The following is a 140,254-nucleotide window of genomic DNA, read 5'->3' on the forward strand; positions in this document are numbered from 1 at the left end:
TGCAATGAGAGCGGCCACGTGAGTACCAACTGTCCGCGGAGGGTTTTTGTGTTAAAAATTTCTCTCGAACAGCGTCGCAAGTTAACGGTCGCTGACCTCGTTGCGGTGGTTCTGCTCTTGGTGTCGAACAGTCCAGTGGTAGTAGCGCCCCGCCGCAGGTTTTGCACGCCCCTGACACAGAATTTGCTCCTTTGCGTGCCAATTCTGATGTTGTTCCGTCTGTTCCTCAGGTGGGTGTGCCGCTTTTGAATAATAAACGGCGTCGCGCACAAGATGGAAATAGTACGGATGAGGATCTCCCCAAGATGCCCCAATCCGAGAGACCGACATCCTCCGAGCCACAGAGTAGTGTAGATGCTCCCTGTTCCCCTGAAGTAGCTGTTCCGGTAGCGGCTGCTGACACCCCTCCGGCTTCCGACGCGGCTTCTCTCGAGTCGGCTCGTTGGTCGGGCCTGTTGGCGCCGCCTTCCGAACCGACTTCGTTGTCACAACAAGTTGAGTCGCAACAACTTCCTGCTTCGCTGCCCCACAACTCTGCCAGCGGAGCTGCTCCGCTTCCATCCAACTTTGCAGCTTCAGACCTTCCTGCTTACGTTTCGCCTCCGTGTAGTCCATGTTTGCCGGAAGCTAGTATTGGTGTAGACAAGGCCGTTTCGTCGGATGTTTCCCCCGCGACCCGGGACCCTGACTGTGGACCGGCGCGGGTGGTGTCGGATACAGAACTTGACCCTCCTACGTCACCGGCGGCTGCCGCTTCCTTGCCCGTCAGCCGACGCAAGTTGCGCGTTCAGCCGAACGTCAATGCTGTTCGTAAAAAACCGAAACGTAAGGGATCCGCGGAAGGGGGTAGCAGTCCTCTTCCCTCGGATGCCTCCGTCTCCCCTGCTATGGACTGTGATGTTGATGCGTCGGTGTAGGTGATTTCTTCTCTCGCTTTTCTCTCCATGGTTCAAGCATACACCTTTCTTACCTTAAATATTGACCGTATTGAGTCCTACGTTTGCATTGCCTCTTTGCGGCAGTTTCTCTACGACTCCTGTGCGGACGTAGTATTTTTGCAGGAAGTATTGTTTTCTGATCTCTCTCTCCCTGGATTTCAAACTGTTTTTAATGTCGCACCGGAAAATTCGACAGGAACTGCTCTTTTCTTTCGAGAAGGTATTCCTGTTACTGACATTGAATTCCTTGACTCTGGCCGTGGGATTGGTTGTCGTCTTTTTGATCTCTGCCTAGTTGTTTTGTATGCCCCCTCTGGTTCGGGTCGCACTGTGGCTCGATCGCGCTTTTATAGGGAAGAGCTTATTTATCTTTTGCGCAGGAGCCCTCGGAGTCTCCTGCTCGGAGGCGATTTTAATTGTGTTTTACGCCCCGAAGACCAATCCCCCAATTTTAATTATTGCCGAGATTTACATGACTTGGTTCGTACGATGCACCTGCGTGATGTTTGGGAACACAAATATCCCACCCTGGTGAAATTTACGTTTTTTACCGCATCCTCATGCAGTAGACTCGACAGATTCTACTTCTCTGATTTTTTATGTGATAACATTCCTTCAGTCGATGTTATTCCTACTAGTTTTTCTGACCATTGTGCTTTTACTGCAACTGTAAATCTTAGTCACAAACCTGCAAAACTTTATCGTTCCCAGTGGATGTTAAATGTTTCCCACCTTGCCGACAGTGCCATTGATGAAGTTGTAAGTGCCGTGTGGGAGCGATGTCTTCGCTCTATCCCGCGTTACCCCTCCTTGCTCGTTTGGTGGACTGCGTTTGCCAAGCCCAAGATTCGTCAGACTTAGATTTTTTACTGTGCCGCAAGGGCGCGTGATTTTAAGAAGACGTATGAATTTTACTACTCTGTCCTGCGTGAACTGTATGACGCGGCGGGTCCTTCTCCTCTGCGGATCCATGATGTTCGTCGTATTAAAGCAAAGCTCTTGACCCTCAAACGACGACAGTTGGATGGTCTGCGAGTAAAGTCGAAACCTCACTCTCTTGTTGAAGGTGAACTGACTTCTTTGTACCACCTGCTGCGGCATCAGACTCGACGTCGTCGCACCTTCATCTCTTCTCTTATGGTGGATGATGGACGACAGCTTATTGCACAGGAGGATATGACTCGTGCTCTTCATCAGTATTACGCTAGTCTCTATTCTGCCGATGATTCTGGTGCGTCACTTTCTGATGATGTCCTTGAGGATCTTCCTGCGACGATCACGCCTGACGCGAACGGCGACTTTCTCCGGGAGTTCCAGGTAGATGATGTTTTCGGTTTTATTGCTCGCTCTCCGTCCGGTAAATCGCCGGGTCCAGACGGCCTGCCTAAAGAATTTTATCTCCGTTTTTGGCCTCTTTTGGGTGGTACTTTTACGCAGATTTGAAATGAGATTGTCAGGGGGATGGATGTGCCAGCCGATTTTAAAGTAGGGAAAATTGTTTTAATAACGAAGTCCACTGGTCGTTTATCTGCTGCCAATCTTCGTCCGCTCACATTGCTGAACTTTGATTACAAGACAGCTGCTAGAGCGTTCAATAGTCGATTGTCTTCTCTGCTTCGGTCTGTGATTGGGGCACATCAATGTTGTTTTCCTGGTAGATCTATTCTGACACCTGTAGCCGAATATCAGGATGTTGTCTCGGTTGCGGCGGTTACAAACGTTCATTGTGCCTTTGCTTTCCTCGATTTTTACAAGGCTTTTGATCACGTCAGTCATGTGTTTTTAAATCGTGTTTTAGATACAATAGGTTTTAACGCTTCATCACGTGGTGTTCTTGGTAATTTGTATAGGGGAATAACTGCTCGGGTGTCAGTCAATGGGCAGCTGACGCCGCCCATTGCTATCCGCCGAGGGGTACCTCAGGGTAGTCCGCTCTCTATGTCTCTATTCATATTGTCCCTGGAACCGCTGCTTCGGACTCTTGCTTTCAAGCTTCAGGGTATGACCCTCTCTGGTGGGAAGCTCACGGTTAAGGCGTACGCGGACGATGTCGTTGTTCTCCTCCGTCAACGTGATGATATCACATTGTTGAAAGGGGCAGTTGATGCATACTGTTGTGTCTCTGGAGCGCGTCTCAATCAGGGTAAATGTATGTTCCTTGATATTCGAGGTTTAGCGATGCTGGTGTCCCTTGGGCCACTTTTGTCGATCGCCATACGTCATTGGGGATTAGCATTGTTCGGTGTCCTATAAAAATGGCGGCTCTTAATTGGAAATATGTCACCGAGAAGATACAGGGGGCTCTGATGGTCCATGAGCAGCGCTCTGCTACCATTTAGCAAAAAGTCAGAATTTTACACACGTACGTGTTATGTAAAGCCTATTATGTAGGTCAGCTGTTCCCACTTCCCATTATGGTGGCGAAAAGGTTGCGCCAATTTTGTAGCAGGTTTATATGGAAGGGTCATCTATTCAAGTTGCGTTACGAGATTATGACGAAACCGCGTATCTCCGGAGGCTTGGGCCTCACTGACATTACTCGCAAGGCATCTGCCTTGTACGTCCGCCGTACGAGTCTCATTGTTACGCAAGAAGTGACTTCAATTACATCCAGACTTTTTACTGTTCTGCGTCCGAAGAGCCTTGCTCCACCTGTCGACGTTGGTCGCCTCAATTTTAAGTTGAAACACGTCCGGGAATTTTATATTGCGGTTTGTTACCTCGGTGACGTCTTCTTGTGACGACCGGTGCCAACGACCAAGAGCTTGATTGCCCGTTGTGAGGGGCTGGCTGGTCCCAATCCAGTCGAACTGGCGTCTCCATCAGTGTCCTAGAGGAACGTCTGGAAGAATGTTAGTCTGCCGATCCACTCAATGGCTGTGGCGTCCACATGGTGTAGGGTAGTTAATGGTTTGGTCCCCACCAACGTACGACTGCACCGTATTGGTCTTTCTGACACGGACAACTGCACTCGGTGTGGTCTCCTGGACACACTTGAGCATCGATTCACCTGCAGTGAGCACCTTGCTAATTGGCTTTGGCTCAGGAAACAACTGGCTTTTGTCACTAGGACTGCCGAAACCGCTTATAACATTGAAATCATCGTACGGACCGATTCTTCCTTTTATCCGTGAACGAAGCTCAATACCGTTATGTGGTTGCTTGGACACTTCGTACATTTTGTCAATAGTTGTCATGAAGAGGATGAACACCTAACGTTTCGGCAGTACATCCTTACTGCTTACTGGAACCGATTGCGCTTGCCAAGAGTCCGTAAAGATTTTACAAATATGCTTAGCCTGACATTTGAAAGGGAGGGTGTTGGCTAAGGTCGCCTGTGTGAGCCGATTTCTTTTATACTGTAGCTGGTTTTGCCGCCTTTATGTAAAATTGTTCTCTACACCTGGACTGAAGTTTACGTGGACCTTTAGGGCGAACAAGAAAAACAAAAGTAAGACCAAGAACCGAGACAGTAGGGGAAAGTACGACGCCATTGTACAGGTGCCATTCGGAAACAGGACGGTGGAATCATCGTGGCCAGGCCTTGGGATTCGACCCCTGCCCGCTTTGTTTCCGCAGGCCTGAATCTGATTGCCACCACCAACTTTTAACAATGGCACACGAAAACGAAACAAAAAAAATGGTAAAAAAAGAAACAAAAGGGGCAGAGCATTTGTCTTATACACCACGGGTCTAAAAAAAATATAAAGAATAAGAAATAAATCAACAAACAAACAAAAAAGACAAGAGAAAAAAAAGGGAAAAAGAAGTGGTAGAGCACTGGTCTAATAAACCAGGGGTCGTGAGAAAAAAAAATGGATAAGGCATCGGTCTCCTAAACCGGGGATTGTGGGTTCGAGTCCCATAATAATAAAAAAAAGTGGTAGAGCACTGGTGTAGTAAACCAGGGGTCGTAAGTTCCATCCTCAGGGAAATAAGACGAATTTTGGAAATCAGTTTCGCGTCGTGGGTTCGATCCCTACGCTGGGCGGAACGGAATTTTTGTACGCTGCAGATGTAAATTACCGATTTTCTGATTAACGTGATGTAATGGAAATAGCAACTTTAAAATTTGCCTACGTCTCCATCAGTGATTTTGTAGACATGTGTGAAAGTCATGTTCTGAAGTGCAGGTGGTTTTGTTTGGAGAGAACATCGGCGACGTGTCAGATGTGTAGCCAAGCAGTAATGGGTCGCTATAGCGGCTAATATTAGTCGAAAATATTAAGTGTTGTCAGCTGAAGTCTGATGATTCAGACGACCGTACGGACGAAGTACTCAGAAGTTCCGCTACGCCGCGATTCTTTAGCTCAGTGGGCGCAGTCAGCCGGCAGCGGCCTTGGCGGGCGGACGAGGGTTGTTTTCGCTCTCGCCTGTGGCGGTCGCGTGTTGTTTGGTGAGTGTGCGCATTGCTACGTAGTTTTATTGTGGCGTGATGAATTGCATTCGACTATAATAGATCAACTTATACGGAAAGACACGTTGAAATTGAGTTTTGACCCTCATTATGCACGACCCAAATCCTTTGAGGTTGAGTTATTTATTAGAGACGTCATGAAAATAACTATTGATGATATGATTGGCATTCACCTGTCTATCGTCAGCAGTACGGTGTACCTCAAATTGTTGAATCCCGAGAAATGCGAGCAGGTCGTTCAATCTTGTAGAGGAGTGTTGAAGTTCAACCATTCTGACGGCAATGTTGGTGATGTCAGAATTTCGCTTGCTGGTCTCGGAGTGAAAACTGTTCGCATATTTGAATTACCCTTTGAAATTTCCGCTGACCAGATTAATGCCAAATTGAGGGAATATGGAACAGTCATCAGCAATACGGCAGAAAAGTGGTAGACCATGCATATTTTCCCAGTGCTAAACGGTGTCCATCAGGTGAAGATAGATATGTTAAAGCACATTCCGTCCTACATCACTGTGTGTGGCTACAGGGCCATAGTGATTTATGACGGGCAGCCTAGAACTTGTGCGGGATGTGGGTCCACAGAACTTATCCGTGCTCAGTGTGTCCAATGACGCGTGGCGCAAATACCGGCCGGTGAGCGTGAGTTGCGCGGCCCGACGTCTACGTTGCCATTATCATACGTCGCCGCCGCTCGGGCTAATGTCACCTCGGAACCTAGTTTATATGTTTCGCTAGAGGGTTTGCACGCAGTGCACGAAGGCGCTACACCAATGGAAGCGAACGATGTACCGAATGTTCCTTTTTCACACACCCAGAAGGAGGGCAATACTCACTCTGAGATGGGACACCCACCGGACACCGAAAGTATTCCGGCGGGCGTACCGGTTCGAGACGACAAGTCCGACGTGGACCGGATGGAGTCGAACGAGGTGGCTGGCCACCAGCCCCCGCGGTCTCCCAAATCTCAGAAGAAACGCCGGCTAGCTCATCAAGGGGCAGAAGCAAAGGCGCCAATATTGGGTGAAAAGGCGAACCACGCCAGACAGAAACTGACTGAAGTAACTGACCCATCGTCGTCGGCAACCAGCAAAACGGCAAAAAAATCTTGGACAGACGAATTGGACACTGATCACGGACGATCGCCCTCAGGGGACCCTGCGGTGGCCGATTCATTGGATCCGAACCCTATGCCTGAATGTTCCAAGCTCTCGGATTGCGATATGAACGCAGACAAGTTCGTGTGCGATTGGTCAGATGACGTTGAAGAGGGTGGTCGGGAAGAAGATTTAGTACGGGATCGGCGCGGTATAGAGAATCCGTCATCAGAAGCTCAAGCAGGTGTGTCCCACCAGCAACACACGGCTACCGCCGGCGTCGGTGCAGTGGCTGATGACGCGGACATCTTTTAGATGATGTTCGCCACATCAATAGTAGGCATATTGTCACCTAGACCTCTGTTCTCATGACGTCCTTGCAAGCTTACCGCATTGCGACATTGAACATCAATAAGATCAGTAGCCCACTCAACTTAAAAAACCTTCAAGATTTTCTCTATGCCGCTGATATTGATCTCATTATGCTGCAGGAAGTGACCAATATTAACCTTGACCGTATCACAGGTTACAATGCCGTCGTTAATCCTGGAAATGGTACTGAACTAGGGACCGCGATCATGGCTAAGGAAGGGATAGTGATGTCACATATCGAACGCCTGGCGAATAGCAGAGGTATAGCGACTACTATCGATACTACCAGATTTATTAATCTCTACGCCCCTACCGGTTCTGGGAGACGACGACAGAGAGCAGAGTTTTTTAAAGATGGCATTGTGCCACTTTTCACACCACCTTCAGACCAACTTATATTCGCTGGTGATTTTTATCTGTGTACTCAGTCCCAAAGACCAGACACTAAATTTCAATCCGTCCGCCGAGCTTCGCGCCATCATTGAAGAGTTAAATTTAATAGACACATGGGAGCATAGACACGGTCACAGGCCCGGATTCACATTCGTTGCTGGTCACTCAGCTAGCCGCGTCGATAGAATCTACGCATCAGCAAATATGAGTGAACATGTTTTGCAGGCAGAGCTATGGCCGACTGTCTTTACAGATCATGTGGCATATTTATGTACCGTCAATTTAGCCAAACAAGGGACGTACAGGGCAAGGGGACATGGAAACTAAATGTAGCGCGTTTAACAGAACCCGAGTGTCACACAGTCTTCCGCAACACGTGGGCAGAATGCGAACGAAAGTTTCCCGCATACGACTCTGCCATTACGTGGTGGGTAAAATGTGCAAAACCCGCCTTAACAAAAGCGATGAAGAATTATTCCAGAGATCGATGTGCCTGGCAGAAGCAAACCCTGGAATTCTACTTTCAGTGTTTAAGGGATTTATATCGAGAAGATGCAACGGTAATAGCAAATCGTATGCATATTAAACGAATACAGGCTACGATTTTAACCCTCAAACGGAAGCAATTGGAAGGCTGTAAAGTCAGGACACGTCTGCAAAACGCCGTACAGGACGAAACGACATCAATGTATCATGTTATTCGCGAACAGAAAAGGGGGCACAGAAAGATATTGACAGAACTGCACACTACAGATGGTCGACACTTACACCACCAGCGCAACATACGAGACGAGATTTATAAACATTTCACAGCACAGTTAACGGAACACCCGGTGGATATAGCGGCGCAGCAAGCCCTCATGGCACGCCGTTTTGCGACATTGAGCACGGAAGAAGCAGACGGCCTCGCTGCAGTAATAACTGACGATGAAGTAGCGGATGCCATTCGAGGGAGCCCACAGAATAAATCGCCTGGCCCTGACGGATTACCGGCCGAGTTTTATAGAACTTTTCGACACAATTTAGTTCCAAAGATGACCATGGTCTGTAATGATATCCTAAACGCTGGAGATGATATCCTAAGGGAATACTGTGAGGGCATAGTGGTATTGGTCCCCAAAACCCCAGCGGGCAAGACAGTCGACAATCTCCGACCGATTACATTACGTAATATGGATTATAAGATATTCGCGCGGGTCATGATGCAGCGATTCAGTACGGTACTCAGTACTGTCACGGGGGCCTATCAAACGAGCGTTGGGAAAACTAGAAACATCCAGCAGACGTTAAGCGAATATAGAGATATCATAGCTACAGCCGCCGCTTGTGACATCCGATGCGCTCTAGTCTCGCTAGATTTTGAAAAAGCATTCGATAAAGTCAGTCACTCATATCTTCTGTGCGTGATGGCAGCAATGAATTTTCCACGGAAAGTTATTGACACTGTTACACTCCTGCTGAGAAACGGAACATCCAAGATCTGTCTCAACGGACAACTAAGTAAACCTATTTCCATCACTAGGTCGGTCCGACAAGGTTGCCCGATGTCAATGGCTTTGTTTGCAGTTGCTCTTGAACCCTTGCTGTTCTCCCTGACGCAAGACCTTCCGAGATTACGTATACATGGCCAGAAGATTGTCTTCCAGGCATTTGCGGATGACGTCAGTTTCGTGGTGACGAAAGTTGAAGACTTAGAACGCGCGTTTCAGCTGATAAACACTTATGAAGCCGCCTCAGGAGCGAAAGTCAACTGTAAAAAGTCTGTCGTTATGGCACTTGGTAGGGGACTAGAACTTGTCAATAGCCGTTCACTAAAAAGGATGGCAACTTTTAAATGTCTCGGCATTGAATACACGCGCAGCATCCGCTGCACGGCTGCTCTTAACTATAGGAGATTGTTGGCACAAATTCGGGCCGGCATACGGCAACATCATTTGCGAAATCTCAACGCCATACAAAGAGTGCTTTTAGTCAATACTTACATCGTTTCAAAAGTCAATTATGTCGCGCAAATCCTCCCAATACCAAAGGTCATAGCACAACGCATGCTTGCGGCGCTTGGCCACTTCGTCAGTAGGGGACAAATTTTCAAAGTCGCATTTGAAACCTTGACGCTCCCCATGGGAAAGGGCGGCCTCAATCTGACTGATGTTTACCACAAAGCGAAAGCATTATATATCAGCAACGTGTATAAACAATGGCAACGAACAACACATTCCTTAACGGCCCTTCTTCTCCATGAAATCGCACCAGCCAGCATGACGCCTCCTGTCAACGTAAGTGACATCCCGACTGCATTATGCCACTTTAGTAATTTTTTCCTAGACTACAGCTATGTTCAATGCACCATACCTGAGAATGATCTTTACAGGGTCAGAGCTCTTTACAGCTGCCTGACGGACAGTAAATCGCGGAACAGAATAGAAGTAAAGTATAAAGACTGCAATTGGGCAAAGATCTGGGAAAACATTCACGACGCACACTTACCATCGCAGGTGCGGTCTACGTGGTACATGGCGGTCAATAGGATCATACCGACAAATTCAAAGCTACACATGATTCACTTGTCCGACACTCCGAATTGCGTTCACTGTACTTTACTAGATACCATTGAATATCGCTTTCTATGCGACGATGTGAAGGACATCTGGATTCTCTTTGCGCGGAAGCTCTCAAGTATGCTGCGTACTCCACCTAGGATGATTACTCCAGCTGGACTCCTCACTCCCGATGCCGTTCCATACCCCCCCCCCCCCCCCCCCTCAAAACGACGAGCAGTCAATTGGCTTCAAGGTCAGACGGTGTATTATATATTATCGGCGCCAGAAAAAAATAAAGAAGACTGTTGGTTATACCTACTAACTCAACACCAGAAACTTCAACGAATAGACAAATATAGAGAAAAGTATGCGTCTTTCCTACTCCGAACATTAACGTAGAGAGATATTCATCCAGGGCGACGTCTGCAGTACGAAACTACTGCTGGATGGCCCCTTCAGAATTATAATGGCCGCAATTAGGATCCGGATTGCGGGAATCGAACGGTCACGAATATGCGACGGACCGCCCCGACAGTGGTGACACTTTGGAGGGCGATGTCTCTCCTGTCGACAGCAATACGAGACTGCTCTACAGGAACCCCGTGGAATTTCGGAGATCTAATACTCACATTACAATTATTCTTTTCTTACTTATTTAGGAAGATTCGTTTATATGCACGGAAGACGTGATTATTTTATGTTTCAATCTCCCATAAAAGAGGAGGAGAAGATTTGTTCCTTCATGCTGCAGAAGACTCCAGCACCCTCCAGTTTATTTTCACATATGCAGTCTTCCTTGGACGTTGTGATGAGTTACTCACATTCTCGCAGAAGAGTTAATTTGTTTAATCCCCACATGCAATATAGTGTTTTAACCAACTATCCAAATGCATACAGAAGAGCATTAAACTGTCACACGAATATTATTTAATATAAACGGTGACTTTTTTATGGCGGAGAAGCCGAGCAGGCAATTTTGGCGAGCGTGAGGACGGGCTAGAAGGGGTGGATGGAGGCCCGAAAAAAAAAGAGTATGATTAATGCTTTGGGTGCAGGAGGTCCCGGGTTCAAATCCAGGACAGCCCCCACTTTTCACTAAAAAAAAAAAAGTGGTAGTGCACTGCCTAAGCAAACCAGGGGTCGTGAGTTCCATCCTCACAGGAGGAAGACGAATTTTGGAAATCAGTTGCGCGTCATGGCCGTATAGCAAACAGTATCTGTGATGACGAACAATTAGCGACAGGCGTTTTATTAAGAATTACTCTCAGATGTGATTAAGGCGTATGGCGCAGATAAAGCATTTGCCAAAGCGGTACGGCATAAGGTGGGACGAGGCAGTCAGAATTACATTTTATAGATTTTTTCTCACAAATCTCTGAGCCTCTCGCGGTCGTCCTCGTCGTCGTCGTCGTCATCGTCGTCGCGGCCGCCGCTTCTGCAGTAGTAGCAAATTGCCATCGTAGCAAATGCGGCGAGGGACACCCTGCCATCGATTCCGAATGCTCAAAGTGTGTGGTCTTGTTTTCCTGTCTATGTTTGGTCGGTCTCGTAAGAGGTTGAATGTAACGAATGGGTGGGAAAGAGTAAGGGGCAGCGGCTGTGTGGAACGAAAACACAATTCCTCAGGGGGTGTGAGCGTTTCGAGATTAGTCGTATATAAGTTACACTTTGTTGTCAGTGACAGTATGGCCTAATGGATAAGGCGTCGGACTTCGGATTCGAAGATTTCAGGTTCGAGTCCTGTCACGGTCGTGTTTTTCCAGTTCTGAAAAAGAAACATACCGTTTTAATGTAGCAATTGAACAGTACGAAACCGTCTGAATGTTGCTGTTGACCATTTTGTGCTTGGAGATGGTCTTGAGCTTGAAACACACACAACAAGACCGGTGTTAACTAGCGAAATGGTCGGCAGAGTGCCCTCACCGCGAGGATTGACTGGCACTTGCACATCTAAAACAACGTCGGAAAGTAACTCGTTCGGCTTATGAGTCACGTCAGGTATGTGTGTTAATTTTGACGAAACTAGCTCTGCAGATTGTCATGCAATTCCTTTACCTCTCAGAAATGATTATGAAATAAAAGTGAAGTACGTGACGAGTGTGAAGTTAGGAAACCATTAGGCAGCATGGCGGGATTCTGTATGGGACCAACCAACCCAAACGAGTACTGTGTGATCTGCTACCCAGCAGGTATCCAACGAGGCAACACGGCTAGCTCAGTCGGTAGAGCATGAGACTCTTAACCACAGGGTCGTGGGTTCAAGCCCTAAGCTGGGCGGAACCGAATTTTTTTCCGATGCAGATGTAAATTACCGATTTTCTGATTAACGTGATGTAATGGAAATAGCAACTTTAAAATTTGCCTACGTCTCCATCAGTAGCAAGAAAACTGTATTTGAAGGTGAAGGTGATTTTGTAGACATGTGTGAAAGTCATGTTCTGAAGTGCAGGTGGTTTTGTTTGGAGAGAACATCGGCTACGTGTCAGATGTGTAGCCAAGCAGTAATGGGTCGCCATAGCTGCAAATATTAGACAAAAATATGAAGTATTGTCAGCTGAAGTCTGATGATTCAGACGACCGTACGGACGAAGTACGCAAAAGTTCCGCTAGGCGGCGCCTGTTTAGCTCAGTGGTAGAGCATTGGTCTAGTAAACCAGGGGTCGTGAGTTCCATCCTCACAGGATGAAGGCGAATTTTGGAAATCAGTTGTGCGTCATGGACGTATAGCAAACAGTATTTGTGATGACGAACAATTAGCGACAGACGTTTTATTAAGAATTACTCTCAGATGTGATTAAGGCGAATGGCGCAGATAAAGCATTTGCCAATGCGGTACGGCATAAGGTGGGACGATGCAGTCTGAATTACTTTTTATAGATGTATTTCCCACAAATCTCAGAGGCAGTCGCAGTCGCAGTCGCAGTCGCAGTCGCAGTCGCAGTCGCAGTCGTCGTCGTCGTCCTCGTCGCCACCGCCGCTTCTGCAGAAGTAGGTAATGGCCATTGTAGCAAATGCGGCGAGGGACACCCTGCCTTCCATTCCGAATGCACAAAGTGTGTTGTCTTGTTTTCCTGTCTATATTTGGTCGGTCTCGTAAGAGGTTGAATGTAACGAATGGGTGGGAAAGAGTAAGGATGAGCGGCTGTGTGGAACGATAACACAATTCCTCAGGGGGTGTGGGCGTTTCGATATGAGTCGTGTATAAGTTATACTTGGTCGTCAGAGACCGCACACGGATAAGGCGTCAGACTTCGGATACGAAGAATGCAGGCTCGAATTCTGTCACGGTCGTGTTCTTTCCAGTTCTGAAAAAGAAACATACCGTTTTAATGTAGTAATTGAGCAGTACGATACCGTCTGTATGTTGCTGTTGACCATTTTGTGCTTAGAGATGGTTTTGATCTGGAAACAAACACAAGAAGACCGGTGTTAACTAGCGACATGGTCGGCAGAGTGCCATCGACGCGAGGTTTGACTGGCACTTGCACATCTAAAACAACGTCGGAAAGTAACTCGTTCGGCTTTTGAGTCACGTCAAGTATGAGTGTTACTTTTGACGCCGCTAGCTCTGCAGATTGTCATGCAATTCCTTTACCTCTCAGAAATGATTATGAAATAAAAGTGAAGTACGTGACGAGTGTGACGTTAGGAAAACATTAGGCAGCATGGAGAGATTCTGTATGGGACCAATCAACCCAAAGGAGTACTGTGTGATCTGCTACCCAGCAGGTACCAACGAGGCAGCAGGGCTAGTTCAGTCGGTAGAGCATGAGACTCTTAATGATTGGGTCGTAGGTTCGAGCCCTACGCTATGCGGAACAGAACTTTTTTCCGCTGCAGATGTAAATTACCGATTTTCTGGTTAACGTGATGTAATGGAAATAGCAACTTTAAAATTTGCCTACGTCTCCATCAGTCGCAAGAAAACTGTATTTGAAAGTGAAAGTGATTTTGTAGACATGTGTGAAAGTCATCTTCTGAAGTGCAGGTGGTTTTGTTTGGAGAGAACATCGGCTATGTGTCAGATGTGTAGCCAAGCAGTAATGGGTCGCCATAGCTGCAAATATTAGACGAAAATATGAAGTATTGTCAGCTGAAGTCTGATGATTCAGACGACCGTACGGACGAAGTACGCAAAAGTGCCGCTAGGCGGCGCCTGTTTAGCTCAGTGGTAGAGCATTGGTCTAGTAAACCAGGAGTCGTGAGTTCAATCCTCACTGGAGGAAGACGAATCTTGGAAATCAGTTGCGCGTGTTGGCCATATATCAAACAGTATCTGTGATGAGGAACAATTAGCGACAGGCGTTTTATTAAGAATTACTCTCAGATGTGATTAAGGCGAATGGCGCAGATAAAGAATTTGCCAAAGTGGTACGGCATAAAGTGGGACGAGTCAGTCTGAATTACATTTTCTAGATGTATTTCTCACAAATCTCAGAGCCTCTCGCGGTCGTCGTCGTCGTCAACGCCGTCGCCGCCGCTTCTGCAGAAGTAGCAAATGGCCATCGTAGCAAATGCGGCGAGGGACACCCTGCCATCGATTCCGAATGCGCAAAGTGTGTGGTCTTGTTTTCCTGTCTATGTTTGGTCGGTCTCGTAAGAGGTTGATGTAACGAATGGGTGGGAAAGAGTAAGGGGCAGCGGCTGTGTGGAACGAAAACACAATTCCTCAGGGGCGTGAGCGTTTCGAGATGAGTCGTATATAAGTTGTACTTGGTCGTCAGTGACCGTGTGGCCTAATGGATAACGCGTCGGACTTCGGATCCGAAGATTGCACGTTCGAATCCTGTCACGGTCGTGTTTTTCAGTACGGAAAAAGAAACATACCGTTTTAATGTAGCAATTGTGCAGTACGAAACCGTCTGAATGTTGCTGTTGACCATTCTGTGCTTGGAGTTTGACGTTAGGAAAACATTAGGCAGCATGGAGAGATTCTGTATGGGACCACCCAACCCAAACGAGTACAGTGTGATCTGCTACCCAGCAGGTATCCAACGAAGCAGCACGGCTAGCTCAGTCGGTAGAGCATGAGACTTTTATTCACAGCATCGTGGGTTCGAGCCCTTCGCTGGGCGGAACGGAATTTATTTCCGCTGCAGATGTAAATTACCGATTTTCTGATTAACGTGATGTAATGGAAATAGCAATTTTAAAATTTGCCTACGTCTCCATCAGTCGCAAGAAAACTGTATTTGAAGGTGAAGGTGATTTTGTAGACATGTGTGAAAGTCATGTTCTGAAGTGCAAGTGGTTTTGTTTGGAGAGGACATCGGCTATGTGTCAGAAGTGTAGCCAAGTAGTAATGGGTCGCCATAGCTGCAAATATTAGTCGAAAATATGAAGTGTTGTCAGCTGAAGTCTGATGATTCAGACGACCGTATGGACGAAGTACGCAAAAGTGCCGCTAGGCGGAGCCTGTTTAGCTCAGTGGTAGAGCATTGGTCTAGTAACCAGGGTTCGTGAGTTCCATCCTCACAGGAGGAAGACGAATCTTGGATATCAGTTGCGCATCGTGGCCGTATATCAAACAGTATCTGTGATGAGGAACAATTAGCGACAGGTGTATTATTAAGAATTACTCTCAGATGGGATTAAGGCGAATGGCACAGATAAAGCATTTGCCAAAGCAGTACGGCATAAGGTGGGATGAGGCAGTCTGAATTACTTTTGATAGATGTATTTCTCACAAATCTCAGAGCCTCTCGCGGTCGTCGTTGTCGTCGTCGTCGTCGTTCCATCCTCACAGGAGGAATACGAACTTTGGAAATCAGTTGCGCGTCATGGCCGTATAGCAAACAGTATCTATGATGACGAACAATTAGCGACAGACGTTTTATTAAGAATTACTCTCAGATGTGATTAAGGCGAATGGCGCAGATAAAGCATTTTTTTTTTTAAAAAAAAAAAAAAAAAAAAAAAAAAAAAAACTTTATTCATCATTAATAATAATAATTATACAATATTAACCCACTTCCTTAATAGCATTAGTGGGTCGTAATATTAATACATTTATTATTGTTTCATGCAGCATGCTACAAAATATGATGTGCTACAGGTTACTACAACAATGGGCATTATACTAACTATCCCTACTACTTAAGAAACTATTACTATCACTAATTGCTAATTTCTACACCTGCAGCGTCACATATGTGCCAGTAGAATATATAAACCTACTTTGCAAGCCTTGCTCTTCGGGCTAACCCCAAAGAGCTTGCCCCTGGCACTGGGCTGGCCAAGATGTTAACTCGCTGCAGTTCCATAACCTAACATAATATCCTATTCTAAGTCCTACTGAGCTAACTTATCCTAAGTCAAATCCGGTGCATCTCTAAGTCGGTGAGATTAACCCCTCCTCCCCCTAATCCTGCGCGCGGCGGATCCCAACTGTGATGTGAAGTCGGCCAGTCCGCGCGCTGGCGGTATGGGAAAAGGGATCTAGACAATATCGGTGTTCATTTTCACATTCTTAGTTAATCTCCCTCAGATATTCATTTAACACTTTCCGTGATACCTCGTTGGCCAGAGTATTAATCATCTGAAAAGTGTCTTCACGTCTGAGGAGTTGATACGTGTCATGGTTCGGTAGTCCGTCTCGAAGTGTAGTCGCTACATCATTGAAGAGAGGGCACTCGTAAATCACATGATCCGGAGTGCCTTCCGGCGCGCCACAGTCACACGCTGGCGTAGCCCTCTTCCCAAACCGACATAAGTATGTCGGGTAGGGTCCATGACCAGTGAGAAAATGGATCAGTCCCCGTGTTGGCTGAAAGTACTTCATTTCTAAGCGCTCCCTCACGTTCGGCAAGAACTGAAAGGTTCTGCGACCGGTTTCTTCTGTCTCCCAGGACCCCTGCCAAAGTTCTTCCCCCCTTCTTCTAATCCCCCTTTTGTCCTCTACCCTCACACCCATGATTTCTTCTATTTTCCCCTGGTTCCCTTTTTTTGCCCAATACCAGGCTGCTTGCTCCCTGATCTTGATGTCAAGTGGGCAGAGCCCCATTATGACTAATAGGGCCCCTCCTGGAGATGTTCTATAAGCGCCTACAGATCTTAGAACCATGCTTCTCTGAACCCTTCTCACTGCCATGGCGGGCACAACCCTCGTGAGTCTGTGCGCCCAGACCCCGGAGCCGTAACCCACTACTGAAGTTAGGATACTATTGTGATAAAGTTTAATGAGATGTGGAGGTAGGTGAAATCTTTTATGTCCTATGGAAATGAGGTTGTTTAATATTTGCAGAGCTTTTTGGGTTACAGTTTCAATGTGTTTTCCGAAGTTCCATTTCTCATCAATGATGACTCCTAGGTAACGTGTGTCTCGTCTTCGCAGTACCGGTGTGCCGTCAATTCTGACCGTAGGGTTCCTGATTAGTTGTCCTTTAAGTAGTAAGTATGTCGATTTGCTTGGTGATATGGTCATTTTCGTGGTGTGGCACCACTGTTGGAGTCTGTCTAACGCTCTCTCTATTTTAGGTTCTATGTCCTCTCGGCTACGGCCACCGACCATCAGGAGGAGGTCATCAGCGTAGGCTATCACCTCTAGCACATCCTCACTTCGTTGCAGGCTGTCTAGTAATGGCTCCATGTGGATGTCCCAAAAGAGCGGCCCTAGGACCGATCCTTGGGGACATCCTTTCGTGACAGCTTTCCCTACCCTTTCGCTAGGGGATGATAGCCAGACCTCCCGATCCTCACAGTAGCTCCTCAGGCAGCCATATAGCGGCCCTGGACACTCCTTCTCCCGCAAGCAGGAGAAGAGCGAGGGCCACCACAGGTTGTCGAAGGCGCCGCTGATGTCCACCATGATGCCCACCACGTATTTGTGCGGGGTTGAGCCACAGACCTCGGCCGCCAGGGCGATTGCATCAGATGCCGACCGCCCCGGCCTGAAACCGAATTGCCTACTGCTCATCCCGCACAATACTCTATGTGCTGCCAGTCTGTCAGCCAGCAGTTTTTCCAAGATTTTTCCAAACAAATCTAACAGGCAGATCGGCCTGTACGACTTTACTTCTGCAGGATCCTTGTCCGGTCCCTTCTTAATGATGACGACGTTCCCAGTTTTCCACCTTCTTGGGAACTGTTGTTGCCTCAGGCACTCATTATAGAGGTGGGTAAGCGGGGCAACCAGCTGGGGTGTCAGGAATTGCACCACCTCCGCCACAATGCCGTCTGGCCCAGGAGCTTTGCCTCTTTTAAGTTGCTTTATGTGGGTCGCCACCTCCTCTTCTGAGAAGGGGTAGACCGCCGTGTCGTTATTATATATTTCACGGTCTTGTTCTCGCAATTGCCGTTGTCCCTCTGTCTCCCCATCCGCATTGTCATCAGGCAGCAGGGACCGGAGGAGGACCCCAGCAGTCTCCTGCCAGGACTCCGTCATCCTGTCCCCGTGCCTGACTGTAGATAGCTCCATAGGAGAGCGGATTTTCTCCCTGACTAATTTATAGGGGAGTCCCCATGGATCCAGAGCTAGCTGGCTGAGCACATAGTGTTCCCAGCTTCGCCTTCTGACTTCACGTAGTTCACTCTGGAACCTCTGTTTTGCCTCCCTGTACTGCAATTGCCACCTTTGTCTCTCCTGCCAGACGACACAGCGCTGGTAGTGCCTCCTTAGCCTCCTGACAGATTGGCGTAGATCTTCCAGTTCAGGCGACCACGGTGACGGAGAAGCCGCCATGGCCTTCCTCCTGATCGGTACAGCAGCCCTCACCGCCCTGGTTACTGCAGTTACTAGTTCATCTGCTCTGTTGTCTACGTTTATGTCTTGTTGTATGTCATCTTCCGGTAATGGAGGAATGTCGCACTCCCTCGCCAGGCGTTCCCAGTCAGCTTTCCTGTAGTTGAATTGTATTTCCCATCCCATGGCCCAGCCGCACTCTCTCTCCCCTACTGTGAAAGTTATTAAGTTATGGTCGCTAGTGGTGGCGTTTCCTACTACTTTCCAATTTTGAATGATGTTTGTTACATTTGGTGTCACGAGAGTGACATCAATATTTGTACCCTGCCCTCCTCCTGCCGTGTAGGTAGGAGGATTACCAGGCCTGTTGGCCACCACGAGTTGCGACGCCATAATGTATTCTTCCACCTTTTCTCCATTTGCGTCTCTTGTGCCACTGAACCATAGGGGGGACTTGGCATTAATATCAGCTGTTATTACAATTTTCCTTCCCCGCAACGCCGTGGTCACCCTCATCAGGTGGTCTAGGTGTATTTCAATGTCATCTCCATACTGGAAATACATATTAATGATGGTGATGATTCCTGCTGGAGATTGGAGCTCCACAACGTTGCAATGGGGAGTTGTAAACTGAGAGAGTGTGGTTACTCTCACGAGTTTGTTTGTAATTATAATTGCTGCCCTTGGGTCTTCTCCTCTACTTATTACTTGCCATGTGGCGGCAGCAAATGCGACTTTCCCAGCTTGGGAGTACGGCTCCTGCAGACAGAGCACATCCAATCTCCTCTCCTCCACCTCCCTTCGGAGTTCCTGCATCACAAGTCGACTATTATGAGTGTTTAGTTGTCCTATGTTTATTTTGGTCATTATGGAAAGTAGGTGTGTACTCGGTCATGTGGCCAGGTCTTAGTCCAGTCGAACGCAATTCGTCCGTTCGCCAAAACTGCCTGTTCGTAGATGTCATTTAGGTCGAATTTCTCGCCCCTTCTTTCAAACACCTTTCTTAACAAGTCTCGCAGGGCTCCAAAGTCAGTGGGGAGATTCACTGATTTTAGTTGAATTCTGTCCACAGCCTCCATCACCGAGAAGGTTATCTTTCGTCCCTCTTCGTGTCCTACACGAACCACATGTCTCAGGGCAGTGGTCAGGGTAGCCGGCTGCTCAAGTCTTGCTAGTTGCATGGTGTACTCCAAGTTGGGGTACACTCTTACAGGGTCCACAGGTGGTAGTCTGACTACTGGAGTACCCTGTGTGGGAGAACTTGTACTAGAGCTACTGGTTATCAAGTTTTCCTGTATCGGTTGAATGACTTTTTTCTGCTCCTTTCTGGAAACTGCCACAGCCACAGGATGCCCTTGCCGTTTCTGGTGTTCTGTCGGCTCTGCTCCCCGGCTTTCGGAGGAGGGAGCTGCAGCTATGGGGGGATCTGTCTGTATTGCCATATTTATCATATAGATCTCAGTCTGTGTGGCTCTATTTTCAGTTTTCTTGGTGCTCGTAAGCGACCTTAAGAACAACTTAAACTTGTTAGCCCTCATAGCATCCCTCCTCCTTTTGCTCGGGGACTTATGTTTCGGCATCCTGTTCAGTATGCCGGGCTCACCCATAATCAATCCTGGAAATCAGTCTTTGTTCAAGCATCCTGTATGTTGGGCAGTTTCGACCTGTGGCTCCGCATGATTTCTTGCCTCGGTTCCTGCATGGTATGCAGATTGCTGCTGCCTTGCAGTCTTTACGGTTGTGACCGTTCTCTCCACATTTTGTGCAGGCCGACTCCCTGGTGCACAGCCTGAGAATGTGGTCCAAGTCGCCACAGTTGTGGCAACGAGGTACCACGACATAGTCCCTAGTGTTGATGGCATGGAAGCCAACATATATTTTGCCCATTGTTGTAATGCTTTTCCACATCCGTGCTGTAACTTCAGCGACGTGATGTACCACATCTCGACCCCGTGGACCTGTCTTGAATCTGAGTTTAAAACAGTCTTTGAACTCTTCTTCACTCAGATGCTCAAAGTTTTGTTTTCTGATTGTGTCGCATAACTCTTCATTGGTCATAACTGTTGGAACGTCGTACAGAATCACGAGAGGGTTCCTTTTCCTTGGAGGCTCACACTTAATTACTGAATTTAATTTGTGGTTGTTCAATATTTTTTCTTTATCCTCTTCGGATGCGACTTCCACTATTACTGAATTCTTGCTGGGTTTGATTCTTTTGATCTTTATTTTCTCTTTTACAGGGTCCACAGTAGTCGTGAATAGCTCCTGGATTCTTTTGACACTTGTGTCTTGGCCCGGCAGGGTCCTCAAGAAAACTGCCGTATCTGGCCTCTTAGTCACTTTATCTATGGTGTCTCTAGTCGTTTTGGGCTTCGTGGGAGCTTGCGCTGCCACGGCAGCCCAGGTTTTAACTGGTTGTTTCCTCAATCTATTGTTTTCCTTCTCTAATTCTTCCACCCTTCCTTCCAACTTTGCGTGGGCAATGGCCCATGCAGCCAGTTCATTTTTAATTGTTGAGAGTCCTGCTTGACTTATCTTCCCGTTTTTAATGTTTTGCTCCATGAGCAACGTGATTCGTGCTAATCTCTGCGTCACAGTTTCGTTTTCGGCCTGTCCCGACTCATCCTGAGGAGAGGGATCAGGCGGCGCAAAAGAAGCCCGTTGAGGCGCACTCGAGTCACTCGTATCGGTTGTCGCCATGATTATACGAGTGATAAAAGAAAGATGGGAGCCCGTCTCTTGCCCCGGACCGGCTCCTCTGGCATGGGGGGGGACTTCTTGCAGCTCGCCCACCGACCTCGCCCCAAGGTCAAGGGCACTCCCGAGCTGCCGGGTTCAGCGCGCCGTCGCCAGCGCACTGGTCCCCATCGATGGCTCCGTCATCGGCGATTTCACGCGACGCTCCTCGGCAACTGCACCCCGCACTCCGGAGAGGCGGATGCACCTCTCGCCCTTCGCCGCCTACTAGCCCGAGTTTCCACCTTACGGCCAAGGACCCACTCCTACTCAGGTGGCGGGCCGGTCCCCCAGACGTTCGGCGGTCTGGACCCAGTTAACCTGGCCCAGGCGATGTCACCACCTCCTGGGTTTGGCAGAACACGCCCCGGTTACCCAGGGGCGCGGCGAGGCACCCTTGCCGACTCGCGCCGCGATCCCACGCCGACAAACGAAGTCGCCGGCATGCAGAGCTCCTGTTGGTCTGGGCCCTGCGAACAGGAAGGGACAGATGTTCGTCCCTTGACACAGCTCCCCCTGTGCCACGCACCCTTCGCTTTCGCATCGGGTTGGGTCGCAGCTCTCCCTTTTGTCGCAAGGCAAAATGCCGAGCTTAACGTCTGGCACCACGGGAAGGCGGAAAGAGCCACTTGGGAAGGAGAGGTTGTAAGAGACACATCACTTCCCCTGTGAGGAGTGCCGCGGCACGCCCGTCTGGAAGCGATACGCCCCAGTGCGAGCCTCCGTGCCTTACGGCGCGCCGGCTACGGGCAGGCCCGCGCCGAACGCGCCGTCGAGCGACCGACCTCACGCCAGACAGAGCATTTGCCAAAGCAGTACGGCATAAGGTGGGACGAGGCAGTCTGAATTACATTTTATAGATGTATTTCTCACAAATCTCAGAGCCTCTCGCGGTCGTCGTCGTCTTCGTCGTCGTCGTCGTCGTCGTCGTCGTCAACGCCGCCGCCGCCGCTTCTGCAGAAGTAGCAAATGGCCATCGTAGCAAATGCGGCGAGGGACACCCTGCCATCGATTCCGAATGCGCAAAATGTGTGGTCTTGTTTTCCCGTCTATGTTTTTTCGGTCTCGTAAGAGGTTGATGTAACGAATGGGTGGGAAAGAGTAAGGGGCAGCGGCTGTATGGAACGAAAACACAATTCCTCAGGGGCGTGGGCGTTTCGAGATGAGTCGTATATAAGTTGTACTTGGTCGTCAGTGACCGTGTGGCCTAATGGATAAGGCGTCGGACTTCGGATCCGAAGTTTGCAGGTTCGAATACAGTCACGGTCGTGTTCTTCCAGTTCTGAGAAAGAAACATACCGTTTTAATGTAGCAATTGAGCAGTACGAAACCGTCTGAATGTTGCTGTTGACCATTCTGTGCTTGGAGATGGTCTTGAGCCTGAAACACACACAACAAGACCGGTGTTAACTGGCGAAATGGTCGGCAGAGTGCCCTCACCGCGAGTTTTGACTGGCACTTGCACATCTAAAACAACGTCGGAAAGTTACTCGTTCGGCTTTTGAGTCACATCAGGTATGTGTGTTAATTTTGACGCCGCTACCTCTGCATATTGTCATGCAATTCCTTTACCTCTCAGAAATGATTATGAAATAAAAGTGAAGTACGTGACGAGTGTGACGTTAGGAAAACATTAGGCAGCATGGAGAGATTCTTATGGGACCTCCCAACCCAAACGAGTACAGTGTGATCTGCTACCCAGCAGGTATCCAACGAGGCAGCACGGCTAGCTCAGTCGGTAGAGCATGAGACTCTTATTCACAGGGTCGTGGGTTCGAGACCTGCTCTGGGCGGAACGGAATTTTTTTCCGCTGCAGATGTAAATCACCGATTTTCTGATTAACGTGATGTAATGGAAATAGCAACTTTAAAAATTGCCTACGTCTCCATCAGTCGCAAGAAACTGTATTTGAAGGTGAAGGTGATTTTGTAGACATGTATGAAAGTCATGTTCTGAAGTGCAAGTGGTTTTGTTTGGAGAGAACATCGGCTACGTGTCAGATGTGTAGCCAAGCAGTAATGGGTCGCCATAGCTGCAAATATTAGTCGAAAATATGAAGTGTTGTCAGCTGAAGTCTGATGATTCAGACGACCTTACGGACGAAGTACGCAAAAGTGCCGCTAGGCGGCGCCTGTTTAGCTCAGTGGTAGAGCATTGGTCTAGTAAACCAGGGGTCGTGAGTTCCATCCTCACAGGAGGAAGACGAATCTTGGAAATCAGTTGCGAATCGTGGCCGTATGGCAAACAGTATCTCTGATGAGGAACAATTAGCGACAGGCGTATTATTAAGAATTACTCTCAGATGTGATTAAGGCAAATGGCGCAGATAAAGCATTTGCCAAAGCAGTACGGCCACCATCTTCGGCGTAACTCGAGAGGGTTGCGCCCTTCGATATTATTGTCGTTAATATCGAAGTGCTAGGAGTTTCAGTGATCGCTGCAGCTGCCGTTGTCCCAGCCGCCGCTGCCGCCGCCGCCGGTTCCCACCGCCGCCGCCGCCGGTTGCCGCCATCGTATCCGGTTCCTGCCGCTGCTGCTGTTGCCGACCGCCGCCGACGCCGCCGCCGCCGCCGGTGCCGCATCTGGTTCCTGCCGCCGCTGCCGCTGCTCGCCGCCGCCGCCGCCGCCGGTTCCCGCCGCCGCCGCCGGTTTCCACTGCCGCCGCCGCCGCCGCCGCCGCCGCCGCCGCCACCGCCGCCGGTCTCCCGCCGACGCCGCCGCAGGTTGCCGCCACCGTATCCGGTTCCTGCCGCTGCTGCTGTTGCCGACCGCCGCCGACGCCGCCGCCGCCGCCGGTGCCGCATCTGGTTCCTGCCGCCGCTGCCGCTGCTCGCCGCCGCCGCCGCCGCCGGTTCCCGCCGCCGCCGCCGGTTTCCACTGCCGCCGCCGCCGCCGCCGCCGCCGCCACCGCCGCCGGTCTCCCGCCGACGCCGCCGCAGGTTGCCGCCACCGTATCCGGTTCCTGCCGCTGCTGCTTTTGCCGACCGCCGCCGCCGCCGCCGCCGCCGCTCCCTGCCCGTCTTTCGTTCTGTCGTCTCTGCTTACGTCTTACCCTTCCTCTTCGTCAGTCTCTTGTCCTTGTCCTTTGACTGTCCCCTGTTATTTTCCCTCTTTTCCCCTCTCCCACTTATCCTCTCACCATGACAACCCCCACAACTACCGCCACTACCACTGCAATCGTATACACGTCCCCCTCACTTGCTGCCACCACCATCACGTGGTGTGCTCAATCACCGCCTCCCCCATATATTCCCCCCCTCCTCACTCTTCCCACCCCCGCTCCTTTTGTTGCTCCCTCCCCTGTTCCTACCCCCCATGCCTCACGTGACCCATTCCCTCCCCTCCCACATGTGACTCATGCCACCCCCGCCAGGGTTGTTGCCCGTCGGGCCACCACCCACGCTACAGCATCATCATCGTCATCACCATCACCATCACCATCGCCCTCGCCATCGCCAGTGCCAACCACTGCCACTGCATCTTCTGTGGCGCCAGCTCCAGCTCCAGCGCCAGCACCAGCACCACCACCAGTGCCTGCACCGCCGGTGGGACCTGCCATCTCCCGCCATCTCCCGGTCGTCCCCATCCCCCACACCTCTTCCCATCCCTCTCCCGCTGTGAAACGTCCCAGCGGCACCCCAGCCTCTTCTGCTCCCAAGAAGTCGCAGACTCTCCCCCCTCCAACCCCCCAGGATGCCATGGATACCACCCCACCTAGACTATCTACTCCCTCCTCTACCTCCCCCTCCTACAGGTACCTCCTTCCTCACCCTGATCCCTCTCTCCTGGAGGCCCGCAATCTTACCCTTCTCCTCCGCCAGCACTTCCCCGGAGCCCCGATCTCCCTTCTCACCCCCCGTCGGGACTCCGTCCTGATCACATCCCCCAGCCCCACCCTCCACTCCGACATCCTCTCCCGCATTCCCCTCACCCGGTTTGGTCCCCATGCCTCCCTTGCCCCTGCTCCCTCCCCCTCCTCATCCCGACAACCCCAGCCGCCCCGTCGCCCACCGACCCTCACTGCCGTGATCACTCGGCTTAGCCCGATGATCACGGAGGAGGAGATGTTGGCGGAGCTGAAGGCCCATCCCTATCTAGAGGTTCGAGCTGTCCGCCGGATTCACAATCCAGCCGGCCCCACCCGCCTCATGCGGGTGTTCTCCGAGCATGCTCCCTCCATAGACCTCCTCCTCAAGGAGGGTGCCCTCCTTTTCAACCGCCGTTATAAGGTCGACCCCTCCCGCTCCCTTCCACAGTCCATCCGCTGCCAGAGGTGCTTGCGCTATAATGCACATCCTACATCTGAGTGCCGCGAGGCCCCCGTCTGCCCGCACTGCAAAGAAGCACACTTCCTCCGACAGTGCCCCAAACTTCAGTCCCCCCCCTCCTGTAACACCTGTAACCTCCAACACCCAACCTACTCCCAAAAGTGCAAGGCCCGACCCCCTCCCTCCGCTCCTGAACTCACTGTCCCTGTCCGCCCCTTGGATGCCCCCAACCCTCCCGGCAATTCCCTCCGTCCCCCCCCCCCCCCCCACAGCTGAGGACATCATCCGCTTTGTAACCGTTGTCCTTCAGAACATCCACCCCTTTCAGCGCCCCCACACCCTCCAGCAGATATCCCTTGCCGCCCGTTCCGTCTTCCAGCTCAACACTTACGCCACCTACTCCCATAACCAGACCCATTTTACCTTCTCCCGTCTCGACACCCTCGTCTAAATTCCCACTATGGCGCGACAGCAACGTATCCTGTTTAACAACATCCGTTCCCTTCCTGTCAACAAGAATCTCCTTATGCATACCCTCACCACCCACCGCGTGGATGCCTTCCTCCTAAACGAAACATTTCTCCAGCCCCACCATACTGTCCATACCTCGCCCTACCTCCTTCACCGCTCTGACAACCCCCTCCCGATAGCGCGTGGCTGAGTTGCCATTGGCCACCATCGCCAGATCCCTGTTCGGCTCCAACCCCTCCTTCCCAACCCCACGGAACACCTGATCCTTAGTCTATTCTTCCCCGGCCTCACCGTTACCTGCGCCACCATCTATGTCCGCCCCTCTGCCCCTATTACTTTTGACTTCCTTTCCCACATCGACCGTACCTTCTCCTCCTACGTGATTGCCGCAGATCTCAATACCCATAGTCGCTCCGCCACCCACTTACGGCGGTGGCATCGGTTCCTCGCCACCATCCAAGGAGATGTCCTTCCTCTTCCCCAACACACCCGCCCTGAATCCAATACCACACCCGATGTCGTCCTAGCCTCCCCCAACCTCCTTGGCCGCATAGCGGTGGACGTCCTCGACCCTATTGGCAGTGACCATCTCCCTGTCCTTCTTACCATATCAGACGGTCGTCGCCCCCGTCCCGATCCTCGCCTTGACCCTCCCCCCAAGTATGTCCATGATTACTCCCGTGCCGACTGGAATGCATACCGGGATACCCTTACTACCCGAGTCGATAGCCGCCCCCTCACCTACCACCGCCCACATGACATAACCCATGCCGCATCCTTTCTCCAGCAGACCTTGTCTGAGGCCGTGGAGGCCCACATCCCTACCGTCGCCATCCACCCGCACCGTCCCACTGTACCCTCACAGGCCGTCCTCCTCCTTCGAGAATCCCGTCGTCTCTACCGTGCCTTCCTCCACACGCGTGACCGGGACACACTACAACGCCACCGGCAACTCCAGAGACACATCCGGAACTTGCTCGCGGCTAAGAAACGCCGGGACTGGCGACAGACATGCACCCGTCTTAATGCTACCCTACGTATTAACTTGTCCAAATACTGGTCAGCCTTCCGCCGCCTTACTGGATCAAACCCCCCCCCCCCTTACTATCCTCTCCTTCATAATGACAATCCCTTTCCTGACAACCTTAGTAAGGCCAACCATTTTGCCTCCTACCTCACCGATGTCTTTACCATCCCTGACGATCCCCAGTTCGATTATTCCCTCTTCCCCGATGTCCGCGATCGAACTGACACCTCTATCCCTCCACTAGCTCCTGGCTTCCAGTACTTGGACAACATTACACACACTGAACTCAATAACCCTATAACTACTCAAGACATCATCGATATACTCCGCACCAAACGCAACACTGCTCCTGGGCACGACCGTGTTACTTACCGTCACCTCCGTGAAGCTCCCGCCCCCTTCCTCTCCACCCTGGCCAGGCTGTACAATGTGGTCTTGTCCACCGGCTTCTACCCCGACCTGTGGAAAACCTCCCGGATCCTGATGTTCCTCAAACCCGATAAACCACCTTTCGCTGTCTCCTCCTACCGTCCTATAAGCCTTACCTCGGTCTTCAGCAAGGTCCTGGAATCCATTCTAACCCGCCGCATCCACCAGCATCTCCACCGGCACCGCTTCCTTCCCTCCACCCAATGTGGCTTTCGACCATCCTTCTCTGCCGATGACATTCTCCTTCACCTCACTCACCTCCTCTCCGAACAACTCAACTCCCGTCGCTCCGCCATATTCCTCTCCCTTGACCTTGAACGCGCCTATGACCGTGTGTGGCATTCTGGTCTCCTCTTCAAGCTCCAAACCTTTGCTCTTCCTATTAACTACGTCCGTCTGATCGCCTCCTTCATTTCCCACCGCCCTTCCTATGTCACTATCCACAACACTGATTCCTACACCTTCTACCCCTCTGCCGGTGTGCCCCAAGGTTCCGTCCTTTCCCCTCTTCTTTACCTTCTTTATACGGAGGACATGCCTCCGCCAGCACCCCCCCTTCACCTTCTCCAGTACGCCGATGACACCGCCTTCCTTGCCCTTGCCCCCACCCTGCAACGCTCCCAACACCTTCTCCAATCCCATCTGGACCGGTTCACCTCTTGGTGCAACCAGTAGTTGCTCAAGGTCAATCCTTCCAAGACCCAGGCAATCATCGTAGGCAAAACCACCTCTTCCTTCCGTCTCCTTGATTTCTATCTTACCATTTATGGCCGTCCTATTAACCTCACACCCACCCTCAAGTACCTTGGCGTCACCCTTGACCGTCGCCTCTCCTGGACCCCTCATCTCCGGACAATCCAAGCCAAGGCACGCTCCCGACTCCACCTCCTGAAGCTCCTTTCTGGCCGCACATGGGGTCTGGACCCCTCCACCGTCCTCCACACCTATAAATCTCTCATCCGCCCTATCCTCTGTTATGCCCATCCCGCCTGGATCTCTGCCCCGCCTACCTTTTACAAATCCCTTCAAATCCTTGAACGGCATGCACTCCGCCTCGCCTATCGCATCCGCCTCCCTTCCCCCACGCGGCTCCTCTATGACCTCACCCCTTCCCACACCTCCTCCTCTTCCTCCAACGGATACGGATCCTCTACACCTCCCGCAAGCTTGATCCTCCCCACCCGCTTGTCTCTTCCATCCTCTCCCACCCCAACCCACTGCCGCGCCTGTACTCCTGTATCCCACCTGCTCTCCATCTTCACACTCTCCACACCCTCTCCCAAGGTGGCTTCCGCCGACTCCCCCTCCGGATGATGCCCTCCTCCCCTCCATCTACCCCTCCTACCAACTTTGAGCCTTGCCTTCCCCTCTCCTCTCATTTTCCTGTGGGCACCCTCTCTCCCTTCTCTCCCTCCCTCTCTCCCTCCTTCCATCCTCACCTCCCCTCCCCCTCTCCCTCGGCTTCCACCCCCCTCTTTTCGTTTTCTCCCCTCCTCCTCCCTGGCATCCTATCTCCCCCTCCCTCCTTCCCTCCCCCTGTTTTTTCCCTTGGCAGGCCCCCAGCTTTTCGCTGTGGACAGTGCCCCTGCAGCGCCGAAGCCCATCTCCGCAGTGTCCGTGTCTTTCGTCCCGTCTGTACCTCGAGTGTTTCTTCGTTTTCTGCTCCACCGTTCACCTGTGCTAGTGTTCTCTGTTCCGTGCTGTGCTGCCCGTTTTTTTTTTTTTTTTTTTTTTTTTTTTAAACTGAAACAGTGCTGCGTCGGTGAACGACTTCAATTCTTTTTATTCTCTGTTGTCTTCTGCTTTTTGTCCTCCATGTCTGTGTTTTGAGATTATGTCTTCCTGTTTTTATCTCTTGTATGTTTCTTGTGGCCGTAGAGCGGCATATTAGGCCGCTGCCGGCCTACCTTTGTAGGTATAAAATGACAATAAAGAAAAAAAAAAAAAGAAGTACGGCATAAGGTGGGACGAGACAGTCTGAATTACATTTTATAGATGTATTTCTGACAAATCTCAGGGCCTCTCGTCGTCGTCGTCGTCGTCGTCGCCGCCGCTTCTGCAGAAGTAGCAAATGGCCATCGCAGCAAATGCGGCGAGGGAAACCCTGCCATCGATTCAGAATGCGCAAAGTGTGTGGTCTTGTTTTCCTGTCTATGTCTGGTCGGTCTCGTAAGAGGTTGAATGTAACGAATGGGTGGGAAAGAGTAAGGGGCACGGCTGTGTGGAACGAAAACACAATTCCTCAGGGGCGTGAGCGTTTCGAGATGAGTCGTATATAAGTTGTACTTGGTCGTCAATGACCGTGTGGCCTAATGGATAAGGCGTCGCACTTCCGATCCGAATCCTGTCACAGTCGTGTTTTTCCAGTTCTGAAAAAGAAACATACCGTTTTAATGTAGCAATTGAGCAGTACGAAACCGTCTGAATGTTGCTGTTGACCATTCTGTGCTTGGAGATGGTCTTGAGCCTGAAACACACACAACAAGACCGGTGTTACCTAGCGAAATGGTCGGCAGAGTGCCCTCACCGCGAGTTTTGACTGGCACTTGCACATCTAAAACAACCTCGGAAAGTAACTCGTTCGGCTTTTGAGTCACATCAAGTATGTGTGTTAATTTTGACGCCGCTAACTCTGCAGATTGTCATGCAATTCCTTTACCTCTCAGAAATGATTATGAAATAAAAATGAAGTACGTGACGAGTGTGACGTTAGGAAAACATTAGGCAGCATGGAGAGATTCTGTATGGGACCACCAAACCCAAACGAGTACAGTGTGATCTGCTACCCAGCAGGTAACCAACGAGGCAGCACGGCTAGCTCAGTCGGTAGAGCATGAGACTCTTATTCACAGGGTCGTGGGTTCGAGCCCTACGTTGGGCGGAACGGAATTTTTTTCCGCTGCAGATGTAAATTACCGATTTTCTGATTAACATGATGTAATGGAAATAGCAACTTTAAAATTTGCCTACGTCTCCATCAGTCGCAAGAAAACTGTATTTGAAGGTGAAGGTGATTTTGTAGACATGTGTGAAAGTCATGTTCTGAAGTGCAGGTGGTTTTGTTTGGAGAGAACATCGGCTACGTGTCAGATGTGTAGCCAAGCAGTAATGGGTCGCCATAGCTGCAAATATTAGTCGAAAATATGAAGTGTTGTCAGCTGAAGTCTGATGATTCAGACGACCATACGGACGAAGCACGAAACAGTGCCGCTAGGCGGCGCCTGTTTAGCTCAGTGGTAGAGCATTGGTCTAGTAAACCAGGGTTCGTGAGTTCCATCCTCACAGGAGGAAGACGAATCTTGGAATTCAGTTGGTATCGTGGCCGTATAGCAAACAGTATCTGTGATGAGGAACAATTAGCGACAGACGTACTATTAAGAATTCCTCTCAGATGTGATTAAGGCGAATGGCGCAGATAAAGCATTTGCCAAAGCAGTACGGCATAAGGTGGGACGAGGCAGTCTGAATTACATTTTATAGATGTATTTCTCACAAATCTCAGAGCCTGTCGTCGTCGTCGTCATCGTCGTCGTCGTCTTCGTCGCCGCCGCTTCTGCAGAAGTAGCAAATGGCCAACGTAGCAAATGCGGCGAGGGACACCCTGCCATCGATTCAGAATGCGCAAAGTGTGTGGTCTTGTTTTCCTGTCTATGTCTGGTCGGTCTCGTAAGAGGTTGAATGTAACGAATGGGTGGGAAAGAGTATGGGGCAGCGGCTGTGTGGAACGAAAACACAATTCCTCAGGGGCGTGAGCGTTTCGAGATGAGTTGTATATAGGTTGTACTTAGACGTCAGTGACCGTGTAGCCTAATGGATAAGGCGTCGGACTTCGGATCCGAACATTGCAGGTTCGAATCCTGTCACGATCGTGTTTTTCCAATTCTGAAAAAGAAACATACCGTTTTAATGTAGCAATTGAGCAGTACGAAACCGTCTGAATGTTGCTGTTGACCATTCTGTGCTTGGAGATGGTCTTGAGCCTGAAACACACACAACAAGACCGGTGTTAAATAGCGAAATGGTCGGCAGAGTGCCCTCACCGCGAGTTTTGACTGGACCTTGCACATCTAAAACAACCTCGGAAAGTAACTCGTTCGGCTTTTGAGTCACATCAAGTATGTGTGTTAATTTTGACGCCGCTAACTCTGCAGATTGTCATGCAATTCCTTTACCTCTCAGAAATGATTATGAAATAAAAATGAAGTACGTGACGAGTGTGACGTTAGGAAAACATTAGGCAGCATGGAGAGATTCTGTATGGGACCACCAAACCCAAACGAGTACAGTGTGATCTGCTACCCAGCAGGTAACCAACGAGGCAGCACGGCCAGCTCAGTCGGTAGAGCATGAGACTCTTATTCACAGGGTCGTGGGTTCGAGCCCTACGTTGGGCGGAACGGAATTTTTTTCCGCTGCAGATGTAAATTACCGATTTTCTGATTAACATGATGTAATGGAAATAGCAACTTTAAAATTTGCCTACGTCTCCATCAGTCGCAAGAAAACTGTATTTGAAGGTGAAGGTGATTTTGTAGACATGTGTGAAAGTCATGTTCTGAAGTGCAGGTGGTTTTGTTTGGAGAGAACATCGGCTACGTGTCAGATGTGTAGCCAAGCAGTAATGGGTCGCCATAGCTGCAAATATTAGTCGAAAATATGAAGTGTTGTCAGCTGAAGTCTGATGATTCAGACGACCATACGGACGAAGCACGAAACAGTGCCGCTAGGCGGCGCCTGTTTAGCTCAGTGGTAGAGCATTGGTCTAGTAAACCAGGGTTCGTGAGTTCCATCCTCACAGGAGGAAGACGAATCTTGGAATTCAGTTGGCATCGTGGCCGTATAGCAAACAGTATCTGTGATGAGGAACAATTAGCGACAGACGTACTATTAAGAATTCCTCTCAGATGTGATTAAGGCGAATGGCGCAGATAAAGCATTTGCCAAAGCAGTACGGCATAAGGTGGGACGAGGCAGTCTGAATTACATTTTATAGATGTATTTCTCACAAATCTCAGAGCCTGTCGTCGTCGTCGTCATCGTCGTCGTCGTCTTCGTCGCCGCCGCTTCTGCAGAAGTAGCAAATGGCCAACGTAGCAAATGCGGCGAGGGACACCCTGCCATCGATTCAGAATGCGCAAAGTGTGTGGTCTTGTTTTCCTGTCTATGTCTGGTCGGTCTCGTAAGAGGTTGAATGTAACGAATGGGTGGGAAAGAGTATGGGGCAGCGGCTGTGTGGAACGAAAACACAATTCCTCAGGGGCGTGAGCGTTTCGAGATGAGTTGTATATAAGTTGTACTTAGACGTCAGTGACCGTGTAGCCTAATGGATAAGGCGTCGGACTTCGGATCCGAACATTGCAGGTTCGAATCCTGTCACGATCGTGTTTTTCCAATTCTGAAAAAGAAACATACCGTTTTAATGTAGCAATTGAGCAGTACGAAACCGTCTGAATGTTGCTGTTGACCATTCTGTGCTTGGAGATGGTCTTGAGCCTGAAACACACACAACAAGACCGGTGTTAAATAGCGAAATGGTCGGCAGAGTGCCCTCACCGCGAGTTTTGACTGGACCTTGCACATCTAAGACAACCTCGGAAAGTAACTCGTTCGGCTTTTGAGTCACATCAAGTATGTGTGTTAAATTTGACGCCGCTAACTCTGCAGATTGTCATGCAATTCCTTTACCTCTCAGAAATGATTATGAAATAAAAGTGAAGTACGTGACGAGTGTGACGTTAGGAAAACATTAGGCAGCATGGAGATATACTGTATGGGACCACCCAACCCAAACGAGTACAGTGTGATCTGCTACCCAGCAGGTATCCAACGAGGCAGCACGGCTAGCTCAGTCGGTAGAGCATGAGACTCTTATTCACAGGGTCGTGGGTTCGAGCCCTACGCTGGGCGGAATGGAATTTGTTTCCGCTGCAGATGTAAATCACCGATTTTCTGATTAACGTGATGTAATGGAAATAGCAACTTTAAAAATTGCCTACGTCTCCATCAGTCACAAGAAAACTGTATTTGAAGGTGAAGGTGATTTTGTAGACATGTGTGAAAGTCATGTTCTGAAGTGCAGGTTGTTTTGTTTGCAGAGAACATCGGCTACGTGTCAGATGTGTAGCCAAGCAGTAATGGGTCGCCATAGCTGCAAATATTAGTCGAAAATATGAAGTGTTGTCAGCTGAAGTCTGATGATTCAGACGACCATACGGACTAAGTACGAAAAAGTGCCGCTAGGCGGCACCTGTTTAGCTCAGTGGTAGAGCATTGGTCTAGTAAACCAGGGTTCGTGAGTTCCATCCTCACAGGAGGGAGACGAATCTTGGAAATCAGTTGGCATCGTGGCCGTATAGCAAACAGTATCTGTGATGAGGAACAATTAGCGACAGACGTACTATTAAGAATTCCTCTCAGATGTGATTAAGGCGAATGGCGCAGATAAAGCATTTGCTAAAGCAGTGCGGCATAAGGTGGGACGAGGCAGTCTGAATTAAATTTTATAGATGTATTTCTCACAAATCTCAGAGCCTGTCATCGTCGTCGTCGTCTTCGTCGCCGCCGCTTCTGCAGAAGTAGCAAATGGCCAACGTAGCAAATGCGGCGAGGGACACCCTGCCATCGATTCAGAATGCGCAAAGTGTGTGGTCTTGTTTTCCTGTCTATGTCTGGTCGGTCTCGTAAGAGGTTGAATGTAACGAATGGGTGGGAAAGAGTAAGGGGCAGCGGCTGTGTGGAACGAAAACACAATTCCTCAGGTGCGTGAGCGTTTCGAGATGAGTTGTATATAAGTTGTACTTAGACGTCAGTGACCGTGTAGCCTAATGGATAAGGCGTCGGACTTCGGATCCGAAGATTGCAGGTTCGAATCCTGTCACGATCGTGTTTTTCCAATTCTGAAAAAGAAACATACCGTTTTAATGTAGCAATTGAGCAGTACGAAACCGTCTGAATGTTGCTGTTGACCATTCTGTGCTTGGAGATGGTCTTGAGCCTGAAACACACACAACAAGACCGGTGTTAAATAGCGAAATGGTCGGCAGAGTGCCCTCACCGCGAGTTTTGACTGGACCTTGCACATCTAAAACAACCTCGGAAAGTAACTCGTTCGGCTTTTGGGTCACATCAAGTATGTGTGTTAATTTTGACGCCGCTAACTCTGCAGATTGTCATGCAATTCCTTTACCTCTCAGAAATGATTATGAAATAAAAGTGAAGTACGTGACGAGTGTGACGTTAGGAAAACATTAGGCAGCATGGAGATATACTGTATGGGACCACCCAACCCAAACGAGTACAGTGTGATCTGCTACCCAGCAGGTATCCAACGAGGCAGCACGGCTAGCTCAGTCGGTAGAGCATGAGACTCTTATTCACAGGGTCGTGGGTTCGAGCCCTACGCTGGGCGGAATGGAATTTGTTTCCGCTGCAGATGTAAATCACCGATTTTCTGATTAACGTGATGTAATGAAAATAGCAACTTTAAAAATTGCCTACGTCTCCATCAGTTACAAGAAAACTGTATTTGAAGGTGAAGGTGATTTTGTAGTCATGTGTGAAAGTCATGTTCTGAAGTGCAGGTTGTTTTGTTTGCAGAGAACATCGGCTACGTGTCAGATGTGTAGCCAAGCAGTAATGGGTCGCCATAGCTGCAAATATTAGTCGAAAATATGAAGTGTTGTCAGCTGAAGTCTGATGATTCAGACGACCATACGGACGAAGTACGAAAAAGTGCCGCTAGGCGGCGCCTGTTTAGCTCAGTGGTAGAGCATTGGTCTAGTAAACCAGGGTTCGTGAGTTCCATCCTCACAGGAGGAAGACGAATCTTGGAAATCAGTTGGCATCGTGGCCGTATAGCAAACAGTATCTGTGATGAGGAACAATTAGCGACAGACGTACTATTAAGAATTCCTCTCAGATGTGATTAAGGCGAATGGCGCAGATAAAGCATTTGCCAAAGCAGTACGGCATAAGGTGGGACGAGGCAGTCTGAATTAAATTTTATAGATGTATTTCTCACAAATCTCAGAGCCTGTCGTCGTCGTCGTCGTCGTCGTCGTCGTCGTCGCCGCCGCCGCCGCTTCTGCAGAAGTAGCAAATGGCCAACGTAGCAAATGCGGCGAGGAACACCCTGCCATCGATTCCGAATGCGCAAAGTGTGTGGTCTTGTTTTCCTGTCTATGTTTGGTCGGTCTCGTAAGAGGTTGAATGTAACGAATGGGTGGGAAAGAGTAAGGGGCAGCGGCTGTGTGGAACGAAAACACAATTCCTCAGGGGCGTGAGCGTTTCGAGATGAGTTGTATATAAGTTGTACGTAGACGTCAGTGACCGTGTAGCCTAATGGATAAGGCGTCGGACTTCGGATCCGAAGATTGCAGGTTCGAATCCTGTCACGATCGTGTTTTTCCAATTCTGAAAAAGAAACATACCGTTTTAATGTAGCAATTGAGCAGTACGAAACCGTCTGAATGTTGCTGTTGACCATTCTGTGCTTGGAGATGGTCTTGAGCCTGAAACACACACAACTAGACCGGTGTTAACTAGCGAAATGGTCGGCAGAGTGCCCTCACCGCGAGTTTTGACTGGCACTTGCACATCTAAAACAACGTCGGAAAGTAACTCGTTCGGCTTTTGAGTCACATCAAGTATGTGTGTTAATTTTGACGCCGCTAACTCTGCAGATTGTCATGCAATTCCCTTACCTCTCAGAAATGATTATGAAATAAAAGTGAAGTACGTGACGAGTGTGACGTTAGGAAAACATTAGGCAGCATGGAGATATAGTGTATGGGACCACCCAACCCAAACGAGTACAGTGTGATCTGCTACCCAGCAGGTATCCAACGAGGCAGCACGGCTAGCTCAGTCGGTAGAGCATGAGACTCTTATTCACAGGGTCGTGGGTTCGAGCCCAACGCTGGGCGGAATGGAATTTGTTTCCGCTGCAGATGTAAATCACCGATTTTCTGATTAACGTGATGTAATGGAAATAGCAACTTTAAAAATTGCCTACGTCTCCATCAGTCACAAGAAAACTGTATTTGAAGGTGAAGGTGATTTTGTAGACATGTGTGAAAGTCATGTTCTGAAGTGCAGGTTGTTTTGTTTGCAGAGAACATCGGCTACGTGTCAGATGTGTAGCCAAGCAGTAATGGGTCGCCATAGCTGCAAATATTAGTCGAAAATATGAAGTGTTGTCAGCTGAAGTCTGATGATTCAGACGACCGTACATACGAAGTACGCAAAAGTGCCGCTAGGCGGCGCCTGTTTAGCTCAATGGTAGAGCATTGGTCTAGTAAACCAGGGTTCGTGAGTTCCATCCTCACAGGAGGAAGACGAATCTTGGAAATCAGTTGCGCATCGTGGACGTATAGCAAACAGTATCTGTGATGAGGAACAATTAGCGACAGGCGTATTATTAAGAATTACTCTCAGATGTGATTAAGGCGAATGGCGCAGATAAAGCATTTGCCAAAGTAGTACGGCATAAGGTGGGCCGAGCAGTCTGAATTACATTTTATACATGTATTTCTCACAAATCTCAGAGCCTGTCATCGTCCCCGCCGCCGCTTCTGAAGAAGTAGCAAATGGCCATCGTAGCAAATGCGGCGTGGGACACCCTGCCATCGATTCCGAATGCGCAAAGTGTGTCGTCTTGTTTTCCTGTCTATGTTTGGTCGGTCTCGTAAGAGGTTGAATGTAACGAATGGGTGGGAAAGAGTAAGGGGCAGCGGCTGTGTGGAACGAAAACACAATTCCTCAGGGGCGTGAGCGTTTCGAGATGAGTTGTATATAAGTTGTACTTAGACGTCAGTGACCGTGTAGCCTAATGGATAAGGCGTCGGACTTCGGATCCGAAGATTGCAGGTTCGAATCCTGTCACGATCGTATTTTTCCAATTCTGAAAAAGAAACATACCGTTTTAATGTAGCAATTGATCAGTACGAAACCGTCTGAATGTTGCTGTTGACCATTCTGTGCTTGGAGATGGTCTTGAGCCTGAAACACACACAACAAGACCGGTGTTAACTAGCGAAATGGTCGGCAGAGTGCCCTCACCGCGAGTTTTGACTGGCACTTGCACATCTAAAACAACGTCGGAAACTAACTCGTTCGGCTTTTGAGTCACATCAAGTATGTGTGTTAATTTTGACGCCGCTAACTCTGCAGATTGTCATGCAATTCCTTTACCACTCAGAAATGATTATGAAATAAAAGTGAAGTACGTGACGAGTGTGACGTTAGGAAAACATTAGGCAGCATGGAGATATACTGTATGGGACCACCCAACCCAAACGAGTACAGTGTGGTCTGCTACCCAGCAGGTATCCAACGAGGCAGCACGGCTAGCTCAGTCGGTAGAGCATGAGACTCTTATTCACAGGGTCGTGGGTTCGAGCCCTACGCTGGGCGGAATGGAATTTGTTTCCGCTGCAGATGTAAATCACCGATTTTCTGATTAACGTGATGTAATGGAAATAGCAACTTTAAAAATTGCCTACGTGTCGATCAGTCACAAGAAAACTGTATTTGAAGGTGAAGGTGATTTTGTAGACATGTGTGAAAGTCATGTTCTGAAGTGCAGGTTGTTTCGTTTGCAGAGAACATCGGCTACGTGTCAGATGTGTAGCCAAGCAGTAATGGGTCGCCATAGCTGCAAATATTAGTCGAAAATATGAAGTGTTGTCACCTGAAGTCTGATGATTCGGACGACCGTACGGACGAAGTACACAAAAGTGCCGCTAGGCGGCGCCTGTTTAGCTCAGTGGTAGAGCATTGGTCTAGTAAACCGGAGTTCGTGAGTTCCATCCTCACAGGAGGAAGACGAATCTTGGAAATCAGTTGCGCATCGTGGCCGTATAGCAAACAGTATATGTGATGAGGAACAATTAGCGACAGGCGTATTATTAAGAATTACTCTCAGATGGGATTAAGGCGAATGGCGCAGATAAAGCGTTTGCCAAAGCAGTACGGCATAAGGTGGGCCGAGGCTGTCTGAATTACATTTTATAGATGTATTTCTCACAAATCTCAGAGCTTGTCGTCGTCGTCGTCGTCGTCGTCGCCGTCGTCGCCGCTGCCGCCACTTCTGCAGAAGTAGCAAATGGCTATCGTAGCAAATGCGGCGAGGGACACCCTGCCATGGATTCTGAATGCGCAAAGTGTGTGGTCTTGTTTTCCTGACTATGTTTGGTCGGTCTCGTAAGAGGTTGAATGTAACGAATGGGTGGGAAAGAGTAAGGGGCACGGCTGTGTGGAACGAAAACACAATTCCTCAGGGGCGTGAGCATTTCGAGATGAGTCGTATTAAGTTGCAATTGGTCGTCAGTGACCGTGTGGCCTAATGGATAAGGTATCGGACTTCGGATTCGAAGATTGATGGTTCGAATCCTGTCACGAACGTGTTTTTCCAGTTCTGAAAAAGAAACATACCGTTTTAATGTAGCAATTGAGCAGTACGAAACCGTCTGAATGTTGCTGTTGACCATTCTGTGCTTGGAGATGGTCTTGAGCCTGAAACACACAACAAGGCCGGTGTTAACTAGCGAAATGGTCGGCAGAGTGCCCTGACCGCGAGTTTTGACTGGCACTAGCACATCTAAAACAACGTCGGAAAGTAACTCGTTCGGCTTTTGAGTCACATCAAGTATGTGTGTTAATTTTGACGCCGCTAACTCTGCAGATTGTCATGCAATTTATTTACCTCTCAGAAATGATTATGAAATAAAAGTGAAGTACGTGACGAGTGTGACGTTAGAAAAACATTAGGCAGCATGGAGAGATTCTGTATGGGACCACCCAACCCAAACGAGTACAGTGTGATCTGCTAGCCAGCAGGTATCCAACGAGGCAGCACGGTTAGCTCAGTCGGTAGAGCATGAGACTCTTATTCACAGGGTCGTGGGTTCGCGCCCTACGCTGGGCGGAACAGACTTTTTTTCCGCTGCAGATGTAAATTACCGATTTTCTGATTAACGTGATGTAATGGAAATAGCAACTTTAAAATTTGCCTACGTCTCCATCAGTCGCAAGAAAACTGTATTTGAAGGTGAAGGATTTGCCAAAGCAGTACGGCATAAGGTGGGCCGAGGCAGTCTAAATTACATTTTATAGATGTATTTGTCACAAATCTCAGAGCCTGTCGTCGTCGTCGTCGTCGTCGTCGCCGCCGCCGCTTCTGCAGAAGTAGCAAATGGTCATCGTAGCAAATGCGGTGAGGGACACCCTGCCATCGATTCCGAATGCGCAAAGTGTGTGGTCTTGTTTTCCTGTCTATGTTTGGTCGGTCTCGTAAGAGGTTGAATGTAACGAATGGGTTGGAAAGAGTAAGGGGCATGGGCTGTGTGGAACGAAAACACAATTCCTCAGGGGCGTGGTCGTTTCGAGATGAGTCGTATATAAGTTGTCATTGGTCGTCAGTGATCGTGTGGCCTAATGGGTAAGGCGTCGGTCATCGGATCCGAAGATTGCAGGTTCGAATCCTGTCACGATCGTGTTTTTCCAGTTCTGAAAAAGAAACATACCGTTTTAATGTAGCAATTGAGCAGTACAAAACCGTCTGAATGTTGCTGTTGACCATTTTGTGCTTGTAGATGGTCTTAAACCTGAAACACACACAACAAGACCGGTGTTAACTAGCGAAATGGTCGGCAGAGTGCCCTTACCACGAGTTTTGACTGGCACTTGCACATCTAAAACAACGTCGGAAAGTAACTCGTTCGGCTTTTGAGTCACATCAAGTATGTGTGTTAATTTTGACGCCGCTAACCTTTGCAGAATGTCATGCAATTCCTTTGCCTCTCAGAAATGATTATGAAATAATAGTGAAGTACGTGACGAGTGTGACGTTAGGAAAACATTAGGCAGCATGGAGAGATACTGTATGGGACCACCCAACTCAAACGAGTACAGTGTGATCTGCTACCCAGCAGGTACCCAACGAGGCAGCACGGCTAGCTCAGTCGGTAGAGCATGAGACTCTTATTCACAGGGTCGTGGGTTCGAGCGCTACGCTGGGCGGAACGGAATTTTTTTCCGCTGCAGATTAAAATTACCGATTTTCTGATTAACGTGATGTAATGGAAATAGCAACTTTAAAATTTGCCTACGTCTCCATCAGTCGCAAGAAAACTGTATTTGAAGGTGAAGGTGATTTTGTAGACATGTGTGAAAGTCATGTTCTGAAGTGCAGGTGGTTTTGTTTGGAGAGAACATCGGCTACGTGTCAGATGTGTAGCCAAGCAGTAATGGGTCGCCATAGCTGCAAATATTAGTCGAAAATATGAAGTGTTGTCAGCTGAAGTCTGATGATTCGGACGACCGTACGGACGAAGTACACAAAAGTGCCGCTAGGCGGCGCCTGTTTAGCTCAGTGGTAGAGCATTGGTCTAGTAAACCAGAGTTCGTGAGTTCCATCCTCACAGGAGGAAGACGAATCTTGGAAATCAGTTGCTCATCGTGGCCGTATAGCAAACAGTATCTGTGATGAGGAACAATTAGCGACAGGCGTATTATTAAGAATTACTCTCAGATGGGATTAAGGCGAATGGCGCAGATAAAGCGTTTGCCAAAGCAGTACGGCATAAGGTGGGCCGAGGCTGTCTGAATTACATTTTATAGATGTATTTCTCACAAATCTCAAAGCCTGGCGTCGTCGTCGTCGTCGCTGCTGCCGCCACTTCTGCAGAAGTAGCAAATGGCTATCGTAGCAAATGCGGCGAGGGACACCCTGCCATCGATTCCGAATGCGCAAAGTGTGTGGTCTTGTTTTCCTGTCTATGTTTGGTCGGTCTCGTAAGAGGTTGAATGTAACGAATGGGTGGGAAAGAGTAAGGGGCACGGCTGTGTGGAACGAACACACAATTCCTCAGGGGCGTGAGCATTTCGAGATGAGTCGTATAAAGTTGCACTTGGTCGTCAGTGACCGTGTGGCTTAATGGATAAGGTATCGGACTTCGGATCCGAAGATTGCAAGTTCGAATCCTGTCACGAACGTGTTTTTCCAGTTCTGAAAAAGAAACATACCGTTTTAATGTAGCAATTGAGCAGTACGAAACCGTCTGAATGTTGCTGTTGACCATTCTGTGCTTGGAGATGGTCTTGAGCCTGAAACACACACAACAAGGCCGGTGTTAACTAGCGAAATGGTCGGCCGAGTGCCCTCACCGCGAGTTTTGACTGGCACTTGCACATCTAAAACAACGTCGGAAAGTAACTCGTTCGGCTTTTGAGTCACATCAAGTATGTGTGTTAATTTTGACGCCGCTAACTCTGCAGATTGTCATGCAATTCCTTTACCTCTCAGAAATGATTATGAAATAAAAGTGTAGTACGTGACGAGTGTGACGTTAGAAAAACATTAGGCAGCATGGAGAGATTCTGTATGGGACCACCCAACCCAAACGAGTACAGTGTGATCTGCTACCCAGCAGGTATCCAACGAGGCAGCACGGCTAGCTCAGTCGGTAGAGCATGAGACTCTTATTCACAGGGTCGTGGGTTCGAACCCTACGCTGGGCGGAACAGACTTTTTTTCCGCTGCAGATGTAAATTACCGATTTTCTGATTAACGTGATGTAATGGAAATAGCAACTTTAAAATTTGCCTACGTCTCCATCAGTCGCAAGAAAACTGTATTTGAAGGTGAAGGATTTGCCAAAGCAGTACGGCATAAGGTGGGCCGAGGCAGTCTAAATTACATTTTATAGATGTATTTCTCACAAATCTCAGAGCCTGTCGTCGTCGTCGTCGTCGTCGTCGTCGCCGCCGCCGCTTCTGCAGAAGTAGCAAATGGTCATCGTAGCAAATGCGGTGAGGGACACCCTGCCATCGATTCCGAATGCGCAAAGTGTGTGGTCTTGTTTTCCTGTCTATGTTTGGTCGGTCTCGTAAGAGGTTGAATAAAACGAATGGGTTGGAAAGAGTAAGGGGCATGGGCTGTGTGGAACGAAAACACAATTCCTCAGGGGCGTGGTCGTTTCGAGATGAGTCGTATATAATTTGACATTGGTCGTCAGTGACCGTGTGGCCTAATGGATAAGGCGTCGGTCATCGGATCCGAAGATTGCAGGTCCGAATCCTGTCACGATCGTGTTTTTCCAGTTCTGAAAAAGAAACATACCGTTTTAATGTAGCAATTCAGCAGTACAAAACCGTCTGAATGTTGCTGTTGACCATTTTGTGCTTGTAGATGGTCTTGAACCTGAAACACACACAACAAGACCGGTGTTAACTAGCGAAAAGTCGGCAGATTGCCCTTACCACGAGTTTTGACTGGCACTTGCACATCTAAAACAACGTCGGAAAGTAACTCGTTCGGCTTTTGAGTCACATCAAGTATGTGCGTTAATTTTGACGCCGCTAACTCTGCAGATTGTCATGCAATTCCTTTACCTCTCAGACATGATTACGAAATAAAAGTGAAGTAGGTGACGAGTGTGACGTTAGGAAAACATTAGGCAGCATGGAGAGATACTGTACGGGACCATCCAACCCAAACGAGTACAGTGTGATCTGCTACCCAGCAGGTATCCAACGAGGCAGCACGGCTAGCTCAGTCGGTAGAGCATGAGACTCTTATTCACAGATTCGTGGGTTCGAGCCCTACGCTGGGCGGAACGGAATTTTTTTCCGCTGCAGATGTAAATTACCGATTTTCTGATTAACGTGATGTAATGGAAATAGCAACTTTAAAAATTGCCTACGTGTCGATCAGTCACAAGAAAACTGTATTTGAAGGTGAAGGTGATTTTGTAGACATGTGTGAAAGTCATGTTCTGAGGTGCAGGTTGTTTCGTTTGCAGAGAACATCGGCTACGTGTCAGATGTGTAGCCTAGCAGGATTGGGTCGCCATAGCTGCAAATATTAGTCGAAAATATGAAGTGTTGTCACCTGAAGTCTGATGATTCGGACGACCGTACGGACGAAGTACACAAAAGTGCCGCTAGGCGGCGCCTGTTTAGCTCAGTGGTAGAGCATTGGTCTAGTAAACCAGAGTTCGTGAGTTCCATCCTCACAGGAGGAAGACGAATCTTGGAAATCAGTTGCGCATCGTGGCCGTATAGCAAACAGTATCTGTGATGAGGAACAATTAGCGACAGGCGTATTATAAGGAATTACTCTGAGATGGGATTAAGGCGAATGGCGCAGATAAAGCGTTTGCCAAAGCAGTACGGCATAAGGTGGGCCGAGGCTGTCTGAATTACATTTTATAGATGTATTTCTCACAAATCTCAGAGCCTGTCGTCGTCGTCGTCGTCGCCGCTGCCGCCACTTCTGCAGAAGTAGCAAATGGCTATCGTAGCAAATGCGGCGAGGGACACCCTGCCATCGATTCCGAATGCGCAAAGTGTGTGGTCTTGTTTTCCTGTCTATGTTTGGTCGGTCTCGTAAGAGGTTGAATGTAACGAATGGGTGGGAAAGAGTAAGGGGCACGGCTGTGTGGAACGAAAACACAATTCCTCAGGGGCGTGAGCATTTCGAGATGAGTCGTATTAAGTTGCACTTGGTCGTCAGTGACCGTGTGGCCTAATGGATAAGGTATCGGACTTCGGATCCGAAGATTGCAGGTTCGAATCCTGTCACGAACGTGTTTTTCCAGTTCTGAAAAAGAAACATACCGTTTTAATGTAGCAATTGAGCAGTACGAAACCGTCTGAATGTTGCTGTTGACCATTCTGTGCTTGGAGATGGTCTTGAGCCTGAAACACACACAACAAGGCCGGTGTTAACTAGCGAAATGGTCGGCAGAGTGCCCTCACCGCGAGTTTTGACTGGCACTTGCACATCTAAAACAACGTCGGAAAGTAACTCGTTCGGCTTTTGAGTCACATCTGGTATGTGTGTTAATTTTGACGCCGCTAACTCTGCAGAATGTCATGCAATTCCTTTGCCTCTCAGAAATGATTATGAAATAATAGTGAAGTACGTGACGAGTGTGACGTTAGGAAAACATTAGGCAGCATGGAGAGATACTGTATGGGACCACCCAACTCAAACGAGTACAGTGTGATCTGCTACCCAGCAGGTATCCAACGAGGCAGCACAGCTAGCTCAGTCGGTAGAGCATGAGACTCTTATTCACAGGGTCGTGGGTTCGAGCGCTACGCTGGGCGGAACGGATTTTTTTCCGCTGCAGATTAAAATTACCGATTTTCTGATTAGCGTGATGTAATGGAAATAGCAACTTTAAAATTTGCCTACGTCTCCATCAGTCGCAAGAAAACTGTATTTGAAGCTGAAGGTGATTTTGTAGACATGTGTGAAACTCATGTTCTGAAGTGCAGGTGGTTTTGTTTGGAGAGAACATCGGCTACGTGTCAGATGTGTAGCCAAGCAGTAATGGGTCGCCATAGCTGCAAATATTAGTCGAAAATATGAAGTGTTGTCAGCTGAAGTCTGATGATTCAGACGACCGTACGGACGAAGTAAGCAAAAGTGCCGCTAGGCGGCGCCTGTCTAGCTCAGTGGTAGAGCATTGGTCTAGTAAACCAGGGTTCGTGAGTTCCATCCTCACAGGAGGAAGACGAATCTGGGAAATCAGTTGCGCATCGTGGCCGTATAGCAAACAGTATCTGTGATGAGGAACAATTAGCGACAGGCGTATTATTAAGAATTACTCTCAGATGGGATTAAGGCGAATGGCGCAGATAAAGCATTTGCCAAAGCATTACGGCATATGGTGGGACGAGGCAGTCTGAATTACATTTTATAGATGTATTTCTCACAAATCTCAGAGCCTCTCGCGGTCGTCGTCGTCGTCGTCGTCGCCACCGCCACATCTGCAGAAGTAGCAAATGGCTATTGTAGCAAATGCGGCGAGGGGCACACTGCCATCGATTCCGAATGCGCAAAGTGTGTGGTCTTGTTTTCCTGGCTATGTTTGGTCGGTCTCGTAAGAGGTTGAATGTAACGAATGGGTGGGAAAGAGTAAGGGGCAGCGGCTGTGTGGAACGAAAACACAATTCCTCAGGGGCGTCGCCGTTTCGAGATGAGTCGTATATAAGTTGTACTTGGTCGTCAGTGATCGTGTGGCCTAATGCATAAGGCGTCGGACTTCGGATCTGATGATTGCAGGTTCGAATCCTGTCACGATCTGGTTTTTCCAGTTCTGAAAAAGAAACATACCGTTTTAATGTAGCAATTGAGCAGTACGAAACCGTCTGAATGTTGCTGTTGACCATTCTGTGCTTGGAGATGGTCTTGAGCCTGAAACACACACAACAAGACCGGTGTTAACTAGCGAAATGGTCGGCAGAGTGCCCTCACCGCGAGTTTTGACTGGCACTTGCACATCTAAAACAACGTCGGAAAGTAACTCGTTCGGCTTTTGAGTCACATCTGGTATGTGTGTTAATTTTGACGCCGCTAGCTCTGCAGATTGTCATGCAAATTCCTTTACCTCTCAGAAATGATTATGAAATAAAAGTAAAGTACGTGACGAGTGTGACGTTAGGAAAACATTAGGCAGCATGGAGAGATTCTGTATGGGACCACCCAACCCAAATGAGTACAGTGTGATCTGCTACCCAGCAGGTATCCAACGAGGCAGCACGGCTAGCTCAGTCGGTAGAGCATGAGACTCTTATTCACAGGGTCGCGGGTTCGAGCCTTACGCTGGGCGGAACGGAATTTTTTTGCGCTGCAGATGTAAATTACCGATTTTCTGATTAACGTGATGTAATGGAAATAGCAACTTTAAAATTTGCCTACGTCTCCATCAGTCGCAAGAAAACTGTATTTGAATGTGAAGGTGATTTTGTAGACTTGTGTGAAACTCATGTTCTGAAGCGCAGGTGGTTTTGTTTGGAGAGAACATCGGCTACGTGTCAGATGTGTAGCCAAGCAGTAATGGGTCGCCATAGCTGCAAATATTAGTCGAAAATATGAAGTGTTGTCAGCTGAAGTCCGATGATTCAGACGACCGTACGGACGAAGTACGCAAAAGTGCCGCTAGGCGGCGCCTGTCTAGCTCAGTGGTAGAGCATTGGTCTAGTAAACCAGGGTTCGTGAGTTCCATCCTCACAGGAGGAAGACGAATCTTGGAAATCAGTTGCGCATCGTGGCCGTATAGCAAACAGTATCTGTGATGAGGAACAATTAGCGACAGGCGTATTATTAAGAATTACTCTCAGATGGGATTAAGGCGAATGGCGCAGATAAAGCATTTGCCAAAGCAGTGCGGCATAAGGTGGGACGAGGCAGTCTGAATTACATTTTATAGATGTATTTCTCACAAATCTCAGAGTCTCTCGCGGTCGTGGTCGTCGTCGTCGTTGTCGTCGCTTCTGCAGAAGTAGCAAATGGCCATCGTAGCAAATGCGGCGAGGGATACCCTGCCATCGATTCCGAATGCGCAAAGTGTGTGGTCTTGTTTTCCTGTCTATGTTTGGTTGGTCTCGTAAGAGGTTGAATGTAACGAATGGGTGGGAAAGAGTAAGGGGCAGCGGCTGTGTGGAACGAAAACACAATTCCTCAGGGGCGTGGTCGTTTCGAGATGAGTCGTATATAAGTTGTACTTGGTCGTCAGTGACCGTGTGGCCTAATGGATAAGGCGTCGCACTTCGGATCCGAAGATTGCAGGCTCGAATCCTGTCACGGTTGTCTTTTTCCTGTTCTGAAAAAGAAACATACCGTTTTAATGTAGCAATTGAGCAGTACGAAACCGTCTGAATGTTGCTGTTGACCATTCTGTGCTTGGAGATGGTCTTGAGCCTGAAACACACACAACAAGACCGGTGTTAACTAGCGAAATGGTCGGCAGAGTGCCCGCACCGCGAGTTTTGACTGGCACTTCCACATCTAAAACAACGTCGAAAAGTAACACGTTCGGCTTTTGAGTCACATCAAGTATGTGTGTTAATTTTGACGCCGCTAGCTCTGCAGATTGTCATGCAATTCCTTTACTTCTCAGAAATGATTATGAAATAAAAGTGAAGTACGTGACGAGTGTGACGTTAGGAAAACATTAGGCAGCATGGAGAGATTCTGTATGGGACCACCCAACCCAAACGAGTACAGTGTGATCTGCTACCCAGCAGGTATCCAAGGAGGCAGCACGGCTAGCTCAGTCGGTAGAGCATGAGACTCTTATTCACAGGGTCGTGGGTTCTGGCCCTACGCTGGGCGGAACGGAATTTTTTTCCGCTGCAGATGTAAATTACCGATTTTCTGATTAACGTGATGTAATGGAAATAGCAACTTTAAAATTTGCTTACGTCTCCATCAGTCGCAAGAAAACTGTATTTGAAGCTGAAGGTGATTTTGTAGACATGTGTGAAACTCATGTTCTGAAGTGCAGGTGGTTTTGTTTGGAGAGAACATCGGCTACGTGTCAGATGTGTAGCCAAGCAGTAATGGGTCGCCATAGCTGCAAATATTAGTCGAAAATATGAAGTGTTGTCAGCTGAAGTCTGATGATTCGGACGACCGTACGGACGAAGTACACAAAAGTGCCGCTAGGCGGCGCCTGTTTAGCTCAGTGGTAGAGCATTGGTCTAGTAAACCAGAGTTCGTGAGTTCCATCCTCACAGGAGGAAGACGAATCTTGGAAATCAGTTGCGCATCGTGGCCGTATAGCAAACAGTATCTGTGATGAGGAACAATTAGCGACAGGCGTATTATTAAGAATTACTCTCAGATGGGATTAAGGCGAATGGCGCAGATAAAGCATTTGCCAAAGCAGTACGGCATAAGGTGGGCCGAGGCTGTCTGAATTACATTTTATAGATGTATTTCTCACAAATCTCAGAGCCTGTCGTCGTCGTCGTCGTCGTCGTCGTCGTCGTCGTCGCCGCTGCCGCCACTTCTGCAGAAGTAGCAAATGGCTATCGTAGCAAATGCGGCGAGGGACACCCTGCCATCGATTCCGAATGCGCAAAGTGTGTGGTCTTGTTTTCCTGTCTATGTTTGTTCGGTCTCGTAAGAGGTTGAATGTAACGAATGGGTGGGAAAGAGTAAGGGGCACGGCTGTGTGGAACGAAAACACAATTCCTCAGGGGCGTGAGCATTTCGAGATGAGTCGTATTAAGTTGCACTTGGTCGTCAGTGACCGTGTGGCCTAATGGATAAAGTAACGGACTTCGGATCCGAAGATTGCAGGTTCGAATCCTGTCACGAACGTGTTTTTCCAGTTCTGAAAAAGAAACATACCGTTTTAATGTAGCAATTGAGCAGTACGAAACCGTCTGAATGTTGCTGTTGACCATTCTGTGCTTGGAGATGGTCTTGAGCCTGAAACACACACAACAAGGCCGGTGTTAACTAGCGAAATGGTCGGCAGAGTGCCCTCACCGCGAGTTTTGACTGGCACTTGCACATCTAAAACAACGTCGGAAAGTAACTCGTTCGGCTTTTGAGTCACATCAAGTATGTGTGTTAATTTTGACGCCGCTAACTCTGCAGATTGTCATGCAATTCCTTTACCTCTCAGAAATGATTATGAAATAAAAGTAAAGTACGTGACGAGTGTGACGTTAGAAAAACATTAGGCAGCATGGAGAGATTCTGTATGTGACCACCCAACCCAAACGAGTACAGTGTGATCTGCTACCCAGCAGGTATCCAACGAGGCAGCACGGCTAGCTCAGTCGGTAGAGCATGAGACTCTTATTCACAGGGTCGTGGGTTCGAACCCTACGCTGGGCGGAACAGACTTTTTTTCCGTTGCAGATGTAAATTACCGATTTTCTGATTAACGTGATGTAATGGAAATAGCAACTTTAAAATTTGCCTACGTCTCCATCAGTCGCAAGAAAACTGTATTTGAAGGTGAAGGATTTGCCAAAGCAGTACGGCATAAGGTGGGCCGAGGCAGTCTAAATTACATTTTATAGATGTATTTCTCACAAATCTCAGAGCCTGTCGTCGTCGTCGTCGTCGTCGTCGCCGCCGCCGCTTCTGCAGAAGTAGCAAATGGTCATCGTAGCAAATGCGGTGAGGGACACCCTGTCATCGATTCCGAATGCGCAAAGTGTGTGGTCTTGTTTTCCTGTCTATGTTTGGTCGGTCTCGTAAGAGGTTGAATGTAACGAATGGGTTGGAAAGAGTAAGGGGCAGCGGCTGTGTGGAACGAAAACACAATTCCTCAGGGGCGTGGTCGTTTCGAGATGAGTCGTATATAAGTTGTCATTGGTCGTCAGTGACCGTGTGGCCTAATGGATAAGGCGTCGGTCATCGGATCCGAAGATTGCAGGTTCGAATCCTGTCACGATCGTGTTTTTCCAGTTCTGAAAAAGAAACATATCGTTTTAATGTAGCAATTGAGCAGTACAAAACCGTCTGAATGTTGCTGTTGACCATTTTGTGCTTGTAGATGGTCTTGAACCTGAAACACACACAACAAGACCGGTGTTAACTAGCGAAATGGTCGGCAGAGTGCCCTTACCACGAGTTTTGACTGGCACTTGCACATCTAAAACAACGTCGGAAAGTAACTCGTTCGGCTTTTGAGTCACATCAAGTATGTGTGTTAATTTTGACGCCGCTAACTCTGCAGAATGTCATGCAATTCCTTTGCCTCTCAGAAATGATTATGAAATAATAGTGAAGTACGTGACGAGTGTGACGTTAGGAAAACATTAGGCAGCATGGAGAGATACTGTATGGGACCACCCAACTCAAACGAGTACAGTGTGATCTGCTACCCAGCAGGTATCCAACGAGGCAGCACGGCTAGCTCAGTCGGTAGAGCATGAGACTCTTATTCACAGGGTCGTGGGTTCGAGCGCTACGCTGGGCGGAACGGAATTTTTTTCCGCTGCAGATTAAAATTACCGATTTTCTGATTAACGTGATGTAATGGAAATAGCAACTTTAAAATTTGCCTACGTCTCCATCAGTCGCAAGAAAACTGTATTTGAAAGTGAAGGTGATTTTGTAGACTTGTGTGAAACTCATGTTCTGAAGCGCAGGTGGTTTTGTTTGGAGAGAACATCGGCTACGTGTCAGATGTGTAGCCAAGCAGCAATGGGTCGCCATAGCTGCAAATATTAGTCGAAAATATGAAGTGTTGTCAGCTGAAGTCCGATGATTCAGACGACCGTACGGACGAAGTACGCAAAAGTGCCGCTAGGCGGCGCCTGTCTAGCTCAGTGGTAGAGCATTGGTCTAGTAAACCAGGGTTCGTGAGTTCCATCCTCACAGGAGGAAGACGAATCTTGGAAATCAGTTGCGCATCGTGGCCGTATAGCAAACAGTATCTGTGATGAGGAACAATTAGCGACAGGCGTATTATTAAGAATTACTCTCAGATGGGATTAAGGCGAATGGCGCAGATAAAGCATTTGCCAAAGCAGTACGGCATAAGGTGGGACGAGGCAGTCTGAATTACATTTTATAGATGTATTTCTCACAAATCTCAGAGTCTCTCGCGGTCGTGGTCGTCGTCGTCGTTGTCGTCGCTTCTGCAGAAGTAGCAAATGGCCATCGTAGCAAATGCGGCGAGGGATACCCTGCCATCGATTCCGAATGCGCAAAGTGTGTGGTCTTGTTTTCCTGTCTATGTTTGGTTGGTCTCGTAAGAGGTTGAATGTAACGAATGGGTGGGAAAGAGTAAGGGGCAGCGGCTGTGTGGAACGAAAACACAATTCCTCAGGGGCGTGGTCGTTTCGAGATGAGTCGTATATAAGTTGTACTTGGTCGTCAGTGACCGTGTGGTCTAATGGATAAGGCGTCGCACTTCGGATCCGAAGATTGCAGGTTCGAATCCTGTCACGGTCGTCTTTTTCCAGTTCTGAAAAACAAACATACCGTTTTAATGTAGCAATTGAGCAGTACGAAACCGTCTGAATGTTGCTGCTGACCATTCTGTGCTTGGAGATGGTCTTGAGCCTGAAACACACACAACAAGACCGGTGTTAACTAGCGAAATGGTCGGCAGAGTGCCCGCACCGCGAGTTTTGACTGGCACTTCCACATCTAAAACAACGTCGGAAAGTAACTCGTTCGGCTTTTGAGTCACATCAAGTATGTGTGTTAATTTTGACGCCGCTAGCTCTGCAGATTGTCATGCAATTCCTTTACCTCTCAGAAACGATTATGAAATAAAAGTAAAGTACGTGACGAGTGTGACGTTAGGAAAACATTAGGCAGCATAGAGAGATTCTGTATGGGACCACCCAACCCAAACGAGTACAGTGTGATCTGCTACCCAGCAGGTATCCAAGGAGGCAGCACGGCTAGCTCAGTCGGTAGAGCATGAGACTCTTATTCACAGGGTCGTGGGTTCGAGCCCTACGCTGGGCGGAACGGAATTTTTCTGCGCTGCAGATGTAAATTACCGATTTTCTGATTAACGTGATGTAATAGAAATAGCAACTTTAAAATTTGCCTACGTCTCCATCAGTCGCAAGAAAACTGTATTTGAAAGTGAAGGTGATTTTGTAGACTTGTGTGAAACTCATGTTCTGAAGCGCAGGTGGTTTTGTTTGGAGAGAACATCGGCTACGTGTCAGATGTGTAGCCAAGCAGCAATGGGTCGCCATAGCTGCAAATATTAGTCGAAAATATGAAGTGTTGTCAGCTGAAGTCCGATGATTCAGACGACCGTACGGACGAAGTACGCAAAAGTGCCGCTAGGCGGCGCCTGTCTAGCTCAGTGGTAGAGCATTGGTCTAGTAAACCAGGGTTCGTGAGTTCCATCCTCACAGGAGGAAGACGAATCTTGGAAATCAGTTGCGCATCGTGGCCGTATAGCAAACAGTATCTGTGATGAGGAACAATTAGCGACAGGCGTATTATTAAGAATTACTCTCAGATGGGATTAAGGCGAATGGCGCAGATAAAGCATTTGCCAAAGCAGTACGGCATAAGGTGGGACGAGGCAGTCTGAATTACATTTTATAGATGTATTTCTCACAAATCTCAGAGTCTCTCGCGGTCGTGGTCGTCGTCTTCGTTGTCGTCGCTTCTGCAGAAGTAGCAAATGCGGCGAGGGATACCCTGCCATCGATTCCGAATGCGCAAAGTGTGTGGTCTTGTTTTCCTGTCTATGTTTGGTTGGTCTCGTAAGAGGTTGAATGTAACGAATGGGTGGGAAAGAGTAAGGGGCAGCGGCTGTGTGGAACGAAAACACAATTCCTCAGGGGCGTGGTCGTTTCGAGATGAGTCGTATATAAGTTGTACTTGGTCGTCAGTGACCGTGTGGCCTAATGGATAAGGCGTCGCACTTCGGATCCGAAGATTGCAGGTTCGAATCCTGTCACGGTCGTCTTTTTCCCGTTCTGAAAAAGAAACATACCGTTTTAATGTAGCAATTGAGCAGTACGAAACCGTCTGAATGTTGCTGTTGACCATTCTGTGCTTGGAGATGGTCTTGAGCCTGAAACACACACAACAAGACCGGTGTTAACTAGCGAAATGGTCGGCAGAGTGCCCGCACCGCGAGTTTTGACTGGCACTTCCACATCTAAAACAACGTCGGAAAGTAACTCGTTCGGCTTTTGAGTCACATCAAGTATGTGTGTTAATTTTGACGCCGCTAGCTCTGCAGATTGTCATGCAATTCCTTTACTCTCAGAAATGAATATGAAATAAAAGTGAAGTACGTGACGAGTGTGACGTTAGGAAAACATTAGGCAGCATGGAGAGATTCTGTATGGGACCACCCAACCCAAACGAGTACAGTGTGATCTGCTACCCAGCAGGTATCCAAGGAGGCAGCACGGCTAGCTCAGTCGGTAGAGCATGAGACTCTTATTCACAGGGTCGTGGGTTCTGGCCCTACGCTGGGCGGAACGGAATTTTTTTCCGCTGCAGATGTAAATTACCGATTTTCTGATTAACGTGATGTAGTGGAAATAGCAACTTTAAAATTTGCTTACGTCTCCATCAGTCGCAAGAAAACTGTATTTGAAGCTGAAGGTGATATTGTAGACATGTGTGAAACTCATGTTCTGAAGTGCAGGTGGTTTTGTTTGGAGAGAACATCGGCTACGTGTCAGATGTGTAGCCAAGCAGTAATGGGTCGCCATAGCTGCAAATATTAGTCGAAAATATGAAGTGTTGTCAGCTGAAGTCTGATGATTCAGACAACCGTACGGACGAAGTACGCAAAAGTGCCGCTAGGCGGCGCCTGTCTAGCTCAGTGGTAGAGCATTGGTCTAGTAAACCAGGGTTCGTGAGTTCCATCCTCACAGGAGGAAGACGAATCTTGGAAATCAGTTGCGCATCGTGGCCGTATAGCAAACAGTATCTGTGATGAGGAACAATTAGCGACAGGCGTATTATTAAGAATTACTCTCAGATGGGATTAAGGCTAATGGCGCAGATAAAGCATTTGCCAAAGCAGTACGGCATAAGGTGGGACGAGGCAGTCTGAATTACATTTTATAGATGTATTTCTGACAAATCTCAGAGCCTCTCGTCGTCGTCGTCGTCGCCGCCGCCGCCGCTTCTGCAGAAGTAGCAAATGGCCATCGTAGCAAATGCGGCGAGGGACACCCTGCCATCGATTCCGAATGCGCAAAGTGTGTGGTCGATCTCGTGAGAGGTTGAATGTAACGAATGGGTGGGAAAGAGTAAGGGGCAGCGGCTGTGTGGAACGAAAACACAATTCCTCAGTGGCGTCGCCGTTTCGAGATGAGTCGTATAGAAGTTGTACGTGGTCGTCAGTGATCGTGTGGCCTAATGGATAAGGCGTCGGACTTCGGATCCGAAGATTGCAGGTTCGAATCCTGTCACGATCGTGTTTTTCCAGTTCTGAAAAACAAACATACCGTTTTAATGTAGCAATTGAGCAGTACGAAACCGTCTGAATGTTGCTGTTGACCATTCTGTGCTTGGAGATGGTCTTGAGCCTGAAACACACACAACAAGACCGGTGTTAACTAGCGAAATGGTCGGCAGAGTGCCCTCACCGCGAGTTTTGACTGGCACTTGCACATCTAAAACAACGTCGGAAAGTAACTCGTTCGGCTTTTGAGTCACATCAAGTATGTGTGTTAATTTTGACGCCGCTAGCTCTGCAGATTGTCATGCAATTCCTTTACCTCTCTGAAATGATTATGAAATAAAAGTGAAGTACGTGACGAGTGTGACGTTAGGAAAACATTAGGCAGCATGGAGAGATTCTGTATGGTACCACCCAACCCAAACGAGTACAGTGTGATCTGCTACCCAGCATGTATCCAACGAGGCAGCACGGCTAGCTCAGTCGGTAGAGCATGAGACTCTTATTCACAGGGTCGTGGGTTCGAGCCCTACGCTGGGCGGAACGGAATTTTTTTCCGCTGCAGATGTAAATTACCGATTTTCTGATTAACGTGATGTAATGGAAATAGCAACTTTAAAATTTGCCTACGTCTCCATCAGTAGCAAGAAAACTGTATTTGAAGGTGAAGGTGATTTTGTAGACATGTGTGAAAGTCATGTTCAGAAGTGCAGGTGGTTTTGTTTGGAGAGAACATCGGCTACGTGTCAGATGTGTAGCCAAGCAGTAATGGGTCGCCATAGCTGCAAATATTAGTCGAAAATATGAAGTGTTGTCAGCTGAATTTGATGATTCAGACGACCGTACGGACGAAGTACACAAAAAAGCCGCTAGGCGGCGCCTGTTTAGCTCAGTGGTGGAGCATTGGTATAGTAAACCAGGGTTCGTGAGTTCCATCCTCACAGGAGGAAGACGAATCTTGGAAATCAGTTCCGCATCGTGGCCGTATAGCAAACAGTATCTGTGATGAGTACCAATTAGCGACAGGCGTACTATTAAGAATTACTCTCAGACGTGATTAAGGCGAATGGCGCAGATAAAGCATTTGCCAAAGCAGTATGGCATAAGGTGGGACGAGGCAGTCTGAATTACATTCTATAGATGTACTTCTCACATATCTCACAGCCTCTCGCGGTCGTCGTCGTCGCTTCTGCAGAAGTAGCAAATGGCCATTGTAGCAAATGCGGCGAGGGACACCCTGCCATCGATTCCGAATGCTCAAAGTGTGTGGTCTTGTTTTCCTGTCTATGTTTGGTCGGTCTCGTAAGAGGTTGAATGTAACGAATGGGCGGGAAAGAATAAGGGGCAGCGGCTGTATGGAACGAAAACACAATTCCTCAGAGGCGTGGTCGTTTCGAGATGAGTCGTATATTAGTTGTACTTCGTCGTCAGTGACCGTGTGGCCTAATGGATAAGGCGTCGGACTTCGGAATCGAAGATTGCAGGTTTGAATCCTGTCACGGTCGTGTTTTTCCAGTTCTGAAAAACAAACATACCGTTTTAATGTAGCAATTGAGCAGTACGAAACCGTCTGAATGTTGCTGTTGACTATTCTGTGCTTGGAGATGGTCTTTAGCCTGAAACACAACACAACAAGACCGGTGTTAACTAGCGAAATGGTCGGCAGAGTGCCCTAACCGCGAGTTTTGACTGGTACTTGCACATCTAAAACAACGTCGTAAAGTAACTCGTTCGGCTTTTGAGTCACATCAAGTATGTGTGTTAATTTTGACGCCGCAAGCTCTGCAGATTGTCATGCAATTCCTTTACCTCTCAGAAATGATTATGAAATAAAAGTGAAGAACGTGACGAGTGTGACGTTAGGAAAACATTAGGCAGCATGGAGAGATACTGTATGGGACTACCCAACCCAAACGAGTACAGTGTGATCTGCTACCCAGCAGGTATCCAACGAGGCAGCACGGCTAGCTCAGTCGATAGAGCATGAGACTCTTATTCACAGGGTCGTGGGTTCGAGCCCTACGCTGGGCGGAACGGAACTTTTTTCCGCTGCAGATGTAAATTACCGATTTTCTGATTAACGTGATGTAATGGAAATAGCAACTTTAAAATTTGCCTACGTCTCCATCAGTCGCAAGAAAACTGTATTTGAAGGTGAAGGTGATTTTGTAGACATGTGTGAAACTCATGTTCTGAAGTGCAGGTGGTTTTGTTTGGAGAGAACATCGGCTACGTGTCAGATGTGTAGCCAAGCAGTAATGGGTCGCCACAGCTGCAAATATTAGTCGAAAATATGAAGTGTTGTCAGCTGAAGTCTGATGATTCAGACGACCGTACGGACGAAGTACGCAAAAGTGCCACTAGGCTGCGCCTGTTTAGCTCAGTGGTAGAGCATTGGTCTAGTAAACCAGGGTTCGTGAGTTCCATCCTCACAGGAGGAAGACGAATCTGGGAAATCAGTTGCGCATCGTGGCCGTATAGCAAACAGTATCTGTGATGAGGAACAATTAGCGACAGGCGTATTATTAAGAATTACTCCCAGATGTGATTAAAGCGAATGGCGCAGATAAAGCATTTGCCAAAGCAGTACGGCATAAGGTGGGACGAGGCAGTTTGAATTACATTCTATAGATGTACTTCTCACAAATCTCAGAGCCACTCGCGGTCGTCGTCGTCGTCGTCGTCGTCGCCGCCGCCGCCGCTTCTGCAGAAGTAGCAAATTGCCATTGTAGCAAATGCGGCGAGGGACACCCTGCCATCGATTCCGAATGCTCAAAGTGTGTTGTCTTGTTTTCCTGTCTATGTTTGGTCGGTCTCGTAAGAGGTGGCCTAATGGATAAGGCGTCGGACTTCGGATCCGAAGATTGCAGGTTCGAATCCTGTCACGGTCGTGTTTTTCCAGTTCTGAAAAACAAACATACCGTTTTAATGTAGCAATTGAGCAGTACGAAACCGTCTGAATGTTGCTGTTGACTATTCTGTGCTTGGAGATGGTCTTTAGCCTGAAACACAACACAACAAGACCGGTGTTAACTAGCGAAATGGTCGGCAGAGTGCCCTAACCGCGAGTTTTGACTGGTACTTGCACATCTAAAACAACGTCGTAAAGTAACTCGTTCGGCTTTTGAGTCACATCAAGTATGTGTGTTAATTTTGACGCCGCAAGCTCTGCAGATTGTCATGCAATTCCTTTACCTCTCAGAAATGATTATGAAATAAAAGTGAAGAACGTGACGAGTGTGACGTTAGGAAAACATTAGGCAGCATGGAGAGATACTGTATGGGACTACCCAACCCAAACGAGTACAGTGTGATCTGCTACCCAGCAGGTATCCAACGAGGCAGCACGGCTAGCTCAGTCGATAGAGCATGAGACTCTTATTCACAGGGTCGTGGGTTCGAGCCCTACGCTGGGCGGAACGGAACTTTTTTCCGCTGCAGATGTAAATTACCGATTTTCTGATTAACGTGATGTAATGGAAATAGCAACTTTAAAATTTGCCTACGTCTCCATCAGTCGCAAGAAAACTGTATTTGAAGGTGAAGGTGATTTTGTAGACATGTGTGAAACTCATGTTCTGAAGTGCAGGTGGTTTTGTTTGGAGAGAACATCGGCTACGTGTCAGATGTGTAGCCAAGCAGTAATGGGTCGCCATAGCTGCAAATATTAGTCGAAAATATGAAGTGTTGTCAGCTGAAGTCTGATGATTCAGACGACCGTACGGACGAAGTACGCAAAAGTGCCACTAGGCTGCGCCTGTTTAGCTCAGTGGTAGAGCATTGGTCTAGTAAACCAGGGTTCGTGAGTTCCATCCTCACAGGAGGAAGACGAATCTGGGAAATCAGTTGCGCATCGTGGCCGTATAGCAAACAGTATCTGTGATGAGGAACAATTAGCGACAGGCGTATTATTAAGAATTACTCCCAGATGTGATTAAAGCGAATGGCGCAGATAAAGCATTTGCCAAAGCAGTACGGCATAAGGTGGGACGAGGCAGTTTGAATTACATTCTATAGATGTACTTCTCACAAATCTCAGAGCCACTCGCGGTCGTCGTCGTCGTCGTCGTCGTCGTCGCCGCCGCCGCCGCTTCTGCAGAAGTAGCAAATTGCCATTGTAGCAAATGCGGCGAGGGACACCCTGCCATCGATTCCGAATGCTCAAAGTGTGTTGTCTTGTTTTCCTGTCTATGTTTGGTCGGTCTCGTAAGAGGTCGAATGTAACGAATGGGCGGGAAAGAGTAAGGGGCAGCGGCTGTGTGGAACGAAAACACAATTCCTCAGGGGCGTGAGCGTTTCGAGATGACTCGTATATAAATTGTACTTGGTCGTCAGTGACCATGTGGACTAATGGATAAGGCGTCGGACTTCGGATCCGAAGATTGCAGGTTCGAATCCTGTCACGGTCGTATTTTCCAGTTCTGAAAAAGAAACATACCGTTTTAATGTAGCAATTGAGCAATACGAAACCGTCTGAATGTTGCTGTTGACCATTCTGTGCTTGGAGATGGTCTTTAGCCTGAAACACACAACAAGACCGGTGTTAACTAGCGAAATGGACGGCAGAGTGCCCTCACCGCGAGTTTTGACTGGTACTTGCACATCTAAAACAACGTCGGAAAGTAACTCGTGCGGCTTTTGAGTCACATCTAGTATGTGTGTTAATTTTGACGCCGCTAGCTCTGCAGATTGTCATGCAATTCCTTTACCTCTCAAAAATGATTATGAAATAAAAGTGATGTACGTGACGAGTGTGACGTTAGGAAAACATTAGGCAGCATGGAGAGATTCTGTATGGGACCACCCAACCCAAACGAGTACAGTGTGATCTGCTACCCAGCAGGTATCCAACGAGGCAGCACGGCTAGCTCAGTCGGTAGAGCATGAGACTCTTATTCACAGGGTCGTGGGTTCGAGCCCTACGCTGGGCGGAACGGAAATTTTTTCCGCTGCAGATGTAAATTAACTTTTTTCTGATTAACGTGATGTAATGGAAATAGCAACTTTAAAATTTGCCTACGTCTCCATCAGTCGCAAGAAATCTGTATTTGAAGCTGAAGGTGATTTTGTAGACATGTGTGAAACTCATGTTCTGAAGTGCAGGTGGTTTTGTTTGGAGAGAACATCGGCTACGTGTCAGATGTGTAGCCAAGCAGTAATGGGTCGCCATAGCTGCAAATATTAGTCGAAAATATGAAGTGTTGTCAGCTGAAGTCTGATGATTCAGACGACCGTACGGACGAAGTACGCAAAAGTGCCACTAGGCGGCGCCTGTTTAGCTTAGTGGTAGAGTGGTAGAGCATTGGTCTAGTAAACCAGGGTTCGTGAGTTCCATCCTCACAGGAGGGAGACGAATCTGGGAAATCAGTTGCGCATCGTGGCCGTATAGCAAACAGTATCTGTGGTGAGGAACAATTAGAGACAGGCGTATTATTAAGAATTACTCTCAGATGTGATTATGGCGAATGGCGCAGATAAAGCATTTGCCAAAGCAGTACGGCATAAGGTGGGACGAGGCAGTCTGAATTACATTCTATAGATGTACTTCTCACAAAACTCAGAGCCTCTCGCGGTCGTCGTCGTCGTCGTCGTCGTCGTCGTCGTCGTCGTCGTCGCCGCCGCCGCTTCTGCAGAAGTAGCAAATGCGGCGAGGGACACCCTGCCATCGATTCCGAATGCTCAAAGTGTGTGGTCTTGTTTTCCTGTCTATGTTTGGTCGGTCTCTTACGAGGATGAATGTAACGAATGGGCGGGAAAGAGTAAGGGGCAGCGGCTGTGTGGAACGAAAACACAATTCCTCAGGGGCGTGAGCGTTTCGAGATGACTCGTATATAAGTTGTACTTGGTCGTCAGTGACCGTGTGGCCTAATGGATAAGGCGTCGGACTTCGGATCCGAAGATTGCAGGTTCGATTCCTGTCACGGTCGTGTTTTTCCAGTTCTGAAAAACAAACATACCGTTTTAATGTAGCAATTGAGCAGTACGAAAACGTCTGAATGTTGCTGTTGACCATTCTGTGCTTGGAGATGGTCTTTAGCCTGAAACACACACAACAAGACCGGTGTTAACTAGCGAAATGGTCGGCAGAGTGCCCTCACCGCGAGTTTTGACTGGTACTTGCACATCTAAAACAACGTCGGAAAGTAACTCGTTCGGCTTTTGAGTCACATCAAGTATGTGAGTTAATTTTGACGCCGCAAGCCTTGCAGATTCTCATGCAATTCCTTTACCTCTCAGAAATGATTATGAAATAAAAGTGAAGAACGTGACGAGTGTGACGTTAGGAAAACATTAGGCAGCATGGAGAGATACTGTATGGGACCACCCAACCCAAACGAGTACAGTGTGATCTGCTGCCGAGCAGGTATCCAACGAGGCAGCACGGCTAGCTCAGTCGGTAGAGCATGAGACTCTTATTCACAGGGTCGTGGGTTCGAGCCCTTCGCTATGCGGAACGGAATTTTTTTCCGCTGCAGATGTAAATTACCGATTTTCTGATTAACGTGATGTAATGGAAATAGCAACTTTAAAATTTGCCTACGTCTCCATCAGTCGCAAGAAAACTGTATTTGAAGGTGAAGGTGATTTTGTAGACATGTGTGAAACTCATGTTCTGAGGTGCAGGTGGTTTTGTTTGGAGAGAACATCAGCTACGTGTCAGATGTGTAGCCAAGCAGTAATGGGTCGCCATAGCTGCAAATATTAGTCGAAAATATGAAGTGTTGTCAGCTGAAGTCTGATGATTCAGACGACCGTACGGACGAAGTACGCAAAAGTGCCACTAGGCGGCGCCTGTTTAGCTCAGTGGTAGAGCATTGGTCTAGTAAACCAGGGTTCGTGAGTTCCATCCTCACAGGAGGAAGACGAATCTGGGAAATCAGTTGCGCATCGTGGCCGTATAGCAAACAGTATCTGTGATGAGGAACCATTAGCGACAGGCGTATTATTAAGAATTACTCTCAGATGTGATTAAGGCGAATGGCGCAGATAAAGCATTTGCCAAAGCAGTACGGCGTAAGGTGGGACGAGGCAGGCTGAATTACATTCTATAGATGTACTTCTCACAAATCTCAGAGCCTGTCGTCGTCGTCGTCGTCGTCGCCGCCGCCGCCGCTTCTGCAGAAGTAGCAAATTGCCATTGTAGCAAATGCGGCGAGGGACACCCTGCCATCGATTCCGAATGCTCAAAGTGTGTGGTCTTGTTTTCCTGTCTATGTTTGGTCGGTCTCGTAAGAGGTTGAATGTAACGAATGGGCGGGAAAGAGTAAGGGGCAGCGGCTGTGTGGAACGAAGACACAATTCCTCAGGGGCGTGAGCGTTTCGATATGAGTCGTATATAAGTTGTACTTGGTCTTCAGTGACCGTGTGGCCTAATGGATAAGGCGTCGGACTTCGGATCCGAAGATTGCAGGTTCGAATCCTGTCACGGTCGCGTTTTCCAGTTCTGAAAAAGAAACATACCGTTTTAATGTAGCAATCGAGCAGTACGAAACCGTCTGAATGTTGCTGTTGACCCTTCTGTGCTTGGAGATTGTCTTGAGCCTGAAACACACAACAAGACCGTAGTTAACTAGCGAAATGGTCGGCAGAGTGCCCTCACCGCGAGTTTTGACTAGCACTTGCACATCTAAAACAACGTCGGAAAGTAACTCGTTCGGCTTTTGAGTCACATCAAGTATGTGTGTTAATTTTGACGCAGCTAGCTCTGCAGATTGTCATGCAATTCCTTTACCTCTCAGAAATGATTATGAAATAAAAGTAAAGTACGTGACGAGTGTGACGTTAGGAAAACATTAGGCAGCATGGAGAGATTCTGTATGGGACCACCCAACCCAAACGAGTACAGTGTGATCTGCTACCCAGCAGGTATCCAACGAGGCAGCACGGCTAGCTCAGTCGGTAGAGCATGAGACTCTTATTCACAGGGTCGTGGGTTCGAGCCCTACGCTGGGCGGAACGGAAATTTTTTCCGCTGCAGATGTAAATTACCGATTTTCTGATTAACGTGATGTAATGGAAATAGCAACTTTAAAATTTGCCTACGTCTCCATCAGTCGCAAGAAAACTGTATTTGAAGGTGAAGGTGATTTTGTAGACATGTGTGAAAGTCATGTTCTGTAGTGCAGGTGGTTTTGTTTGGAGAGAACATCGGCTACGTGTCAGATGTGTAGCCAAGCAGTAATGGGTCGCCATAGCTGCAAATATTAGTCGAAAATATGAAGTGTTGTCAGCTGAAGTCTGATGATTCAGACGACCGTATGGACGAAGTACGCAAAAGTGCCACTAGGCGGCGCCTGTTTAGCTCAGTGGTAGAGCATTGGTCTAGTAAACCAGGGTTCGTGAGTTCCATCCTGACAGGAGGAAGACGAATCTGGGAAATCGGTTGCGCATCGTGGCCGTATAGCAAACAGTATCTGTGATGAGGAACAATTAGCGACAGGCGTATTATTAAGAATTACTCTCAGATGGGATTAAGGCAAATGGCGAAGATAAAGCATTTGCCAAAGCGGTACGGCATAAGGTGGGACGAGGCAGTCTGAACTACATTTTATAGATGTATTTCTCACAAATCTCAGAGCCTCTCGCGGTCGTCGTCGTCGTCGTCGTCGTCGTCGTCGTCGTCGTCGTCGTCGCATCTGCAGAAGTAGCAAATGGCCATTGTGGCAAATGCGGCGAGGGGCACACTGCCATTGATTCCGAATGCGCAAAGTGTGTGGTCTTGTTTTCCTGTCTATGTTTGGTCGGTCTTGTAAGAGGTTGAATGTAACGAATGGGTGGGAAAGAGTAAGGGGCAGCGGCTGTGTGGAACGAAAACACAATTCCTCAGGGGCGTCGCCGTTTCGAGATGAGTCGTATAGAAGTTGTACGTGGTCGTCAGTGATCGTGTGGCCTAATGGATAAGGCGTCGGACTTCGGATCCGAAGATTGCAGGTTCGAATCCTGTCACGATCGTGTTTTTCCAGTTCTGAAAAACAAACATACCGTTTTAATGTAGCAATTGAGCAGTACGAAACCGTCTGAATGTTGCTGTTGACCATTCTGTGCTTGGAGATGGTCTTGAGCCTGAAACACACACAACAAGACCGGTGTTAACTAGCGAAATGGTCGGCAGAGTGCCCTCACCGCGAGTTTTGACTGGCACTTGCACATCTAAAACAACGTCGGAAAGTAACTCGTTCGGCTTTTGAGTCACATCAAGTATGTGTGTTAATTTTGACGCCGCTAGCTCTGCAGATTGTCATGCAATTCCTTTACCTCTCAGAAATGATTATGAAATAAAAGTGAAGTACGTGACGAGTGTGACGTTAGGAAAACATTAGGCAGCATGGAGAGATTCTGTATGGGACCACCCAACCCAAACGAGTACAGTGTGATCTGCTACCCAGCAGGTATCTAACGACGCAGCACGGCTAGCTCAATCGGTAGAGCATGAGACTCTTATTCACAGGGTCGTGGGTTCGAGCCCTACGCTGGGCGGAACGGAATTTTTTTCCGCTGCAGATGTAAATTACCGATTTTCTTATTAACGTGATGTAATGGAAATAGCAACTTTAAAATTTGCCTACGTCTCCATCAGTCTGAAGAAAACTGTATTTGAAGGTGAAGGTGATTTTGTAGACATGTGTGAAAGTCATGTTCTGTAGTGCAGGTGGTTTTGTTTGGAGAGAACATCGGCTACGTGTCAGATGTGTAGCCAAGCAGTAATGGGTCGCCATAGCTGCAAATATTAGTCGAAAATATGAAGTGTTGTCAGCTGAAGTCTGATGATTCAGACGACCGTACGGACGAAGTACGCAAAAGTGCCGCTAGGCGGCGCCTGTTTAACTCAGTGGTAGGGCATTGGTCTAGTAAACCAGGGTTCGTGAGTTCCATCCTCACAGGAGAAAGACGAATCTTGGAAATCAGTTGCGCATCGTGGCCGTATAGCAAACAGTATCTGTGATGAGGAACAATTAGCGACAGGCGTATTATTAAGAATTACTCTCAGATGTGATTAAGGCGAATGGCGCAGATAAAGCATTTGCCAAAGCAGTACGGCATAAGGTGGGACGAGGCAGTCTGAATTACATTTTATAGATGTATTTCTCACAAATCTCAGAGCCTCTCGCGGTCGTCGCCGCCGCCGCTTCTGCAGAAGTAGTAAATGGCCATCGTAGCAAATGCGGCGAGGGACACCCTGCCATCGATTCCGAATGCGCAAAGTGTGTGGTCTTGTTTTCCTGTCTATGTTTGGTCGGTCTCGTAAGTGGTTGAATGTAACGAATGGGTGGGAAAGAGTAAGGGGCAGCGGCTGTGTGGAACGAAAACACAATTCCTCAGGGGCGTGAGCGTTTCGAGATGAGTCGTATATAAGTTGAACTTCGTCGTCAGTGACCGTGTGGCCTAATGGATGAGGCGTCGGACTTCGGATGCGAAGGTTGCAGGTTCGAATCCTGTCACGGTCGTGTTTTTCCAGTTCTGAAAAAGAAACATACCGTTTTAATGTAGCAATTGAGCAGTACGAAACCGTCTGAATGTTGCTGTTGACCATTCTGTGCTTGGAGACGGTCTTGAGCCTGAAACACACACAACAAGACCGGTGTTAACTAGCGAAATGGTCGGCAGAGTGCCCTCACCGCGAGTTTTGACTGGCACTTGCACATCTAAAACAACGTCGGAAAGTAACTCGTTCGGCTTTTGAGTCACATCAGGTATGTGTGTTAATTTTGACGCCGCTAGCTCTGCAGATTGTCATGCAATTCCTTTACCTCTCAGAAATGATTATTAAATAAAAGTGAAGTACGTGACGAGTGTGACGTTAGGAAAACATTAGGCAGCATGGAGAGATTCTGTATGGAACCACCCCACCCAAACGAATACAGTGTGATCTGCTACCCAGCAGGTATCTAACGACGCAGCACGGCTAGCTCAGTCGGTAGAGCATGAGACTCTTATTCACAGGATTTTGGATTCGAGCCCTACGCTGGGCGGAACGGAATTATTTTCCGCTGCAGATGTAAATTACCGATTTTCTGATTAAGGTGATGTAATGGAAATAGCAACTTTAAAATTTGCCTACGTCTCCATCAGTAGCAAGAAAACTGTATTTGAAGGTGAAGGTGATTTTGTAGACATGTGTGAAAGTCATGTTCTGAAGTGCAGGTGGTTTTGTTTGGAGAGAACATCGGCCACGTGTCAGATGTGTGGCCAAGCATGAATGGGTTGCCATAGCTGCAAATATTAGTCGAAAATATGAAGTGTTGTCAACTGAAGTCTGATGATTCAGATGACCGTACGGACGAAGTACGCAAAAGTGCCGCTAGGCGGCGCCTGTCTAGCTCAGTGGTAGAGCATTGGTCTAGTAAACCAGGGTTCGTGAGTTCCATCCTCACAGGAGGAAGACGAATCTCTGAAATCAGTTGCGCATCGTGGCCGTATAGCAAACAGTGTCTGTGATGTGGAACAATTAGCGACAGGCGTATTATTAAGAATTACTCTCAGATGTTATTAAGGCGAATGGCGCAGATGAAGCATTTGCCAAAGCAGTACGGCATAAGGTGGGACGAGGCAGTCTGAATTACATTTTATAGATGTATTTCTCACAAATCTCAGAGTCTCTCGCGGTCGTCGTCGTCGTCGTCGTCGTCGTCGTCGTCGCCGCTGCCGCCGCCGCCGCCGCCGCCGCCGCTTCTGCAGAAGTAGCAAATGGCCATCGTAGCAAATGCGGCGAGGGACACCCTGCCATCGATTCCGAATGCGCAAAGTGTGTGGTCTTGTTTTCCTGTCTATGTTTGGTCGGTCTCGTAAGTGGTTGAATGTAACGAATGGGTGGGAAAGAGTAAGGGGCAGCGGCTGTGTGGAACGAAAACACAATTCCTCAGGGGCGTGAGCGTTTCGAGATGAGTCGTATATAAGTTGAACTTTGTCGTCAGTGACCGTGTGGCCTATGGATAAGGTGTCGGACTTCGGATCCGAAGATTGCAGGTTCGAATCCTGTCACGGTCGTGTTTTTCCAGTTCTGAAAAAGAAACATACCGTTTTAATGTAGCAATTGAGCAGTACGAAACCGTCTGAATGTTGCTGTTGACCATTCTGTGCTTGGAGACGGTCTTGAGCCTGAAACACACACAACAAGACCGGTGTTAACTAGCGAAATGGTCGGCAGAGTGCCCTCACCGCGAGTTTTGACTGGCACTTGCACATCTAAAACAACGTCGGAAAGTAACTCGTTCGGCTTTTGAGTCACATCAGGTATGTGTGTTAATTTTGACGCCGCTAGCTCTGCAGATTGTCATGCAATTCCTTTACCTCTCAGAAATGATTATTAAATAAAAGTGAAGTACGTGACGAGTGTGACGTTAGGAAAACATTAGGCAGCATGGAGAGATTCTGTATGGAACCACCCAACCCAAACGAATACAGTGTGATCTGCTACCCAGCAGGTATCTAAAGACGCAGCACGGCTAGCTCAGTCGGTAGAGCATGAGACTCTTATTCACAGGATCGTGGATTCGAGCCCTACGCTGGGCGGAACGGAGTTATTTTCCGCTGCAGATGTAAATTACCGATTTTCTGATTAAGGTGATGTAATGGAAATAGCAACTTTAAAATTTGCCTACGTCTCCATCAGTAGCAAGAAAACTGTATTTGAAGGTGAAGGTGATTTTGTAGACATGTGTGAAAGTCATGTTCCGACGTGCAGGTGGTTTTGTTTGGAGAGAACATCGGCTAAGTGTCAGATGTGTAGCCAAGCAGGAATGGGTCGCTATAGCTGCAAATTATAGTCGAAAAAATGAAGTGTTGTCAGCTGAAGTCTGATGATTCAGACGACCGTACGGACGAAGTACGCAAAAGTGCCGCTAGGCGGCGCCTGTTTAGCTCAGTGGTAGAGCATTGGTCTAGTAAACCAGGGTTCGTGAGTTCCATCCTCACAGGAGGAAGACGAATCTTGGAAATCAGTTGCGCATCGTGGCCGTATAGCAAACAGTATCTGTGATGAGGAACAATTAGCGACAGGCGTATTATTAAGAATTACTCTCAGATGTGATTAAGGCGAATGGCGCAGATAAAGCATTTGCCAAAGCAGTACGGCATAAGGTGGGTCGAGGCAGTCTGAATTACATTTTATAGATGTATTTCTCACAAATCTCAGAGCCTCTCGCGGTCGTCGCCGTCGTCGACGCCGCCGCTTCTGCTGAAGTAGCAAATGGATATCGTAGCAAATGCGGCGAGGGACACCCTGCCATCGATTCCGAATGCGCAAAGTGTGTGGTCTTGTTTTCCTGTCTATGTTTGGTCGGTCTAGTAAGAGGTTGAATGTAACGAATGGGTGGGAAAGAGTAAGGGGCAGCGGCTGTGTGGAACGAAAACACAATTCCTCAGGGGCGTGAGCGTTTCGAGATGAGTCGTATATAAGTTGAACTTCGTCGTCAGTGACCGTGTGGCCTAATGGATAAGGCGTCGGACTTCGGATCCGAAGATTGCAGGTTCGAATCCTGTCACTGTCGTGTTTTTCCAGTTCTGAAAAAGAAACATACCGTTTTAATGTAGCAATTGAGCAGTACGAAAGCGTCTGAATGTTGCTGTTGACCATTCTGTGCTTGGAGACGGTCTTGAGCCTGAAACACACACAACAAGACCGGTGTTCACTAGCGAAATGGTCGGCAGAGTGGCCTCACCGCGAGTTTTGACTGGCATTTGCACATCTAAAACAACGTCGGAAAGTAACTCGTTCGGCTTTTGAGTCACATCAGGTATGTGTGTTAATTTTGACGCCGCTAGCTCTGCAGATTGTCATGCAATTCCTTTACCTCTCAGAAATGATTATGAAATAAAAGTGAAGTACGTGACGAGTGTGACGTTAGGAAAACATTAGGCAGCATGGAGAGATTCTGTATGGGACCACCCAACCCAAACGAATACAGTGTGATCTGCTACCCAGCAGGTATCTAACGACGCAGCACGGCTATCTCAGTCGGTAGAGCATGAGGCTCTTATTCACAGGATCTTGGGTTCGAGCCCTACGCTCGGCAGAACGGAATTTTTTTCCGCTGCAGATGTAAATTACCGATTTTCTGATTAAGGAGATGTAATGGAAATAGCAACTTTAAAATTTGCCTACGTCTCCATCAGTCGCAAGAAAACTGTATTTGAAGGTGAAGGTGATTTTGTAGACATGTGTGAAAGTCATGTTCCGACGTGCAGGTGGTTTTGTTTGGAGAGAACATCGGCTACGTGTCAGATGTGTAGCCAAGCAGGAATGGGTCGCCATAGCTGCAAATATTAGTCGAAAATATGAAGTGTTGTCAGCTGAAGTCTGATGATTCAGACGACCGTACGGACGAAGTACGCAAAAGTGCCGCTAGGCGGCGCCTGTTTAGCTCAGTGGTAGAGCATTGGTCTAGTAAACCAGGGTTCGTGAGTTCCATCCTCACAGGAGGAAGACGGATCTTGGAAATCAGTTGCGCATCGTGGCCGTATAGCGAACAGTATCTGTGATGAGGAACAATTAGCGACAGGCGTATTATTAAGAATTACTCTCAGATGGGATTAAGGCGAATATCGCAGATAAAGCATTTGCCAAAGCAGTACGGCTTAAGGTGGGTCGAGGCAGTCTGAATTACATTTTATAGATGTATTTCTCACAAATCTCTGAGCCTGTCGCCGTCGTCGCCGCCGCCGCTTCTGCAGAAGTAGCAAATGGCAATCGTAGCAAATGCGGCGAGGGACACCCTGCCATCGATTCCGAATGCGCAAAGTGTGTGGTCTTGTTTTCCTGTCTATGTTTGGTCGGTCTCGTAAGAGGTTGAATGTAACGAATGGGTGGGAAAGAGTAAGGGTCAGCGGCTGTGTGGAACGAAAACACAATTCCTCAGGGGCGTGAGCGTTTCGAGATGAGTCGTATATAAGTTGTACTTGGTCTTCAGTGACCGTGTGGCCTAATGGATAAGGCGTAGGACTTCGGATCCGAAGATTGCGGGTTCGAATCCTGTCACGGTCGTGTTTTTCCAGTTCTGAAAAATAAACATACCGTTTTAATGTAGCAATTGAGCAGTACGAAACCGTCTGAATGTTGCTGTTGACCATTCTGTGCTTGGAGATGGTCTTGAGCCTGAAACACACACAACAAGACCGGTTTTAACTAGCGAAATGGTCGGCAGAGTGCCCTCACCGCGAGCTTTTAATGGCACTTGCACATCTAAAACAACGTCGGAAAGTAACTCGTTCGGCTTTTGAGTGACATCAAGTATGTGTGTTAATTTTGACGCCGCTAGCTCTGCAGATTGTCATGCAATTCCTTTACCCCTCAGAAATGATTATGAAATGAAAGTGAAGTACGTGACGAGTGTGACGTTACGAAAACATTAGGCAGCATGGAGAGATTCTGTATGGGACCACCCAACCCAAACGAGTACAGTGTGATCTGCTACCCAGCAGGTATCCAAGGAGGCAGCACGGCTAGCTCAGTCTGTAGAGCATGAGACTCTTATTCACAGTGTCGTGGGTTCGAGCCCTACGCTGGGCGGAACGGAACTTTTTTCCGCTGCAGATGTAAATTACCGATTTTCTGATTAACGTGATGTAATGGAAATAGCAACTTTAAAATTTGCCTACGTCTCCATCAGTCGCAAGAAAACTGTATTTGAAGGTGAAGGTGATTTTGTAGACATGTGTGAAAGTCATGTTCTGAAGTGCAGGTGGTTTAGTTTGGAGAGAACATCGGCTACGTGTCAGATGTGTAGCCAAGCAGTAATGGGTCGCCATAGCTGCAAATATTAGTCGAAAATATGAAGTGTTGTCAGCTGAAGTCTGATGATTCAGACGACCGTACGGACGAAGTACGCAAAAGTGCCGCTAGGCGGCGCCTGTTTAGCTCAGTGGTAAAGCATTGGTCTAGTAAACCAGGGTTCGTGAGATCCATCCTCACAGGAGGAAGACGAATCTTGGAAATCAGTTGCGCAACGTGGCCGTATAGCAAACAGTATCTGTGATGACGAACAATTAGCGACAGGCGTTTTCTTAAGAATTACTCTCAGATGTGATTAAGGCGAATGGTGCAGATAAAGCATTTGCCAAAGCAGTACGGCATAAGGTGGGACGAGGCAGTCTGAATTACATTTTATAGACGTATTTCTCACAAATCTCAGAGCCTCTCGCAGTCGTCGCCGTCGTCGCTGCCGCCGCTTCTGCTGAAGTAGCAAATGGCCATCGTAGCAAACGCGGCGAGGGACACCCTGCCATCGATTCCGAATGCGCAAAGTGTGTGCTCTTGTTTTCCTGTCTATGTTTGGTCGGTCTCGTAAGAGGTTGAATGTAACGAATGGGTGGGAAAGAGTAAGGGACAGCGGCTGTGTGGAGCGAAAACACAATTCCTCAGGGGCGTGAGCGTTTCGTGATGAGTCGTATATAAGTTGTACTTGGTCTTCAGTGACCGTGTGTCCTAATGGATAAGGCGTCGGACTTCTTATCCGAAGATTGCAGGTTCGAATCCTGTCACAGTCGTGTTTTTCCAGTTCTGAAAAAGAAACATACCGTTTTAATGTAGCAATTGAGCAGTACGAAACCGTCTGAATGTTGCTGTTGACCATTCTGTGCTTGGAGATGGTCTTGAGCCTTAAACACACACAACAAGACCGGTGTTAACTAGCAAAATGGTCTTCAGAGTGCCCTCACCGCGAGTTTTGACTGGCACTTGCACATCTAAAACAACGTCGGAAAGTAACTCGTTCGGCCTTTGAGTCACATCAAGTATGTGTGTTAAATTTGACGCCGCTAGCTCTGCAGATTGTCATGCAATTCCTTTACCTCTCAGAAATGATTATGAAATAAAAGTGAAGTACGTGACGAGTGTGACGTTACGAAAACATTAGGCAGCATGGAGAGATTCTGTATGGGACCAACCAACCCAAACGAGTACAGTGTGATCTGCTACCCAGCAGGTATCAAACGAGGCGTCGAACTTCGGATCCGAAGATTGCAGGTTCGAATCCTGTCACGGTCGTGTTTTTCCAGTTCTGAATAAAGAAACATACCGTTTTAATGTAGCAATTGAGCAGTACGAAAATCGTCTGAATGTTGGTGTTGACCATTCTGTGCTTGGAGATGGTCTTGAGCCTGAAACACTCACAACAAGACCGGTGTTAACTAGCGAAATGGTCGGCAGAGTGCCCTCACCGCGAGTTTTGACTGGCTCTTGCACATCTAAAACAACGTCGAAAAGTAACTCGTTCGGCTTTTGACTCACGTGAAGTATGTGTGTTAATTTTGACGCCGCTAGCTCTGCAGATTGTCATGCAATTCCTTTACCTCTCAGAAATGATTATGAAATAAAATTGAAGTACGTGACGAGTGTGACGTTAGGAAAACATTAGGCAGCATGGAGAGATTCTGTATGGGACCACCCAACCCAAACGAGTACAGTGTGATCTGCTACCCAGCAGGTATCCAACGAGGCCGCACGGCTAGCTCAGTCGGTAGAGCGTGAGACTCTTATTCACAGGGTCGTGGGTTCGAGCCCTACGCTGGGCGGAACGGAATTTTTTTCCGCTGCAGATGTAAATTACCGATTTTCTGATTAACGTGATGTATTGGAAATAGCAACTTTAAAATTTGCCTACGTCTCTATCAGTCGCAAGAAAACTGTATTTGAAGGTGAAGGTGATATTGTAGACATGTGTGAAAGTCATGTTCTGAAGTGCAGGTGGTTTTGTTTGGAGAGAACATCGGCTAAGTGTCAGATGTGGAGCCAAGCAGGAATGGGTCGCCATAGCTGCAAATATTAGTCGAAAATATGAAGTGTTGTCAGCTGAAGTCTGATGATTCAGACGACCGTACGGACGAAGTACGCAAAAGTGCCACTAGGCGGCGCCTGTTTAGCTTAGTGGTAGAGTGGTAGAGCATTGGTCTAGTAAACCAGGGTTCGTGAGATCCATCCTCACAGGAGGAAGACGAATCTTGGAAATCAGTTGCGCAACGTGGCCGTATAGCAAACAGTATCTGTGATGAGGAACAATTAGCGACAGGCGTTTTCTTAAGAATTACTCTCAGATGTGATTAAGGCGAATGGCGCAGATAAAGCATTTGCCAAAGCGGTACGGCATAAGGTGGGACGAGGCAGTCTGAATTACATTTTATAGTTGTATTTCTCACAAATCTCTGATCCTCTCGCGGTCGTCGTCGTCGTCGTCGTCGTCGCAGCCGCTTCTGCAGAAGTAGCAAATGGCCATCGTAGCAAATGCGGCGAGGGACACCCTGCCATCGATTCCGAATGCGCAAAGTGTGTGGTCTTGTTTTCCTGTCTATGTTTGGTCGTTCTCGTAAGAGGTTGAATGTAACGAATGGGAGGGAAAGAGTAAGGGGCAGCGGCTGTGTGGAACGAAAACACAATTCCTCAGGGGGAGTGAGCGTTTCGAGATGAGTCGTATATAAGTTATACTTCGTGGTCAGTGACCGTATGGCCTAATGGATAAGGCGTCGGACTTCGGATTCTAAGATTGCAGGTTCGAATTCTGTCACGGTCGTGTTTATCCAGTTCTGAAAAAGAAACATACTGTTTTAATGTAACAATTGAGAAGTACGAAACCATCTGAATGTTGCTGTTGACCATTTTGAGCTTGGAGATGGTCTTGAGCTTGAAACACACACAACAAGACCGGTGTTAACTAGCGAAATGGTTGGCAGAGTGACCTCACCGCGAGGTTTGTCTGGCACATACACATCTAAAAGAGCGTCGGAAAGTAACTCGTTCGGCTTTTGAGTCACGTCAAGTATGTGTGTTAATTTTGACGCCGATAGCTCTGCAGATTGTCATGCAATTCCTGTAACAATTGAGAAGTACGAAACCATCTGAATGTTGCTGTTGACCATTTTGAGCTTGGAGATGGTCTTGAGCTTGAAACACACACAACAAGACCGGTGTTAACTAGCGAAATGGTTGGCAGAGTGACCTCACCGCGAGGTTTGTCTGGCACATACGCATCTAAAAGAGCGTCGGAAAGTAACTCGTTCGGCTTTTGAGTCACGTCAAGTATGTGTGTTAATTTTGACGCCGATAGCTCTGCAGATTGTCATGCAATTCCTTTACCTCTCAGAGATGATTATGAAATAAAAGTGAAGTACGTGACGAGTGTGACGTTAGGAAAACATTAGGCAGCATGGAGAGATTCTGTATGGAACCAACCAACCCAAACGAGTTCAGTGTGATCTGCTACCCAGGAGGTATCCAACGTGGCAGCACGGCTAGCTCAGTTGGTAGAGCATGAGACTCTTAATCACAGGGTCATGTGTTCGAGCCCTACGCTGGGCGGAACGGAATTTTTTTCCGCTGCAGATGTAAATTGCCGATTTTCTGATTAACGTGATGTAATGGAAATAGCAACTTTAAAATTTGCCTACGTCTCCATCAGTCGCAAGAAACTGTATTTGAAGGTGAAGGTGATTTTGTAGACATGTGTGAAAGTCATGTTCTGAAGTGCAGGTGGTTTTGTTTGGAGAGAACATCGGCTACGTGTCAGATGTGTAGCCAAGCAGTAATGGGTCGCCATAGCTGCAAATATTAGTCGAAAATATGAAGTATAGTCAGCTGAAGTCTGATGATTCAGACGACCGTACGGACGAAGTACGCAAAAGTTCCGCTAGGCCGCGCCTGTTTAGCTCAGTGGTATACGCAAACAGTATCTGTGATGACGAACAATTAGCGACAGGCGTTTTATTTAGAATTACTCTCAGATGTGATTAAGGCGAATGGCGCAGATAAAGCATTTGCCAAAGCGGTACGGAATAAGGTGGGACGAGGCAGTCTGAATTACATTTTGTAGATGTATTTCTCACAAATCACTGAGCCTCTCGCGGTCGTCGTCGTCGTCGTCGTCGTCGTCGTCGCCGCCGCTTCTGCAGAAGTAGCAAATGGCCATCGTAGCAAATGCGGCGAGGGACACCCTGCCATCGATTCCGAATGCGCAAAGTGTGTGGTCTTGTTTTCCTGTCTATGTTTGGTCGGTCTCGTAAGAGGTTGAATGTAACGAATGGGTGGGAAAGAGTAAGGGGCAGCGGCTGTGTGGAACGAAAACACAATTCCTCAGGGGGTGTGAGCGTTTCGAGATGAGTCGTATATAAGTTATACTAGGTCGTCAGTGACCGTGTGGCCTAGTGTCGTGGGTTCGATCCCCACAAGGGATGGGCAATTTTTAGATTTCTCGCTTCGCGCGTCGGGCGACTAGGTCGTGCTCTTAGTTCCGCCTCTACCGTAGCGCAGCGTGTTTTCCTCCTGTCAGTTTAGTGCCGTGTTGGTCTCCGTGCGCGTCGCATCGCTGGTTGTCGGCTGGTGTTTGGTGTTCGTGCGGCCCTTCCTGTCGCGGCGTCGTCTCTCGCCGTGATGTCCACCATGGTTCCCACGAAAGTTCCGCGTACAGGTACAGTCAGTTTTACCTTTGACAAATCCACGCGTCACGTCCAGCCCAGTTCTTTGGAGATACATGACTGGTTAGTCGATACAGTTAAGGTCACTACTGATCAGGTGCATACCGCATATTTCGACAGCGAATTATATGTGTTTTTTGTTAAGTTTCTTGACCCGCTCCAGGTTGATAGGCTACTTTCTCGTCATGGTTCTCAGGTACCCTTTACGCACCGTGATGGTTCCACTAGTATGTTTCTCTTGGAAAATGCAGAAGTGATATATACGAATGTTCGGGTATTTAACCTTCCGCCCGAGGTTGACGACTCTTTTCTGAAGTCCGTTTTGCTTCCTTATGGGAACGTACGCCATATTCGAAAGGAACGCTGGTCTGCTCAGCACCGCTTACAGGTATATAGTGGTATTCGGTCGGTGGAAATGGTGGTCAAAAAACCTATTCCTTGTCACCTACAGGTATGTGGTTATAGGGTCCATATCACGTACAGTGGCCAGGAAGGAACATGTTATTATTGTAATGAAACTGGTCATTTCCGTACTAATTGTCCGCGGCGTGTGGTGGTATTAAAACCTACATACGAACAGCGTAAAAAATTGAATTTAGCTGATCTTCTCCCGCAAGGATCTCGGACTGAATCGCTCACTGTTACTGAGGGACGCAGTGATCCGTTGCCCGACAACGGCCGTGATTTTCCCCCGTTGTCCTTGAGTAGGGAGGTTGCTGCCCTTAATTCCGATGTTCCCGCGCTGATTTCTCACAACAAGCGTCGGCGAACACAGGATGATGCGGCTGATGAATCTTCCTTATTGGCTCGCCCTTCCGATGGGCCTCCGGTAAAGGACTCTCTTTCTCAGTCGGAAATCGTGGATGAGGAAGCCACAGGTGCTATCACGCCTTTGCAGAAGCTCCCTGACACCTTATCTGACGTTGTTCCTGCTACCGCGGCAGCCTCTTCGGAGACGCCCGTGACGGAACCTGCTTCTGGTTGCCACGTGTCTTCTCCGGTGCTCTCTGACACTTCTCCTATTGACTCTGTTTCGCAACCCCCTTCTGGAATTTCTGTCGCCCCCTCTGGGTCACAGCCTCCTCCCATCAAACAACTGATTGATTCTCCAGAGCCAGTGGATCCCGTTGTTATTCACCAACTGTCCCACCGTGAACCCATGTCTGCGGACGAGTGGGATGTAGAGGCCTCTCTCTTGCAATCTGACACGGAATGTCTACATGACGCTCCTACGCAGCCGAACGCTGCAGCGTCGGCACCGCGGAGCCGCAGTCGAATCCGTAAACAGCCACGGAGAGCCGCGTCACGGCCGAAGAAAAAGCAGTGGGAAGATGAGGGTTCTGTTTCGTAGTTTTTCTCTCTGTGGTTCAGCGCGTGTTTCTGGTATGATTACTTGTATGCTGCTCCGTCAGCTGACGGCTCTCTACCGATCTTTGTTTTTCTTTCTAGGTTGAAGTTCCATACAAGCATATACATTTCTTACTCTGAATATTAACAGAATATGTTCTGAGCTTCGGCTCGCCGCTTTGCGACAGTTTATCTATCAGTCTGGGGCAGATGTTGTTTTTTTACAGGAAGTCCTATTCGACCAGTTTTCCATTCCTGGGTTCTCGACGTTTTTTAATGTCGCTTCCGAACTTTCTACGGGCACTGCCTTGTTTTATAGAGAAGGCATTCCGTTGATGAATTTCGAAGTACTCGACAGTGGAAGGGGGATCGGGTGCACGTTTTATGATCTCAGTTTACTCCTTCTTTATGCCCCTTCTGGTTCGGGTTGTACTACCGCACGCTCGAGTTTCTAATAAGAAGAAGTCATTTACCTGCTTCGTAAATCCCCGACAAAGATAATTTTAGGTGGGGACTTCAATTGTGTTCTACGGCCGGTAGATCAGTCTCCTAATTTTAATTTCAGTGAAGAACTCGACGACCTTGTGCGCTCCTTGCACCTGCGTGACGTGTGGGTTTCTCGCTATCCTACACTTGTACGACATACCTACTTTACTCCCACGTCTAGCAGTCGCCTCGATCGCTTTTACCTTTCCGATTCCTTATGTGGGCAACTTCTGGCTGTTGATGTGATACCAGCCTGTTTTACTGATCATTGCGCTGTAGCCGTTACGTTTAATTACGAGCGACAACCGGTAAAATTGTTTCGTCCTCCTTGGATGCTCAATATCGCGTATTTGCAAGATACAACCCTTGGTATCGTCCTGGAGGACATTTGGACTCGTTGTTCTCGTACTATGGACCGGTACCCGTCTATCGTGGCATGGTGGACACTGTATGCAAAACCACACATCCGTAGGGCTCTCATGCGTTTTGGGGCTGCGAAGGTGGCAGAAGATCGACGAACGCAAGAATTTTACTATTCTGTCTTACGTCAACTGTACGATAGTGCTACGCATGCTCCCCTCCGGGTTACTGATATACAGCGCATCAAAGCCAAATTGCTGCAGCTCAAACGCATTCAAATGGAGGGCCTGCGGACGAGGTCTCAACCACGTTCCCTTCTACAAGAGGAACTGACGTCACTCTACCATCTAGTCCGTTTACGGTCGCGCCGGAAACTTGGGTGCCTTGCCTCCCTCACAACCGCTGACGGCCGCGTGTTCACCTCTCACCGTGACATTTCTGACTTCGTTTACACCTATTTTACTGATCTGTACGATACTCATGTCCCGGCAGAAACCTCTCTTGACGACTTTACCTCCTTGCTGCCTCGCGTCGTCACTCCTCAATTAAACGACGCCTTTCTGCGTCCCTTTCAGAAGGATGACATAAATGATGTTGTTGGAGGATCGCAGTCCCGCAAGTCGCCTGGATTAGATGGTATTCCTAAGGAGTTCTATGTTCAATTTTTGCCGCTCATTGGTGACACCTTAACGTCAATGGCAAATGAAGTGATGCGGGGAGTCTCACTTCCTGTTCCTTTTCAGGAAGGCAGAATGGTCCTCCTCCCGAAATCCACAGGTCGACCTGCAATTGATTCCCTCCGTCCTATTACTCTCCTTAACTTTGATTATAAACTTGTCGCTCGAGCAATTAATATCCGTCTCTCTAAGCTGCTCGATACCATTATTGCCGCCCACCAAAGCTGTGTGCCTGGACGCACGATACTGACTTCCGTTCTCGAATGTCGCGATGTAATCTCGGTGGCGGCTGCCGCTAATATCCCAGGGGCTTTGCTTTTTCTTGATTTCCAAAAAGCGTTCGATCGCGTCAGCCATGATTTTTTATCGAGAGTGCTCACCGCTGTCGGCTTTAATAATGATGCTCGACAAGTCTTAACTAATCTTTTTACCGGTATCAGTGTCTCGGTGATTGTGAACGGTCACCCTACCCCCCGGATATCGATCAGACGGGGGTTACCCCAGGGAAGCCCCTTATCCATGTCACTTTTTGTTCTATCCTTAGAGCCCTTACTTCGCCATCTCACCATGCACTTACGTGGCTGGAATATATTGGGGGAAATTTTTGCAGTCCGTGCATACGCCGATGACGTCATGGTTTTAGTACGACATGCCGAGGACATACCGCGGCTTAAGGATACCTTGGATTCATATTGTGGTCTTGCTGGTGCTCGAATTAATGATCGCAAATGCACGTTCCTGCCGTTGAGAGGCTTTGATCATGTCGTCATTCCTTGGGCGACGGTTGTCGATCGCCATAAGACCTTGGGGATCATAGTGGATCGTAATCCGATCAAAATGGCGGCACTAAATTGGCGTGAGGTTACGAGTCGTGTTCACGGGGCGATCCTTGAACATGACCGCCGTTCCCTTAGCCTCCTTCACAAGGCACGGGTTTTAGAGACCTATGTCTTCAGTAAAATATACTACGTTGCGCAGGTCTTCCCGCTTCCCGCGATGATGGCCCGCAGGCTGAAACAGCTGTCTAGTCGATTTCTGTGGCGCAGCCATGTCTTCCGTGTCCGGTATGAAGTTGTGGCCAGGCCTCGGAAGCTTGGAGGATTGGGTCTTTCAGATATCAAAGTGAAGACGTCCATCTTATTTGCCCGCCGCAATGTTTTAACCTGTACGCGGGCTCCGCATTCAGTCACCTCTCGTTTACTTTCCCGCCTCCGGCCGGCCAGTCTGACCCCTCCTGTTGATGTTGGACGGATTAATCCTAAATTGCGGCACATTCGTGAATACTTTGTACTTGTCGTTATTCTGGGTGCTGATATACTTTCTATGACGCATATTACTACCAACATGCTACAAATCCGTTGGGGTACAGCATGTTTCCCTTCTTCTGTTGAACTTGCTTCCCCGTCAACGTCATGGAAAACGGTCTGGTCTCATCTTAGTCTTCCCATTTTGCCGATGGAGATTGTTTCAACGTGGTATAAGGTCATTTACCGTGTGATACCTACTGGTGATCGTCTTTTTCGTATTGGCCTTCGTCCGACTGATCAGTGTGAGGAATGTCATCAAACTGACACCTTACTTCACAGGCTAGTTGCTTGCGGACGGGATCACTGGCTCTGGGTCCGCCGTCAATTAGCTTTTCTTACTAGAGGGCCTGAAACCTCATTCCCAGACGACATCTTCTTACATCCGGACATCTCTTATTTTCCTCAGACGAAAACGTACACGATTGTCTGGCTCTTGGGTTACTATGTCCATTACGTCATTGAAGGCGGTAATGACCCAGATCCCCGCGTTTTTCACCATTATTTGTCAACTGCGCATTGGAAATGGCAGCGGTTACCACAATACCGAACGCTTTTTGCGAATATGCTTTTTCTTGTGTTTAACCGTCAAGGTGTTGGTTAAGTTCCCCTGTGATTATTGTTTCTTCCCTGAGCTCGAGTCCCCTCCCTTGTTGTATTTTTTCGTAATTTTTTTTCTCTCTCTCTTTTGCATGTATATATATACACCCAAAATTCATACGGGTGGGGTAACGGGTTGGTCTTCCCCTTCAGAAGAAATGTTTTATTTGTGTTTCACCTAATTTGTTGATTTTCTTTTTGCAGCTAATATTAAATGATGATTTGACTATGGTTGTCTGAATTCTCGTGAAATATACCAAGTCAATCTGATAATAAAAAGAAAAAAAAATGGATAAGGCGTCGGACTTCAAATCCGAAGATTGCAGGTTCGAATCCTGTCACGGTCGGGTTTTTCCAGTTCTGAAAAAGAAACATACCGTTTTAATGTAGCAATTGTGCAGTACGAAACTGTCTGAATGTTGCTGTTGACCATTTTGTGCTTGGAGATGGTCTTGAGCTTGAAACACACACAACAAGACCGGGGTTAAGCAGGGAAATGGTCGGCAGAGTGCCCTCACCGCGAGGTTTGACTGGCACTTGCACATCTAAGACAACGTCCGAAAGTAACTCGTTCGGCTTTCGAGTCACGTCAAGTACGTGTGTTAATTTTGACGCCGCTAGCTCTGCAGATTGTCATGCAATTCCTTTACCTCTCAAAAATGATTATGAAATAAAAGTGAAGTACGTGACGAGTGTGACGTTAGGAAAACATTAGGCAGCATGGAGAGATTCTGTATGGGACCAACCAACCCAAACGAGTACTGTGTGATCTGCTACCCAGCAGGTATCCAACGAGGCAGCACGGCTAGCTCAGTCGGTAGAGCATGAGACTCTTAATCACAGGGTCGTGGGTGCGAACCATACACTGGGCGTAACTGAGTTTTTTTCCGCTGCAGATGTAAATTACCGATTTTCTGATTAACGTGATGTAATGGAAGTAGCAACTTTAAAATATGCCTAGGTCTCTATCAGTCGCAAGAAAACTGTATTTGAAGGTGAAGGTGATTTTGTAGACATGTGTGAAAATCATGTTCTGAAGTGCAGGTGGTTTTGTTTGGAGAGAACATCGGCTACGTGTCAGATGTGTAGCCAAGCAGTAATGGGTCGCCACATCTGCAAATATTAGTCGAAAATATGAAGTGTTGTCAGCTGAAGTCTGATGATTCAGACGACCGTACGGACGAAGTACGCAAAAGTTCCGCTAGGCCGCACCTCTTTAGCTCAGTGATGTCTGTGCTCAGCGCTGTGGCTGGCTTGTTTACTTCTGCGGGGTAAGTCGTTCGCTAGCAGCGGTTATTCTTGCGTGTGAGGAATGATGTTGATGAATCAGTGATGACACAAGCTATGAGGATAGATACTTTGAAGTTAACTTTCGATAATTCATTTGCTCGACCAACCTCTTTCGAAATCGAGGATTTCATCGAAGACGTGATGAAAATTGGAATCCATCAGGTTATTGGTATACATTTGTCGATTTTGTCTAGCATAGTTTATATCAAGATGAGAGATGCCGATTTTTGTGACAAAATAGTTGACTCCTTCAGTTCCGGTTTGAAGTTTAAGCATAGTGATGGCAATGTGGGTGTAGTTACTGTTTCCCACGCAGGGCTTTGACTTCGAACAATTCGCATTTTTGAACTACCCCTTGAGGTACCAGCCGATCTGATAAATGTTGCGATATCGCCATATGGCAGTGTTTTGAGTAACTTTGCTGAACGTTGGTCTCCGGCTCATAAATATCCGGTTTTGAATGGCGTCAGGCAGCTTAAAGTAGACTTGCAACGACATATTCCGTCGTACGTCACGGTTTGTGGGTACCGTGCAGTCGTAACGTATGATGGCCAACCTAGGACATGTGCTAGATGTAACTCGACGGGACATGTGCGTGCGGAATGTTTACAGCGTCGTGTACCTCAACTGCCAACCGGAGAGAGTGTTCGCCCTCCCGCAATGTCAACATTACCGGCATCGTACGTGTCGGTTGCTCGCGGTGAGCCGGCAAAACAACCGATTCGTGATCCACCTGCTGGACCCAGTCTCGCAGTTAATGTAGCATCACCGGACACTACAGTCACGTTCGGGATGGCTGTTTCTGAAACCCATGACACTAACAGGACCAGTGATATGGTGGTAGAACAACCCATACAGGGTGCTGAGTTAACGGAGATGTCCCTGGCTCCTGCTACCATGTCCGAACAAGTGACTGAAACGATGCCGAACTCTGACGCAGTAATACGCGGTAATAGATCTCCGAAGAAAAATAAAAAACGGAGCATGGCTCATCAAGGTGCGGAAGATACAGCACCGAGCTTGCGGGGAAAGGCAAAATTAATCGGCCAGAATTTAAAAGAAGGACCAGCTGACGCTGTCGCCTCGACTTCGCGCTCACGTAACGCACCACGATCTGACAACACCGTGTCGGAGCCGCCCGCGACGTCCGACAGCAGACAAGATGAGATGCCGATTCAGAACACTGAGCGACCGGATACGAATCCACCGTTTCCTGAACCAGTAGGCACCCTTTCCTCTCCTAATTGGGCAGACGAGTGTGAAACGAATAAAGATGATGTAGAGATGCAGGAGGATTCAACACCCGCGACTGGGTCCTTGCCCCCTCTCTCAGTAGTTGATGGAAGCAAAGTCCACGTTGCCATGGCTACTCAAACGACCTAAACTGTCAGCGCCTCCAATTGACAGCTAGCTGACGTATCCTAACGTCTACTCCTTTCGTACGGAACATCAATGACCACCTTGCAGGCCTACAAGATCATGACTCTCAATATCAATAAGATACGTAGCGATTTGAATCTGAAAAACTTACAAGACTTGTTATACGCAGCTGACATAGATATAGCAATGCTTCAGGAAGTGAGTGATATCGAGTTAGACCACATAGCCGGGTATAACGCGTTCATAAACCCTGGCAACGGTTTCGAACTTGGAACAGCATTACTCTTAAAAGAAGGGATCATTGCCAATTGTGAGGCCAAACTTGTGACCGGCAGAGGGATAGCAGTAACTGTCAATAACATCAGACTGATTAATATTTACGCACCTTCTGGGTCCAGTAATAGGCAACGCCGTGCAGAATTTTTCCGCCACGAGATCCTTCCCCTCTTCGGGACCAACTACACTGATGTCATTTTTGGCGGAGATTTCAATTGTGTGCTTAGTCAAATAGATCAAACTCCGCACTTTAATCGGTGTGTTGAATTAGAACAGATCATTCAAGAACTCCGCTTAACTGACACCTGGACGTCCACGCACGGAATGCAGTGGGTTTTACACATTTTACCAGTCATTCGGGAATTAGGTTAGATAGAATTTACATATCGTGTAATTTAAAGCAACACCTGCTACAGACCGAAATATGGCCTACTGTATATTCCGACCATGCTGCCTATATCTGTTCCGTCAACATGAAACAACAGGAAACCTACCGGAGTCGAGGGTTATGGAAGTTCAACATTGCACATTTGCAAGATACTGCATGTCGAGAAGCCTTCCTGTCCACTTGGACGGTCTGTGAACGTAAATTCAATTCCTACAACTCCGCGATCGAGTGGTGGCTCCAATGCGCCAAACCTCAAATTAGGAAAACTTTAATGATTTACTCCCGTCAGAAAAATCAGTGGCACAAACGGACGATGGAATTTTATTTTCAGTGTCTTCGGGAGTTACATAAATTTGATGCGACCGATATCCGCAATTTTGCACACATCAAAAGAATTCAGGCAAAAATTTTAACGCTGCAACGGAAACAGTTGGAAGGTTTTCAAGTTCGGGCGCGAGTTCCTACGACGGTGCAAGAAGAAGAGGCTGCCATATATCACATGTTACGTGAAAGTCGACGAGGCCGTCGGAAAATCTTTACACAGATCCGAACCAGTACCGGTGCCATAGTTACTAAACAAAGTGCAATCTTGAGTGCGATTGAAGAGTACTATCGAGACCTGATGTCCAATAAAATAACAGATGTTACCGTGTTTGCGGATTTTACGACAAATTTATCACGGAGACTCGGCCCCACAGAGGCTAATCAGCTTATTACAGAGGTGACAGAAGATGAATTAACAGACATTATCCTACGGAGTCCGAAAAATATATCTCCAGGTTCGGACGGCCTACCTGCAGAAGTATATCAAACCTTGTGGCCGCAGATGAAATCGAAGCTACTTGCAATATGTAACGAACTCATGAACCCATGTAACGTTATTCCGCAGGAATTTCGACAGGGAATTGTTGTTTTACTGCCCAAGACCCCGTGCAGTGACAACCCAACAAACTTGAGACCTCTCCCGTTGTTAAATAGTGATTATAAACTAATCGCCCGTGTCCTCAGCCAACGGCTCAAAAATGTCATGTCCACAATCACAGGACAGTATCAAACGAGTGTTGGTAGAAATAGATCTATTTACCACACGCTCACGGATTACAGAGATGTGATAGCCGTAGCGGAGGCCTGCAAATTAAAATGCGCCCTCTTAATGATAGACTTTGAAAAACCATTCGACAGAGTGAGCCACCGATTCCTTTTCCACGTCATGCGAGAATTGGGATTTCCGCACCAGTTCACTCAAGTAATCGACAATATGATCCGTAACAGTACTTCGCGAATCCAAATTAATGGTCGCCTCAGTGGTGCGATTGATATCGCGTGTTCGGTGAGGCAAGGCTGTACGATGTCGATGGCTCTCTTTGCCATCGCCATAGAACCTCTGCTTGCTACGCTAACTGAACGTTTGCAGGGATTGGAAATCAATAGACAGAAGATTGTGTGCCGTGCGTACGCAGATGATGTCGGCTTTCTTGTCGTGAACGCGCAAGAAGTGAGGTCCTCACTTGAAATACTTCAACGATATGCGGTGGCATCAGGGGCGAAGGTGAACTGGCAAAAATCTGGAATCATGAATGTCGGACGGGGAAATACATTTCCCCAACCATGCCCGATTACGGGAACTTACCAGTATACAGTGCTTAGGACTTGAGTTTCGCCGGAAGATACAGAATACCATTGCTGTAAATTATTGAGATTTATTCACAAGTTCACGGCATGTGTACAACAGCATAGTATGAGGCAACTGAATGCTCTCCAAAAAGTTGAACTGGTCAACACCTATATCGCCTCCCCGGGTTCGATTCCCGGTACCGGAAGTGCGCGTTAAAAAAAAAAAAAAGTGGTAGAGCACTGGTATAGTAAACCAGGGGTCGTTGTTATCTAAAAAAAATTGGTTAAGGTGTAAAAAAGTGGAAAAAATGGATAAGGCCTCGGACTTCGGATCTGAAGATTACAGGTAAAAAAAGAAAAATAAAAAAAGAAAAAAGTGGTAGAGCACTGGTCTAGTAAACCAGGAGTCGTGAGTTAAATCCTCACAGGAGGAAGACGAATTTTGGAAATCAGTTGCGCGTCATGGCCGTATAGCAAACAGTATCTGTGATGAGGAACAATTAGCGACAGGCGTTTTATTAAGAATTACTCGCAGATGTGATTAAGGCGAATGGCGCAGATAAAGCATTTGCCAAAGCGGTACGGCATAAGGTTGGACGAGGCAGTCTGAATTACATTTTATAGATGTATTTCTCACAAATCTCTGAGCCTCTCGCGGTCCTCGTCGTCATCGTCGTCGTCGTCGTCGTCATCGTCGCCGCCGCCGCCGCCGCTTCTGCAGAAGTAGCAAATGGCCATCGTAGCAAATGCGGCGAGGGACACCCTGCCATCGATTCCGAATGCGCAACGTGTGTGGTCTTGTTTTCCTGTCTATGTTTGGTCGGTCTCGTAAGAGGTTGAATGTAACGAATTGGTGGGAGAGAGGCAGGGGCAGCGGCTGTGTGGAACGAAAACACAATTCCTGAGGGGGTGTGAGCGTTTCGAGATGAGTCGTATATAAGTTATACTTGGTCGTCAGTGACCGTGTGCCCTAATGGACAAGGCGCCGGACTTCTTATCCGAAAATTGCAGGTTCGATTCCTGTCACGGTCGTGTTTTTCCATTTCTGAAAAACAAACATAGCGTTTTAATGTAGCAATTGTGCAATACGAAACCGTCTGAATGTTGCTGTTGACCATTTTGTGCTTGGAGATGGTCTTGAGCTTGAAACACACACAACAAGACCTGTGCCTATTTAGCTCAGTGGTAGAGCACAGGTCTAGTAAATCAGGAGTCGTGAGTTCCATCCTCACAGGAGTAAAACGAATTTTGGAAATCAGTTGCGTTTTTTCTGGCTCTAGCTGCCGACGCGTACGGACGTGCCTCCTTTTGCTGCATGTAGTCAGTGTTTCGCCAGTGTTTACTTTTGCGTTTCGGTGTTTTTGAGTTTTGTGATTTTATTCGTGTGTTGCTTGTGATTCTTCTGCCTCCTGTGTGATCTGTTTTTTTTGTTTTCTATCGACGATTATTTGTCGTTTGTGGAGTTTTCGGTAATTACCGGTATCTCCCCTTGATTACTGCATACCATGGCTACAACTGTGAGGAAGAATACGCTGTTTTTTGCCTTCGCTAAGGAAACACGACGTGTTCAGCCGACTGCTCTGGAAATTCATGATTGGCTTGATCAGGTACTTGGCATAAATTCTGATAAGGTGCATACCACTCAGCTAGATACTGACAACTACTGTGTTTTCGTAATGTTTTTGGATCCCGTTTCGGTCGATAAAATTATTGGAAAATTCGGGTATTATGTCGAATTTTTGCATAGAGACGGCACTACAAGTAAAGTGGCTATCAGGAGAGCTGATGCTCTTTATAGATCTGTGCGGGTGTTAAATTTACCTATCGAGATAGATAATGAGAAAATCAAGGTTGCCCTGTCTCAATATGTTGAGGTAAAGGGTATAGTTAACGAACGTTGGTCGAAGCAATTTAAAATTCAGAGCTTCAATGGTATTCGTTCGGTAGAGATGGAAGTAAAGACGAATATCCCATCTCATATAACTGTTGACGGGCATAAAGCACACGTGATTTATACTGGTCAAACCCCTACGTGCCATATATGCAATGAATCGGGTCATTTAAGGCAGGAATGTCCCCGTCGTATCTTTGTACTAAAAACAAATTTAGTCCAACCCGCAAGATGACCTTGAGCGAAGTTTTGGCAACCGATAACACAGCTAAACAGGGTGAGGGTTCGGATCCTGTACCTAGTTCTGGAACTATTGCAGTTGATGGCAGTGATTTTCCACCCCTGGTAACACGCTTCAATTGTGATTCCTCTGCCCGTGAGTTAGACGTACTAACCAAAAAACGACCACTTGAACATACAGATTATCATTCTGATGATGACACCTCCCGACAATCTCCTGCTGTACGTAAACAGAAACCTGGCGATGAAAATCTGCATGTGCCCCAAAACGGAATGCAAGTGGATTTAATTGCAGTTTCTGATACATCTCGCTCACTGCCAGAAAATGCAACAGCAGCTGCCGACAGCGAGAAAGTAGAAGTCCCCCAAGCAGTGACAACTTGCCCAGCTGAAAACAGCGATAATCAGCTGTTTACCGACGGTAACTTCGCGAAAGCGGTAGAACAACAACACCACGACACCGCAACAGCACAGCAACCGGCACCAGAGTGTAAACAAGAGAAAGTGTTTACTCCTGAACCGGAAAATAAGCAAACACCGTCACAAGCATCACAACAAACGAAGGTAGCATGTAAACAGCAGGCAGTGTTTACAAACCAGGTCTCTCTAGGCACTGCTGCTGAAGCGGCCGCGTCGAGTGTTGCCACAACAAAATCAGGTCAGGGTTTTCACGGCGTCCACCGCCGTACGCTAAAACCACAACCGAATCTTACTGTTTCTCGCACCCAAGCCAAACAAAAAGCGGAAAAGTCAGACGTAAAATCACAGAAAAAAATACGATATGAAATTGTCAGAGAAGGTGCTCCAGATGAGCCTCCTGACACACTCAATGTCGAACAGCCCCTCAGTACTAAGGTGCAGGATGACAATGGCAGACAAACTAACGTTTAGCGCCCGTGTTACTAGGACTGCTACCAAGTTCTGAATGACTGTAGTTCTAAACCGGATCTCAGCACTCCAAAAGTACAACAATTGTCGGTGGCCAATAGCAAGTTAGAGATGCAAGCATACTCTATCACAACGATCAATATAAATAAAATTCGAACCTCATTAAAGCTAGCTGCTCTCAAGGAATTTTTGTATGACTCTGGAACCGATATCGCTTTGCTACAGGAGGTTGTAACGACGGAATTTGTAATACCAGGATACACCGCAATTGTTAACGTATCTTGTCAAACACATACAGGAACAGCGGTTCTGCTCAGGGAAGGGATGCCCGTATCTCAAGTGGAGCGGTTGGAATCTGGAAGGGCAATTAGTATTAACGTTTTAGGTACCACATTGATTAACTTATACGCGCCCTCAGGAAATAGTAATAGACAGGACAGGGCAGCATTTTATAAAGAGGAACTTATATATTTATTACGTCGAAACCAAAACAATTTTATAATGGGCGGTGATTTTAACTGTGTGTTAAATCGTAAAGATCAACAACAACATTTTAACGGTTCTTTGGAACTTAAACGCCTAGTAACCTACCTAAAACTTAGGGACGCATGGGAACTAAAATATCCAACGAAGGTTGAATATATACGTACATAACACCGACTTCGCGCAGTAGAATAGACAGAATTTATGTTTCCCAAAACTTGGAAAGATGTCTACTAAATTCAGAAATCGTACCTGTATATTTTAGTGACCACTGCAGTATGAAGGAGTGCATTAATTTAGCTCCACAGCCGATTCAGATTTTTAGGAACCAGTGGCATCTAAACGTCTCTCTCTTAAAAGAGCAAGGTTTGGCAGACGCGGTATCGGATGCGTGGACCTTATGTCTGCGGTCGATCGAGAGGCACCCCACAGTATTAGACTGGTGGATTAAGGTTGCAAAGCCGAGACTGAGAAAAGTGTGTACCAGATACAGCAGAGAAAGAGCGTGGGAGTTAAAAAACAGTATGGAATTTTATTACAGTTTGTTGCGAGACCGCTATGAACAGGCAAACGTGTCAACCATTAGATTACAAGACATCAGACACACCAAAGCGAAATTACTCGCCATTAAAAGACAACAGTCCCCGGTGAATAAATCTGCTGGACCCGACGGACTCCCTGTAGAATTTTACAGAAAGTTCTGGTTCTTAATTGGTGACACGTTTACATGCATTGTCAATGAGATTTTTAACGAGCAGACGATACCTGCAGATTTTAAAGACAGCAAAATTGTACTTTTACCGAAAAACAAAGGGACGAAAAGTTAAACAATTACCGCCCTATTTCCCTTTTAAACACTGACTACAAAATAGTATGCAGGATTTTAAAAAAGAGACTCTCACCTCTGACCGACAAATTAATTAGTCAACATCAGTCATGTGCAGCAAATAGAAGTATTTTTAATAAGATTTCTGAATATAGAGACATCATCGCCTTAGCATCGGTTTCCATCAAATGTGCTTTACTTTTTATAGATTTTAATAAGGCTTTCGACTCGGTGAATCACCGCTTCCTATTTGAGGTACTGACAAAAATGGGACTCGTCCACAAAACAGTTAATGTTATAAAAAACGTTGCTACTGGTCTGAACGCTAAATTAGCTGTCAACGGTCAGCTGACGCGGCAAATTCAAATAAACCGCGGCATCCCACAGGGAAGTCCCTTATCTATGTTTTTGTTTGTTGTGTCGTTAGAGCCCTTTTTAAGAAGTGTTCATGAAAGGTTAAAGGGCATAACTATAACTGGCAGGAAAACTGTAGTGAGAGCCTATGCTGACGATGTTGGTGTCGTCATAAGAGGGCAAGATGATGTAATTCGACTAGGGGCCATTCTTCAAAACTACTGCCGCCCATCCGGTGCGACAACAAACGAAAATAAAAGTACAATCCTGGGAATGCGGGGTTTTGAACGGATACACATCGATCGGGCGAAGTCAGTTACCACCCATAAAACCCTGGGGACAATCCTGACGGCATGTCCAATGAGGATGACAGCCCTCAATTGGAAAGAGATATTAACAAAGATTCAAGGGGGACTTATTGAGAACTCACAACGACTTATGAACCAGGTTCAGAGGGTCAGGTTCATTAACTTATGCATTCTCTCAAAGGCATTCTATATGGCACAAGTTTTTCCCTTGCCGAAGTTGATAGCTCAGAAAATAATGTCGAGGGTTGCAAATTTCTTATGGAAGGGGGAAATCTTCAGGGTTAACCTAAGAACTGCGACTCTACATCCTAGAAATGGAGGCCTCGGACTGGTGGACATACGCAATAAAGCATCTGCGCTTTTCATAAAAAGGTCTTTAAACATATTTCACGCCAACCCCGGCAGTATTACTACACAATTGTTTAAATGTGTCCAACCAGAAAGCCTTCAACCACTGGCAGACGTACAACAAATTAACCCCCGCCTGCGATACGTTAGGATCTTGTACACAGAATTGAGCTATGTTAACGAGAAACTCAGAACTTCACTGCAAATTACAGCCAGAGATATCATGAGACAAAGACAACAATATGAAGGACAAAATGAAATTGCCACGAAATATATGAGTCACAACTGGGATGCAATTTGGGAGAATATTAGTTTTAACGGGCTCAATTCACATGTGATAACGGCATGGTACAAAGCCGTCAATAATATTGTCAGCACCAACGAGCGGCTTTATAAAATTGGGAAAGCTGAAACCCCCTTATGTCAGAAATGTAAACAAGTTGACACTGTGATTCATAGATTTACGTGTGCTGGAAATCTCAACAACTGGCATTGGCTCAGGAAACGTCTTGCACTACTGCAACGAACGTCACCCAATTCCATTACTCCTATGGTGCTTTTCAGACCTGAAAGTAAGTATTACCCCAAAACCAAAAATAATGCATTACATTGGTTAATGGGACAGTTTGTCCATTACATTATCAATAAAATAGGTGGTGACGACGAAACGGAATTCAAGCTTTTTATGCAAATGGAGTACAGCAACATTAAGCAACATGCAGACCACAGGAAAATGTATGGAAACATGCTGATCATTTTATTCGAACGAATAGGTGTTGGTTAAAGCGCACAGTCTAACACTAAATCTACTATTATAGGAGTACTGAAGAGGTGAAGTATGAATCTACGTTCAAGATGAAGGAAATGCCTCCTCTTTTATCCATTTTTGTTACGTCTGCAACCCAATAAGTGTCTTATAAATGCTCGATGTATATTCCAATATGATCACATGTTTCTTACTCGAATGTCTGTTGACTGAAAACGCGAATGACGGCTTTGCAATGGGATCTCACCCCCAGATGTCGTACAACCAGCGCTCCTTACCACAATAAAGAGAGCAGGCGAAAAATATACACGACTATACCCGCTTTTCTATAACAATTAAAATGCACTGAAGGAGCCATTCGGTGGGAGTGATGGTTAGGGCATCGTGGCCAGGCCTCGAGTTCTTTGACCCCTGCCCTCGTTGTCCCCGTCATGCGCCTACTGATATGCATCCTTATAAAAAACAATAAAAAGCCGTCCAAGGCGCCAGACTAAAAAATAAAAAAAAATGGATCAGGCGTCGGACTTCGGATCTGAAGATTACAGGTTCGAATGCTGTCACGCTATATATATATAAAAAAAGTGGTAGAGCACTGGTCTAGTAAACCAGGAGTCGTGAGTTCCATCCTCACAGGAGGAAGACGAATTTTGGAAATCAGTTGCGCGTCATGGCCGTATAGCAAACAGTATCTGTGATGACGAACAATTAGCGACAGGCGTTTTATTAAGAATTACTCTCAGATGTGATTAAGGCGAATGGCGCAGATAAAGCGTTTGCCAAAGCGGTACGGCATAAGGTGGGACGAGGCAGTCTGAATTACATTTTATAGATGTATTTCTCACAAATCTCTGAGCCTCTCGCGGTCGTCGTCGTCGTCGTCGTCGTCGCCGCCGCCGCTTCTGCAGAAGTAGCAAACGGCCATCGTAGCAAATGCGGCGAGAGACACCCTGCCATCGATTCCGAATGCGCAAAGTGTGTGGTCTTGTTTTCCTGTCTATGTTTGGTCGGTCTCGAAAGAGGCTGAATGTAACGAATGGGTGGGAAAGAGTAAGGGGCAGCGGCTGTGTGGAACGAAAACACAATTCCTCAGGGGGTGTGAGCGTTTCGAGATGAGTCGTATATAAGTTATACTTGGTCGTCAATGACCGTGTGGCCTAATGGATAAGGCGTCGGACTTCGGATCCGAAGATTGCAGGTTCGATTCCTGTCACGGTCGTGTTTTTCAGTTCTGAAAAAGAAACATACCGTTTTAATGTAGCAATTGTGCAGTACGAAACCGTCTGAATGTTGCTGTTGACCATTTTGTGCTTGGAGATGGTCTTGAGCTTGTAACACACACAACAAGACCGGTGTTAACTAGCGAAATGGTCGGCAGAGTGCCCTCACCGCGAGGTTTGACTGGCACTTGCACATCTAAAACAACGTCGGAAAGTAACTCGTTCGGCTTTTGAGTCACATCAAGTATGTGTGTTAATTTTGACGCCGCTAGCTCTGCAGATTGTCATGCAATTCCTTTACCTCTCAGAAATGATTATGAAATAAAAGTGAAGTACGTGACGAGTGTGACGTTAGGAAAACATTAGGCAGCATGGAGAGATTCTGTATGGGACCAACCAACCCAAACGAGTACTGTGTGATCTGCTACCCAGCAGGTACGCAACGAGGCAGCACGGCTAGCTCAGTCGGTAGTCAGCCAGCGGCTGCGCTGGAGGTCGGACGTGCCGTGCTGTGTGCTGTGCTGCGTTAGCTCCGCGTGGTAAGTGTCTGCTCTTGCTGCAACGCGTCGCTGTCTATAGTATTTGTGTAGACATGAAAAAGAATTAAGAGATGTCGCAACCGCAACGAAAAGATACTTTGAAATTCACGTTTGATCGCAACTTTGTCCGACCGAGGTCATTTGATGTTGAACAGTGGTTAGAGGATGATGTTAAAATAGGACTTGGTGATATTATCGGCATACATTTCTCGATTATGAACAGTGTGGTTTTCGTGAAACTTGCCAGTCCAGAATTGTGTGAAAGGATAGTTCGATCTTGTGGTGGCATTCTGAAATTTAAACATGCTGACGGAAATGTTGGGGAGGTTACCGTTGCCCATGCTGGTCTAGGTATTCGGACCGTGCGAGTCTTTGAACTTCCCTTTGAAATTACAAGTGTCCAGATAAATGCAGTTATTGCTCCATACGGGAAAGTTTTGAGTAATATTGCCGAACGGTGGTCTGCTGCACACAAATTCCCTGTTTTGAATGGTGTGCGCCAATTAAAAGTCGAATTGCAGAAGCACATTCCGTCGTTTATAAACGTCTGCGGATATAGAGCTGTTGTGATGTATGATGACGAACCGAAAACGTGTGCTGTCTGTAATTTGCCAGGCCACGTTCGTGCAGAATGTGTTCAAAGGCGAGTGGCGCAACTGCCTGCCGGCGATGCCGTCAGGCCCCCTGCTATGTCAACGCTGCCCGTGACATATGTCGCCGTAGTGCGCGCTTTTGCAAGTGCCACTGCGCTCCCCGAAGTTACTACGAATACCGACCCACAAGCGACCGACCAACCGACCGACTCAGGTGTAGCATCTGTAGACACTCAACCCTCCTGCGAAGACATATCTGCTCCTGCCCTTGTCGCCGTGGAATAGCCCAATGAGGCAATGGATACGGACGCGACCTCAGTCGCTTCGGGTAGTGCTCCTCTGCATCGTGGAGCTTCTTTAGGAGGTATCAAAAGCGTATCAGGTGCACAGAAAACGGACTCGCAACCAGCCGTTTCTAGTGGTGCTCCTCCGAATCCTGCAGCTGCCTTAGGCACTGACCACAGCCCGTCAAGTGCAATGAAATCAGACCTGGCGTCAGTCACTTCGAGTAGTGCTACTTTGCAACCTGAGGCTTCTTCAGGTACCGTCCAAAGTCCACCACGAGACGCATCTCCCAAGAAATCTAAAAAACGGAGGATCGTGCGTCAAGGTGCAGAGCAGACTGCACCACAACTGCGTGAACAGGCGAAGCAAATAGGGGGCAAAATACGTCAATCTGCATCTGAGAACTTGCAGTGCAATCAGCAGTCATCTAACGAAGACCCTGTGTCCTTTGATAGTACCTCAGGTTCTGCCAGTTTGCCCTCCGATGACGTAGCAATTACCCGAACCGAAGATAAAAATCACCAGCAAACACCTGAATATAGTGCACCACTTAATGACGAACCGATGACAGGGCTGTCGATGTCGACGACACTACAAAGGAGGACGCAATTATGGACACCACAGGAACCGTTACAGTCACCACGATGGCCACTCCACGAGATGACGTCGTCTTGAATGTCATCGCCGCGACGGATACTGTCCCAGACACGGAGAAGCCGACTGATCCCTTCCCAAGTCATGAATATTTCTAGTCTGACCGGTTTTACTGACTTGTGTCCACATGTCTCTCGGGTCAGATTTCTTAATGTTTTTTTCGAAATGATATGTTGCCAGAGTTTTTCCTAATTACACTCCGCTTTATAACACCAGGATTATTAATGTATATGCCCCATCTGGTTCCACCAATCGGTGCCAACGAGCACAGTTTTTTAAAGAGGGAATTGTTCCTTTGTTTGGTGTACACTGCACCCATACCATCCTTGGAGGCGACTTTAACAGTGTCATACATGCCAAAGACCAAACTCCGAACTACAACAAATCGCCGGACCTGGAACGTATCGTCACCGACCTCCGTTTAACTGATTCGTGGGAGCAAAAGCACGGCGCGGCACCCGGCTTTACCCACCTCACTAATCATTCAGCGAGCCGGTTGGATCGAATATATGTCTCGCCCAATCTGAAACACCGCATCCTGCAGTCTGAAATTTGGCCAACCGTTTTTTCAGACCACGCTGCATATATATGCACATTAAATTTGGAACGACAAGGAACCTGTCGATATAAAGGTCCATGGAAACATAATGTTTCACACTTAAAAGATGCTGCCTGTCGAGAAGCCTTTCTCACCACTTGGAGAGCCTGCGAGACCAAACTCATCTCTTACCACTCGACTTTGGATTAGTGGCTCAAATGCGCCAAACCTCAGATCCGGAGATGTTTCATTAACTACTCCCGGGAGAAGAGCTTTTGGCGGAAAAGAACGATAGAATTTTACTTTCATTGTCTCCGAGAACTCTACCTGCAAGGTGCTCCATCTATTGGTAACCATGGGAGAATTAAAAAAATCCAGGCAAAAATACTGACATTAAGGCGACAACAGCTTGAAGGATACCAAATAAGGTCAAGAGCAGAGACTGTGGCGCAAAAAGAAGCCCCTTCGGTATATCATGTGATTCGTGAAACTAAACGAGGATTCCGCAAAATACTGACGGAGCTTAAAACTGATAATGGAACCACCTTGACAATGCACAACGAAATAAAAGCAGAGATACTAACCCACTTCGACAACTTGTTTTCACATAAAGAGGTAGACGAAAAAGCACAGGACGATTTACTGACCCACCTGCAAAGACGCGTTGGTAACGCGTACGCGGAAGCTCTAATAGCGGAGGCGACCGAAGACGATGTACACTATGCTGTCTATCAAAGTGCAAAAAATAAATCCCCTGGAGCTGACGGCATACCAGCAGAATTTTATCAAGTCCTCTGGGAACATATAAAACATAGAATTACATGCATCTGTAATGAACTTCTGAACCTCAATAAGGAGATACCGAAAGATGTTCGCGAAGGTATGATAGTGTTAATTGCAAAAAAATCGGCTGGCAAGAAAATTGGAAATTTGAGACCAATCACTCTGCTGAACAGTGACAATAAAATTTTTTCGCGGCTCTTAGCCCACAGACTTAAAAATGTAATGGCCAGCGTCACCGGCCCATATCAGTCTAGCGTGGGCAAGGGTAGGAAAATTCAGCAGACGCTGTCCGACTACCGCGACATAATTTCAATAGCAGAAGTATGTCGACTAAAATATGCCATCGTGTCGTTAGATTTCGATAAAGCCTTCGACAGGATCAGCCACTCCTACCTCCTGAAAACGATAGGCGCAATGGGTTTTCCGCCGAGATTCGTTGACCTCATACGACGTTTGGTAACGAATAACTCCTCCAGAATCATCATAAATGGACAGCCTAGCCGGCCAGTCGAGATCGTTTGTTCCGTCAGGCAAGGTTGTCCGTTGTCCATGGCACTTTTTGCCATGGCCATCGAACCTTTGCTCGCTACCTTGACTCAGCGGTTACAAGGATTACAAATACGAGGAAACAAAATAATATGTAAAGCTTATGCGGACGATGTTGGGTTTCTCGTTATGAATGTAGCGGAAGTCGAGACGGCAATGCACATAATAGAAAAATACGAACGAGCGTCAGCCGCGAGGTTAAACAAAACCAAGTCCGGCATATTCAATATCGGACGTGGCATTGGCATGCGCACACACGGTCAGTTACGTGAGCTAACAGCCTTGAAGTGTCTCGGCATTGATTTCCGAAAAAATATACGTCAAACTATTGCGGCCAACTATAGACAAGTACTAACTACCATACGAGCTAGTGTACGGACACATAGTATTCGACAATTAAATGACATTCAGAGAGTGTCTTTAGCGAACGTCTCTATTACTTCCAAAGTCAATTATGTCGCCCAGATACTGACAATACCCGCCGGCATCGCCAAACAAATTATGTCAGCAATAGGCTATTTTGTGAGCCTTGGCCACATATTTAAAATCCAGTATGACACTCTGACGCTCGCCTCTAATAATGGCGGCTTAAATTTAACGAATGTTACTAAAAAGTCGCAGGCTCTGTACATCTCCAATACGTTTCAACAATGGAGACAATCCGGCAGCTGAGTCGCCTCACACTTTCTATCTGAAATAGCTCCAGATGACCTCTCTCCACCCATTAATGTGCAGCACACACCGAGCGGACTTTACCATTTACGATGGTTTTTAATAGAATATAGCTACCTACATTCAAGAATTCCGGAAAAAGACATGACAAACGTAAAAGAAATATATGGTAAATTGATGGGAGAAAAGAAGAACAACAAAATAGAACAAAACTATCCATGTCCTAACTGGAAAGTGATATGGGCAAATATTCATAACCGTAACTTAGCTACTCATCTGAAAGCAACATGGTACTTTGTTGTAAATAGGAAAGTTGCAACAAACTCGAAACTTCATACGATCCACTTAGCGGATTCGCCTTTGTGTGCAACGTGTAGTTTCATTGATAACGAAGAACATCGTTTCGTGTGTGACAAGGTTAAAGATATATGGCTGAATGTCCGACGAAAGCTGGCACTCATCCTTCGAACGTCACCTAACGCTATAACGCCTGCGGACTTTTTGACACCGAATGATGTACCCTTTCCTAACACGGAACGCAACGCAGTCAATTGGCTGAAAGCGGCAACGGTACATTACCTCTTCACGAAGGAAGAGAAAAGCCAAGAGGATTTTTGGATCTATCTGCTAACTGAGCATCACATGTTACTGAAGACTAGTAAATATAAAGAAACATACGCCAATTTTTTAATCAAGACCTTGATGTAAAAGAATTAACAAGAAATATCTGCGGACACAGAAGACAAACGTAAGAGAGTGTTCACCACTACTAACTTACTTTACAATCGTGGAAAAAAAAAATTGTTTTAGTTTTTACCGGAATTGCCGTTCTTTGAGTTCAACGTTTATTAATTTATTTTTCAAGAAGCCATTATAAATAGTTGCTTCTCACCGAATATGGTTTTTTTAAGCATTTTCAGAGAGAAGAGGCAGTTTCGGAATGCCCTCTGACATTTCTTTGTCAAGGAAGCCTATTTGCTTTAAGTGTGACAACAAAAAACAGCGACGAAGAAGGAAACAAACTGAACATAACTTCTGTTTCTACCTACTGAAGACTTCATTCTTTTTCACATTATCAATAAGCCCAAAGAAGGGGTACATTAGTTTCTCCGCGATAAAGGGATTAACCTTGTCTCATCAGTTTATGGTTATGTACATGGCGTGAGAAGCCGACGCTGATGAAGGCGAATTATGGAGAGCGCAAGGATGGGCTAAAAGGGGTGATGCGAGGGCCAAAAAAAAAAAAAAAAAAATGGATAAGGCGTCGGACTTCGGATCCGGAGATTGCAGGTTCGAATCCTGTCACGGTCGTGTTTTTCCAGTTCTGAAAAAGAAACATACCGTTTTAATGTAGCAATTGTGCAGTACGAAACCGTCTGAATGTTGCTGTTGACCATTTTGTGCTTGGAGATGGTCTTGAGCTTGTAACACACACAACAAGACCGGTGTTAACTAGCGAAATGGTCGGCAGAGTGCCCTCACCGCGAGGTTTGACTGGCACTTGCACATCTAAAACAACGTCGGAAAGTAACTCGTTCGGCTTTTGAGTCACATCAAGTATGTGTGTTAATTTTGACGCCGCTAGCTCTGCAGATTGTCATGCAATTCCTTTACCTCTCAGAAATGATTATGAAATAAAAGTGAAGTACGTGACGAGTGTGACGTTAGGAAAACATTAGGCAGCATGGAGAGATTCTGTATGGGACCAACCAACCCAAACGAGTACTGTGTGATCTGCTACCCAGCAGGTACCCAACGAGGCAGCACGGCTAGCTCAGTCGGTAGTCAGCCAGCGGCTGCGCTGGAGGTCGGACGTGCCGTGCTGTGTGCTGTGCTGCGTTAGCTCCGCGTGGTAAGTGTCTGCTCTTGCTGCAACGCGTCGCTGTCTATAGTATTTGTGTAGACATGAAAAAGAATTAAGAGATGTCGCAACCGCAACGAAAAGATACTTTGAAATTCACGTTTGATCGCAACTTTGTCCGACCGAGGTCATTTGATGTTGAACAGTGGTTAGAGGATGATGTTAAAATAGGACTTGGTGATATTATCGGCATACATTTCTCGATTATGAACAGTGTGGTTTTCGTGAAACTTGCCAGTCCAGAATTGTGTGAAAGGATAGTTCGATCTTGTGGTGGCATTCTGAAATTTAAACATGCTGACGGAAATGTTGGGGAGGTTACCGTTGCCCATGCTGGTCTAGGTATTCGGACCGTGCGAGTCTTTGAACTTCCCTTTGAAATTACAAGTGTCCAGATAAATGCAGTTATTGCTCCATACGGGAAAGTTTTGAGTAATATTGCCGAACGGTGGTCTGCTGCACACAAATTCCCTGTTTTGAATGGTGTGCGCCAATTAAAAGTCGAATTGCAGAAGCACATTCCGTCGTTTATAAACGTCTGCGGATATAGAGCTGTTGTGATGTATGATGACGAACCGAAAACGTGTGCTGTCTGTAATTTGCCAGGCCACGTTCGTGCAGAATGTGTTCAAAGGCGAGTGGCGCAACTGCCTGCCGGCGATGCCGTCAGGCCCCCTGCTATGTCAACGCTGCCCGTGACATATGTCGCCGTAGTGCGCGGTTTTGCAAGTGCCACTGCGCCCCCCGAAGTTACTACGAATACCGACCCACAAGCGACCGACCAACCGACTGACTCAGGTGTAGCATCTGTAGACACTCAACCCTCCTGCGAAGACATATCTGCTCCTGCCCTTGTCGCCGTGGAATAGCCCAATGAGGCAATGGATACGGACGCGACCTCAGTCGCTTCGGGTAGTGCTCCTCTGCATCGTGGAGCTTCTTTAGGAGGTATCAAAAGCGTATCAGGTGCACAGAAAACGGACTCGCAACCAGCCGTTTCTAGTGGTGCTCCTCCGAATCCTGCAGCTGCCTTAGGCACTGACCACAGCCCGTCAAGTGCAATGAAATCAGACCTGGCGTCAGTCACTTCGAGTAGTGCTACTTTGCAACCTGAGGCTTCTTCAGGTACCGTCCAAAGTCCACCACGAGACGCATCTCCCAAGAAATCTAAAAAACGGAGGATCGCGCGTCAAGGTGCAGAGCAGACTGCACCACAACTGCGTGAACAGGCGAAGCAAATAGGGGGCAAAATACGTCAATCTGCATCTGAGAACTTGCAGTGCAATCAGCAGTCATCTAACGAAGACCCTGTGTCCTTGGATAGTACCTCAGGTTCTGCCAGTTTGCCCTCCGATGACGTAGCAATTACCCGAACCGAAGATAAAAATCACCAGCAAACACCTGAATATAGTGCACCACTTAATGACGAGCCGATGACAGGGCTGTCGAATCCGTGGGCAGACGATGTCGACGACACTACAAAGGAGGACGCAATTATGGACACCACAGGAACCGTTACAGTCACCACGATGGCCACACCACGAGATGACGTCGTCTTGAATGTCATCGCCGTGACGGATACTGTCCCAGACACGGAGAAGCCGACTGATCCCTTCCCAAGTCATGAATATTTCTAGTCTGACCGGTTTTACTGACTTGTGTCCACATGTCTCTCGGGTCAGATTTCTTAATGTTTTTTTCGAAATGATATGTTGCCAGAGTTTTTCCTAATTACACTCCGCTTTATAACACCAGGATTATTAATGTATATGCCCCATCTGGTTCCACCAATCGGTGCCAACGAGCACAGTTTTTTAAAGAGGGAATTGTTCCTTTGTTTGGTGTACACTGCACCCATACCATCCTTGGAGGCGACTTTAACAGTGTCATACATGCCAAAGACCAAACTCCGAACTACAACAAATCGCCGGACCTGGAACGTATCGTCACCGACCTCCGTTTAACTGATTCGTGGGAGCAAAAGCACGGCGCGGCACCCGGCTTTACCCACCTCACTAATCATTCAGCGAGCCGGTTGGATCGAATATATGTCTCGCCCAATCTGAAACACCGCATCCTGCAGTCTGAAATTTGGCCAACCGTTTTTTCAGACCACGCTGCATATATATGCACATTAAATTTGGAACGACAAGGAACCTGTCGATATAAAGGTCCATGGAAACATAATGTTTCACACTTAAAAGATGCTGCCTGTCGAGAAGCCTTTCTCACCACTTGGAGAGCCTGCGAGACCAAACTCATCTCTTACCACTCGACTTTGGATTAGTGGCTCAAATGCGCCAAACCTCAGATCCGGAGATGTTTCATTAACTACTCCCGGGAGAAGAGCTTTTGGCGGAAAAGTACGATAGAATTTTACTTTCATTGTCTCCGAGAACTCTACCTGCAAGGTGCTCCATCTATTGGTAACCATGGGAGAATTAAAAAAATCCAGGCAAAAATACTGACATTAAGGCGACAACAGCTTGAAGGATACCAAATAAGGTCAAGAGCAGAGACTGTGGCGCAAAAAGAAGCCCCTTCGGTATATCATGTGATTCGTGAAACTAAACGAGGATTCCGCAAAATACTGACGGAGCTTAAAACTGATAATGGAACCACCTTGACAATGCACAACGAAATAAAAGCAGAGATACTAACCCATTTCGACAACTTGTTTTCACATAAAGAGGTAGACGAAAAAGCACAGGACGATTTACTGACCCACCTGCAAAGACGCGTTGGTAACGCGTACGCGGAAGCTCTAATAGCGGAGGCGACCGAAGACGATGTACACTATGCTGTCTATCAAAGTGCAAAAAATAAATCCCCTGGAGCTGACGGCATACCAGCAGAATTTTATCAAGTCTTCTGGGAACATATAAAACATAGAATTACATGCATCTGTAATGAACTTCTGAACCTCAATAAGGAGATACCGAAAGATTTTCGCGAAGGTATGATAGTATTAATTGCAAAAAAATCGGCTGGCAAGAAAATTGGAAATTTGAGACCAATCACTCTGCTGAACAGTGACTATAAAATTTTTTCGCGGCTCTTAGCCCACAGACTTAAAAATGTAATGGCCAGCGTCACCGGCCCATATCAGTCTAGCGTGGGCAAGGGTAGGAAAATTCAGCAGACGCTGTCCGACTACCGCGACATAATTTCAATAGCAGAAGTATGTCGACTAAAATATGCCATCGTGTCGTTAGATTTCGATAAAGCCTTCGACAGGATCAGCCACTCCTACCTCCTGAAAACGATAGGCGCAATGGGTTTTCCGCCGAGATTCGTTGACCTCATACGACGTTTGGTAACGAATAACTCCTCCAGAATCATCATAAATGGACAGCCTAGCCGGCCAGTCGAGATCGTTTGTTCCGTCAGGCAAGGTTGTCCGTTGTCCATGGCACTTTTTGCCATGGCCATCTAACCTTTGCTCGCTACCTTGACTCAGCGGTTACAAGGATTACAAATACGAGGAAACAAAATAATATGTAAAGCTTATGCGGACGATGTTGGGTTTCTCGTTATGAATGTAGCGGAAGTCGAGACGGCAATGCACATAATAGAAAAATACGAACGAGCGTCAGCCGCGAGGTTAAACAAAACCAAGTCCGGCATATTCAATATCGGACGTGGCATTGGCATGCGCACACACGGTCAGTTACGTGAGCTAACAGCCTTGAAGTGTCTCGGCATTGATTTCCGAAAAAATATACGTCAAACTATTGCGGCCAACTATAGACAAGTACTAACTACCATACGAGCTAGTGTACGGACACATAGTATTCGACAATTAAATGACATTCAGAGAGTGTCTTTAGCGAACGTCTCTATTACTTCCAAAGTCAATTATGTCGCCCAGATACTGACAATACCCGCCGGCATCGCCAAACAAATTATGTCAGCAATAGGCTATTTTGTGAGCCTTGGCCACATATTTAAAATCCAGTATGACACTCTGACGCTCGCCTCTAATAATGGCGGCTTAAATTTAACGAATGTTACTAAAAAGTCGCAGGCTCTGTACATCTCCAATACGTTTCAACAATGGAGACAATCCGGCAGCTGAGTCGCCTCACACTTTCTATCTGAAATAGCTCCAGATGACCTCTCTCCACCCATTAATGTGCAGCACACACCGAGCGGACTTTACCATTTACGATGGTTTTTAATAGAATATAGCTACCTACATTCAAGAATTCCGGAAAAAGACATGACAAACGTAAAAGAAATATATGGTAAATTGATGGGAGAAAAGAAGAACAACAAAATAGAACAAAACTATCCATGTCCTAACTGGAAAGTGATATGGGCAAATATTCATAACCGTAACTTAGCTACTCATCTGAAAGCAACATGGTACTTTGTTGTAAATAGGAAAGTTGCAACAAACTCGAAACTTCATACGATCCACTTAGCGGATTCGCCTTTGTGTGCAACGTGTAGTTTCATTGATAACGAAGAACATCGTTTCGTGTGTGACAAGGTTAAAGATATATGGCTGAATGTCCGACGAAAGCTGGCACTCATCCTTCGAACGTCACCTAACGCTATAACGCCTGCGGACTTTTTGACACCGGATGATGTACCCTTTCCTAACACGAAACGCAACGCAGTCAATTGGCTGAAAGCGGCAACGGTACATTACCTCTTCACGAAGGAAGAGAAAAGCCAAGAGGATTTTTGGATCTATCTGCTAACTGAGCATCACATATTACTGAAGACTAGTAAATACAAAGAAACATACGCCAATTTTTTAATCAAGACCTTGATGTAAAAGAATTAACAAGAAATATCTGCGGACACAGAAGACAAACGTAAGAGAGTGTTCACCACTACTAACTTACTTTACAATCGTGGAAAAAAAAATTGTTTTAGTTTTTACCGGAATTGCCGTTCTTTGAGTTCAACGTTTATTAATTTATTTTTCAAGAAGCCATTATAAATAGTTGCTTCTCACCGAATATGTTTTTTTTAAGCATTTTCAGAGAGAAGAGGCAGTTTCGGAATGCCCTCTGACGTTTCTTTGTCAAGGAAGCCTATTTGCTTTAAGTGTGACAACAAAAAACAGCGATGAAGAAGGAAACAAACTGAACATAACTTCTGTTTCTACCTACTGAAGACTTCATTCTTTTTTCACATTATCAATAAGCCCAAAGAAAGAGTACATTAGTTTCTCCGCGATAAAGGGGTTAACCTTGTCTCATCAGTTTATGGTTATGTACATGGCGTGAGAAGCCGAGCCTGATGAAGGCGAATTATGGAGAGCGCAAGGATGGGCTAAAAGGGGTGATGGGAGGCCCAAAAAAAAAAAAAAAAAAAAAAAAAGAAAAAGAAACAAAAAAAATGGATAAGGCGTCGGACTTCGGATCCGGAGATTGCAGGTTCGAATCCTGTCACGGTCGTGTTTTTCCAGTTCTGAAAAAGAAACATACCGTTTTAATGTAGCAATTGTGCAGTACGAAACCGTCTGAATGTTGCTGTTGACCATTTGGTGCTTGGAGATGGTCTTGAGCTTGAAACACACACAACAAGACCGGTGTTAACTAGCGAAATGGTCGGCAGAGTGCCCTCACGGCGAGGTTTGACTGGCACTTGCACATCTAAAACAACGTCGGAAAGTAACTCGTTCGGCTTTTGAGTCACGTCAAGTATGTGTGTTAATTTTGACGCCGCTAGCTCTGCAGATTGTCATGCAATTCCTTTACCTCTCAGAAATGATTATGAAATGAAAGTGAAGTACGTGACGAGTGTGACGTTAGGAAAACATTAGGCAGCATGGAGAGATTCTGGATGGGACCAACCAACCCAAACGAGTACAGTGTGATCTGCGACCCAGCAGGTATCCAACGAGTTAGTACGGCTACCTCACTCGGTAGAGTATGAGACTCTTAATCACAGGGTCGTTGGTTCGAGCCCTACGCTGGGCGGAACGGAATTTTTCTCCGCTGCAGATTTAAATTACCGATTTTCTGATTAACGTGATGTAATGGAAATAGCAACTTTAAAATATGCCTACGTCTCAACCAGTCGCAAGAAAACTGTATTTCAGGGTGAAGGTGATTTTGTAGACATGTGTGAAAGTCATGTTCTGAAGTGCAGGTGGTTTTATTTGGAGAGAACATCGGCTACGTGTCAGATGTGTAGATAAGCAGTAATGGGTCGCTATAGGTGCAAATATTAGTCGAAAATATGAAGTGTTGTCAGCTGAAGTCTGATGATTCAGACGACCGTACGGACGAAGTAAGCAAAAGTTCCGCTAGGCCGCGCCTCTTTAGCTCAGTGGTAGCGCACTTGTCTAGTGAACCAGGAGTCGTGAGTTCCATCCTCACAGGAGGAAGACGAATTTTGGAAATCAGTTGCGCGTCATGGGCGTATAGCAAACAGTATCTGTGGTGACGAACAATTAGCGAGAGGCGTTTTATTTAGAATTATTCTCAGATGTGATTAAGGCGAATGGCGCAGATAAAGCATTTGCCAAAGCGGTACGGCATAAGGCGGGACGAGGCAGTGTGAACTACATTTTATAGATGTATGTCTCACAAATCTCTGAGCCTCTCGCGGTCGTCGTCGTCGTCGTCGTCGTCGTCGTCGTCGTCGTCGTCGTCGTCGTCGTCGTCGCCGCCGCCGCCGTTTCTGCAGAAGTAGCAAATGGCCATCGTAGCAAATGCGGCGAGGGACACCCTGCCTTCGATTCCGAATGCACAAAGAGTGGGGTCTTGTTTGCCAGTCTATATTTGGTCGGTCTCGTAAGAGGTTGAATGTAACGAATGGGTGGGATAGAGCAAGGGGCAGTGGCTGTGTGGAACGGAAACACAATTCCTCAAGGGGTGTGAGCGTTTCGAGATGAGTCGTATATAAGTTATACTTGGTCGTCAGTGACCGTGTGGCCTAATATACAGTTCCGCTTCAGACGCCGTGCAGTGTGGACGTGCCTAGTCTTCCGCTCCGCCGTAGCGTTACGTATAGTGGGATATCGTTTGTTTACGTGTAGTGTTGTACCTTCTGTAAGTTTTTCTCCGTCGTTGTTTCGTTCGTTGTGTTACTTTCTGTGTGTATTTCAGTGTTTTTTGTGTAGCGGTTTAGACCGCGTAGTTTTTGAAAATGTCGTCTCAGGTTATTCCTCGTCAATCTACAGTTCGTTTTGCTTTCGACAAGTCCATCCGCCATGTGCAACCTAGTTCCCTTGAGATTCATGATTGCTTAGTAGATACCTTTGGCATTAATTCGTATCAGGTGCACACTGCATATTTTGATACCGAACTCTATGTTTACTTTGTTAAATTTATGGACCCCCTTCAGGTTGATAAAATTATTTCCAAATTTGGTCATCAGGTTCTCTTTCGGCATCGGGATGATTCTGTCAGTACCGTACTGCTTTCAAATGCTTCCATTACGTACACCAGTGTTCGTGTTTACAACCTTCCGCCGGAGGTGGATAATGTGTATCTTAAGGAAGGTTTACTCAAGTATGGTGATGTTAAGAGTATTCGCGTTGAACGCTGGTCCAGCCAACATCGCCTGCAGTGTTACAGTGGCATTCGTTCCGTCGAAATGCACGTGAAGCAGAATATACCCTCGCACCTGCAGATCGGTGGATATCGTGTCCATGTAACATATAGTGGTCAAGTTGGCACCTGTTTCTTGTGTAATGAGAGTGGCCACGTGCGTACCAACTGTCCGCGGAGGGTTTTTGTGTTAAAAAATTCTCTCGAACAGCGTCGCAAGTTAACGGTCGCTGACCTCGTTGCAGGTGGTTCTGCTCTTGGTGTCGAACAGTCCAGTGGTAGTAGCGCCAAGCCGCAGGTTGTGCACGCCCCTGACACAGAATTTCCTCCTTTACGTGCCAAATCTGATGTTGTTCAGTCGTTTCCTCAGGTGGGTGTGCCGCTTTTGAACAATAAACGGTGTCGCGCACAAGATGGAAATAGTACGGATGAGGATCTCCCCGAGATGCCCCAATCCGAGAGACCGACATCCTCCGAGCCACAGAGTAGTGTAGATGCTCCCTGTTCCCCTGAAGTAGCTGTTCCGGTAGCGGCTGCTGACGCCCCTTCGGCTTCCGACACGGCTTCTCTCGAGTCGGCTCGTCGGTCGGGCCTGTTGGCGCCGCCTTCCGAACCGACTTCGTTGTCACAACAAGTTGAGTCGCAACAACTTCCTGCCTCGCTGCCCCACACCTCTGCCAGCGGAGCTGCTCCGCTTCCTTCCAACTTAGCAGTTTCTGAGCTTCCTGCTCACGTTTCGCCTCCGTGTAGTCCATGTTTGCCGGAAGCTAATACTGGTGTAGACCAGTCCGTTTCGTCGGCTGTTTCCCCCGCGACCCCGGACTCTGACTGTGGACCGGCGCGGGTGTTGTCAGATACAGAACTTGACCCTCCTACGTCATCGGCGGCTGCCGCTTCCTTGCCCGTCAGCCGACGCAAATTACGCGTTCAGCCTAACGTTACTGCTGTTGTAAAAAACCAAAACGTAAGGGATCCGCGGAAGATGGTAGCAGTCTCCTTCCCTCGGATGCCTCCGTCTCCCCTGCTATGGACTGTGATGTTGATGCGTCGGTGTAGGTGATTTCTTCCCTCGCTTTTCTCTCCATGGTTCAAGCATACACCTTTCTTACCTTAAATGTTAACCGTATTGAGTCCGACGTTCGCATTGCCTCTTTGCGGCAGTTTCTTTACGACTCCTGTGCGGACGTAGTATTTTTGCAGGAAGTATTGTTTTCTGATCTCTCTCTACCTGGATTTCAAACTGTTTTCAATGTCGCACCGGAGAATTCAAGAGGAACTGCTCTTTTCTTTCGAGAAGGTATTCCTATTACTGACATTGAATTCCTTGACTCTGGCCGTGGGATTGGTTGTCGTCTTTTTGATCTCCACCTAGTTGTTTTGTATGCCCCCTCTGGTTCGGGTCGCACTGTGGCTCGATCGCGCTTTTATAAGGAAGAGCTTATTTATCTTTTACGCAAGAGTCCTCGGAGTCTCCTGCTCGGAGGCGATTTTAATTGTGTTTTACGCCCTGAAGAAAAGTCCTCCAATTTTAATTATTGCCGAGATTTACATGACTTGGTTCGTACGATGCACCTGCGTGATGTTTGGGAACACAAATATCCAACCCTGGTGAAATTTACGTATTTTACCGCGTCCTCATGCATTAGACTCGACAGATTCTACTTCTCTGATTTTTTATGTGATAACATTCTTTCTGTCGATGTTATTCCTACTAGTTTTTCTGACCATTGTGCTTTTACTGCAACTGTAAATCTTAGTCACCAACCAGCAAAACTTTATCGTTCCCAGTGGATGTTAAATGTTTCCCACCTTGCCGACAGTGCCATTGATGAAGTTGTAAGTGCCGTGTGGGAGCGACGTCTTCGCTCCGTCCCGCGTTACCCCTCCTTGCTCGTTTGGTGGACTGCGTTTGCCAAGCCCAAGATTCGTCAGGCTTTGGTTTTTTACTGTGCCGCAAGGGCGCGTGATTTTAAGAACACGTATGAATTTTACACTCTGTCCTGCGTGAACTGTATGACGCGGCGGATCCTTCTCCTCTGCGGATCCATGATGTTCGTCGTATTAAAGCCAAGCTCTTGACCCTCCAACGACGACAGTTGGATGGTCTGCGAGTAAAGTCGAAACCTCACTCTCTTGTTCAAGGTGAACTGACTTCTTTGTACCACCTGCTGCGGCATCAGACTCGACGTCGTCGCTCCTTCATCTCTTCTCTTATGGTGGATGATGGACGACAGCTTATTGCACAGGAGGAAATGACTCGTGCTCTTCATCAGTATTACGCTAGTCTCTATTCTGCCGATGATTCTGGTGCGTCACTTTCTGATGATGTCCTTGAGGATCTTCCTGCGACGATCACGCCTGACGCGAACGGCGACTTTCTCCAGGAGTTCCAGGTAGATGATGTTTTTGATTTTATTGCTCACTCTCCGTCCGGTAAATCGCCGGGTCCAGACGGCCTGCCTAAAGAATTTTATCTCCGTTTTTGGCCTCTTTTTGGTGGCACTTTTACGCAGAATTTAAATGAGATTGTCAGGGGGATGGATGTGCCTGCCGATTTTAAAGTAGGGAAAATTGTTTTAATTGCGAAGTCCACTGGTCGTTTATCTACTGCCAATCTTCGTCCGCTCACATTGCTGAACTTTGATTACAAGACAGCTGCTAGAGCACTCAATAGTCGATTGTCTTCACTGCTTCGGGGTGTGATTGATGCACATCAATGTTGTTTTCCTGGTAGATCTATTCTGACCCCAGTAGCCGAATATCGGGATGTTGTCTCGGTTGCGGCGGTTACAAACGTTCATTGTGCCTTTGCTTTCCTCGATTTTTATAAGGCTTTTGACCACGTCAGTCATGTGTTTTTAGATCATGTTTTAGATACAATAGGTTTTAACGCTTCATCACGTGGTGTTCTTGGTAATTTGTATAGGGGAATAACTGCTCGGGTGTCAGTCAATGGGCAGCTGACGCCGCCCTTTGCTATCCGCCGAGGGGTACCTCAGGGTAGTCCGCTCTCTATGTCTCTATTCATATTGTCCCTGGAACCGCTGCTTCGGACTCTTGCCTTCAAGCTTCAGGGTATGACCCTCTCTGGTGGGAAGCTCACTGTTAAGGCGTACGCGGACGATGTCGTTGTTCTCCTCCGTCAACGTGATGATATTACATTGTTGAAAGGGGCGGTTGATGCATACTGTTGTGTCTCTGGAGCGCGTCTCAATCAGGGTAAATGTAAGTTCCTTGATATTCGAGGGTTTCGCGATGCTGATGTCCCTTGGGCCACTTTTGTCGATCGCCATACGTCATTGGGGATTAGCATTGATCGGTGTCCCATAAAAATGGCGGCTCTTAATTGGAAATCTGTCACCGAGAAGATACAGGGGGCTCTGATGGTCCATGAGCAGCGCTCTGCTACCATTTTGCAAAAAATCAGAATTTTAGACATATACGTGTTATGTAAAGCCTATTATGTTGCTCAGCTGTTCCCCCTTCCCATTATGGTGGCGAAACGGTTGCTCCAATTGTCTAGCAGGTTTATATGGAAGGGTCATCTATTCAAGTTGGGTTACGAGGTTATGACGAAACCGCGTATCTGCGGAGGCTTGGGCCTCACTGACATTACTCGCAAGGCATCTGCCTTGTACGCCCGCCGTACGACTCTAATTGTTACGCAAGAAGTGACTTCAATTACATCCAGACTTTTTACTGTTGTGCGTCCGAAGAGCCTTGCTCCACCTGTCGACGTCGGTCGCCTCAATTTTAAGTTGAAACACGTCCGGGAATTTTATATTGCGGTTAGTTACCTCGGTGACGTCTTCTTGCGACGACCGGTGCCAACGACCAAGAGCTTGAGTGCCCGTTGGGAGGGGCTGGCCGGTCCCAATCCAATCGAACTGGCGTCTCCATCAGTGTCCTGGAAGAACGTCTGGAAGAATGTTAGTCTGCCGATCCACACTATGGCTGTGGCGTCCACGTGGTGTAGGGTAGTTAATGGTTTGTTCCCCACCAACGTACGACTGCACCGTATTGGTCTTTCTGACACGGACAACTGCACTCGGTGTGGTCTAGTGGACACACTTGAGCATCGATTCATCTGCAGTGGGCACCTTGCTAATTGGATTTGGCTCAGGAAACAACTGGCTTTTGTCACTAGGACTGCCGAAACGGCTTATACCATTGACATCATCGTACGGCCCGATTCTTCCTTTTATCCGCGAACGAAGCTCAATACCGTTATGTGGTTGCTTGGACACTTCGTACATTTTGTTATTAGTTGTCATGAAGAGGATGAACACCTAACGTTTCGACAGTACATTCTTACTGCTTACTGGAACAGATTGCGCATGCCACGACTCCGTGAAGATTTTGGAAATATGCTTAGCCTGACATTAGAAAGGGAGGGTGTTGGCTAAGGTCGCCTGTGTTAGCCGATTTCCTATATACTGTTTCTGGATTTGCCACCTTTCTGTAAACTACTTTTCTAAACCTGGACTGAAGTTTTCGTGGATATTTAAGACGAACAAGAAAAACAAACGTGAGACCAAGAACCGAGACAGTAGGGGAAAGTACGACGCCGTAGTACAGGTGACATTCGGAAACAGGACGGTGGAGTCATCGTGGCCAGGCCTCGGGTTTCGACCCCTGCCCGCTTTGTTTCCGCAGGCCTGAATCTGAGTGTCACCCCTAAATTTTAAACAATGGCATATCAAGTAATACACAAAAAAAGAAAGGAAAAATAAATTGAAACAACAAGAAAAAGATGGTAAACAAAGAAAACAAAAAAAGTGGTAGAGAATTGGTCTAATAAACCATGGGTCGTAAGTTCCATCCTCACAGGAAAAAGATAAATTTTATAAATAAGTTGCGCGTTAAAAAAAAAAAAAACGTGGTAGGGCACTGGTCTAGTATAACAGGGGTCCTAAGATCCATCCCCACTTGAGGGAGACGAATTTTGGAAATCAGTTGCGCGTCGTGGCCGTATAGCAAACAGTATCTGTGATGACGAACAATTAGCGACAAGCGTTATATTAAGAATTACTCTCAGATGTGATTAAGGCGAATGGCGCAGATAAAGCATTTGCCAAAGCGGTACAGAATAAGGTGGGACGAGGCAGTCTGAATTACATTTTATAGATGTATTTCTCACATATCTCAGAGCCCCTCGGGGTCGTCGTCGTCGTCGTCGTCTTCGACGACGTCGTCGCCGCCGCCGCTTCTGCAGAAGTAGCAAATGGCCATCGTAGCAAATGCGGCGAGGGACGCCCTGCCTTCGATTCCGAATGCACAAAGTGTGTGGTCTTATTTCCCAGTCTATATTTGTTCGGTCGCGTAAGAGGTTGAATGTAACGAATGGGTGGGAAAGAGCAAGGGGCAGCGGCTGTGTAGAACGAAAACACAATTCCTCAGGGGTGTGAGCGTTACGAGATGAGTCGTATATACGTTATACTTGGTTGTCAGTGACCGTGTGGCCTAATAGATAAGGCGTTGGACTTCGGATCCGAAGATTGCATGTTCGGATCCTGTCACGGTCGTGTTTTCCCAGTTCTGAAAAAGAAACATACCGTTTTAATGTAGCAATTGATCAGTACGAAACCGTCTGAATGTTGGTGTTGACCATTTTCTGCTTGGAGATGGTCTTGAGCTTGAAACACACAAAACAACACCGGCGTTAACTAGCGAAATGGTCGGCAGAGTGCCGTCACCGCGAGTTTTGTCTGGCACTTGCACATCTAAATCAACGTCGGAAAGTAACTCGTTCAGCTTTGAGTCACATCAAGTATGTGTGTTAATTTTGACGCCGCTAGCTCAACAGATTGTCAAGCAATTCCTTTACCTCTCAGAAATGATTATGAAATAAAAGTGAAGTACGTGACGATAGTGACGTTAGGAAAACATTAGGCAGGATGGAGGCTTTCTGTATGGAACCAACCAACCCAAACGAGTACTGTGTGATATGCTACCCAGCAGGTATCCAACAAGTTATCACGGCTTGCACAGTCGGTAGAGCGTGAGACTCTTAATCACAGGGTCGTGGGTTTGAGCCCTACGCTGGGCGGAACGGAATTTTTTTCCGCTGCAGATGTAAATTACCGTTTTTCTGATTAACGTGATGTAATGGAAATAGCAACTTTAAAATTTGCCTACGTCTCCATCAGTCGCAAGAAACTGTATTTGAAGGTGAAGGTGATTTTGTAGACATGTATGAAAGTCATGTTCTGAAGTGCAAGTGGTTTTGTTTGGAGAGAACATCGGCTACGTGTCAGATGTGTAGCCAAGCAGTAATGGGTCGCCATAGCTGCAAATATTAGTTGAAAATATGAAGTGTTGTCACCTGAAGTCTGATGATTCAGACGACCGTACGGATAAAGTACGCAAAATTGCAACTAGGCCGCGCCTCTTTAGCTCAGTGGTTGAGCACTGGTCTAACTAACCAGGGGTCGTGAGTTCCATCCTTACAGGAGGAAGACGAATTTGGAAATGAGATGCGCGTCGTGGCTGTATAGCAAACAGTATCTGTGATGACGAACAATTAGCGACAGGCGTTTTATTAAGAATTACTCTCTGATGTGATTAAGGCGAATGGCGCAGATAAAGCATTTGCAAAGCGGTACGGCATAAGGTGGGACAAGGCAGTCTGAATTATATTTTATAGATGTATTTCTCACAAATCTCAGAGCCTCTCGCGGTCGTCGTCGTCGCCGCCGCCGTTTCGGCAGAAGTAGCAAATGGCCATCGTAGCAAATGCGGCGAGGGACACCCTGCCTTCGATTCCGAATGCACAAAGTGTGTGGTCTTGTTTGCCAGTCTATATTTGGTCGGTCTCGTAAGAGGCTGAATGTAACGAATGGGTGGGGTAGCGCAAGGGGCAGTGGCTGTGTGGAACGAAAACACAATTCCTCAGGGGGTGTGAGCGTTTCGAGATGAGTTGTATATAAGTTATACTTGTTCGTCAGTGACGGTGTGGCCTAATAGATAAGGCGTTGGACTTCGGATCCGAAGATTGCAGGTTGGAATCCTGTCACGGTCGTGTTTTTCCAGTTCTGAAAAAGAAACATACCGTTTTAATGTAGCAATTGAGCAGTACGAAACCGTCTGAATGTTGCTGTTGACCATTTTCTGCTTGGAGATGGTCTTGAGCTTGAAACACACAAAACAACACCGGCGTTAACTAGCGAAATGGTCGGCAGAGTGCCGTCACCGCGAGTTTTATCTGGCACTTGCACATCTAAATCAACGTCGGAAAGTAACTCGTTCAGCTTTTGAGTCACATCAAGTATGTGTGTTAATTTTGACGCTGCTAGCTCTGCAGATTGTCATGCAACTCCATTACCTCTCAGAAATGATTATGAAATGAAAGTGAAGTACGTGACGAGTGTGACGTCAGGAAAACATTAGGCAGAATGGAGGGACGCTGTATGGGAGCAACCAACCCAAACGAGTACTGTGTGATCTGCTAGCCAGCAGGTATCCAACGAGTTAGCACGGCTAGCTCAGTCGGTAGAGCATGAGACTCTTAATCACAGGGTCTTGGGTTCGAGCCCTACGCTGGGCGGAACGGAATTTTTTCCGCCGCAGATTTAATTACCGTTTTCTGATTAACGTGATGTAATGGAAATAGCAACTTTAAAATTTGCCTACGTCTCCATCAGTCGCAAGAAACTGTATTTGAAGGTGAAGGTGATTTTTTAGACATGTGTGAAAGTCATGTTCTGAAGTGCAAGTGGTTTTGTTTGGAGAGAACATCGGCTACGTGTCAGATGTGTAGCCAAGCAGTAATGGGTCGCCATAGCTGCAAATATTAGTTGAAAATATGAAGTGTTGTCAGCTGAAGTCTGATGATTCAGACGACCGTACGGACGAAGTACGCAAAAGTGCCGCTAGGCGGCGCCTGTTTAGCTCAGTGGTAGAGCACTGGTCTAGTAAACCAGGGGTCGTGAGTTCCATTCTCACAGGAGGAAGACGAATTTTGGAAATCAATTGCGCGTCGTGGCCGTATAGCAAACAGTATCTGTGATGACGAACAATTAGCGACAGGCGTATTATTAAGAATTACTCTCAGATGAGATTAAGGCGAATGGCGCAGATAAAGCATTTGCCAAAGCGGTACGGCATAAGGTGGGACGAGGCAGTCTCAATTACATTTTATAAATGTATTTCTCACACTCTAGAGCCTCTCGCGGTCGTCGTCGTCGTCGTCGTCGTCGTCGTCGTCGTCGTCGTCGTCGCCGCTGCCGCCGCTGCCGTTTCTGCAGAAGTAGCAAATGGCCATCGTAGCAAATGCGGCGAGGGACACCCTGCCTTCGATTCCGAATCCACAAAGTGTGTGGTCTTGTTTGCCAGTCTATATTTGGTCGGTCTCGTAAGAGGTTGAATGTAACGAATGGGTGGGATAGAGCAAGGTGCAGCGGCTGTGTGGAACGAAAACACAATTCCTCAGGGGGTGTGAGCGTTCGAGATGAGTTGTATATAAGTTATAATTGGTCGTCAGTGACGGTGTGGCCTAATAGATTCGGTTTTCTGGCTCTAGCTGCCGACGCGTACGGACGTGTCACCGTTGCTGCGTGTAGACAGTGTTTCGCCAGTGTTTACCTTTGTGTTTCGGTGTTTTTGAGTTTTGTGATTTTCTTCGTGTGTAACTCGTGTTTTTTCTGCCTCCTGTGTTCTGTTTTTGTGTTTTCTACCGACGATTATTTGTCGTTTGTGGAGTTTTCGGTAATTACCAGAATCTCCCCTTGATTACTGCATACCATGGCTACAACTGTGAGGAAGAATACGCTGGTTTTTGCCTTCGCTAAGGAAACACGACGTGTTCAGCCGACTGCTCTGGAAATTCATGATTGGCTTGATCAGGTGCTTGGCATAAATTCTTATATGGTGCATACCACTCAGCTAGATACTGACAACTACTGTGTTTTCGTAAAGTTTTTGTATCCCGTTTCGGTCGATAAAATTATTGGAAAATTCGGGTATCATGTCGAATTTTTGCATAGAGACGGCACTACAAGTAAAGTGGCTATCAGGAGAGCTGATGCTCTTTATAGATCTGTGCGGGTGTTAAATTTACCTATCGAGATAGATAATGAGAAAATCAAGGTTGCCCTGTCTCAATATGGTGAGGTAAAGGATATAGTTAACGAACGTTGGTCGAAGCAATTTAAAATTCAGAGCTTCAATGGTATTCGTTCGGTAGAGATGGAAGTAAAGACGAATATCCCATCTCATATAACTGTTGACGGGCGTAAAGCACACGTGATTTATACTGGTCAAACCCCTACGTGCCATATATGCAATGAATCGGGTCATTTAAGGCAGGACTGTCTGCGTCGTGTCTTTGTTCTAAAAACACATATAGTCCAACGCCGCAAGATGACCTTGAGCGAAGTTTTGGCAACCGATAACACAGCCAAACAGCGTGAGGGTTCGGATTCTGTACCTAGTACTGGAACTATTGCTGTTGATGGCAGTGATTTTCCACCCCTGGTAACACGCTTCAATTGTGATTCCTCTGCCCGTGAGTTAGACGTACTAACCAAGAAACGACCACATGAACAAAAAAATGGTTCAAATGGCTCTGAGCACTATGCGACTTAACGTCTGAGGTCATCAGTCGCCTAGAACTTAGAACTAATTAAACCTAACTAACCTAAGGACATCACACACATCCATGCCCGAGGCAGGATTCGAACCTGCGACCGTAGCAGTCGCACGGTTCCGGACTGAGCGCCTAGAACCGCGAGACCACCGCGGCCGGCCCCACATGAACATACAGATGATCATTCTCATGATGACACCTCCCGACAATCTCCTGCTGTACGTAAACAGAAAGCTGGCGATGAAAATTTGCATGTGCCCCAAGACGGAATGCAAGTAGATTTAATTGCAGTTTCTGATACATCTCGCTCACTGCCAGAAAATGCAACGGCAGCTGCCGACAGCAAGAAAGTAGAAGTCCCCCAAGCAGTGACAACTTGCCCAGCTGAAAACAGCGATAATCAGCTGTTTACCGACGGGAAGTTCGCGGAAGCGGTAGAACAACAACAACGCGACACCGCAACAGCACAGCAACCGGCACCAGAGTGTAAACAGGTGAAAGTGTTTACTCCTGAAACGGAAAATAAGCAAACACCGTCGCAAGCGTCACAACAACCGAAGGTAGCATGTAAACAGCAGGCAGTGTTTACAAACCAGGTCTCTCTAGACACTGCTGCTGAAGCGGCCGCGTCGAGTGTTGCCACAACAAAATCAGGTCAGGGTTTTCAAGGCGTCCACCGCCGTACGCTAAAACCACAACCGAATCTTACTGTTTCTCGCACCCAAGCCAAACAAAAAGCGGACAAGTCGGACGCAAAATCACAGAAAAATATACGATATGAAATTGTCAGAGAAGGTGCTCAAGATGAGCCTCCTGACACACTCAATGTCGACCAGCCCCTCAGTACTAAGGTGCGGGATGACAATGGCAGACAAACTAACGTTTAGCGACCGTGTTACTAGGACTGCTACCAAGTTCTGAATGACTGTAGTTCTAAACCGGATTTCAGCATACCAAAAGTACAACAGTTTTTTGACCAACATTGTCGGTGGCCAGTAGCAAGTTAGAGATGCAAGCATACTCTATCACAACGATCAATATAAATAAAATTCGAACCTCATTAAAGTTAGCTGCTCTCAAGGAATTTTTGTATGTCTCTGGAACCGATATCGCTTTGCTACAGGAGGTTGTAACGACGGAATTTGTAATACCAGGATACACCGCAATTGTTAACGTATCTTGTGACACACATACAGGAACAGCGGTTCTGCTCAGGGAAGGGATTCCCGTATCTCAATTGGAGCGGTTGGAATCTGGAAGGGCAAATAGTATTAACGTTTTAGGTACCACATTGATTAACTTATACGCGCCCTCAGGAAATAGTAATAGACAGGACAGGGCAGCATTTTATAAAGAGGTACTTATATATTTATTACGTCGACAACCAAACAGTTTTATAATGGGCGGTGATTTTAACTGTGTGTTAAATCGTAAAGATCAACAACCACATTTTAACGGTTCTTTAGAACTTAAACGCCTAGTAACCAACCTAAAACTAAAGGACGCATGGGAACTAAAATATCCAACGAAGGTTGAATATACGTATGTAACACAGACTTCGCGCAGTAGAATAGACAGAATCTATGTTTCCCAAAACTTGGAAAGATGTCTACTAAATTCAGAAATCGTACCTGTATATTTTAGTGACCACTGCAGTATGAAGGCGTGCATTAATTTAGCTCCACAGCCGATTCAGATTTTTAGGAACCAGTGGCATCTAAATGTCTCTCTCTTAAAAGAGCAAGATTTGGCAGACGCGGTTATCGGATGCGTGGACCTTATGTCTGCGGTCGATCGAGAGGCACCCCACAGTATTAGACTGGTGGATTAAGGTTGCAAAGCCGAGACTGAGAAAAGTGTGTATCAGATACAGCAGAGAAAGAGCGTGGGAGTTAAAAAACAGTCTGGAATTTTATTACAGTTTGTTGCGAGACCTCTATGAACAGGCAAACGTGTCAACCATTAGATTACAAGACATCAGACACACCAAAGCGAAATTACTCGCCATTAAAAGACAACAGATGGAAGGTTTAAAACTGAAGTCAAAGGCGAAGTCGGTGGTAGATGATGAAACAACATCCTTATATCATCTGCTTCGGCATGCAAAGAATAGGCGACGCACTGTTATTAGTGAACTTAAAACCCCCAATGGGACAACACTGACGTCTCAGAAGGAGATTCTAAATGCAGTATACCAGTACTACTATGCATTATATTCCTCCAGCCCACCTCACGAGGGGTCTCTGCAAGAGTTTCTCAGTGTTTTATCCCCACAATTGACAAGTTCTGAAAACGACGATATCCTTTCTGAAGTCAGTAACGAAGAGGTTCGTGAGACAATAACCAAGTCCCCGGTGAATAAATCTGCTGGACCCGACGGACTCCCTGTAGAATTTTACAGAAAGTTCTGGTTTTTAATTGGTGACACGTTTACATGCATTGTCAATGAGATTTATAACGAGCAGACGATACCTGCAGATTTTAAAGACAGCAAAATTGTACTTCTACCGAAAAACAAAGGGACGAAAAGTTTAAACAATTACCGCCCTATTACACTTTTAAACTCTGACTACAAAATAGTATGCAGGATTTTAAACAAGAGCCTTTCCCCTCTGACCGACAAATTAATTAGTCAACATCAGTCATGTGCAGCAAATAGAAGTATTTTCAATACGATTTCTGAATATAGAGACATCATCGCCTTAGCATCGGTTTCCATCAAATGTGCTTTACTTTTTATAGATTTTACTAAGGCTTTCGACTCGGTGAATCCCCGCTTCCTATTTGAGGTACTGACAAAAATGGGACTCGTCCACAAAACAGTTAATGTTATAAAAACGTTGCTACTGGTCTGAACGCTAAATTAGCTGTCAACTGTCAGCTGACGCCGCAAATTCAAATAAACGGCGGCATCCCACAGGAAAGTCCCTTATCTATGTTTTTGTTTGTTGTGTCGTTAGAGCCCTTTTTAAGAAGTGTTCATGAAAGGTTAAAGGGCATAACTATAACTGGCAGGAAAACTGTAGTGAGAGCCTATGCTGACGATGTTGGTGTCGTCATAAGAGGGCAAGATGATGTAATTCGACTAGGGGCCATTCTTAAAAACTACTGCCGCGCATCGGGTGCGACAGCAAACTAAAATAAAAGTACAATCCTGGGAATGCGGGGTCTTGAACGGATACACAGCGATTGGGCGAAGTCCGTTACCACCCATAAAACCCTGGGGACAATCCTGACGGCATGTCCAATGAGGATGACAGCCCTCAATTGGAAAGAGGTTTTAACAAAGATTCAAGGGGGACTTATTGAGAACTCAAAACGACTTATGAACCAGGTTCAGAGGGTCAGGTTCATTAACTTATGCATTCTCTCAAAGGTATTCTATATGGCACAAGTTTTTTCCTTGCCGAAGTTGATAGCTCAGAAAATAATGTCGTGGGTTGCAAATTTCTTATGGAAGGGGGAAATCGTCAGGGTTAACCTAAGAACTGCGACTTTACATCCTAGAAATGGAGGCCTCGGACTGGTAGACATACGCAATAAAGCTTCTGCGCTTTTCATAAAAAGGTCTTTAAACATATTTCACGCCAACCCCGGCAGTATTACTACACAATTGTTTAAATGTGTCCAACCAGAAAGCCTTCAACCACCGGCAGACGTACAAAAAATTAACCCCCGACTGCGATACGTTAGGATCTTGTACACAGAATTGAGCTATGTTAACGAGAAACTCAGAACTTCACTGCACATTACAGCCAGAGATATCATGAGACAAAGACAACAATATGAAGGACAAAATAAAATTGCCACGAAATATATGAGTCACAACTAGGATGCAATTTGGGAGAATATTAGTTTTAACGGGCTCAATTCAGATGTGGTAACGGCATGGTACAAAGCCGTCAATAATATTGTCAGCACCAACGAGCGGCTTTATAAAATTGGGAAAGCTGAAACCCCGTTATGTCAGAAATGTAAACTAGTTGACACTGTGATTCATAGATTTATGTGTGCTGGAAATCTCAACAATTGGCATTGGCTCAGGAAAAGTCTTGCACTACTGCAACGAACGTCATCCAATTCTATTACTCCTATGGTGCTTTTCAGACCTGAAACTAAATATTACCCGAAAACCACAAATAATGCAATACACTGGTTAATGGGACAGTTTGTCCATTACATTATCAATAAAATAGGTGGTGACGACGAAACGGAATTCAAGCTTTTTATGCAGATGGAGTACAGCAACATTCAGCAACATGCAGACCACAGGAAAATATATGGAAACATGTTGATCATTTTATTCGAACGAATAGGCGTTGGTTAAAGCGCTCAGTCTAACACTAAATGTACTATTTTAGGGGTAATGAAGAAGTGAAGTCGGAATCTACGTTTAAGATGAAGGAAATGCCTCTTCTTTTAACCATTCATGTTACGTCTGCCCCCCAATAAGTGTCTCATAAATGCTCGCTGTATATTGCAGTATAATCACATGTTTCTTACTCGAATGTCTGTTGACTGAAAACGCGAATGACGGCTTTGCAATGGGATCTCACCCCCAGATGTCGTACAACCAGCGCTCCTTACCACAATAAAGAGAGCAGGCGAAAAATATACACGACTATACCCGCTTTTCTATAACAATTAAAATGCACTGAAGGAGCCATTCGGTGGGAGTGATGGTGGGGGCATCGTGGCCAGGCCTCGAGTTCTTTGACCCCTGCCCTCGTTGTCCCCGCCATGCGCCTACTGATATGCATCCTTATAAAAAACAATAAAAAGCGGTCCAAGTCGCCAAAAAAAAGTGGTCAAGCAGAAAAAAAATTGATAAGCCGTCGGACTTCGGATCTGAAGACTACAGGTTCGAATGCTGTCACGCTCGTGTTTTGTCAGTTCTGAAAAAGAAACATACCGTTTTAATGTAGCAATAAAAAAAAAATAGATAAGGCGTTGGACTTCGGATCCGAAGATTGCAGGTTCGAATCGTGTCACGGTCGTGTTTTTCCATTTCTGAAAAAGAAACATACCGTTTTAATGTAGTAATTGAGCAGTACGAAACCGTCTGAATATTGCTGTTGACCATTTTCTGCTTGGAGATGGTCTTGACCTTGAAACACACACAACAAGACCGGTGTTAACTAGCGAAATGGTCGGAGAGTGCCGTCACCGCGAGTTTTGACTGGCACTTGCACATCTAAAACAACGTCGGAAAGTAACTCGTTCAGCTTTTGAGTCACATCAAGTATGTGTGTTAATTTTGACGCTGCTAGCTCTGCAGATTGTCATGCAACTCCTTTACCTCTCAGAAATGATTATGAAATAAAAGTGAAGTACGTGACGAGTGTGACATTAGGAAAACATTAGGCAGCATGGAGGGAATCTGTATGGGAGCAACCAACCCAAACGACTACTGTGTGATCTGCTACCCAGCAGGTATCCAACGAGTTAGCACGGCTAGCTCAGTCGGTAGAGCATGAGACTCTTAATCACAGTCTTGGGTTCGAGCCCTACGCTGGGCGGAACGGAATTTTTTTCCGCTGCAGATGTAAATTACCGTTTTTCTGATTAACGTGATGTAATGGAAATAGCAACTTTAAAATTTGCCTACGTCTCCATCAGTCGCAAGAAACTGTATTTGAAGGTGAAGGTGATTTTGTAGACATGTGTAAAAGTCATGTTCTGCAGTGCAAGTGGTTTTGTTTGGAGAGAACATCGGCTATGTGTCAGATGTGTAGCCAAGCAGTAATGGGTCGCCATAGGTGCAAATATTAGTTGAAAATATGAAGTGTTGTCAGCTGAAGTCTGATGATTCAGACGACCGTACGGACGAAGTACACAAACTTGCCGCTAGGCGGCGCCTCTTTAGCTCAGTGGTAGAGCACTGGTCTAGTAAACCAGGGGTCGTGAGTTCCATTCTCACAGGAGGTAGACGAATTTTGGAAATCAGTTGCGCGTCGTTGCCGTATAGCAACAGTATCTGTGACGACCAACAATTAGCCACACTCGTTTTATTAAGAATTACTCTCAGATGTGATTAAGGCGAATGGCGCAGATAAAGCATTTGCCAAGGCGGTACGGCGTAAGGTGGGACGAGGCAGTCTGAATTACATTTTATAGATGTATTTCTCACAAAACTCAGAGCCTCTCGCGGTCGTCGTCGTCGTCGTCGTCGTCGTCGTCGTCGTCGTCGTCGCCGCCGCCTCCGCCGTTTCTGCAGGAGTAGCAAATGGCCATCGTCGCAAATGCGGCGAGGGACACCCTGCCTTCGATTCCGAATGCACAAAGTGTGTGGTCTTGTTTGCCAGTCTATATTTGGTCGGTCTCGTAAGAGGTTGAATGTAACGAATGGGTGGGATAGAGCAAGGGGCAGCGGCTGTGTGGAACGTAAACACAATTCCTCAGGGGGTGTGAGCGTTTCGAGATGAGTCGTATATAAGTTATACTTGGTCGTCAGTGACGGTGTGGCCTAATAGATAAGGCGTTGGACTTCGGATCCGAAGTTTGCAGGTTCGAATCGTGTCACGGTCGTGTTTTTCCAGTTCTGAAAAAGAACCATACCGTTTTAATGTAGTAATTGAGCAGTACGAAACCGTCTGAATTTTGCTGTTGACCATTTTCTGCTTGGAGATGGTCTTGACCTTGAAACACACACAACAAGACCGGTGTTAACTAGCGAAATGGTCGGAGAGTGCCGTCACCGCGAGTTTTGACTGGCACTTGCACATCTAAAACAACGTCGGAAAGTAACTCGTTCAGCTTTTGAGTCACATCAAGTATGTGTGTTAATTTTGACGCTGCTAGCTCTGCAGATTGTCATGCAACTCCTTTAACTCTCAGAAATGATTACGAAATAAAAGTGAAGTACGTGACGAGTGTGACGTTAGGAAAACATTAGGCAGCATGGAGGGAATCTGTATGGGAGCAACCAACCCAAACGAGTACTGTGTGATCTGCTAGCCAGCAGGTATCCAACGAGTTAGCACGGCTAGCTCAGTCGGTAGAGCTTGAGGCTCTTCATCACAGAGTCTTGGGTTCGAGCTCTACGCTGGGCGGAACGGAATTTTTTTCCGCTGCAGATGTAAATTACCGTTTTTCTGATTAACGTGATGTAATGGAAATTGCAACTTTAAAATTTGCCTACGACACCATCAGTCGCAAGAAACTGTATTTGAAGGTGATTTTGTAGACATGTGTGAAAGTGATGTTCTGAAGTGCAAGTGGTTTTGTTTGGAGAGTACATCGGCTATGTGTCAGATGTGTAGCCAAGCAGTAATGGGTCGCCACAGGTGCAAATATTAGTTGAAAATATGAAGTGTTGTCAGCTGAAGCCTGATGATTCAGACGACCGTACGGACGAAGTTCACAAAATTGCCGCTAGGCCGCGCCTCTTTAGCTCAGTTGTAGAGCACTGGTCTAGTAAACCAGGAGTCGTGAGTTCAATTCTCACAGTAGGAAGACGAATTTTGGAAATCAGTTGCGCGTCGTGGCCGTATAGCAAACAGTATCTGTGATGATGAACAATTAGCGACAGGCGTATTATTAAGAATTACTCTCAGATGTGATTAAGGCGAATGGCGCAGATAAAGCATTTGCCAAAGCGGTACGGCATAAGGTGGGGCTAGGCAGTCCGAATTACATTTTATAGATGTATATCTCACAAATCTCAGAGCCTCTCGCGGTCGTCGTCGTCGTTGTCGTCGCCGCCGTTTCTGCAGAAGTAGCAAATGGCCATCGTAGCAAATGCGGCGAGGGACACCCTGCCTTCGATTCCGAATGCACAAAGTGTGTGGTCTTGTTTGCCAGTCTATATTTGGTCGGTCTCGTAAAAGGTTGAATGTAACGAATGGGTGGGATAGAGCAAGAGGCAGCGGCTGTGTGGAACGTAAACACAATTCCTCAGGGGGTGTGAGCGTTTCGAGATGAGTCGTATATAAGTTATACTTTGTCGTCAGTGACGGTGTGGTCTACTAGATAAGGCGTTGGACTTCGGATACGAAGATTGCAGGTTCGAATCGTGTCAGGGTCGTGTTTTTCCAATTCTGAAAAAGAAACATACCGTTTTAATGTAGCAATTGAGCAGTACGAAACCGTCTGAATGTTGCTGTGTACCATTTTGTGCTTGGAGATGGTCTTGAGCTTGAAACACACACAACAAGACCGGTGTTAACTAGCGAAATGGTCGGCAGAGTGCCGTCACCGCGAGTTTTGACTGGCACTTGCACATCTAAAACAACGTCGGAAAGTAACTCGTTCAGCTTTTGAGTCACATCAAGTATGTGTGTTAATTTTGACGCTGCTAGCTCTGCAGATTGTCATGCAACTCCTTTACCTCTCAGAAATGATTATAAAATAAAAGTGAAGTACGTGACGAGTGTGACGTTAGGAAAACATTAGGCAGCATGGAGGGATTCTGTATGAGACCAACTAACCCAAACGAGTACTGTGTGATCTGCTACCCAGCAGGTATGCAACGAGTTAGCACGGCTAGCTCAGTCAGTAGAGCATGATACTCTTAATCACAGGGTCGTGGGTTTGAGCCCTACGCTGGGCGGAACGGAATTTTTTTCCGCTGCAGATGTAAATTACCGTTTTTCTGATTAACGTGATGTAATGGAAATAGCAACTTTAAAATTTGCCTACGACACCATCAGTCGCAAGAAACTGTATTTGAAGGTGAAGGTGATTTTGTAGACATGTGTGAAAGTCAAGTTCTGAAGTGCAAGTGGTTTTGTTTGGAGAGAACATCGGCTACGTGTCAGATGTGTAGCCAAGCAGTAATGGGTCGACATAGCTGCAAATATTAGTTGAAAATATGAAGTGTTGTCAGCTGAAGTCTGATGATTCAGACGACCGTACGGCCGAAGTACGCAAAATTGCCGGTAGGCCGCGCCTCTTTAGCTCAGTGGTAGAGCACTGGTCTAGTAAACCAGGGGTCGTGAGTTCCATCCTCACAGGAGAAAGACGAGTTTTGGAAATCAGTTGCGCGTCGTGGCCGTATAGCAAACAGTATATGTGATGACGAACAATTAGCGACAGGCGTTTTATTAGGAATTACTCTCAGATGTGATTACGGCGAATGGCGCAGATAAAGCATTTGCCAAAGCGGTACGGCATAAGGTGGGACGAGGTAGTCTGAATTACATTTTATAGATGTATTTCTCACAAATCTCAGAGCCTCTCGCGGTCGTCGTCGGCGTCGCCGCCGCCGTTTCTGCAGAAGTGGCAAATGGCCAACGTAGCAAATGCGGCGAGGGACACCCTGCCTTCGATTCCGAATGCACAAAGTGTGTGGTCTTGTTTGCCATTCTATATTTGGTCGATCTCGTAAGAGGTTGAATGTAACGAATTGGTGGGATAGAGCAAGGGGCAGCGCCTGTGTGGAACGAAAACACAATTCCTCAGGGGGTGTGAGCGTTTCGAGATGAGTCGTATATTAGTTATACTTGTTCGTCAGTGACGGTGTGGTCTAATAGATAAGGTGTTGGACTTCGGATGCGAAGATTGCAGGTTCGAATCGTGTCATGATCGTGTTTTTCCAGTTCTGAAAAAGAAACGTACCGTTTTAATGTGGCAATTGAGCAGTTCGAAACCGTCTGAATGTTGCTGTGTACCATTTTGTGCTTGGAGATGGTCTTGAGCTTGAAACACACACAACAAGACCGGTGTTAACTAGCGAAATGGTCGGCAGAGTGCCGTCACCGCGAGTTTTGACTGGCACTTGCACATCTAAAACAACGTCGGAAAGTAACTCGTTCAGCTTTTGAGTCACATCAATATGTGTGTTAATTTTGACGCTGCTAGCTCTGCAGATTGTCATGCAACTCCTTTACCTCTCAGAAATGATTATGAAATAAAAGTGAAGTACGTGACGAGTGTGACGTTAGGAAAACATTAGGCAGCATGGAGGGATTCTGTATGGGACCAACCAACCCAAACGAGTACTGTGTGATCTGCTACCCAGCAGGTATCCAACGAGTTAGCACGGCTAGCTCAGTCGGTAGAGCATGAGACTCTTAATCACAGGGTCTTGGGTTCGAGTCCTACGCTGGGCGGAACGGAATTTTTTTCCGCTGCACATTTAAATTACCGTTTTTCTGATTAACGTGATGTAATGGAAATAGCAACTTTAAAATTTGCCTACGTCTCCATCAGTCGCAAGGAACTGTATTTGAAAGTAAAGGTGATTTTGTAGACATGTGTGAAAGTCATGTTCTGAAGTGCAAGTGGTTTTGTTTGGAGAGAACATCGGCTACGTGTCAGATGTGTAGCCAAGCAGTAATGGGTCGCCATAGCTGCAAATATTAGTTGAAAATATGAAGTGTTGTCAGCTGAAGTCTGATGATTCAGTCGACCGTACGGACAAACTACGCTAAAGTGCCGCTAGGCCGCGCCTCTTTAGCTCAGTGGTAGAGCACTGGTCTAGTAAACCAGGGGTCGTGAGTTCCATTCTCACAGGAGGAAGACTTATTTTGGAAATCAGTTGCGCGTCCTGGCCGTATAGCAAACAGTATCTGTGATGACGAACAATTAGCGACACGCGTTTTATTAAGAATTACTCTCAGATGTGATTAAGGCGAATGGCGCAGATAAAGCATTTGCCAAAGCGATACGGCATAATGTGGGACGAGGCAGTCTCAATTACATTTTATAGATGTGTTTCTCACAAATCTCAGAGCCTCTCGCGGTCGTCGTCGTCGTCGTCGTAATGGAGTGCACAATGGTGCTCGAGATGTGTTTGTTACCTCAGGTGCTGTATGATTGTCGACAAGGAGTGAAAACGGAGCAATTTGTGACGGCTCTTTCAATTTAAGACGTTAAAAACAGACGGAATTTGCATTTGTAACCTTTGGAACCTTTGTGTATATGAACGTGCCCGCGCCTTTGTACTCTGCTCCCTTCACCGCTACAAACCAACCAACCATCGTGTCCGTGCACATCGGAGTCGCAAAGAATGGGGAATAGCGCAGTTCGGTCGTGCATGGGGCGTAGCTCAGTTGGTTGAGCGTTCGCTTCACATGTGAAAGGTGCAGGGTTCAAGCCGCGGCTTAACCTCATTGAAGTCTAGAGGCTGGACAACACGTTCGTCTTACTCAGAGCGGTGTCCGAACTCTTTTTTCGACGTTATTCGTGCCACTTTCATTGTGGACAACTACGATTCGATACAGAATATTCGAAACCTGAAAGACACCCTAACGGATACATAGAGAGTAATGTTTGTCTGCTGAATAATGGGAGTGCATGGGTCTGTGTCGTATATATTGCTGTATGTAGCACCATTAGTCTTCGGAGGGCGGGCGTAGCTCAGATGGTAGAGCGCTCGCTTAGTATGCGAGAGGTACTGGGATCAATACCCAGTGCCTGCAGAATTTTTAACACACCTACATGCGCACCTTGCAATGCTAGTGGAATAATTCACAGCCTGCAGATGTGTCTAGGAAGATACAAGCGAATGATTAGCATCCACAATTGGCAAGCGTGCTGTTATTAGTGCGCGGGAAGCACCCTCCTCCCACGCCTTCACTTAATTTAGAAACAGTGCAAGTGTTCCCGTAAGATTCTCAAGCCTATGTCGGAAAGATCTGCCTTGCGCCGAGTTCACGTAAATCCCACTGCACATTCCTATTCTTTGCGTGCAGTCGGCTGCTACTGGTGTTGCTAGTTGTGACTGCTGACAACAGATGCCGTAGCAATCAGTTCATGGAGTGAGTTGTATGTTTTGCGATAGTCTGTCTCTGACAATCAAGCACAGGTGACATAGGTGCGAACACAGGAAGCTTGCAGACCCTCGCTGCCTGCAGACACCGAGCATCCACACTAGAAGGGCGGCCTAAGCCGTAGGCGACATGTGCTCATTCGCTTTGGCGCGACGTCGAATTATAAATAATGCTGTCACTAGCGTGAGCGTCGTGGAAAGTCGGAAAAGTCGGCTGCGTGGGTGAGTGCCTATTTTGGGGAGCGTTTCGTAGTATGCGCAGTGCAATGGAGACGAGGAAGCTTGTTGTGGCCCAGTGTTTTGCAGTTGGACGACAAGATTGGTACACAGTAGTAAAGAGCGAGGCACTGAGTTGGCATGAATAATGGAGTGCACAATGGGGCTCGAGATGTGTTTGTTACCTCAGGTGCTGTATGATTGTCGACAAGGAGTGAAAACGGAGCAATTTGTGACGGCTCTTTCAATTTAAGACGTTAAAAACAGACGGAATTTGCATTTGTAATACCAGAGCATCGAAACTCCTTGGAACTTTTGTGTATATGAACGTGTCCGCGCCTTTGTACTCTGCTCCCTTCAGCGCTACAAACCAACCAACCATCGTGTCCGTGCGCATCAGAGTCGCAAAGTATGGGGAATAGCCAATTTGGTCGTGCATGGGGCGTAGCTCAGTTGGCAATTCGGCCTTTGGCTGTGGAGCGGTGCGGTACGTCCCGGCCGCTCCGTGTCGCGTATCCGGGTGTGTTGTTGTTTACCGCGCCGGCGCGCTAGTGTTACGTATTGCCGTCATGTTCCTGACACACGATGGCTCTTTCGTATCGGAAAGCCACGATCAAGCTGCAGTTCGACACTACGTACTCTAGACCCAAGGCCCACGAAGTACAGCGTTTTTTACGCGATGTGATACATGTTGATCCTAACGAGCTGATCGGTATCCACTTATCAATTGTCTCCAGCGTCGTATATCTTAAGTTCACTGACGACGAAGCATGTGACAAACTTCTCAGACGCTCGACGGCAGGTTATCGGTTCTGCCACTCAGACGGAAACGTGGGTGTGGTGACGCTTGAACGTGCTGGATTGGGAATCCAAAATATGCGCGTGTTTGAGCTCCCTTTTGAAGTTCCAGCAGATTAGGTCACCCTTGCTCTTCGACCCTATGGAACAGTTCTCGGCCACACGGCCGAAAAATGGAAGACCTTCGACACCTACCCTGTCCTTAACGGGGTGCGACAAGTCCGTATTGACCTGCATCGCCATATTCCTTCGTATCTCACGATCGCTGGTTGCAGGGCAATAATTATTTACGACGGTCAGCCGAGAACCTGCTCCGGTTGTGGACAGATGGGACACATGCGTACCGAATGCCTGCAACGCCGTCTCGTGCAGACACCCTCGACCGACCAGATTCGTCCGTCGACACCGACCTCTCTGCCGATTACGTATGTTGCGGCGGCGAGACGGGAGACGCCAGCTGTATATGACGACCCCACTGTATTGGTGCGAGCTTTGGAGGACCCTGCAGTAGCTTCCACGGAGCCCCAAGCGTCTTTCAGTGCTGATGCTACTGATGTCCTTTCGTCGGACCCCGGCGCACCGTCACAACGGCTCGCCGACGGTGCGATGGAAGTTGATGCACGGGATGCAGCGTCCTCCCCTTGCCCTACGTCGGAAACAGAGGCGCGGCAGCGTAAGCAGAAATCACCCAAGCGTCATAAGAAGCGGCGCAAGACAACCGACGACGTAGAACAGCCCGAGGCGGCACCGCTGGATGACGAGGTGCCTCAACCGCTCCACCGCGCCGACACATGCGACCCTACCGTCTCACACGGTTCGACGTCTTCTCCCACTACCGCTGGGCCTGGACCACATGGGGATGCGGGAGATCACCGCAGCTCCGACACCGGGGATGCACCCTTGCCTCCGTCTGCCTCTCGAGATCCAGTGGTGTCAACGTCCCTGGGCGACTGGGCGCAGGAGATGGAGTTGCAGGATGCGTTACAGGACCAAGACGATGTACCGATGCCGATGGCAGCGTCTACGCGGCCGGCGACAGACGCCTAGGGCAGCATGAGCACCTCTCGTCGCTGCCTAGCACTTCGCAAGACCGGCGCTCCACGTCACGACTACTGCCCTCCTGTCATACCATGGTCACCTCCCGAGACTTGATGGACCAGGCATACCGCCTCGCCACGATCAATGTCAATGGCATTACATCTGATGTCAAGACCCGTATGCTGAAGGATACGTTACGCGCTGCGGATCTGGACGTTGTTTTCCTTCAAGAAGTCCGATCAGGACTCTGTCTCGATGCCTACGGATATGACGCCTACACTATGAATGCAGATGTGGGCGGCGGAGGTACGGCGGGAAGGGATAATGGCCACTGATGTCTCCTATTTACCGTCGGCCCGGGGGGTCGCACTCACGATTGGTACAGTACGTCTGGTGAACTTATATGCTCCTTCAGGCACCGGCAAAAGGAGAGAACGGCGCACCTTTTTTGCCGAAGATATAGCCCCGCTCTTCCAGGGCACTACCGACCACTTGGTAGTAGGCTGCGATTTTAATTGTGTGCTTCGCCCATCCGACCAGGAGCCACACTATACCACCTGCCCGGCACTCCAGGCACTTGTACAGGACTTGGCCTTGTTGGACACCTGGATCATCCAACACGGCGACCGTCGAGCACACACCTACTTTACTAGTCACTCTGCGAGCCGTTTGGATCGAGTCTACGTCACCCGCGGCCTGCGATCGGCCGTTGTCGACGCTGAGATGTGGCCGGCAGCGTTCACGGATCACCTCGCATATGTGTGTACTCTCACCCTTCCCCACCAGCGCGTCCGCCGAAGTAGGGGTCCGTGGCGCCTCAATGTGGCCCTTCTTGATGAGATAAATTGCAGACGCGCAGTCGAGTCCACATGGAGCAATTGCCACCGGCGTTTACCCGCCTACCGTTCTGTACTTCAATGGTGGTTACGGTGTGCAAAACCCGCACTGTGCCGAACATTAGTCAGCTATGGACGCGACCAAGCGCGCTGGTATACTGCGACTACTGATTTCTAGTATACTGCTCTCCGCGAACTGGCTGTACAACCGCCGTCGCCTGAGTACAACGCGTCAAGGCACAATTGCTTCGTATCAACGCCGTACGTCTTGCGGGTGTGCGGGTGCGAGCGAGGACGACTGATGATGTTCGTGGTGAACGACCTTCCCTCCACCATATCATTCAAGAACGCAGAAGACGCAAGAGGCATCTCATTACCGAGACGGAGGATGGGCGACGAGTTGACGCACAAATGGATATCGTCCGAGAGGTCACACAGTCATATAAACTTCTTTACGAGAGGGAGTCCCACATGAATGTAGGGGTCAGGGAAGTCCTATCTGACCTACCAGTCTCTCGGAACCTACAAGATGATGCTACGCTCTTGTCGGCGGTGACTTTGGAAGAACTGCGAGAGCCTCTGCTGCGTGGCTCTCCCAACAGAACGCCTGGTCCTGACGGCCTCCCTCTTGAATTTTACAAGCGGTTCTTTGATCTCATGGGCCCAATGTGGGTCAGGATGTACAGTGAACTCCTGGACGCCGATTTTCAGGTACCATCTGACTTTACTGAGGGTCTCTTGATCCCTGTGCCCAAACCCGGCGGAGGCCGTCGCCCTCTTGATTTTCGCCCGTTGACAATGCTAAACACTGACTATAAGCTGTTGACACGCATGCTCCGTGAGAGGCTCAAACCTTCGGTAATGGCGGCCATTCACACTGATCAAACCTGCCTCAGGGGCGACACTAATGTGTTTACGACTTTAAGCACCTATAGAGACGTGGTGGCGCTCATGCAAACTTGCAGCCTCCAAGGCGCTCTTGTTGCGCTGGACTTCGACCATGCTTTCGACCGCGTTAACCATGGTTTCCTGCGTGCTGTTATGGAACACATCGGTGTCCCGCGTCTGACGACGTCTGTTGTGCTTCGATTGATCCATGGGGCTGTCACGAGGATTATGATCAACGGCTGTCGGTCCGCCCCCGTCCGTGTCAACAGGTCCGTCCCGCAGGGTTGTCCTCTTTCTGCCATGCTCTTCGCCGTTGCCCTCGAACCAGCTCTTCACGGACTACGGCGACGCTTGGAAGGACTTACCCTCCGTTCTGTAACCTTTTCGATGTGGTGCATACGCCGACGATGTGATGTTCTTAGCACGGTCTGGTGACGAAATACACACGGCGTTTTCCTGGCTCCACCAGTATGGGGCGGTGGCAGGCAGTGTGCTCAACCTTCGGAAATCACGCTACATGGAGGTAGGACGAGGAATGCCTGCAGGTCTGGCCGTACCTCTGACAAAGGTCCCGATGCTCAAGTGTTTAGGGATATCACTCCATCGACAAATACAACGCACGGTGGCCTTTACGTATCGTATGGTCTTCCGACGACTCTGTTTAGAGGCTCGTCTCAATAAATTCAGATCATTGAACATTTTGCAACGCGCCCAATACGTCAATGTGTACATGGCTTCTCACCTTAACCATTACGCCCATGTACTGCCGATGACGGACACGATGGCTTCCAGGATACAGGCAGTGTTTGGACACGTGGTGAACGATGGTGCTGTTTTCAAGATCCGTTTTGTTACGCTTACTTTACCCTTCGACAAAGGCAGTGTTGGACTCACTCACGTCAAGCACAGAGCGCTGGCACTGTATCTCCGTTCCATGAGGCGACTCTGGCTTTCACCAACAGCCAGTCTCCCCGGCCTACTGATTGAAGAAGTGGCCCCACGTACGCTGTACCCACCGGTACCAGTTGGACATTTATCGCCCTCGCTGTCACATATTACAACGTTTTTCGTAGAGCATAGCTATGTGTTGCGGGTTATATCGGAGACACGGAATCCGACAGCGAAGACTTATTATAGTGCTCTCCAGCACTAGACTCCGGATAACGACATTGTACGGCGCCACCCTACGGTCGACTGGCCGCGGTTTGGCGAGCCATCCACGCGCCGTTCCTGTCTACTTTCGTGCGGTCGACGTGGTATGTGGTCGTTAACGAGAAACTTCCAACCCGACAACGGCTGCATGCCATTCACCTAATTGACGACCCTGTGTGCCCTCGTTGCACGACGTTAGACACGGACGAACATAGACTGAACTGTGAGTGCTGGAAACTGATCCGCCAGATCCTGGCTTTCCTGCCCCGCAGCCCCTACGTTTCGATTTTACCCCAAGAACTCTTTCATCCCGACGCTGTCTATTTCCCTATGACCCGGATGAATGCGGTTAATTGGGTACGAGGAATGGCGATACACTACATATATCGCGATGGAGACAAACACGTCCTCGATTTATGGTACTATATGATCGACGAGTTTCTGGTCTTAACGAACAGACAGGATTACCGGAACCTTTTTGCGAACTATTTGGGTTCGTCATTCATAGACCCACCATCCAGCTGGGGTGTGCAGGGTGTGAGAAGACATTAACTTGTAGATGTGATCTTCCCACGATTCCCCTATGGTAACAGAAACAGTCTGTGGCTGTGTGCAGCGGCCCCGGGCGCTCCAACGATTGGTGGCTGGTGATGTCCAATGTAATGACGACCGCCCGTTCCTGGCCGCCCGCCTACCAATGTGACCGCGGCGAGCAAGATGGCCCTTTTTAGTTCACTTTATTGGCAACTTTTTGCGCATGGCTGCCTTGTTTTTTTATGCATTCTCAAAAAAAAGTCATTATCACATCCGCCTAACACGCGGGAGGTCCCCGGTTCGATCCCGGGCGGAAACAATTTTTTTTTATTTTTCTTCCAAATTCATTATCTTATATCCAATTCTCTGATTTGCTGCATTGAGAATGATGTTTGCGTCATATAATCAAAGATCGTAAAGACATATATTCATGTTTCAGGCAAAGCCTTCTTTTTTTTCTTCAGAGGTTTTTTGTGTTTCAAATTAGTCTTAGTTTTTCCAAGGATTTTTGAATGTTAGTTTTACCGGACTTGTGTTTGGGTAGTGTAAGTAGTAAAAAAAAAAAATAGATAAAAAAAAGGTTACAAGAAAGAGCTGCGAAATGTGAGGTCCTTGGTTCGAGCCTTCCCTTGAGTAAAAATTTTACTTTCTTTATTTTCCTTAAGTTAACAAAAAAAAGTTGGTAGAGCGTTCGCTTCGCATGTGAAAGGTCCAGGGTTCAAGCCGCGGCGCCTCCATTTTTTGTGGTCAGTGCATGGTAAGTGTTGGTCGCGGCGAACCTAAGGGCACGCAAGATTTTGCAAAGCCAGCGTCACAGACTGATATGATGTTAAAAACAGATGGAATTTGCATTTGTAATACCAGAGCATCGAAACTACTTGGAACTTTTGTGTATATGAACGTGTCCGCGCCTTTGTACTCTGCTCCCTTCACCGCTACAAACCAACCAACCATCGTGTCCGTGCGCATCAGAGTCGCAAAGAATAGGGAATAGCGCAGTTTGGTCGTGCATGGGGCGTAGCTCAGTTTGTAGAGCGTTCGCTTCGCATGTGGGAGGTCCAGGGTTCAAGGCGCGGCGCCTTCATTTTTTGTGGTCAGTGCATGGTAAGTGTTGGTCGCGGCGAACCTAAAGGCACGCAAGATGTTGCAAGGCCAGCGTCACAGACTGATATGATGTAAAAAACAGACGGAATTTGCATTTGTAATACCAGAGCATCGAAACTACTTGGAAGTTTTGTTTATATGAACGTGTCCGCGCCTTTGTACTCTGCTCAATTCACCGCTACAAACCAACCAACCATCGTGTCTGTGCGCATCAAAGTCGCAAAGAATGGGGAATGGCACAGTTTTGTCGTGCATGGGGCGTAGCTCAGTTTGTAGAGCGTTCGCTTCGCATGTCAATGGTCCAGGGTTCAAACAGCGGTTCCTACATTTTTTGGGTCAGTACATGGTAAGTGTTGGTCGCGGCGAACCTAAAGGCACGCAAGATGTTGCAAAGCCAGCGTCACAGACTGATATGATGTATACTGACGTAAGGAGAGCAAGATGTAAGCGTGGGGACCGGCTGTTATCGAGGTTTCATCGAGTGCAGATCTGTCTTAGGTATCACGGCTTAACCTCATTGAAGTCTAGAGGGTGGACAACACGTTCGCCTTACTCAGAGCGGTGTCCGAACTCTATTTTCGTCGTTATACGTGCCACTTTCATTGTGGCCAACTACGATTCGATACAGAATGCATGAAACCTGAAAGACACCCTAACGGATACATAGAGAGTAGTGTTTGTCTGCTGAATAATGGAAGTGCAAGGGTCTGTGTCGTGTATATGGCTGTATGTAGCACCATTAGCGTTCGGGGGCGGGCGTAGCTCAGATGGTAGAGCGCTCGCTTAGTATGCGAGAGGTACTGGGATCAATACCCAGTGCCTCCAGGATTTTTAACACACCTACATGCTCACCTTGCCATGCTAGTGGAATAATTCACAGCCAGCAGATGTGTCTAGGAAGATACAAGCGAATGATTAGCATCCACAATTGGCAAGCGTGCTGTTATTAGTGCGCGCGAAGCACCCTCCTCCCACGCCTACACATAATTTAGATACAGTACAAGTGTTCCCGTAAGATTCTCAAGCCTATGTCGGAAAGATCTGCCTTGCGCCGAGTTCACGTAAATCCCACTGTACATTCGTATTCTTTGCGTGCAGTCGGCTGCTACTGGTGTTGCTAGTTGTGACTGCTGATAACAGATGCCGTAGCAATCAATTCATGGAGTGAGTTGTATGTTTTGCGATAGTCTGTCTCTGACAAGCAAGCACAGGTGACATAGGAGCGAACACAGGAAGCTTGCAGACCCCCGCTGGATGCAGACACCGAGCAGCCACACTAGGAGGGCGGCCTAAGCCGTAGGCGAAATGTGCTCATTCGCTTTGGCGCGACGTCGAACTATAAATAATGCTGTCACTAGCGTGAGCATTGCGTGAGCGTCGTGGAAAGTCGGAAAAGTCGGCTGCGTTGGTGAGTGCCAAGTTTGGGGAGCGTTTCGTAGTATGCGCAGTGCAATGGAGACGCGGAAACTGGTTGTGGCCCAGTGTTTGGCAGTTGGACGATAAGATTGGTACACAGTAGTAAAGAGCGAGGCACTGAGTTGGCATGAATAATGGAGTGCACAATGGGGCTCGAGATGTGTTTCTTACCTCAGGTGCTGTATGATTGTCGACAAGGAGTGAAAACGGAGCAATTTGTGACAGCTCTTTCAATTTAAGACGTTAAAAACAGACGGAATTTGCATTTGTAACACCAGAGCATCGAAACTACTTGGAACTTTCGTGTATATGAACGTGTCCGCGCCTTTGTACTCTGCTCCCTTCACCGCTACAAACCAACCAACCATCGTGTCCGCGCGCATCAGAGTCGCAAAGAATGGGGAATCGTGCAATTTTGTCGTGCATGGGGCGTAGCTCATTTGGCAGTCGGCTTTCGGCCGTGGTCGCGTGCGGACCGGCTCCGCGCGCCGGACAGCGCACCGTAGTTTGTTTACTTCCGCGTCGCGGTATTTCGTGTTGTGTAGCGTCCATTTCTATTGCACCTCATGGCGCACTGTTACCGCCGAGCGACAGTTAACGTAACATTCCAAGCTGAACATGCTAGACCACGCGCTTTTGAAATTGAACAATTCATTCGCGAAGAGCTACGTCTGGACCCTCAGGAAGTGATAGGTATTCATTTCTCTATCACTAGCAGCATCGTCTATATTAAGATGACGACGGAGGAAGCGAGTGCTAACGTAGTTCGACAATACGCACGCGGACTCAAGTTTAAACATTCAGTCGGGCATATTGGAGAGGTGACGGTCGATCACGCTGGTTTCGGACTTCGAAAAATCCGGGTTTTTGAGCTCCCTTTCGAAGTGCCGCATGATGTGGTCGTCGAAGCTTTCCGACCCTATGGCAATGTTGTGGGGCACATCGCCGAGAAATGGCAGACATTCACGACATACAACGTGTTGAATGGTGTCCGCCAAATCAAAATCGAACTCTCCAAACATGTACCATCCTATCTGCTGATAGGTGGCGTGCGAGCCATCGTTATGTATGATGGCCAGCCGCGGACTTGTGCCGGTTGCGGACAGGAGGGCCATGTTCGGTCAGAATGTCTCCGCCGACGTTTGCTCCAGGTCCCGACCAGTGACTCAGCTCCCAAAGTGACGCCCGCTTCTTTACCAGATAGCTACGCCACAGCCGTACGCAGCCCCGATGCGTCACTTCAGGAAGCACCTCTTCTCCACCCGGCACTCCCCACTGGAAATGACGGTGCTGCCATGGCCTCACCGGCATCATCTCCTCTGACGGCTACGACACCACCAACTCTCCAGAGCTCGATGGACATCGACGCGAATGCGGTGCCTACCTCTGCCTTTCTTCAGACTGGCGCGACCTCGGACATCGAACATCGACATTCTGATTCAGAACAGCACCTCCGAAAGCAACGGTCGCCCAGAAAACGGAAGAAGAGGAGTCAAACGCCATCTGACGACACACTTCTTCATGTGGCATCACAGGCAGTGGAGCTGATACACGACAGTGATCTCCCTTCGAGCGTTCTGACGACAGGAGAGGCTGCTCCTGATGTCCCATCTGAAGAACGATCTCACACGAATATGACGGATTCCAAGGAGGGTGCCTCCCTGGACCCCACTACAGCAGCGTCGCTACAACTCGCCCTCGAGGAGTGTGACAGTCGCTCACCGTCTGTTCCAGTCTCCTGGGCTGATGATATCGACGAAGGAGCAGTTCGAGATGGTGGTCCTCCCATCAGGCAGTGCCCCATGGAGGTGCCTGACCCACCTTCCAGCCAGTGATTACGACAACGGTGACTACGTCAGATGTTACACGCCAGCCAGACATCTCTGCCGGAACATCTGTGCCAATGGTGGGAGCACGCCCCCAACATTACCGCATAGCGACGATGAATCTGGCCACCATTCGGGCCCCCCATAAACTGGCAATGTTCCGTGAGACCATTTATGCTGCTGATGTCGACATTGCCCTCCTCCAAGAAGTGTTTGTCGCCGATTTCCATGCCCCCACTGGCTACGTGGCACACATCTCCCATGCTTCTGACAACGGTAGTGGAGTTGCCATCCTCCTCCGTTCTGGACTCCCTGCTGAAGATGTAGTGTACCTTGCTAATGCTAGGGGTATGGCTCTCACGCTGTTCGGCGTCCGTATCCTCAATGTATATGCGCCGTCCGGCTCCAGTCGACGTCGTGATCGACACACTTTCTTTGCTGACGAGGTAACGCCGCTGTTTGAGGGTCCCCTAGATGATATAGTCCTCGGTGGCGATTTCAACTCCACGCAAAGGCCTGAAGATCAATTACCGCATCATTCCCCTTGTGCGGCCCTCTCCGTCATCATCGACAGACTCCAGCTTGTTGACACATGGACAAAGGTGCATGGCACCCGTGCAGGTTTCACATATTATACGGCGCATTCATCTAGTCGTCTCGATCGTATATACCTCACACGTTCCCTTGCTGCCGACACTCGACATGCCGAAGTATGGCCTCTGGCTTTCTCTGACCATGACGCCTACATCTGCGATGTCGTCCTCGCCCGCCAACAAGTGTGGCACAGCCGCGGCTTGTGGAAATTCAACGTTTCCCACCTGACTGTCCCTGACTGCCGACGAATCGTTGAGGATGCGTGGGCCCTCTGTCATCGTCGTCGCCCCGCCTACGCATCCACCTTATCGTGGTGGGTATCATGCGCGAAACCAGCTCTGCGCAGGGCGCTGATAGGATATGGCAAAGACTTCAAAGCCTGGCAAGCGAGCACCATGGACTTTTATTATGCAGTCCTTCGTGACTGCACTTCGATGGCCTTCTCTCCTGATCGTCAGATGATGGTGCATCGTGCTAAAGCGCAGATCACTTCCCTCACGCGACGGCGCTTAGAAGGGACTATTGTCAGATCCTGCACCCGTGACCATATGCCTCATGAAACGCCATCGATGTACCACCTACTCAGGGAACGCCGACGTCGTCGTCGAACCCTCATCCACGATCTCACAGATGCGGAAGGACGACGACACACTACGCAATGCGACATTGGTCACGCTTTCTATTCTCATTTCCGTCAACTGTTCGCTGCCGTCCCTCATCCCCCGACCTTAATTGAGGAGGTGGCAGCAATGACTGTCAACACCATGCCAGAGGATGTGGCTCAAGAACTTCAGGAACAAGTGACCTCTGATGAAGTCCTAGATGCAATCAAGGTGGGGGCTGCCAACAAGTCCCCTGGACCTGACGGCCTCCCCCTCGACTTTTACAAGTATTTTAGCTACCTTTTGTTACCTGCTTGGACGTCCATCTGTCGTGAATTGATGTCACCCACAACGATGATCCCAGCCACCTTCCTTGATGGGGTCATCATCCTGGTCCCCAAGCCACATGGGCGATCACGGATCTGTGATTGCCGGCCCATCACTCTACTCAACAGTGACATGAAAATTTTCACCCGTTTGTTGGCCTCACGCCTCAAGAAGGCAGCAAGATCCGTCACCTCCCTTGATCAGACTTCGTTGGGCGGTGACAACAACATCCATACGGCCCTTTGCCGTTATAGGGACATGATTGCGCTCGCGCGCTCGCGACATTTACCTGGCGCATTGGCATCGCTTGACTTCCGTCAAGCTTTCGACCTTGTCGACCATACTTTTCTGAAATCGGTCCTCCAACACATGGGTTTTCCGGTTCGCACAATCACCGTGGTAATGCGGCTCTTGAGCGGCGCAACTTCAAGAATACTCTGTAATGGTCGCCTCACCGCGCCTCTAGCGATCGAGCGCTCTGTCCGACAGGGATGCCCACTTTCCACGATACTGTATGCCTTGGCATTAGAGCCCCTCCTACAGGGGCTTCGCCAACGCCTGGTGGGCCTGACATTGCATGGGCACCGCTTCTGTTGTACAGCCTATGCTGACGATCTAGTCCTCTACCTCCGCAATGAAGACGACGTTCGCGCTGCTCTGACTTGGGTGACGACTTATGGGGAGGCATCGGGCAGTTCTCTTAACATTTCCAAATCGAAGGTTCTGCTCATTGGTGAGGGTCTACCAGAAAGATCTGTCGCTCCTCTAAGTGTGGCCACCAGTGTCCGCTGTTTGGGCATTGATTTTATGAATGACCTCCGTCGCTCAGCGGCAACCAACGGTCGACGTCTCCTACAAACGATCAGGGCTGGCCTTGTGGACCACCGGCTTCGATCCCTCGACATTATACAGCGCGCGCAATACGTAAATGTTTATCACGCCTCACGCATCCCCCATGTGGCACAAGTGTTCCCGGTTCCGATTACCCTCGCACGTCGTATGTTGATGGCGATGGGATCCTTTGTCTGTGCCGGGATGTTATTTAAAGTTCAATATTCCTCCCTTGCCCTCCCGCGGGAGCGTGGTGGAGTGGGCTTATTCCATGTGCCAGACAGAGTTACCGCACTTTTTGTTAGCTCCCAACTGAAAGTCTGGCGTCGCTGCCCGACGAGCCTGACCGGACTGCTTTTGCGTGAATACGCACCAGTCTCCATGTCAGCCCCGGTCATGTTATCCGACATTCCACCCCCCTTTTATCACTTTCGGTACTTCTTCTTTGAAATCAGTTACATTCTGCACTCCTTACCCCTTCTCCGTATACTCCAGACAAAGACTGTATACGACACCTTACAAATGTGTCAAACCCCCAACCCCATTGAACACAAGTTTCCCCAGATCATATGGCGCCGTGTGTGGAAAGCAGTGCATGCTGGTTACCTCGACACCAGCGTTCAGTCCACCTGGTATATCACCGTCAATGGCAAACAGGTCAACCAGTCTCGTTTGCACCGCATCCGCCTTGCTGACACACCACTCTGTGTTCACTGTGGTGTAGAGGACACGGACGCTCATCGGTTCTCATGTGGTCCGTCTGCTGACGCCTGGAGGCTCGCGCAGCGTATCCTGGATTCCTCACCCGACAGCCGCCTGCTCAGATTATTTTCCTGACGCTTCTATTCCCGGATGTGATTCATTACCCCACAACAAAAACTAATGCCGTGAATTGGATACGCGGTCATACAGTCCGCTACCTTTTTGGGCCCGATGAGAAATCAGAACTAGGTTATTGGACGTACCTTAACGATCGACATTGTGCACTTGTTCGCAACCCCAGATACAAGCAGTTCTTTTCCAATTTTCTACGGAGCGCCTTTCATGACCCGCCTTCCAGCTGGAACGTCCAAGCCATGAGATGCTGATGCTTTTTTACCGATATGATGTTCTGAACGTACTACACACGGAATCCCCACTAAAATTTCGAGAAGACACGTTTGGATGTTCCGCCAATCAGACGGCGCAAGCGACTCCTAGAATTCTGGTGCAACGACTGCCATAATACAAAAAAATGAATAAATAAAAACATACATACAAAAAAAAAACAAAGAGACATAAAGAAAACAAAAATGCAATACAATAAACTAAAAAAAAAAGTTCCTGTTCA

At 47.5% G+C, this 140,254-nt stretch overlaps 45 non-coding genes across 45 annotated transcripts; all 45 read left to right on the forward strand.

Moving 5' to 3' along the window:
- Positions 1 to 30,174: 30,174 nt before the first annotated feature.
- Positions 30,175 to 30,247, forward strand: Trnak-cuu (transfer RNA lysine (anticodon CUU)). Its single transcript has one exon. It is a non-coding gene; the product is annotated as a tRNA-Lys (tRNA).
- A 915-nt stretch (positions 30,248 to 31,162) lies between these two features.
- On the forward strand, positions 31,163 to 31,235 carry Trnar-ucg (transfer RNA arginine (anticodon UCG)). The gene has a single exon. It is a non-coding gene; the product is annotated as a tRNA-Arg (tRNA).
- Positions 31,236 to 31,687: 452 nt separating this feature from the next.
- Trnak-cuu (transfer RNA lysine (anticodon CUU)) lies at positions 31,688 to 31,760 on the forward strand. The gene has a single exon. It is a non-coding gene; the product is annotated as a tRNA-Lys (tRNA).
- A 915-nt stretch (positions 31,761 to 32,675) lies between these two features.
- Trnar-ucg (transfer RNA arginine (anticodon UCG)) lies at positions 32,676 to 32,748 on the forward strand. The gene has a single exon. It is a non-coding gene; the product is annotated as a tRNA-Arg (tRNA).
- A 452-nt stretch (positions 32,749 to 33,200) lies between these two features.
- On the forward strand, positions 33,201 to 33,273 carry Trnak-cuu (transfer RNA lysine (anticodon CUU)). The gene has a single exon. It is a non-coding gene; the product is annotated as a tRNA-Lys (tRNA).
- A 903-nt stretch (positions 33,274 to 34,176) lies between these two features.
- Trnar-ucg (transfer RNA arginine (anticodon UCG)) lies at positions 34,177 to 34,249 on the forward strand. Its single transcript has one exon. It is a non-coding gene; the product is annotated as a tRNA-Arg (tRNA).
- Positions 34,250 to 34,701: 452 nt separating this feature from the next.
- On the forward strand, positions 34,702 to 34,774 carry Trnak-cuu (transfer RNA lysine (anticodon CUU)). The gene has a single exon. It is a non-coding gene; the product is annotated as a tRNA-Lys (tRNA).
- A 918-nt stretch (positions 34,775 to 35,692) lies between these two features.
- On the forward strand, positions 35,693 to 35,765 carry Trnar-ucg (transfer RNA arginine (anticodon UCG)). The gene has a single exon. It is a non-coding gene; the product is annotated as a tRNA-Arg (tRNA).
- A 452-nt stretch (positions 35,766 to 36,217) lies between these two features.
- On the forward strand, positions 36,218 to 36,290 carry Trnak-cuu (transfer RNA lysine (anticodon CUU)). The gene has a single exon. It is a non-coding gene; the product is annotated as a tRNA-Lys (tRNA).
- Positions 36,291 to 37,181: 891 nt separating this feature from the next.
- Positions 37,182 to 37,254, forward strand: Trnar-ucg (transfer RNA arginine (anticodon UCG)). Its single transcript has one exon. It is a non-coding gene; the product is annotated as a tRNA-Arg (tRNA).
- Positions 37,255 to 37,706: 452 nt separating this feature from the next.
- Positions 37,707 to 37,779, forward strand: Trnak-cuu (transfer RNA lysine (anticodon CUU)). Its single transcript has one exon. It is a non-coding gene; the product is annotated as a tRNA-Lys (tRNA).
- A 2,008-nt stretch (positions 37,780 to 39,787) lies between these two features.
- On the forward strand, positions 39,788 to 39,860 carry Trnar-ucg (transfer RNA arginine (anticodon UCG)). The gene has a single exon. It is a non-coding gene; the product is annotated as a tRNA-Arg (tRNA).
- A 453-nt stretch (positions 39,861 to 40,313) lies between these two features.
- Trnak-cuu (transfer RNA lysine (anticodon CUU)) lies at positions 40,314 to 40,386 on the forward strand. Its single transcript has one exon. It is a non-coding gene; the product is annotated as a tRNA-Lys (tRNA).
- A 1,427-nt stretch (positions 40,387 to 41,813) lies between these two features.
- On the forward strand, positions 41,814 to 41,886 carry Trnak-cuu (transfer RNA lysine (anticodon CUU)). Its single transcript has one exon. It is a non-coding gene; the product is annotated as a tRNA-Lys (tRNA).
- A 2,522-nt stretch (positions 41,887 to 44,408) lies between these two features.
- On the forward strand, positions 44,409 to 44,481 carry Trnak-cuu (transfer RNA lysine (anticodon CUU)). The gene has a single exon. It is a non-coding gene; the product is annotated as a tRNA-Lys (tRNA).
- A 4,458-nt stretch (positions 44,482 to 48,939) lies between these two features.
- On the forward strand, positions 48,940 to 49,012 carry Trnak-cuu (transfer RNA lysine (anticodon CUU)). The gene has a single exon. It is a non-coding gene; the product is annotated as a tRNA-Lys (tRNA).
- A 1,020-nt stretch (positions 49,013 to 50,032) lies between these two features.
- On the forward strand, positions 50,033 to 50,105 carry Trnak-cuu (transfer RNA lysine (anticodon CUU)). The gene has a single exon. It is a non-coding gene; the product is annotated as a tRNA-Lys (tRNA).
- A 907-nt stretch (positions 50,106 to 51,012) lies between these two features.
- On the forward strand, positions 51,013 to 51,085 carry Trnar-ucg (transfer RNA arginine (anticodon UCG)). The gene has a single exon. It is a non-coding gene; the product is annotated as a tRNA-Arg (tRNA).
- A 452-nt stretch (positions 51,086 to 51,537) lies between these two features.
- Trnak-cuu (transfer RNA lysine (anticodon CUU)) lies at positions 51,538 to 51,610 on the forward strand. The gene has a single exon. It is a non-coding gene; the product is annotated as a tRNA-Lys (tRNA).
- An 891-nt stretch (positions 51,611 to 52,501) lies between these two features.
- Trnar-ucg (transfer RNA arginine (anticodon UCG)) lies at positions 52,502 to 52,574 on the forward strand. The gene has a single exon. It is a non-coding gene; the product is annotated as a tRNA-Arg (tRNA).
- A 1,404-nt stretch (positions 52,575 to 53,978) lies between these two features.
- On the forward strand, positions 53,979 to 54,051 carry Trnar-ucg (transfer RNA arginine (anticodon UCG)). Its single transcript has one exon. It is a non-coding gene; the product is annotated as a tRNA-Arg (tRNA).
- A 452-nt stretch (positions 54,052 to 54,503) lies between these two features.
- Positions 54,504 to 54,576, forward strand: Trnak-cuu (transfer RNA lysine (anticodon CUU)). Its single transcript has one exon. It is a non-coding gene; the product is annotated as a tRNA-Lys (tRNA).
- Positions 54,577 to 55,993: 1,417 nt separating this feature from the next.
- Trnak-cuu (transfer RNA lysine (anticodon CUU)) lies at positions 55,994 to 56,066 on the forward strand. The gene has a single exon. It is a non-coding gene; the product is annotated as a tRNA-Lys (tRNA).
- A 1,313-nt stretch (positions 56,067 to 57,379) lies between these two features.
- On the forward strand, positions 57,380 to 57,452 carry Trnak-cuu (transfer RNA lysine (anticodon CUU)). The gene has a single exon. It is a non-coding gene; the product is annotated as a tRNA-Lys (tRNA).
- Positions 57,453 to 58,371: 919 nt separating this feature from the next.
- On the forward strand, positions 58,372 to 58,444 carry Trnar-ucg (transfer RNA arginine (anticodon UCG)). Its single transcript has one exon. It is a non-coding gene; the product is annotated as a tRNA-Arg (tRNA).
- A 449-nt stretch (positions 58,445 to 58,893) lies between these two features.
- Trnak-cuu (transfer RNA lysine (anticodon CUU)) lies at positions 58,894 to 58,966 on the forward strand. Its single transcript has one exon. It is a non-coding gene; the product is annotated as a tRNA-Lys (tRNA).
- A 923-nt stretch (positions 58,967 to 59,889) lies between these two features.
- Positions 59,890 to 59,962, forward strand: Trnar-ucg (transfer RNA arginine (anticodon UCG)). Its single transcript has one exon. It is a non-coding gene; the product is annotated as a tRNA-Arg (tRNA).
- Positions 59,963 to 60,414: 452 nt separating this feature from the next.
- Positions 60,415 to 60,487, forward strand: Trnak-cuu (transfer RNA lysine (anticodon CUU)). Its single transcript has one exon. It is a non-coding gene; the product is annotated as a tRNA-Lys (tRNA).
- Positions 60,488 to 61,394: 907 nt separating this feature from the next.
- Positions 61,395 to 61,467, forward strand: Trnar-ucg (transfer RNA arginine (anticodon UCG)). Its single transcript has one exon. It is a non-coding gene; the product is annotated as a tRNA-Arg (tRNA).
- A 449-nt stretch (positions 61,468 to 61,916) lies between these two features.
- Positions 61,917 to 61,989, forward strand: Trnak-cuu (transfer RNA lysine (anticodon CUU)). The gene has a single exon. It is a non-coding gene; the product is annotated as a tRNA-Lys (tRNA).
- Positions 61,990 to 62,914: 925 nt separating this feature from the next.
- Positions 62,915 to 62,987, forward strand: Trnar-ucg (transfer RNA arginine (anticodon UCG)). The gene has a single exon. It is a non-coding gene; the product is annotated as a tRNA-Arg (tRNA).
- Positions 62,988 to 63,439: 452 nt separating this feature from the next.
- On the forward strand, positions 63,440 to 63,512 carry Trnak-cuu (transfer RNA lysine (anticodon CUU)). The gene has a single exon. It is a non-coding gene; the product is annotated as a tRNA-Lys (tRNA).
- Positions 63,513 to 64,407: 895 nt separating this feature from the next.
- Positions 64,408 to 64,480, forward strand: Trnar-ucg (transfer RNA arginine (anticodon UCG)). Its single transcript has one exon. It is a non-coding gene; the product is annotated as a tRNA-Arg (tRNA).
- Positions 64,481 to 65,948: 1,468 nt separating this feature from the next.
- Trnar-ucg (transfer RNA arginine (anticodon UCG)) lies at positions 65,949 to 66,020 on the forward strand. Its single transcript has one exon. It is a non-coding gene; the product is annotated as a tRNA-Arg (tRNA).
- Positions 66,021 to 67,449: 1,429 nt separating this feature from the next.
- Positions 67,450 to 67,522, forward strand: Trnar-ucg (transfer RNA arginine (anticodon UCG)). The gene has a single exon. It is a non-coding gene; the product is annotated as a tRNA-Arg (tRNA).
- A 1,420-nt stretch (positions 67,523 to 68,942) lies between these two features.
- On the forward strand, positions 68,943 to 69,015 carry Trnar-ucg (transfer RNA arginine (anticodon UCG)). The gene has a single exon. It is a non-coding gene; the product is annotated as a tRNA-Arg (tRNA).
- Positions 69,016 to 71,470: 2,455 nt separating this feature from the next.
- Trnak-cuu (transfer RNA lysine (anticodon CUU)) lies at positions 71,471 to 71,543 on the forward strand. The gene has a single exon. It is a non-coding gene; the product is annotated as a tRNA-Lys (tRNA).
- Positions 71,544 to 91,401: 19,858 nt separating this feature from the next.
- On the forward strand, positions 91,402 to 91,474 carry Trnar-ucg (transfer RNA arginine (anticodon UCG)). The gene has a single exon. It is a non-coding gene; the product is annotated as a tRNA-Arg (tRNA).
- Positions 91,475 to 112,936: 21,462 nt separating this feature from the next.
- On the forward strand, positions 112,937 to 113,009 carry Trnak-cuu (transfer RNA lysine (anticodon CUU)). The gene has a single exon. It is a non-coding gene; the product is annotated as a tRNA-Lys (tRNA).
- A 334-nt stretch (positions 113,010 to 113,343) lies between these two features.
- Positions 113,344 to 113,415, forward strand: Trnat-agu (transfer RNA threonine (anticodon AGU)). The gene has a single exon. It is a non-coding gene; the product is annotated as a tRNA-Thr (tRNA).
- A 7,490-nt stretch (positions 113,416 to 120,905) lies between these two features.
- On the forward strand, positions 120,906 to 120,977 carry Trnat-agu (transfer RNA threonine (anticodon AGU)). Its single transcript has one exon. It is a non-coding gene; the product is annotated as a tRNA-Thr (tRNA).
- A 2,960-nt stretch (positions 120,978 to 123,937) lies between these two features.
- Trnat-agu (transfer RNA threonine (anticodon AGU)) lies at positions 123,938 to 124,009 on the forward strand. The gene has a single exon. It is a non-coding gene; the product is annotated as a tRNA-Thr (tRNA).
- Positions 124,010 to 125,028: 1,019 nt separating this feature from the next.
- Trnak-cuu (transfer RNA lysine (anticodon CUU)) lies at positions 125,029 to 125,101 on the forward strand. Its single transcript has one exon. It is a non-coding gene; the product is annotated as a tRNA-Lys (tRNA).
- A 337-nt stretch (positions 125,102 to 125,438) lies between these two features.
- Trnat-agu (transfer RNA threonine (anticodon AGU)) lies at positions 125,439 to 125,510 on the forward strand. The gene has a single exon. It is a non-coding gene; the product is annotated as a tRNA-Thr (tRNA).
- Positions 125,511 to 126,339: 829 nt separating this feature from the next.
- Trnat-agu (transfer RNA threonine (anticodon AGU)) lies at positions 126,340 to 126,412 on the forward strand. Its single transcript has one exon. It is a non-coding gene; the product is annotated as a tRNA-Thr (tRNA).
- Positions 126,413 to 140,254: the final 13,842 nt, after the last annotated feature.

This window comes from Schistocerca gregaria, chromosome 10, assembly GCF_023897955.1.
Source record: "Schistocerca gregaria isolate iqSchGreg1 chromosome 10, iqSchGreg1.2, whole genome shotgun sequence".
Classification (NCBI taxonomy): Eukaryota; Metazoa; Arthropoda; class Insecta; order Orthoptera; family Acrididae; genus Schistocerca; species Schistocerca gregaria.